The 144,179-nt window shown below is 47.6% G+C and overlaps 4 protein-coding genes across 6 annotated transcripts in view; 2 read left to right on the top strand and 2 right to left on the bottom strand.

The window, feature by feature from the left end:
* u2af1 (U2 small nuclear RNA auxiliary factor 1) overlaps positions 1 to 26,838 on the top strand; it is a 37,575-nt gene extending 10,737 nt beyond the window's left edge. Inside the window, exons 2-10 of the mRNA XM_055645287.1 lie at positions 3,371 to 3,458; positions 12,192 to 12,258; positions 15,661 to 15,710; positions 17,581 to 17,679; positions 18,259 to 18,392; positions 20,165 to 20,257; positions 21,914 to 21,964; positions 23,739 to 23,759; positions 26,516 to 26,838. Coding sequence (XP_055501262.1) covers positions 3,371 to 3,458; positions 12,192 to 12,258; positions 15,661 to 15,710; positions 17,581 to 17,679; positions 18,259 to 18,392; positions 20,165 to 20,257; positions 21,914 to 21,964; positions 23,739 to 23,759; positions 26,516 to 26,645 — 733 coding nt within the window. The 3' untranslated portion in view covers positions 26,646 to 26,838. The remainder of the gene's footprint in view (positions 1 to 3,370; positions 3,459 to 12,191; positions 12,259 to 15,660; positions 15,711 to 17,580; positions 17,680 to 18,258; positions 18,393 to 20,164; positions 20,258 to 21,913; positions 21,965 to 23,738; positions 23,760 to 26,515) is intronic.
* An 8,792-nt stretch (positions 26,839 to 35,630) lies between these two features.
* Positions 35,631 to 60,557, top strand: cbsa (cystathionine beta-synthase a). Its single transcript, XM_055645286.1, is given in 17 exon segments — positions 35,631 to 35,721; positions 36,401 to 36,515; positions 41,685 to 41,791; positions 43,572 to 43,706; positions 44,387 to 44,466; positions 49,884 to 50,018; positions 51,219 to 51,288; positions 53,431 to 53,522; positions 55,338 to 55,463; positions 55,779 to 55,850; positions 55,852 to 55,864; positions 56,311 to 56,416; positions 56,654 to 56,731; positions 57,304 to 57,438; positions 57,586 to 57,694; positions 60,029 to 60,113; positions 60,204 to 60,557. Coding segments are annotated over 17 exon segments (1,542 nt in total). The 5' UTR covers positions 35,631 to 35,717; the 3' UTR covers positions 60,284 to 60,557.
* Positions 60,558 to 70,517: 9,960 nt separating this feature from the next.
* Positions 70,518 to 132,697, bottom strand: pknox1.1 (pbx/knotted 1 homeobox 1.1). 3 transcript variants are annotated; one of them, XM_055645283.1, is made up of 12 exons: positions 132,592 to 132,657; positions 126,653 to 126,721; positions 124,642 to 124,732; positions 116,845 to 116,978; positions 112,909 to 113,080; positions 103,813 to 103,983; positions 87,889 to 88,024; positions 80,126 to 80,217; positions 78,531 to 78,662; positions 75,402 to 75,478; positions 74,268 to 74,443; positions 70,518 to 72,019 (listed from the first exon to the last, which is right to left on the bottom strand). In XM_055645283.1, exons 3-12 carry the CDS (start codon positions 124,690 to 124,692, stop codon positions 71,808 to 71,810), a joined length of 1,353 nt encoding a protein of 450 aa, XP_055501258.1. In that variant the 5' UTR covers positions 124,693 to 124,732; positions 126,653 to 126,721; positions 132,592 to 132,657; the 3' UTR covers positions 70,518 to 71,807. The 3 variants fall into 3 exon arrangements, with proteins under 3 accessions (XP_055501258.1, XP_055501260.1, XP_055501259.1); XM_055645285.1 differs by having other exon boundaries at positions 87,889 to 88,021; positions 132,592 to 132,655; XM_055645284.1 differs by lacking the exon at positions 126,653 to 126,721 and having other exon boundaries at positions 132,592 to 132,697.
* An 8,203-nt stretch (positions 132,698 to 140,900) lies between these two features.
* The window catches only part of ndufv3 (NADH:ubiquinone oxidoreductase subunit V3), a 9,707-nt gene continuing 6,428 nt past the window's right edge, over positions 140,901 to 144,179 (bottom strand). Inside the window, exon 3 of the mRNA XM_055645282.1 lies at positions 140,901 to 141,121. Coding sequence (XP_055501257.1) covers positions 140,961 to 141,121 — 161 coding nt within the window. The 3' untranslated portion in view covers positions 140,901 to 140,960. The remainder of the gene's footprint in view (positions 141,122 to 144,179) is intronic.

Here is a 144,179-nt window from a genome sequence, read left to right as displayed (position 1 = left end):
CGTATGGTGTTTTAGAATGCCTACAGAATTCTTGCCTTGATTAGCTGTGCAGAAAATAGAGGGAGTGATGGAGGCATACAACACACAATGGGCCGGACTAGCCCACGCTGGCCAAGTTGCTTATCCGTGCAAATTGTATTTTTCCTAATTTGCTTCATAATCCTATTCCTTTCCCAACCATGTACCTGTCTCAATGGTTTTTCTAAACCTCTAGTTGTAGTTGCCTCCGCCTCCATCTCTGACTGCTCATTTCATATACGCACCAACCTCTGCATAAAGCTCCCCATCTGATCTGTGCAGGTATATAGTTTAGATGGGTTCAGACACATATGAGCCAAATGCTGACAAATGTTCTTAAGTTAAAGGAGCAGAATTGGGCAATTTCGTCCATCAAGTATACTCCGCCATTCAGTCGTGGCGGACCTATCTTTCCCTCTCAACCCCATTCCCCTGCCTGTTCTCCATAACCCCTGGCTCCCACACTAATCAAGATCCTAGCAATTTCCGCTTTTAAATATCCATTGACTTGGCCTCCACAGCCTTCTGTGCAACTAATTCGACAGATTCACCACCCTCTGACAAGAAATTCCTCTTCCGTTTCCATTCTAAAAGTACGCCTTGCAGTGAAGCCGCGATAACGAGTTCCTCTCCCCATTTTTCCCCATCCCTCTCCCCCCCCCCCCCAGCCTCTCCAACTATCCCCCAGTCCCTACCTCTCCCACTCCCCCCCCCCCTCTATCTCCCCCCCGCCACTCCAACTATCCCCCCCAGTCCCTACCTCTCCCACTCCCCCCCCCACCCCCCTCTATCTCCCCCCCCCCCACTCCAACTATCCCCCAGTCCCTACCCTCTCCCACTCCCCCCCCCCTCTCCCACTCCCCCCCCCCCCCCCGCCACTCCAACTATCCCCCAGTCCCTACCTCTCCCACTCCCCCCCCCCCCCCCCCTCCCCATCCCTATATCCCCCCCCCCACTCTCCCGAGGATCTAGATGTAAACCACCGCTGGCCCCGTTTTCTCCACCATGTCGACGATGAAGTTGTACTTGAGGCGGGGGGCTGTTGGGGGGGGTGGGGGCGAGCGGTCTGGAGCCGGGGAAGGGAGAGGCCGAGGCTGCAGCCTAGTCCGTGCCCCGGGTCCAGCACATCTCCCTCTCCGCAGGCCCGGAGCAGCAGTGCCGCTGTTCCCAGACCCAGCCTCACCTTTACCCGCGGTCGCTCTGTAGGAAGGAACTGCAGATGCTGGTTTACACCAAATGTAGACACAAAGTGCTGGAGTAACTCAGCGGGACAGGCAGTAAGTTAAATTTAACAGACAAATGAGGCGGTTAAATTCCCTACAGTCGTGCCAGAAAGTCGTTAGATACCCCCAACTGAGAGATTATTACAATAAAAAAGTAAAAAGGGAGGCACTAGAAAAAAGGAATCCAATGGTAGAAGCGATAGTTAATGCATATCATCAAAAAACATCAAGGATTATTTCTAAACTTTACCATAGTTTAATGGAATGTCAAGCTAAAACTACATTTTGTGTAAAATGTAAATGGGAAAAGGAATTGAACATCACAATCTCAGCAGAAGATGTTCCCTGGGGAATGCTGCCATCCTCCAGTGTGAACATTGACCAGTGCTCGTGGCTGTGTGACTGAACCCACACAACTGCTCCATGGGCCTTGCGCACTTCAAACTGGCCTTCTGTATGGGGATTAATCAGAATGGCCAAGGTTGCCTGAATGGCGGCCGGTGCCTTTAAGTTCTCTGTGCCGAGCGGAAAAGCATAATTTATACAATATTTTGTAGCCTTGGTCCTGAAGTGCTCTGGAGCCAATTACGTCATTTTGGAGCTTTGTTGAAAAACTTTTGATAATCTAATCTAAAACAAATTGTGTGCAAGTTGAAGGTCTTGTATTAGCTTCTTCTTTCCATTTGGTATAAAATGTATTATAGTTACATTGTGATGTTTGGAACAATGTCATTGTATCTAGAACAGAAGCTCAGTAACTTACACATCACATTTCCATATCCAATAATGTATCTGTTCATCATTACAAGGAACTAACTCCAATGTCCCCATAGTTGCAGGATTTTTAAACGTGGGGGAAAGTCCAGTGGCATCCATTGACTTGCATCCCTGCTGGGAAACGCATTCACGCATGAAACAGTAATGATCTGTCCCTCTGGCCTGCAAGGAATTCTTCATACTGTCATATAATCTTCAACAAGGTGTACCTTTATCCCAACAGCATGCAGCAAATTGCGGTCTGAGGAGCATGTGCGGGCACAGGAGATGAGGTTTAAGTCGTGTCTGCGCAGCTGTTTATCGACTTTCTGGCACGACTGTAGGGAATTTAACTGCCTCATTTAACTGCCTCATTTGTCTGTTAAATTTAACTTGCTATTTGTATTTGATGCAATTAGTTGTAGTCATCTGCAATGTTATCTATCTCTTCCCTGATGACCTTTCTAAAACAATTGGTAGAATCTATAAATTTAAACTTGGTATTTGATGTCCAAGTCTGAATCGTTGATACAAGTTTGGAACAGCAGTGGTCCAAGCACAAATGCAGTTCTTTCTATACAGGAGCTAGAAATCCATTCTGCTATTGAGCAACAAAAAGCTGTTGATTCTGGAAATCTGTAATGAAAATAGTGCTAGAAGTATTTGGTGAGTTGAGCAGTATGTGGAGACAAGCAGTTAATGAATTGGATCAATAGATATTCAATGATTATTTTTAAGGCAGAGACAGACATATTCTTGATTAGTACGGGTGTTGGGGATATGGGGAGAAGGCAGGAGAATGGGGTTAGGAGGGGGAGATAGATCGGCCATGATTGAATTGTGAAGCAGACTTAGAATTTGGCTCCTTTCACTTATGACCCTAATAGCCCTTCGTCACAAGTGGCAAAGTGAGAATTGTGAGCAATTTTCTATTGCTGAGAGGGCGCAGGTGGAGAGAATGGAACGCACAGGGATAGAAACACTTTCATTGCCATTTACGTGGAATTTGGTAGCAGGAGCAGGCCATTTGATTCTTTAAGCAGGCTCTGTCATTCAACATAATGTTGGCAGATTATCCAGATCCTGTGTGTACAGTTACACTGTTTAAGATGCATGCAGGAAGTTACATGGAAAGGTTTGGAGGGATATGGACAGCTAAAGTCAAATAAATGCGATTGAGCTTGTTCTCTCAAGGGGGGGGGGGGGCACTGAGTGGAGTAAACCAATTCAGTCTTGATGCAGGGTCTTTACCTAAAACCTGGAGTTTCCCATTGCCTCCACAGATGCCGGCTGACTTACTGTGAGGTCCTCCAGTGATTTTTCCTTTTTCTCTGACTCATTGGTGTACTGATAAAAGATGTTCTCTTTCACAGGGTCAACTGTTCATTCTATTTTAAAATCGGAGCGTGTCGTCATGGAGACCGATGTTCTCGTTTGCACAACAAGCCCACATTCAGTCAGGTGAGCCTGCATCAGTTTGGTGTCCATTGGTTTAAAAGCTCTTCACTCAGCTATCATAAGAATCATGCACATTATTGCCACTGATCATTCTTAAAAATCTATTTTGTCTTTTGTACCTGTCCTATTGAAATAAAAGAATCCTGGGTTGGTGTGCCTCTGGGACCATGCGTTGTTATTGCTGTGCCGTGCTTCTCATGCGGGAATTGTCATCATCTTCCAACTTGGCATTGTTGACTCTCGGGCAATTTCAGATCTGAATCCAATGGTAGCTTCACGAGTGGCTAAAAGCTTAGCCTGGTTTTCCACTCCACAATGGTGCCGGCCTCGTTCGATCAGGATGACCCCCTCAACCATCATTTGCTTCATACAATGCATTCAGAAAATATTCACACCCCTTCACAATTTCCAGATTTTGTTATGTTACAGCCTTGTTTTAAAATGGATTAAATTCAAAATGCAACTAAATGTGGATAAAGTGTAGGGGGTCTGAATACTTTCTCAATGTCCTGTAGAGCCCAGAATTAGCCGACCTGCCTTGCTAACTGAATCCACATGACATGCAATGTCGTGCTCCTGTTTTATCAATAGCACCTGATGCCCATTGAAATATCCAGTTAGTCCTGTTTCTATTGACTGGGTAGCTGGTTCCTATAGTAATGATGTAGAACCAAGGAACGACCAAAGAAAGACCAATACTGAATTAACTGGGTGGGTCCGGTAGCATCCCTGGAGAACATGGATAGATGACATTTGAGGCTGGGAAACTTCTACTGATTTCCAACAGATCCATATCCTACTGTATCTTTTCTTAACCTTCCTCACTATCCAGAACTTTATAATTTTGCAATTTACAAATTTGCTACGTTTAGAAACCAGATGCTGGTTTACTAAAAAATCCCACAAGGTGCTGGAGTAACTCTGCAGTAGATCACGTATATACCAAACCAAGATCTCATCAAGCCTTGAGACTTGGTTAAGAAGGAACTGCAGATGCTGGAAAAAGGTAGCTATGCTGGAGAAACTCAGCGGGTGAGGCAGCATCTATGGAGCAAAGGAATAGGTGACGTTTCGGGTCGAGACCCTTCATCAGACTGAAAACGGGTCTTGACCCGAAACGTCACCTATTCGTTCGCTCCATAGATGCTGCCTCACCCACTGAGCTTCCCCAGCATTTTTATCTACCTTCAAGCCTTGAGACTTATCCACTTTAATGTTTTTCAAGACATCCAACACCACCTCCTTAATATTGACATGCCCGAGAATATCAACATATCTCTGCCTAATCTCACCCCCATCACCGTCTTGGTGAATATCATTAAAAGAACAATGGCAGCAGGTTTAAGAGGTGAGCTCTGTAACCAGATTATGACATGTTTGGGTTGCTCGGCTTTCTTCTAACATTGTGGAAAGAAAGTCCAGCCTTATTGAAAAGACAATAGACAATAGGTGCAGGAGTAGGCCATTCGGCCCTTCGAGCCATTCAATGTGATCATGTCTGATCATCACCAATCAGTACCCCGTTCCTGCCTTCTCCCCATATCCCCTGACTCTAGCTCTCTAGCCCTATCTAGCTCTCTCTTGAAAGCATCCAGAGAACCTGCCTCCACCGCCCTCTGAGGCAGAGAATTCCACAGATTCACCACTCTCTGTGAGGAAAAAGTTTCCTCGTCTCCGTTCTAAATGGCTTACCCCTTATTCTTAAAAGACAAATGGCTCCAGTGAAGGTTGGGTGGAAAACTTAGAGATGAAGCCTTTAACTACTGGTGCTGTGCCTGGAGTTTTGGTTTTCTTTTGAATGCCTTCATTATAGAATAATTGCATGGTGTAGAATGCTGATTTAATTCTGTGGGACTTTGGGCCAGAAGGAGAATGGTGTGGCTGTACAGTACCAATGTGTGTTGGGAGACGTCTACATTGCCACATGGCAAATTTATTTGTTTGGGAAGTTCTGGAGCTATTATCCATGTCCCTTTATGCCTAATTTTTCCTTCCCCACCCCCCAATTAAATGCTTTTTGCAATGTGAAAACTATCTTAATTCAATTTGAGCTTTGTTAAATAATTTAACTAAGTTTAACTAAGTCTGAAGAAGGATCTCGACCTGAAACGTCACCCATTCCTTCTCTCGAGATATGCTGCCTGTCCCGCTGAGTTACTCCAGCACAGTGTGAAACATCACCTATCCATGTTCTACACAGATGCTGCCTGACCCGCTGAGTTACTCCAGCACTCTGTGAAACGTCACCTATCCATGTTCTCCACAGATGCTGCCTGTCCCGCTGAGTTACTCCAGCTTTTTGTGTCAATCTTAACTTTTTTTCCATGTTTTTTTGATTTTCTTTGCCTTGTCCTTTCGCAGATAGAAAAAGACCTGAATGTTTCAGATCAGTCGGTGCTGCTAGTCCATCGCTGACTTGTATTGGACATGCGTGCTTTGTAATTGCACTGTTGCATCACATTGCACCCACGCTGTTTGAATAGCTGGAGTGGAAAATTTCTATTTTTGCCTTAATATGCACCATTACTGAATTAACTGTTGAAATGCCGGGTTTTTTTCCCCAGACAACGGCTCTAAGAGGAGTACTAATTTAATGCATGTTCTCATTCTGGGTGCTGCTGCTTTACAATGACTTTGGGTTGAGGGTTGCATCAAGTGGATAAGGGAGTATGGTTAGAGTGATACTGAGATTCCTTGCAACATCCATGAGGTTACTCCAGATTGCAGACAGCAGGAGTATGTTCCAAATTTGTCTTTAAAGTCAGTGGAATGACATGTATCCACTTTTTTGTACTCATACCATTTCTCCACAGGTTCTGTTATTATTAATGAGCGTCTTTTGTGGCCTTTGAATGATTGCTAGAGCATCAGTGTGAGTGATTAGATCCTGATGACTTGACCAGTTGAATCTCTTATTGTCTTAACAGTGATACTTTTGTTGAGGGCTTTCTTAAGTTGGTGCAAAACAAATTAAAATTTCATCCTGTTTTTTTCTTTTTAATTTTGCGCTTCTGTTTTGGAAGATTTTATGGGAATCTGCAAATCAGTCCACCTGCATGATTTATTCTCTGACTGTGCTTATTTTTCTATTTTCTATGTTTCTATCTTTTATTTCTGAATTACTCATTCATTTCAGCAAGGAGGCAGAGGCATTGTCTGAGTGGTGACTATGGAACAATCAAGTCACAGCCTGGGATTCTCATTGCTCCTTCTGAATGCCATTTGTTCTCTAAAAACTAAATTTCCCCTGAGCAGAGTGGGTTGCTGGTTTATTGCAGAGGGCAGTTGCTTCCACTGTGACTCCAGGCCCATAGCACAGCACACTGGGTTTAAGGTGACAGATTTTATTTCCTAAAGCGTTAGTAAACCAAATAGTTTGGTTGAGAATCCGATAATTTTATCATTGTCATCATTAGTGACGGCTCATCTGGACAAAGTGTTTAAACAAGAACTGCAGATGCTGGAAAAGTCAAAGGTAGACAAAAATGCTGGAGAAATTCAGTCTGAAGAAGTGTCTCAACCCGAAACGTCACCTTTTACTTCGCTCCATAGATGCTGCTGCACCCGCTGAGTTTCTCCAGCATTTTTGTCTACCTACTCATCTGGACAAGTATCATGTGGATGTTAGCTGCCATTAACTGGGACCTAGAATATAAGTTCAGAGAGGTTGTGGTACAGGCTTATAAAACATAGGTGCAGGCCCTGCCCCCAAATTGACAAAGTCATGATCGCAGTTGATAGAGCGTAGAAGTGTTTGTAGGAATGAAGCTTGGGTGGAATGTTTCAGTTGTGAAGAGAGATTGGCTAGGCTGGATTTGTTTTCCTTGGAGCTGACGGAGGAATACAAAGATAAGGGATATGGTGTAGACAAAGGTTTGATTTCCCCCCCCCCCCCCCCCCCCCCCCCCCATCACAAATGTGTCTACAATTGCAGGAAAGAGGCGTGGGGTGGGAAGTTTAGAGACCATCTGAGGAGGGGTTGACATATGAAATGCACGGCTGGAAGGGTTAGTGAAGGCCAACACCGAAACATCACATTACAGAAATGTAACACCAAAGAGCATTTGAATAGCCAATGAATAGAAGACTATGCACCATCTTGCAGATAATGTTAATGAAAATCCAGAGATTTTCTGTACATAAAAGGGATGCAGTTAACTAGAGAGAGAGAATAGGGCCCTTCAGAACCCCAAGCAGTCATTTCTGTGGATCTGCAGGAGATAGGCAAGGTCCTCAATGAGTATTTCTGCATGGAGAAAGACATGAAGACTGGGGGACTTGAGACAGTTAATGGAGATGTCTAGAGCAGTGGTTCCCAACCTTTTTTAGTTCATGGTCCCCTTGGGCTCTTTAATTTTTCTGTGCCCCCACCCCTGACATTATTAGCGGGAAAAAAGTGGACTTCATTGAACTTGTGGCCCCCTAAATCCCCAAATTTTTCTATGGCCACCATGAAATTTGCCATGGCCCCTTTAGGGCCATTTGACCCCAGGTTAGAAATTACTGGTCCAGAGGACCGTCAGTATTATGGTTGAGCAGGTTTTTGACTCCTAAGGGGTATGAAGGTAGATAAATCTCCTGGACCTGATCAGATATATCCAAGGACACTGGGAAGATAGAGAAGAATTTGCTGTTACTCTGGCTGAGATAGATGGAGGGTATCTATCTCAACGTCCGGGTGAGTTGCCTGAAAACAGGTGGCTAATGTTGTGATGTAAATGCATTTGGATAGACAGGGACTGATTAGGATGGTCAGCATAATTTTGCACATGAGAGATCGTATCTTGTGAGTTATTTGAAGAAGTAACCAAAAAGGTTGAGGGGAAAGCTGTCGATGTTGTCTATATGGACTTCATGGAAGGTTCTGCACAGTAGGCTGCTCAGGAAGTTTAGATTGCATGGGATAAAGGGAAAGCTGGCCGACTGGATAGAGGATTTACTTTAAGGGAGGAAGCAGAAGGTGATGGTTGAATGTGTTTTTTAGACCGGTGGCCTGTGATTCGTGGTGTGCCTCGGGGATCGATGCTAGGCCCAGAGCTGTTTGGTTGATATCAACAATTTGGATGAGAATGTACTATAACAAGATTTGAGACATTTGGACAGGTTTGGAGGATATGGGCCAAACGCAGGCAGGTGGGACCAGTGTAGATGGAGCATCTTGGCCGGCACGGGCAAGGATTAGTATAAATGTAGGTAATAATCACCATTGAATGCTGGGCTGCTGGTTGTGTTTAGAGTTGTAGTGCTATACAGCATGTAAACAGGCCCTGTGCAGGAACGAACTGCAGATGCTGGTTTAATCCAAGGATAGACACCAAAAGCTGGAGTAACTCAGCAGCTCAGACAGCATTTCTGTAGAAATGGAATAGGTGATGTTTTGGGTCGAGACCCTTCTTTAGACAGTGTCTATGCACTCCGAGGTCTTTTCCAAAACCTGTCTTTACTTGGCCTAGCCTATGTGATTCTACACATGTGTCCCCCCCCACTCCAATTCTGTGAACTGTTCTAACCTGGACGATTCGCTTGTCTCCTTCTGACTGATCCCATGTACGGGCTGTAGATAAGTCAGGGAACATGCACAATTGGTCATTCATTCTTCATTGCCCTCTGAAGTAACAATAGACAACAGGTGCAGGAGTTACCATTTGGCCTTTCGAGCCAGCACCACCATTCAATGTGATCATGGCTGAGCATCCCCAATCAGTACCCCGTTCCTGCCTTCTCCCCATATCCCCTGACTCCGCTATTTTTAAGCGCCCTATCTAGCTCTCTCTTGAAAGCATCCAGAGAACCTCCATTGCCCTCTGAGGCAGAGACTTCCACAGACTCGCCACTCTCTGTGAGAAAAAGTGTTTCCTCGTCTCCGTTCTAAATGGCTTACTCCTTATTCTTAAACTGTGGCCCCTGGTTCTGGACCTAGCAAGCCACTCAGTTTTGAAAGGACAGGAATTGTTTTTTTAATCTGCTGTTTCCAAATTCTGTGAACAAATAATGAAATAAACTTTCCCTTGCTGCCAAGTTGTGGTTCATGTTTTGATTTGACACCATTAATGGATTTATTTGGAAACCTACTAGAAGGGCCATTATGGGGTGTGCGTTGCTGAGAGTCACTTCTCATTCTCTGCTTTTTATCTGCCGTTTCATCTTAATGCTGCTCATGAAATGTTTCTTCTAAATGTGTTAGTGCAGACCTTTGTGTGGGAGACCAATGTGGAAATGCTTAAACATTCATATCGACATAATGTTTAGCCGTATAAATCTAGTAAGATATCCTTCAACTGTTTTGGATGGAATGCACATGCATATTTCCTATCAGTTCTGCTCATGGGAACCTTTTCTAATGGCTTATCTCTGCAAATTCATTGGAAATCATCCATTCGTATTCACCTTTTGCTGGGAGAATTAAGATTTTTTGTTCATATTAGCATTGTTAATGCAGGTGAAGTTTGGGGTTAATAGTGCATTAACAGTGGTGCTGTCCAAATTCAGAGTAGCCTTTTTTTATTTCTCAAGTGCTTTATGAAACTGGTCATTTGGGATCATCTAGCTGCTTGTGATTCAGCGGTGAAATGGTCTCCACCCACTATTGATTAGTGCTAGCCAGAGTGGGCAAGGTTGAGTGATTGTGGTGACCTGCAACTGATTTCCTTTCCTGATGGTGGGACAATACGGTGATTTGCTATATCGTGAGAAGAAATTGGCTCGTGTTCATGGTTTGTGATTCTTATCCACTGGCCTTTCTAGGAGGTGCATAGACATTGTTGTTCAAACATCAGTATTAGCTATCTCAACAAGTTGCCAGAACATTCTACTAGTGAAACTGCGTAGCTGTACTTTCCACAGTATGTTGACTTTACGATGCAATACATGATGTCCCCATTTAAGTTGAACATCATAATTTCTGTCTGTCTGAAGAAAGGTCATGACCCGAAACGCACCCATTCCTTCTATCCAAAGATGCTGTCTATCACGCTGAGTTACTCCAGCATTTTGTCTATCTTCGGTGTAAACCAGCATTTGTAGTTCCTTCCTACACATCATAATTTCAATCAATTTCCAGATGAGACGGGAGCCCCCACGCAACTCCGAATCTGAAATGCACCAGGCTACAAGGAAAGGAAAGCAGTCAACTTTCCTGTACATGAATTGTACCGAATCCATCTCCTCCTCCTCCCAACTCTCCCCGTCTTTATCTCCCAACCCCCAACAACAACACACACTTGCTGCAACTTCTCCATTTTGAATTCTTCTGATGGCGGGTGAAGTAGTTTATTTGCAGGATGGTATCTGCATACATTTACTGGCCAAACCACTTTACAATGTGTATCCATTCACAACCTGTAGTGAGTGTCCAGTCCACACACTTTGGGATGTGGGCTGTAGGGACATCATTGTCATTACTCCCCATACTGCTTATGTTAAAACTATTCACAGCTGATTTTAAATGTAGACGTTTTTGATTTTTGTTCCAATGCTTGAAGGGCAACAGAACGCTGCCTCTAAGGCCATCCAAGGAACACAATGCGGATGGAAAATAACAATTTCCAGTTCATTTAAAGGTTTCTTGCCACCCCACTGACTCTCGCTGCATCTTTACCTCTCCACTGCCCTATTGCATTGAGCTGTATGCTGCGTAGCCTCATGAATGTAGCATTGTTTGTGATGGTGTCAGAGTTCTCTCCACTCCACAGTCCTCACCATTATGTGCAGCAGCCAATGGGATTTCCTTTTTTTCTTCTGCAGACCATCTTGATTCAAAACATCTACCGTAATCCCCAAAATAGTGCGCAGACGGCAGACGGCTCACACTGTAAGTCCCGCCATTGCAGATCTGGGGTTTGGCCGTTTTGTAGAGCACTAGCTATCGGTCTCACCTGAATTCAGACCAGTTCAAGCAAAGGTGAAGAGTAACCATAAAATGAGCATTGATCCAGGGCTTGATGTTCCATTCCCAAACAGCACTACTATTGGCATCTGTGTGTGTGTGTGTGTGTGTGTGTATATTGTGTAAGTTGGTGCCATCTTTATGGGGACCCATAAGTCCTCTTCCAGTCTCCAGAGTTTGGAAAGCTGAGCACAATCAATGTGACATTAATGAAATGTCTCAGAAAACATCAACCCCTGGTTAGTGAGTGCTGAAGAGCAAGGGCACCTAGGTGTTCAGCAATGCCAACATATAAGGTAAGTAGAGACTTTCAGTATCATGCTTTGCTGAGAGACGCCAACAACTCAAGACCAGTATTTTCATTCCGCATAACCTCAATTCTCCTCAAATTTGTGGGGATCTCATGGTATAAAATTACAAGTAGGACAGTTGTGACCGCATTGAGGGACCATGAGGCCGTGTGCCAGGGCGAGAGTCTGCCGTTGTTAAATACAGTGGTCCTGTGGCTACACTTCCTGACCTGTTTACAAATGAAATGCACTAGAAAGGCAAATGGGTTTGTAGATGGTGCACGTTATCATGTGTGTTTGTGAGCTGCCACTTTCCAGGCAGACTTACTATTCTGAGTTGTGAGCTAGTAGTCCTGCTGCTGTTATATCGTGATATCTCCATATCTTCACAGCTTTGTCAGACAAGTTCTGATGAAAAGGAAGACTCGTCACTAAAGGGATTAACGTTTTCTTTTCAGCTCCCCATGCTGTCTATCCTTGAGTCAAAGGGTGTGAAATAGGTTTTAAGTTGGAATTTCTTTTGAGATGTGGTGTCAAAACTTGTTACATTTTGTATTTCAGACCATTGCGCTCTTGAACTTATACCGTAACCCTCAAAACTGTACCCAGACAGCAGACGGTTTCCACTGTAAGTTAACAAACGCATTTGCAGGTTGTCCAGTTGTATTTACAGTCAGGAGGATGTGTGTTTTGTCATCCTGTTCAGTACTTGTAATAATATAGCTTGAGAAAAGTCTTGTATGTGTGAAGGTACAATGTGTGAGTGAGGATGATCTGGGGGAGGAGGGTGTGTTTTGTTGGCAAAGACTGGAGCACGAGACCAAACACTAACGAGCAATTGATGTTGAGTGCTCGTGTTTAGACTAAACTTGATCCAGGGGCTAGAATGTTGCACCAGATATCTTCGGATCGTGGTGCATCTGAGCCTTGGACCAGGGGTCACAACAGACCATCCATATAGAAAAGATTGGGTAGGCGTTTCAGCAATATAATTACTTTTTAAAGTAATCGTAGTCAAGATGAGAAGTTCGCTCCTGCTCATCGCAGTCTGAAATACTATTTAAAAAAAATAAATAATATGTGCAGTTAAAGGCAGATGATAGAGATGAGACTTCCTAGTATCTAGTATGTTTTATAAAACTATTTAAATGTAAATTGTATTTACAATATAACAGATCTGCCACACATCAGGACAGCCGCACAGATCTGATATTTTCCTAAAACCACAATCTGATTTCCTTCTGAAAATAGGAAACTAAAAGTATTAGTTCAACTTTTCATGTTAAGTGCAGCTCAGTTGTGTAACTGTGTATATATCAAAGACTAAAGTAATTGTTGCTATTGGGGTAAGCTCAAGGATGAGTTAAATTAATTGAACCTTGTACATAATGTAACTCGGGCTATAAGTGACTAGGCACTGGTTCACTTGGATTTAGACTTGACCCTTCTGCAGTTTGGACAAGGTGTAAATTTAAAACGCATCTTGGTGACCCTAGTTCAGTGTTTCTGGTGCATGCTGATCTCTAGCTATCCTGGTCCACTGGATTAAGGCCCACTTTCACTCTGCTGCCTTGTCTTATAAACTGCCCCATCCGCACACATTAGTCACAAAGCAGGTGTTAATCAATCTGAAGTTAGGAAACTCGCAATCTATTGAGTAAGTGGTTATTTAAGGGCTTTTTCCCCACTGAATATCTGTTACTTGGGTTTCTAGTCAGGGCAGTGGCTGCATGCGGTGCGGACAGCTCTGTGTGGGGGTGGGGAGGGGGTGGGGGGGTACAACAGTCAACAAGCTGATTGATGAATTTCCTCCATGGAGTGAGAAACACTTGACCAAAGGGAAGCTCAGGGTAGAGCCACTGTTATCACGAGAGACACCTGACCATAGGGACGGTCAGGGTTGAGCTGCTGTTATCTGTAACATGTTTGTATGTCCCATTAAGACAAGTACAGGAGATGATAAAACTGATCATGCCTCTCTTGTGTCCTATCCATGGAATGTGAAATGAAATGATTGCAGGCAGGATGTGAATAATAAGTAATTACAAGGTTGCAGTGTCCTCGATTGACCAAGTCTGTTTTAGTTTGATGTGACTTGTACTAATCGGGTGGGTGACATCCCATTGCATCATACAGATGCATATTATAACACAAACTGGTCTTGTGTGGTAGGCTTTTATTGTGTGTTCCCATTGTCATTTTGCTAAGTGTTTTAATTTTGAAACCTTGGTGTGTTTGTCATTATCTGCCCCCACCCACACTGACGTTTGTGACAGGAGGCTGGAGAGTCTTGAGCAGTCGTCAACATATACTGACGTGGCTCAGATGTCTGGGCATTTGGGCACTAGTTCATTCATTATGTGGCAGGTTGTGACATACCTGTGGTATTGGTTAATGTGGGATCATAGGTATCTGGCAATGGACGAGACCATTCAGCCCATCGAATTCATGCCAGTTAAAAAGCTGCAATACAGCCTGATCTCACTTTACTGCTTTTAGTTTGTATACATACAAGCTGCAGCACTTCTGTGCAATAAACTAATATGTTGAGAGCTTTTTATTCTCTAAAATCCTTTCAGAGAGTTCCAGACTCCTATTCTCTAGAATGAGGGTGGGGGGAGGAAGGCTCCAACTGCAGTGGCGTTTTCTGCTAATTATTTTAAATACTATCCCACCTGAGATAATTTTATACGTTTGGTGCTGTTTTCAGACCAAAGAAACAACTGATCATGTTTGGGTCATGGCTGCATTCATGGAGATTACTGTCCCTATCTGATAGTCTTCTCCTTGCATGTATTTGATGGCCAAATTAGAGGTGTAATGGTGGGCTAACTGATATTTCACACCTCCCTCTTACACGCTGACTCTCAACAAATGAAGCGTGTGTAGATGATACGATTCTTGTGCCCGCCTACCGCACCGTTCAATAGGATCAGGGCTTATCTTTTATCAGCACCACTTTCCTGTGTAAACCCTGCATCTCTCAATTCCCATTGTATTGAAAATATTCTAGTGCAGAGAATTCCAAAGATTCAATCTGCATTCCTTCACCCTCATCCCAAATCCAGACCCTGTTGTAAATTTGGACTGTCCACAGTACCCACCAATATTGGTGTCATCCACAAAATGTACTGGCTAGCACAAATCCCTGTGGCACACAATTGGTCACAGGACTCCAATCAGAAAAAAATATTCTAAATCAAAATGGTCTCCCTATTGCTATCCAAGTGCTTTTACAAATGGTTGATGTTATCTTCTAGCTCCCTCGCCCCCAGCATTGCGATTGTTATTCTCGAGTTCAACCTAACACTTCATCGCCTACCACTCTTCTTTGAACACTATTGCCACCTGCTCTCCCCTTAACCGCCTCTTACTGAATGTTATACGTCCAGCCCTCCCCTCTTTGAATACGTTACCAGATTTTAAAAATGGTGCTGCCCTGTCCAACCCTGTACATCTGAGTCACTTGCTGCATTCATACACGCATTAAATGATGTAGCATCATGTCTCTCACTGTCTTTATCTTTCCTCTAAACCTGCTGAGATTTATGTTAGGCCAAGACTGCAGCAGATATTGTAACCAACCATTGCTGTTACTTGACTCGGGTGGCTGGAGATAATCCCAAGCTAAATGCCATGTGCTTGTTGCTCTCACTTGTGAGAATTCATGACTGACTGAACATTTTGGAATATTAATTGATATGTCTACGCCTTGATTGGTCCCTCTTGGGGTTAGTGGGCAGGTAAAAGTGAGCATCTAAACACAGGCTGTGTCTGTCAGGAGTGCTGTGTTAACTCCAGTCAGGGGCAGAGGCTGGGCTTTAAACCCAACGTAGACTACACATCCTACATTAGGATGAAGACGTTCTGTATTTCAGTTTGAAGTGAAATATTTAATATAATATTTAAGTGAAGTTTAATATATTTGTATCTTTAATTTTTTGAGGTCAATCAGATGCTGCAGCTTTAAAACTTTGTTTTGTCATTAACAAGCTTCAGATAGTTGTCTTTAACTTAATTCTTTTTTTAGGTGCTGTCGGTGATGTTGAAATGCAGGAACATTATGATGAGTTCTTTGAGGTAAGTAAATGTTGCTTTTTGGCATTGAATTGTAGAGGAAGGCAGATGAGTCGGTGTGGAACCGGTATCCTGTCATTATACACTTGGCTGAGTTGTCATTCTCATCCCCAGCCCTACTCTTTTCTATGCAGGTTTAGTTGGCAGAATCCAAGAGTGTATCTCCACAATTTGAACAAAGAGTTTGGTGTATATAAAATGTCAGTCATAATGCACCAGGTTCTGTTTTTTTTTTGCAAAAGTTTGGGTCTGGCTTTCCAGCTTCCTCAACACCCCACCACTCCAGTCTGAAGAAGGATCCCCACCCACAATATCGTGTCCTCTTGTGATGTTGCCTGACCTGCTGAGCTACTCCAGTAGCTTGATATTTTTAATTCCATGTTCTATTGCCTTCATGTTGAAACCAATTTATTGGAAGATGTAGAGAACTATGATCATGTGGACCAGCTGTGATCATGTGGACCAGCTGTGATCATGTGGACCAGCTGTGATCAGGTGGACCAGCTGTGATCATGTGGACCAGCTGTGATCAGGTGGACCAGCTGTGATCAGGTGGACCAGCTGTGATCAGGTGGACCAGCTGTGATCAGGGGTTATTGTGCCCGGTCAGTTTACAGAAATGAAATGGTCAAACATGGCTGGATGCCTTGGGATTCAGAGTGGGGAAAAGATAATATGAAGTCAGGACAGAATTATAAAGGAGAGGAACATGGTGTTTAGTTAGAGATGGAGGACCAGGCCGACCATCGATCACCCATTCACACTTTCCCATCCACTTCCTGAAAGCTACGGGCAATTTACAGAGGGCCAATTAACCTACAAATCCGCATGCCTTGGGGATGTGGGAGGAAACTGGAACACCCAGAGGAAACCCACCCTGTCACAGAGTATGTGAAGACCCTTCACAGGCAGCACTCTGATCAGGCAGCAGCTTTACCAGTTATGGCACTGTGCCTCTCCGACTGATCAACAGACAATGTGTCTGCAGGGTATCCAAATGAGTACAATTACAGAGTGTACAATGTACTTACAAATAGAGCTTTTGGAAGGTTAAAACAATTTGGGCTGGAGGATGTGTTGTAAGGAAGAGTCTCTGTGGAGATAACAGCATTTTTGACCTTTTAATGACTTAATGTGGCTGCACAGCGTACACTTATAAATTATACAGAGAACTAAACGTTGAAAATGTGGCAATCAAATAGATTCTGCAGAGTGGACAAAGGTGAACATAATCTCACTACTTAATAAAGGAGGGAGAGAGAATACAACGTTTGATGGACGGGGTGGGGGCGATTAGAAACTGTTGAAACGCAGGTTTATGCAAAGTCAACACAAGGGAAACTATTTGACTAAATTCTTTCAGTTTTTACTTCGGACGAAACTTGTAGAAGTGAAGACGGTGGTTATGCTGTGTGTGCATTTGTGGAACATTTTTGAAGTCATATGAAAGTGCATTAAATTGAAATGAATGATACAGGAGGTCTCGGGTCCCGCAGGAGTCTGTGTTCCCGATATACATTAATAATATAGAATAGGGAACCAAATGTAATATTTCAGGGGTTCTGACCTGAAACATAGCTTGACCATTTCCTCCCCAGATGCTGCCATACTAAACTACACAACTTGTTGAGTTACTCCAGCACTCTGTTTTGCTTGTCATTGTTAACTTGCACAGACTTTATGAAACTATGCACGTTTTCATTGATAGTTGGGGGATCTCTCTATACATATTAGTTGCTGGTTGTACATCTCTTCTCCTGTCTCTCCAATCACTGCCCTGAATCAAGCTGATGCACAGCTTGTATTGTGGGATTAAACAGTAGCTCTCCCTCAATGCTGAAAGATTAACTGTTCTTCTTTCCTTCATCTGTAGGAGGTGTTCACAGAAATGGAAGAAAAGTATGGTGAAATTGAAGAGATGAATGTCTGTGATAATTTGGGTGATCACCTGGTTGGAAATGTTTATGTAAAGGTGAGAAATTTGACATTTAAAAAATCCCAACTTCTGGTCCAGAAGTGAAAATATAAGCGTTGAGCGAGCAGCCATGATCTGAGCATCGGGTGGTATCTGGACTGGTGCTGTGTGTGTCTGGACTGGTGCTGTGTGTGTCTGGACTGGTGCTGTGTGTGTCTGGACTGGTGCTGTGTGTGTCTGGACTGGTGCTGTGTGTGTCTGGACTGGTGCTGTGCCTGTGGGGAGTATGTCTAGCGTATGTCTTGAATAATTTGGAGTAGGGGGTGCTTCCTGGATGACCAATGGGTGTGGAGATGTCATCGGCTGCATCGAGCATTTCGTCAGAGGCTGGTGAATCTGCAAATTCATTGCCACAGACGGCTGTAGAGGCTGTAATTGGGTATTTTTAAGGTGGAGATTGACAGATTCTTGATTAATAAGGATGTCAATAGTAATGGGGAGAAGGCAGGAGAATGGGGTTGAGAGGGAAAGATATGATTGAATGGCAGAGTTGACTCAATGGATCAAATGGCCTAACTGCTCCTAAGACGTATGAATTTATAAGTTCTTACTTTTCCATCTCTCCTATTCTGTTAGTTTCGCCATGAAGAAGATGCAGAAAAGGCTGTAAATGATCTAAACAATCGCTGGTTTAATGGACAGCCTATCCATGCAGAGCTATCTCCTGTGACTGACTTTAGAGAAGCTTGCTGCAGACAATATGAAATGGGGTGAGTGTTCACTTCTGCTACAGAGCTCCCAAAAATGCTTCAGAAATCAGAGTCGAAGGTTCGGCGTAAATAAGTTGGACGACTGTGAGTAACGCTCTGTAACAGAACGTTCCAACCTCGGCTCAATTCCCTGACTGAAGGGCGGCTTGCCAATATCTGCCTTCACCGCCCCATTTACCTGTGGGACCACTCACAGTGAACCACGTACTTCTAGATCCCAGCATTTTCAATACTGGTTTTAGAGATGGTGAATATTACTGAATCTGAAATCATGCCAGTGCTGGAATTGCTCTTATGCAGTGGATAGTAGCAAATAGAGCGGGTTCCTGGTGGGTCTGAAGAAGGGTTTCGGCCCAAAACGTTACCTATTTCCTTCGCTCCATAGATGCTGCTGCACCCGCTGAGTTTCTCCAGCACTTTTGTCTACCTTCGATTTGCCAGCATCTGCAGTTCCTTCTTAAACACTGGTGGCCTCGTGTCCATGGCTGGGGAAACCTGTAATGATGTAATAACAGAACAGAGAGGTAGAAAATAGGTGCAGGGGTAGGCCATTCGGCCCTTCGATCCAGCATCATTCAATGTGATCATGGCTGATTATGCCCAATCAGTACCCCGTTCCTGCCTTCTCCCCATATCCCCATGACTCTGCTACCTTTAAGAGCCCTGTCTAGCTCCTGCTTAGTTTTAGCGATTGCAGCAACTGGACAATTGAGTAAAAAACAAGCTGCTGGAGGATGTCAGCGGGTCTGGCAGGTATGTGGGGGGAAATGGGCTTTGGGTCAAGACCCTTTACACTGATGGAGTGGAAGGGGAAAAGTTGGTAAAGGGGTGAGGACAAAATGAGCAAGTGATAGGTGGAGGAATTTGGAGGAACAGCATCTCATATTTTGCTTGGGCAGCTTGCAGCCCAGTTTTATGAATATTGATTTCTCTCACTTCAAGGAAAGGCTTTTGGAATATACTTTGTTTATGCACCTTATTTTGTATACCTCGGTGATGTCTCCTCTTCACCTCTAATGAGATCTCCAGTGAGATCTTTGACATTGTGCGGGAACCAGAACCAGAACCAGAACCAGGCGCAGCACTCCAACTGAAGCCTGATCAATATTTAGAAACCTTCCTTCTCTTGCACCCATGCCTAATTAGTCAAGATCAGTATGCCCTGTCCCTTCTTGACCACATATGCCACCATCACACGTTTATCTTTCTGCACAATAATGAAATGTTTCTGACTGTGATCGTGTAAGTTCTGTACACACCTCGAATGGGTTGGCTTTCACTTCTGGCCAGCAGCAGCTTGCAGCCTGCAATGTCAGGCAAGTGAAATTGAGGCTTATAGACGGGGATAGATGCAGCAGATGTTTCCCCTGTATAAGAAATACATTAAAACTACAGGGCATAAGTTTTGGGTAAGGGGGAAGTGATTTTGAGGGCATCTTTGGGGACTTCACCCAGAGAGTGGTGAGTATCTGGAACACTCAGCCAGGGAGTGGTGGAGGCAGAGTCACAGCGTTTAACTTGTGTAGATCTGCTCTTAAAGTCCGGGTTTGGAAGGAGAAGGGATTAGTGTGGATGAGTTCCCACGTGGTGGCCTTGATGTGATGGGCCGAATGGCCTGTTTCTGTGCTGTATGTCTCAAAAGATTAAAATCTTGGAGAAAGCCGAGAGCCAGAGGTAAGGATTGAGGAGCCTGTTCGAGCAGGAGCATGAAGTGATACGATGATAATCTTTCACCCATGTCCAGTTTGCTGAATGGTGACTTGTTTTTGCAGAGAGTGTACCCGGGGAGGTTTCTGCAACTTCATGCATCTGAAGCCGATATCGCGGGAGTTACGCCGTGAGCTGTATGGACGGCGCCGCAAGAGGTCAGTTTTGTGTTCTATACCTGTCTGTGCGTTGTGTGTGAGACTGCCGCAGGAGGCTGGGGTGATGGTGGCAGTGGGTGTATGAGTGAGTGGGCAAGTCAGAGCAGATTAGTGGGTGGTGTCAGCATTCTGTATGGCAATGTGTCTGTCAGTGGGGTCTCAGTATTTCCGGTGCCCTGCCTTCACATCTTGTGGCTTCCGTCCCATCAGCCTGGGTGACAAAGGGTAGTGTGGGCCACCGTGCATTCCTGCTTCGTGCTATTGCGGATCATTGCTCTTGGTTTCCTTCTCTTGTGTTCACAACGACAGACATGCACGGGCTGCATTCACACCGGTTGCAACTGCTGGGGAACACGTGCACACCAAGCCCCACTGTAGCTGCACACTCGCGCATTGCTTCCCGGGCAGTTGCACAATGCAGAATTGATGTGTGTAGTTCTGTAGCTCTGAGCTGCGAATGCAGATGGGCAGGTAGGCTGCATGGCTGGCCCAGTCTGTGTGCGGGTAGGCTGCATGGCTTGGCCCAGTCTGTGGGCAGGTAAGCTGCATGGCTTGGCCCAGTCTGTGTTTAACTTGCAAGGTCATTGGTGCTTTGGACGAAGAGATGACGACTAGGGTAGGGTTTCACCATCTACTGGCCAGTGTTGGAGCCAGGAAGATGATGCTTGTGGGTCAGAGCTGGCTTGGTGGACAAGAGGCTTATTGTGGGGTAGACAGGAAGATGATGCTTGTGGGTCAGAGCTGGCTTGGTGAAAGAAGCACAGAGCCCTTCCTCCAGGCTTGTGAGAGGATTGGTTGTAGGTTTGGGTATCCATGCTGGGAATAAGACTTAGACTGGGAAACCTATATAAGTTTTTACACTGATCTTTGCTCTCCCACACTCATCGCCCCAGGTACTTCTCTCTCCGAGTATAATTAAGCCCCCTCTACTGTTATTCGTCAAATTTGCTCTTGAAGTTGACAACCTGGTGCTCAGAAAACAATCTGGCTCTGAACACCAGGAAAACAAAAGAGCTCATTGTCGACTTCAGGAGGCACAGCACCGACTTAGTCCCCCTACACATTAAAACCTTCCGGTTTCTCTCGGCGTCCATATCGCGGCTGACATCTCCTGGACGGACAACACGACGGCGGTCATCAAGAAGGCTCAGCAGCGGGCTGCACTTCCTGAGGGTCCTCAGGAAGCACAACCTGACTCTAACCTGCTGCTGACCTTCTACCGCTCGTCCCGAGAGCCTGCTGTGCATTACAGCATGGTTGGCAGCTGCACCAGCTTCAGAGGGTAACCAGGGTAGAGGATCCGTTGCCCTCTCCCCTCCCTGATGTGCCTTAGCAGGGCAAAGAAGATCACCAAAGACACCTCATCAAATCCAGGGGACTCAGGAAACGGAATTATATCTACCATAAATTCAAAATCCACAACCATACACCCCCAACAGACTTCCATCTGTACTTAATAGCGCCGGCTGCCATCATCTCCCTTCTGTTTTTGTTTTTCTGTTTCTTGTTTTTTGTGTAAAATTGTATGTATGCACTGAGTACGAGCAGCTTTCAGTTTCACTGTACATGTATAGTGACAATAAATGGCATATCTATCTATAATTACTACTGTTATTTTCTTATCAAAAATGCATTTCTGTTTCCCATGTGTTTCAGCCAGCAGCAGGGTAGCCGTGTCACCTCATCTGGGGACAAAGTCACCCCAAAGTGGGGGAGTACGAAGGTACGAGCATCAGACTACCTGGGGTACGGGTATTGGCTGTCCATGTGGGGCGGGTTGGGCAGAGAGTGTCCCTGGGGCAGGTTGGCTGGGTCATCCACTCGTGAGGGCAGCAACCTTGAGCAGAAGATGGCCACGTTCAGGATGGAGGTGGCCGTACAACCCATTGCCTTTCAACTTCCTTCCATAATTCCAGTGATTTCCCCAAAATGCCGTGCCTGTGTGGGGGAGCAGGCCACTGGTCTGTTCACACGGGCAACAGTGTAGTGTTCCTCTGTAATGGAAGGGCAGGTGGTGAGTGTGGCCCCGCTGTTCTGCACTACCTGCTGCAGGCTCTCTGCGACAGTCGTCACTCAGTGCACAGTATGGGGCGCAGTACTGTTCAAGGAGTTTGTGCCTCAGGGGTCAGGGCATGGTCTTTGGGTCTCTGCGGAGGTTAATTATCCCTGCATGTTTGGGGTGCGACTGCTAACGTATTGCTGAACTGAGTGCAATGATCAGAAACCTATTCTAGCTGTAAGAGTTAGTACAGGTTAGATTCACCAAGGTGCTGTTAGCAGTGCAGAGATGGAGAGGTTATAGCAACTGGACAGAGGAAAACGGAATGAATGAGTTTTACATGTTGATGGAATACCAAGTATAGGATGCTTCTGCTGGGGGAATTAGAGTGATTCCTCTAATTGGTGCTGGAGCATCAAAGCTGCTAACTATGTTTCAGGGTGAAGTGAGAAATGTTTGAAGTACAGGAATGTACTAAGGCCGAGGTGAATATGTGGGCGTTTGATAGAGGCCAGCAGGGCACTGGGATTGATTTAAGGTGCAGAATTGCAACTGAAATGGAAATAATGTAGAGCAGGCAAGTGGGGTTAATGAACTAATAACACAGGGCTCTGGCAAAGTGTAGGATAGTGGAATTGAGACAGGGCTACGGGCAGTGTGTACAAAGAGAGGGGCAGTGAGATTGGTTGGAATTAATATTGACCATGGGAAGAGAAGGTCAGTGGAATGGGTTTGGAATTGTAGAACAGGTGGTACTTGTGTTAGACCTTAAACCATCCAGTCAGTCTTGTCCTACTGTCTCGTGTTGGAATGTTTCTGCTGGGTGTTCATCTTCTGTAAAGTTTCTATTGAATCAATTCTATGTTCACCGCCCTTTCAGTCAGCACATTCTAGTTCAAATAACTCATTAGAGCTTTTTTTTTTAAACTATAAGAACTTTAATAGGGGAGAACCAGTGAATGTGGTGTATCTGGACTTCCAGAGGCTTTCGACAAGGTCCCACATAAGAGATTAGTATACAAACTTAAAGCACACGGCATTGGGGGTTCAGTATTGATGTGGATAGAGAACTGGTTGGCAAACAGGAAGCAAAGAGTAGGAGTAAACGGGTCCTTTTCAAAATGGCGGGCAGTGACTAGTGGGGTACCGCAAGGCTCAGTGCTGGGACCCCAGCTATTTACAATATATATTAATCTGGATGAGGGAATATCTGGAAAGGCAATATCTCCGTTTGCGGATGACACTAAGCTGGTGGGGAAGTGTTAGGTGTGAGGAGGATGCTAGGAGACTGCAAGGTGACTTGGATAGGCTGGGTGAGTGGGCAAATGTTTGGCAGATGCAGTATAATGTGGATAAATGTGAGGTTATCCATTTTGGTGGCAAAAACAGGAAAGCAGACTATTATCTAAATGGTGGCCGATTAGGAAAAGGGGGAGATGCAGCGAGACCTGGGTGTCATGGTACACCAGTCATTGAAAGTAGACATGCAGGTGCAGCAGGCAGGCAGTGAAGAAAGCGAATGGTATGTTAGCTTTCATAGCAAAAGGATTTGAGTATAGGAGCAGGGAGGTTCTACTGCAGTTGTACAGGGTCTTGGTGAGACCACACCTGGAGTATTGCGTACAGTTTTGGTCTCCAAATCTGAGGAAGGACATTATTGCCATAGAGGGAGTACAGAGAAGGTTCACCAGACTGATTCCTGGGATGTCAGGACTGTCTTATGAAGAAAGACTGGATAGACTTGGTTTATACGCTCTAGAATTTAGGAGATTGAGAGGGGATCTGATAGAAACTTACAAAATTCTTAAGGGGTTGGACAGACTAGATGCAGGAAGATTGTTCCCGATGTTGGGGAAGTCCAGAACAAGGGGTCACAGCTTAAGAATAAGGGGGAAATCCTTTAAAACCGAGATGAGAAGAACTTTTTTTCACACAGAGAGTGGTGAATCTCTGGAATTCTCTGCCACAGAGGGTAGTTGAGGCCAGTTCATTGGATATATTTAAGAGGGAGTTAGATGTGGCCCTTGTGGTTAAGGGGATTAGAGAGTATAGAGAGAAGGCAGGTACAGGATACTGAGTTGGATGATCAACCATGATCATATTGAATGGCGGTGCAGGCTCGACGGGCCGAATGGCCTACTCCTGCACCTAATTTCTATGTTTCTATGTTTAATAGTTCTGACCAAACCGTGCCCTGATGCTCCTGCAGCTCGACATTTCTCATTTACTGTATCAAAACCCTGAATAATTTTAAACATCAATCAAAACTAAAGCTCTCCCTGCTCTAAACCAACTTCTCGAGTCTCTGCAAACCTTGCGTGCCGAGCCGTGGTACCATCCTGGTAAATCCCTGCAGCCTATGAGACCTAGCCATCCATCCAGCCGCGTGTGGAGGGGAGATGTGAGATTGATGCTGGGCCGGTTGAGGGAAACACATTGGCTGGTGCTTTCTGGGGGGTCTCCGGCTTGTGTTTGCTGGTGCTGCCATGCTGACTGCATCCTCGGTGTAGAGGCATTGTATTGATGCATGTTGGGTTGGGTTGGCTGGGGTGAGAAGTGTAGGATGATTCTGCATGTTCCGAGTTATGGGATATTTCTGAAAAAGCAAGATGCTGCCCAACCAGGAAATTTAAATCCGAATAGAAAATGGTGGGAGCTGGTGAGGCGGAGCCAAAATGTAGGATGGGCTCTCCAGTCTGCACCTACAGCCATGGATAATCTGTTACCCATTGCTGTCCTGCATCAACCCCATTCCAGAATTCACCTATGATCCTATCAGTAGTGTCATTGTCACACAGCACAGAACCAGGCTGTTAGGCCCATCATATCCTGTTGTCCCTATCTATATCAGCGCTCCATTCTCCTGTCTTTACAATCCAACGTGATAGATGCTGAGAGTATCTGCCTGTAACACCACCCACTCGAGAGATGCATTCTAGAATCAAACTGCTCGCCCCAATCCCATGTCCTTTAGTTTTGGATCCATCTGCTCCGGAGAAATATTTCCCACCGGTACCCTGTCCATGCACTGTCTCATTTGATATACTTCCATCAAGTTCCCCCTCGCATCTACTCCAAAGAAACAGACCCTGCCCATCCAGCCCCCTCCCTCATGACAAATGTTTCATCTGAAGCAACGTTTAAGTGTTGCATCCACAAGCACTTGCACATCCTATAGTGACCAGAACGGTCCATCTACACAGTTGTACCATTACCTCACCATTGTATATTCTCTGCCCCAGCTAGTGAGGGCAGGTGCCTGCTCATGTGTCTTCAACATCCTATGTCTTTGCTATCTTCAGAGATCCTTGGGTTGTGTATCAAGGTCCCAGTACTGTGCCCTGGTGTTCATTGTATCTGCCCAATCCTAATATTCCTGCCTTAGTGCATCATCTTGTACGTGCCAGGATTAAATGCTACCTGCCAGTGGCCTCCCCCTCTAGTCATGAGCAGGCAGTGGGTCGGGCCAGTGGTCTCCCCCTCTAGGCAGTGGGTCGGGCCAGTGGTCTCCCCCTCTAGGCAGTGGGTCCCCCCAGTGGTCATCCCCCTCTCGGGCCAGTGGTCTCCCCCTCTAGGCAGTGGCTCGGGCCAGTGGTCTCCCCCTCTAGGCAGTGGGTCTGGCCAGTGGTCTCCCCCTCTAGGCAGTGGGTCGGGCCAGTGGTCTCCCCTCTAGGCAGTGGGTCGGGCCAGTGGTCTCCCCCTCTAGGCAGTGGATCAGGCCAGTGGACTCCCCCTGTAGGCAGTGGGTCGGGCCAGTGGTCTCCCCCTCTAGGCAGTGGGTCAGGCCAGTGGTCTCCCCCTCTAGGCAGTGGGTCGGGCCAGTGGTCTCCCCCTCTAGGCAGTGGGTCGGGCCAGTGGTCCCGCTCTAGGCAGTGGATCAGGCCAGTGGTCTCCCCCTGTAGGCAGTGGGTCGGGCCAGTGGTCTCCCCCTCTAGGCAGTGGGTCAGGCCAGTGGTCCCCCCTCTAGGCAGTGGGTCGGGCCAGTGGTCCCCCCTCTAGTCATGAGCAGGCAGTGGGTCAGGCCAGTGGTCTCCCCCTCTAGGCAGTGGGTCGGGCCAGTGGTCTCCCCCTCTAGGCAGTGGGTCAGTGGGTCGGGCCAGTGGTCTCCCCCTCTAGGCAGTGGGTCAGGCCAGTGGTCTCCCCCTGTAGGCAGTGGGTCAGGCCAGTGGCGTTTCAGCACAGTTTTGCCCGAGCTGAGTACACTCAACATTGACTGTTTTTCTTTTGCCTTATTGTAACGGCTCTGTGCTTTGTAAAAGACACAGGTCAAGATCGAGATCTCGTGAGCGCAAGAGGTCCAGGTCACGGGAGCGTGGAGGTCGTGGTGGGAGGGACCGAGACCGGGACCGCAGACGTTCCAAGGATCGTGAACGATCTGGGAGGTTCTGAGCATCGACATCAGTCTGCATGACAGCTCATTTGGAAGGACCACGACCAAGATGTGATTGGAATTTAATACTTTTTATGTTCAAGTTTAAAATAAACCTGGGTTTGTTTCTTTTTGATGTCCAGTAAACCTTTTTAAAATAAAAGTGGAGCTGATGCTAGCTGACTTGCAACGCCAGTTCCTGTTTTTAGCTAATTGTCTGGTCTTGTGTCTGAGTGGAGCTCTCATCCCTCTTGCTCCTCTTCCCACTGCCCACCTTGTCATTGCCTGTGTGTCTCTGTGTTGCAAAATCAGTTGCACCAGAGTTTTCCACAGCTTGGAGGTTTTGACAGAATAACAAATGTTGCAACCTGCTTTAGGGAGACGAGTGGTTGCTGCACCCTGCACTGATGCTGCAGGTATGAGTAGCTGCACCCTGCACTGATGCTCCAGTTACGAGTGGCATTGCTGCCATTAGTTGGACAAGGGTGTAAGCATGATAGGCTCACTGCAGTCAGTCTCCCTGGAGGTGTCTGTGTGCTATGTCAGGATTTGGTGGGTGAAACCCAATGTCACTCGGACCACGGTGACTAGATACTTCTGTGGAAATCGTGCATGATTTCAAACCCGAGTATCGTGGAGTTGCCTTGAAGATGCAAAGGTCCAAGGTGAACCTAATACTGAAGTAAGGAGCAACGTGGGGAGGAGATTCGCAATCTCTCCAGATGTTGGCGGGTGCTGGGTGTCACCAACAGATTACTGTGGACTAGTGTGCACAAGTGTGTGGACCAGTGTGCACCAATGTGTGGGCCAGTGTGCACAAGTGTGTGGGCCAGTGTGCACAAGTGTGTGGACCAGTGTACATCAGTGTGGGCCAGTGTACATCAGTGTGGGCCAGTGTGCACAAGTGTGTGGACCGGTGTGCACCAGTGTGTGGACCGGTGTGCACCAGTGTGTGGGCTGGTGTACACCAGTGTGTGGGCTGGTGTGCACAAGTGTGTGGGCCAGTGTGCACAAGTGTGTGGGCCAGTGTGCACAAGTGTGTGTGCGGGCCAGTGTGCACAAGTGTGCGGGCCAGTGTACACCAGTGTGTGGGCCAGTGTACACCAGTGTGTGGGCCAGTGTGCACCAGTGTGTGCGGGCCAATGTGCACAAGTGTGTGGGCCAGTGTGCACAAGTGTGTGGGCCAGTGTGCACAAGTGTGTGGGCCAGTGTGCACCAGTGTGTGGGCCATTGCGCACCAGTGTGTGGACCAGTGTGTGCGGGCCAGTGTGCACAAGTGTGTGGGCCAGTGTGCACAAGTGTGCGGGCCAGTGTACGGACCAGTGTGTGGGCCAGTGCACACCAGTGTGCGGACCAGTGCACACTAGTGTGTGGGCCAGTGTGCACAAGTGTGTGGGCCAGTGCACACCAGTGTGTGGACCAGTACGCACAAGTGTGTGGACCAGTGCACACAAGTGTGTGGACCAGTGTACACCAGTGTGTGGACCAGTGCACACAAGTGTGTGGACCAGTGTACACCAGTGTGTGGACCAGTGCGCACAAGTGTGTGGACCAGTGTACACCAGTGTGTGGGGCCCAATTCCAGTTCTCTCCAACCTCTCTCCCCAATGAGCAATGAGAAGCCACACTAACTGAGTGCTTCAACTCGACACCCAGGCAGCAGATATCTAAAGCCCTGCAGACCTTTGCTGGAAGTGTAAGGCTGTTGTCCATGATAACGATGGTGGCCTTGTCACTATGGAGCAGGCACTCTGCACCTGCCTCTTAGCTTCAACCACGGAAGGCAATAGGTTGCATTTGATCACTTGGAAACTGCAGAGTTTTGTTCAAACTCAGTAGAGTGGCTCGTTTTAAAGTTCTGTTGGTTAATCTCAGTAGACGACTGCCTGGTATATGGTTAACTGGGTAATCTAATTATTAACTAAGTATGGACTGCAAGGCGCAACACTGTTCTTTAGGGGTAATAAAGCTCCAGCCCTTGGGCGATCTATCACATTATTGAACAGTTAGAGAGAACTCAACCAGCATCTGTGGGGAGAAACAGTTAATATTTCAGGTCAGGGAGCCTTCAGAACTGGGGGAGAGTGGAGGGGTGTTAAGGCAGGGGTGAGGCCAGACTATAAGGAGCAGGTGTGGTTGATGGGGAGGTGGCTTTGGAAGCAAGCTTTAGATTCTGATTCGTTTTATTTGTCATGTAGGATTAACACAGGGTCAACGGTACAATGAAATGTGTTTGACAAGACAACGGGTCACCTCAGCAATGATATTACAAGGATAAAAATAAGAGAAGATAAAAGTGACATTGGTAGGTAAAAGTTAATGATAAAATAATCAACATATATGATGTGTTTATGAGTTCAGAGGCTGACAGCCTGATGATAAAAACTGTTCTTAAGTCTGGTGGTACGTGCAGCCATGCTCCTGTATCGTCGGTCTGACGGTAACCAGGAGAACTGTCTGCGTGCTGGGTGGCTGTGGTCCTTGATGATGCTGTGTGCCTTCCGCAGACACCGCCGGTGGAAAATGTCCTGAATGGCCGGGAGACAGTTGCCAGTGATGTGCTGTGCCGCCTTCACCACTCTCTGTAGTGGTTTGTTGCTGTGGGCAGAACAGTTCCCGTACCAGACTGATGCAGCCCGTCACCAGGCTCTCGATGGTGCAACTGTAGAAGTTTGTGAGGATGCTGGCCGCGTTCATGCCAAACTTCCTCAGTCTTCTCAGGAAAAAGCCGCTGGCAGGCTTTCTTAGTTACTGTGTCCGTGTGCAGTGTCCAAGAGAGGTCCTCAGTGATGTGCACACCGAGGAACTTGAAGCTGCTGACCCTTTCAACCTCAGCATCACCGATGTGGATGGGGAAGTGTCCACTCCCCTGCTGTCTCCTGTTGTCCAAGATCATCTCTTTAGTTATTTTCCTGGCACCAGCTGTTTAGTGCCTTTACCTCCTCTCTATAGGCTGTCTCATTGTTGTCTGTGATGAGGCCCAGGATGGTCGTGTCGTCAGCAAACTTTAAGATGATGTTGGAGCTGTGCTTAGCAGTAGAGTCGTGTGTGAACGGGCAGTACAGGAGAGGACTAAGCACACAGCCCTGTAGTGTACCTGTGTTGAGGATCAGTGTTAGAGGTGAGGCTGATGATTCCCACCACCTGGGACCTGCCCGTCAGGAAGTCGAATATCCAGCTGCCTGGAAAGGAGAGACCCGGAGATGGCAGACTGAATGACAGGGAGATGAGGAGAGTTCTTCAAGGTATGCATACATGGCAAACAAAGTTACAGTGGGGCAAAGGGAGATGGAGCCTGGGATGGGGGGAGCAGGAAAGGTGAGAATTGATTAAGGATAGCATGGCTTTGTGAGTGGGAACTTGGGCATGAGATTTTGCCGCAGATTTTGAAATTCGTTAAGGCTTCTCCGCCGCCGTGTGGCTTCGCCGCTGCCGTTGCCTCACCCCTCTGGCGCCCTACTTCACGCCTCCACGGTGCCGACCCGGGCCCTGGCCGCAGACAACGGCAACCGCTTCGTCCAACCCCAGATTCTACGCGGCGATCCGGGAGGCATTGAGGCCGCGGCGCCTCGATAAAGGCCTCTGGTCACGTTCCCAGTTCACAACCGCGGGCCGTCGAGAAGCCTGACCGCTCAATACAATGGAGAAGGCAGGAACGGGGTACTGATTGGGGATGATCAGCCATGATCACAGTGAATGGCGGTGCTGGATCGAAGGGCCGAGTGGCCTACTCGCCTATTGTCTATTTCCAACTAGGACTCGCCATTGAGTCGACAATTAGCATTCCTTAATAGTCACTGACTTTGCAAATTCTGGCAATCAGAAAAGAAGATAAAAGGTTATTCACTGATTTTTCTTTTTTTTAATAAATAATTTGACCAAAGATTTAAAAAAATGAAATCTTTAATTTTAAATTTTGGGATCAAATGTCTTAAATTCCAGGTTGAGATGTTAATATTTTGTCCACTGCACTGAATAGCCATGTGGCCCAATATGATCATCTTTGAAGTGGATGGTCATCATTTCCATCCGAACTGTTGGATTTGAAATTCATTTCCATATAACTATATAACAATTACAGCATGGAAACAGGCCATCTCGGCCCTTCTAGTCTGTGCCGAACACTTATTCTCCCCTAGTCCCATCTACCTGCACTCAGACCATAACCCTTTCACGTTTATATAAGCAAGCAAAATGTGTTATTTTAAGGTACAATAAAAAATAATTACATTATAAATTAAGGGTAAACATGCAAGAAAAGAGTGTCATTTCAAGTGCAATTATCAAAAAGATTCAGCAGTGGTAGATTTGGCTGCATCGGCCACTGGAACACCAACTCTAGTCCAGAAAGTTAGATCACATGGGGTCCAAGGTGAGGTAGGAAACTGGATACAGATTTGTTTTGGTGGTAGGAGGTTGATGGTGATAGTGGAGACCTGAATGTGGAGAATCAAACAACTCCAGGGAGCAGGGCAGGTAGTTGGATCACCGGTTTCATGTTGAGGCACAAAGTTTCATAGGCTTAGCGTGTGGGTTAGCACCTTGAATTGAAATATTATTCCAGTCGGGGAAATGTGCTTCAGGGAAGGGCAGGACTGCCTACTCGCTGATTGGGGCGGGGGCAGACAAGTTCCAGGTGTGGCAGAGGGAAGTAACACGTGAGGATATCCTGGGGGAATATTCCACCATGGCCCCACGGGTGGAACTCAGACTGGGTTACACTATCGGTCACCCAATACTCATAGGAACATAGAAAATAGGTGCAGGAGGAGGCCATTCGGCCTTTCGAGCCTGCACCACCATTCAATATGATCATGGCTGATCATCCAACTCAGTATCCCATACCTGCCTTCTCTCCATACCCTCATCTGCAATTAGACGAACAAAGTCATCAAACTGCAGAAAAGACCAGGGCGAAGGTGAAAGGCAAAGATGGGAAGGGCAGCCAATCTTGGGCGACGTTTATTGAAGTTTTGATCGGGAAAGAAATAGAAAAGTGAGTTATAGGTAACTGCATTCAAGCAGGCCCCTGGAATTAAATTGGCCAGGTACCTGGGTGGGGAAGGTTCAGAGGAATATGGGCCAAATACAGGCAAATGGGATTAGGTTAGATGGGCCTCTGGGTCAGCAGCACCAAAGGCCTGTTTATATGCTGGATGACTGACTAGTGTGTAGAAGAGAACGAGAGAAATTAAGAGGGCAAAAAGGGGATGTGAAATATCCTTGGCAAGTAAGGTTAAGGAGAATCCCGACATTCTACGCTCCAAGTGAGGTGTGCAGGGTACAAAGAGGATGGTGAGTGCAGGGAGGGAGATGTTGATAGTCTGGAACAGGTTAGTATTAAGATGGTGTGTCCTGGAATATGCAGGGCTGAATAAATCCCCAGCACCTGAAATGTAACAGGTAGATGGAGGTGAACAGAGCTTGCTTACCATCATCAACTAGATCACACAGTTGGGATGTAATATAGTTGTATAAGAAAGATACTGTATTTGCAGTTATGGAGTGATACAGTGTGGAAACAGGCCCTTGGGCCCAACTTGTCCACACTGGCAAACATGTCCCAGCTACACTAGCCCCACTTGCCTGCACTTGGTCCATATCCCTACAAACCTGTCCTATCCATGTACCTGTCTAGCTGCTTCTTAAACGTTGGGACAGTTCTCAACTACCTCCTCTGGCAGCTTGTTCCATACACCCACCACCCATTGTGTGAAAAAGTTACCCCTCAGATTCCTATGAAACCTTTTCCCCTTGACCTTGAACCTATGTCCCCTACTCTGGGCAAGAGACTTTGCGTCTACCCCATCCATTCCTCTCGTGATTTTATACACCTTTATAAGATCTCCCCTCATCCTCCTGTGCTCAAAGGCATAGAGACCCAGCCTATTCAACCTCTCTCTACAGCTCACAGCCTCTAGTCCTGGTAACATTCTCGTTAAGCACTGTGTTCAGCTTTGGCCTATATGTTCTGGACTATAGGAAGGATATGATGAAGCTGGAGGGGGTGCAGGAAAGATTCATAATGATGGGTTGGTCCTGTTTTTTCCTCAAAGTAAATCAGGTTGAGAGGTGACATGATAGAGGTATATAGAGACATTTACAAGTCAAGTCGGTGAGCCTGACATCAGTGTGTGGGGGGGGGGCCTGCTTGGACTTGGACTCCCACCATCGGGCTCGGTGACCAGCGCCACTCCACCCCCCTCCAACAACCCACAGCCGTCGCCTTACCTGGAGCCTGGACTCTGCACTGGGCCTGAAGCCTCCACGCTGCTCACTCCCACTCTCCTGGGCTCAACTCCACTGGGTCCAGTGCCCGTCTGCCCAGCCTTGCTAACCTCAGTGGCTGTTCCACTGACTCTCCCCCCCCATCCCCCTCCAACTATGTGACCCCCGCTCTTCCCCACCCACATTACAGCCCTCTCACCCCCCCCACCCCCTGACCCACCCACCACCCCCCCCCCCATCACCCCACCCCCCCCCCCCCCCCCCCCCCCCCCGACACATCGCCCCGTCCCCAGTCCACCCACCTGCCTCCCTCCGGCCCCAACTCCCATCCCTGCCGGGTGTTCACCATCCCCCCCCCCGACCTCCCCCTCTCCCACACCCAACGGTCTGTCCTCAGCAGAGGTCTTACCTTTGTCCCCCTCCGTCCCCATCTCAATGAGTTCCGCGCCCACCACGACGTGGAGCGCTTCTACCTTCGCCTCCGCCTCACAGCGCACTTCCATGGGAAGGAGTCCTCGCCCCCCAATGATGACCCTTTTTCCCCGTCTCCCAACGCACCCCCTCCTCGTGGAACCCCCCTCGTGATGTCCCGGCTCTGGAACTCTTCATCCAGAACTGCCGCCACGACGTCAACTGCCTCAACTTCTCCACTCCCCTGTCTCACTCCAATCTCTCCCCCCTTGAATGCACTGCCATTGATTCACTCCGCAAAAACCCAGATTGGGTTATCAAACCAGCCGACAAGGGAGGTGCCGTGGTAGACTGGCGCGTCGATCTCTACAAAGCTGAGGCCACGCGCCAACTCTCGGACACCTCCTCCTACTTACCCTTGGACCATGACCCCACTGACGAGCACCAGGCCACCATATCTAGCACCATCACCGACCAAGCTTCCAACCTCAACGTTCCCCAGCCCCGCACGGCCCGGTTTTACCTTCTCCCTAAAATCCACAAACCCAGCTCTCCCGGCAGACCCATTGTCTCTGCTTGTTCGTGCCCCACCGAACTCATCTCCACATACCTTGACTCCATACTATCCCCCTTGGTCAAATCCCTTACTACCTATGTTCTAGACACCTCAGACACTCTCCGCCGCCTCCGCGCATTCCACTCTCCAGGCCCTCACCCCCTCATCTTCACCATGGATGTCCAGTCACTCTACACCTCCATCCCCCACCAGCATGGCCTCAAAGCCCTCCGGTTCTTCCTCGACCAGAGGGAGCAACCTATACCCAGCCACTGACACCCTCCTCCGCCTAGCGGAGTTGGTCCTCACCCTCAACAACTTTACATTTGACTCCTCCCATTTCCTCCAAACACAAGGCGTAGCTATGGGCACACGCATGGGCCCCAGCTACGCCTGCCTCTTTGTCGGGTACGTTGAACAATCCTTGTTCAGTACGTACCAGGGCCCCATCCCCGACCTCTACCTCCGTTACATTGACGACTGCTCTGGGGCCACCTCCCGCACCCACACACAACTGACTGACTTCATCCACTTCACCACCAACTTCCATCCGGCACTCCAATACACCTGGACCATCTCCATCGCAGGGGACAGACTTCTGACCGACATACACTACAAACCAACTGACTCACATGGCTATCTGGACTACACGTCCTCCCACCCTGCCCCCTGTAAAGATTCTACATCCCCTACTCCCAATTCCTCTGCCTACGCCGCATCTGCTCCCAGGATGAGACGTTCCACACCAGGGCATCGGAAATGTCCTCGTTCTTCAGGGAACGGGGATTCCCCTCCGCCACCATAGATGAGGCTCGCACCAGGGTCTCATCCATACCCCCCAACACTGCTCTCTCTCCCCATCCCCGCACTCGCAACAAGGGCAGAGTCCCCCTAGTCCTCACCTTTCACCCCACTAGCCGGCAAATACAACAAATAATCCTCCGCCATTTCCGCCACCTCCAACGTGACCCCACCACTCGCCACATCTTCCCATCTCCCCCCATGTCTGCCTTCCGCAAAGACCGCTCCCTCCGCAACTCCCTTGTCAATTCTTCCCTTCCCTCCCGTACCACCCCCTCCCCGGGCACTTTCCGTTGCAACCGCCAGAAATGCAACACCTGTCCCTTCACCTCCCCCCTCGACTCCATTCAAGGATCCAAGCAGTCGATTCAGGTGCGACAAAGGTTCACCTGTATCTCCTCCAACCTCATCTACTGCATCCGCTGCTCTAGATGTCAGCTGATCTACATCGGGGAGACTAAGCGTAGGTTGGGCGATCGTTTCGCCGAACACCTCCGCTCAGTCCGCAATAACCAACCTGACCTCCCGGTGGCTCAGCACTTCAACTCCCCCTCCCATTCCCAATCCGACCTCTCTGTCCTGGGTCTCCTCCATTGCCAGAGTGAGCAACACCGGAAATTGGAGGAACAGCACCTCATATTCCGCCTGGGCAGTTTGCGTCCGGATGGCATGAACATTGAATTCTCCCAATTTTGCTAGCCCTTACTGTCTCCCCCCCATCCCCCCGCCCCCCATCAGTCTGAAGAAGGGTTTTGGCCCGAAACGTTGCCTATTTCCTTCGCTCCATAGATGCTGCTGCACCCGCTGAGTTTCTCCAGCATTGTCGTGTACCTTCCATCTTCTGCAGTTCCTTCTTGAAATCTTCATTACCCTGCCCCCCCACACGTGACGCCCCGCCCCCCCCCACACGTGACGCCCCGCCCCCCCCCACACGTGACGCCCCGCCCTCCACACGTGACGCTCGTCCCCGCCCCCCCACACGTGACGCCCCGCCCGCTGGCCGCTGATTGGTCGGCCGGTCCCCCGCCCCCCCCGGGCTTTAAAGCCACTGCGGCCGGAACCTGAACCGGACAGCGAGGCGGACGGCAGCGGGAGAATGAGTGAGCGAGCGAGCGGGGCCCGGGGCACGTGTGTGGGGGAGACGGGCCGGGGTGGGGGGGGGCGGGGGAACACACGCGTGGGGGGGGGATGGGGAACCGTCGTGTTGGGGGGGGGGGACGGGGGCGTCACGTGTGTGTGGGAGGGGGAGTGACCGTCGGACGTGACCCGCGGGCCGCCTCTAACTCTCCCCTCCCCCCCCCCCCCCCACATCCCCCCCCCCCCCCCCCCCCCCCCCCCCCCCCCCCCCCCCCCCTACCCCCCCCCCTCCCCTTCCCCCCCCCCCCCCCCTCTCCCCCCCCCCCCCCCATCCCCCCCCCCCCCCCTACCCCCCCCCCCCCCCCCCCACCCCCCCCCCCATCCCCCCCCCCCCCCCCCCCCCCCCCCCCCCCCCTCTCCCCCCCCCCCCCCCTACCCCCCCCCCCCCCCCCTCCCCCCCCCCCCTCCCCCCCCCCCCCCCCCCCCCCCCCCCCCCCCATCCCCTCCCCCCCCCCCCCCCCCTCCCCCCCCCCCCCCCTCCCCCCCCCCTCCCCCCCCCCCCCCCCCCCCCCCCCCCCCACTCTCCCCCCCCCCCCCCCCCCCCCCCCCACCCCCCCCCCCCCCCCCCCCCCCCCCCTCCCCCCCCCCCCCCCTCCCCCTCCCCCCCCCCCCCCCTCTCCCCCCCCCCCCCTCTCCCCACAGACATGCAGCCGGCGGTGAACGGCGAGGATCGCCAGTGGATGCGCCCAGACTTGCGGAGCCGCTGTAGCTGGAGTTTGTGCCCGGGGGGGCCGAGCCCCCACCCCCACCGTAGCGGGTGAGACACGGTCATGTGGGATAGAAGCAGACCCTGGCCACTCGGCCCATCGTTTCTACCCCGCCATTCATTCATTCATTCACAACTGATCTGTGTCTCCCTCCCGCCTTCTCCCCGTCACCTCGACAAGCTTCTCACTATTGTGTTTCATCCATCTAAACCCCAGCGAGTACAGGCCCAGTGCCCGGTGCTGACAAACGCTCATCATATGTTAACCCACTCATTCCTGGGATAATTCTTGTAAACCTCCTCCCTCAGATATGGTGCCGAAAATAACATGGGAAAATACAAAATAGGTGCAGGAGGCCATTCGGCCCTTCAAGCCAGCACCGCCATTCAATATGATCATAGCTGATCATCCACAATCAGTACCCCGTTCCTGCCTTCTCCCCATATCCCTTGATTCCCTTAGGCCCAAGAGCTAAATCCAACTCTCTTGAAAACATCCAGTGAATTGGCCTCCACTGGCTTCTGTGGCAGAGAATTCCACAGATTCACAACTCTGGGTGAAAAGGTTTATCCTCATCTCAGTCTTAAATGGCTGAACCCTTATTCTTAAACTGTGACCCCTGGTTCTGGACTCCCCCCAACATCGGTAACATTATGAAGGGTCTCGACCCGAAACGTCGCCCATTCCTTTTCTCCAGAGATATTGCCAACTGAGTTACACCAGCATTTTAAACCTTCGATTTAAACCTGCATCTGCAGTTCTTTCTTACACAAGTGGAACATTTTTCCTACATCTAGCGTGTCCAATCCCTTAAGAATTTTTCAATGTTTCTATAAGATCCCACCTCATCCTTCAAAATTCCATAAAATATAAGCCCAGTCGACCCATTCTTTCCTCGTATGTCAGTCCCACCATCCTGGAAATTAACCTGGTGAACCTACGTTACACTCCCTCAATAGCAATAATGTCCTTCCTCAAATTAGGGGACCAAAACTGCACACAAAACTCCAGGAGTGGTCTCACCAGGGCCCTGTACAACTGCAGTAGGGGCTCCTTGCTCCTAAACTCAAATCTTCTCATTATGAAAGCTGCCTCCTGTACTTGCATGCTTACTTTCAATGTCTGATGTACAAGCACACCCACTTGTAATCGGACACCATTCAGATAATAATCTACCTTCCTGTTCTTGTCACCAAAGTGGATAACCTCACATTTATCCACATTATACTGCATTTGCCCACTTGCTCACAATATTCCAAATGCGGCCTCACCAGCGCCTTATAGACCCACAGCATTACATCCCTGTTTTTGTGTACAAAACCTCTTGAAATAAATGCTAGCATTGAATTTGTTTCGACTTGCAAATTAACTTTTTGGGAATCCTGCACCAGCACTTTTGCACCTCCGATTTCTGGATTCTCACCCCATTTAGAAAATAGTCTCTGCCTTTATTCCTATGACTAAAATGCATAACTCCACACTTTTGTACTCTATATTCCATCTGTCACTTCTCTGCCCACGCTCCCAATCTGCCGCAGTCCTTCTGCAGCGTCCCTGCTTTCTCTACACTACCAGCCTCTCTACCTATTTTCGTATAATCATCCGGAAATTTGGCCACAAAGCCTCCAATCCCCTCGTCCAAGTCATCACTATACAACGTGAAGAGCAGCGGCCCCAGCACCGAGCCCTGTGGAACTCCACTAGTCATTGGCAGACAACCAGAAAAAGCCCCCTTTATTGCCACTCTTTGTCTTCTGCCATCCAGCCAACCTGCTATCCATGCTAATTAGTATCTGCCCTTTGATACCGTGGGCTTTGTCTTTTATCAGTCCGGCAAGACTTCCCCTTCACAAAACAATGCTGACCAGCCTATTTTATCGTGAACTTCTAAGTACGTAACCTCATCCTTTATAATGGACTAAAATCTTACCAACCACTGATGTCAGATTAACCGGCCTATAGTTCCCACTATTCTGCTTTGCTCCCTTCTTGTACAGCGGGGGAATATTGAACATTTCCCAATCATCTGGGTCCACTCCTGTCTCTAGTGACTCCTGAAATATCACCACCAATGTCTTCACAATCTCTACAGCCACCTCTTTCAGTACCCTAGGGTGCAGTCCATCTGGTCCAGGTGACTTATCCACCTTCAGCTTCCCAAGCACCTTCTCCCTAGTCACTCCACTAACTTCCACCCCCTGACTCTCTTGAATTTCGGGCACGTTGCTGGTGTCTTCCACTGTGAAGGCTGTTCCAAAAAGTTATTCAACTCCTCTGCCATTTCATTATTCCCCATTATCACTTCTCCTGCATCATTCTCCAGATGTCCAGCGCCCACTCTTGCCTTTTTCTTACTCTTTATATAACTGAATTTGGGGAATTTGCCTCAGAAAGCAGTGGAGGCCGATTCACTGGATGCATACAAAAGAGAGTAAGATAGAGATCTTGGGGCTATTTGAATCAACAGATATGGGGAGAAGGCAGGAACGGGGTACTGATTGTGGATGATCAGCCATGTTCATATTGAATGCCGGTGCTGGCATGAAGGGCCGAATGGCCTACTCCTGCACCTATTTTCTATATATCTACGAAGAAACTTTTGCTATCCTCTTTTATATTGTTGGCTAGCTTGCCTTCATATTTCATCTTTTCTCCACATATTGCCTTTTTAGTTACCTTCTGCTGTTCTTTAAACACTTCCCAATCCTCCGGCTTCCCACTAATCTTTGCAATGTTATACAACTTCTCTTTTAGTTTTATAATGTCCTTGACATATATTGGCTAGCTCCGCCCTCATGCTCAGCTGTAATCTGACACCTCCGATATCACCTTCCTCTCAAATTGCAGATTAAAATTTATGATGTTGTGGTTGCTACCTCCTAATGGCCCCATTAGCTTGAGTTCCCTTATCAAATCCAGTTCATTACATAACACTAAATCCAGAATTGCCTTTCCCCTGGTAGGCTCCAGTACAAACTGCTCTAAGAATTCATCTCGGAGGCACTCTACAAATTCCCTTTCTTGGGGTCCAGTACCAACCTGATTTCTCCTGCATATTGAAATCTCCCATCTCCATGCGCTGATCTTATAGAGGTGTACAAAATCATGAGAGGAATAGATTGGGTAGATGCAGAGTCTCTTGCTCACAGTAGGGGAATCGAGGACCAGAGGACATAGGTTCATAGTGAAGGGGAAAAGATTTAATCGGAACCTGAGGGGTAACTTTTTCACACAAAGGGTGGTCGGCGTATGGAACGAGCTGCCAGAGGTTGTAGTTGAGGCCGGGACTATCCCAACATTTAAAACCAGGCTGGTATATGGATAGTACACAAAATTGCTGGAGAAATTTCTTCAGATATATGGTATATGGATAGGACAGGTTTGGAGGGATATGGACCAAACTCAGGCAGGTGGGACTACTGTAGCTGGGACATTGTTGTCTGGTGTGGGCAAGATGGGCCGAAGGGCCTGTTTCCACGCTGTATCACTCTATGACCACCGTAACATTGTTTTTTTTTACATGCCAGTTGTATCTCCTGATGCAACTTGTACCCTATATCCTGGCTACAGTTTGGGGGCATGTAAATAACTCCCATTAGAGGCTTTTTACCCATATAATTTCTCAGCTCTACCCACAATGACTTTACATCTTCTGATCCTATGTCGCCTCTCTTTGGTCCATATCCCTCCAACCCTTTAGGACTGAATTTCATTCCTTGCCAGCAAAGCTCCCCCACTCCCTCTGCCCACTGTTGTCTTTCCGATAGGACGTATAACCCTGAATATTCAGCTCCGATCCTCTCCATAATGCCCACATTATCAGACCTGCAATTTCCAACTGTGCTAAAGCTCATCCACTTTGTTGCTTGTGCTACGTACATTCAGTTATAATACCTTCAATTCATTGACCACCCTCCTCTCACAATCATCCTGCTTTTACCTGACCTTACATTCTTCTCTCTTTATAAACTTTCTGTCCTGTTATTTCTGGAGACTGCCGTGACCTTTCCTGCCGTGACCTTTCCTGCACTCTCTTTCCCGTGAACTCCAAGCATTCGCTTTCCTGCTGTTTAGTTTAATTTAGAGATACAGCGCAGAAACAGGCCCTTCGGCCCACCGGGTCCTTGCCGACCAGCGATCCCCCCACATTAACACTATCGCACACCCACTAGGGACAATTTACACATTCAACAAGCCAATAAACATACAGACCTGTACGTCCTTGGAGTGTGGGAGGAAACCAAAGATCTCGGAGAAAACCCACGCAGGTCACGGGGAGAACATGCAAACCCCGTACAGACAGCACCCGTAGTCGGGATCGAACCCGGGTATCCGGCGGCGCTGCATTCGCTGCGCCACTGTTGACCCCACCCCACCTGCCCCCACGTGGCAACCTGTACAGGTCACCCCTGCCCCAGAACAGATCCTAATGGTTGAGAAATCCCTGCCCCTTGCACCAGCTCCTTAGCCACACATTCAGCTCCCCCTGTTTCCCTGTTCCTACCCTCACTAGCACGAGGTACTGGAAGCAACCCAGAGATAACCACCTACGGGGGGGGGGGAGGGGGGGGTGGTGGTGATGTGTTTGGGGAGGGTTGGGGGCATGGATACTGGCCAGGGGCTGGGGTGAGGGAGAGGGGACCAGGGGTTTTGGGGGGCGGTGGGGGGGCAGGGGGTGGGGGATAGGGGACCAGGGGTTTTGGGGGGGCGGTGGGGGGGCAGGGGGGGGGGGGGATAGGGGACCAGGGGTTTTGGGGTGAGGGAGAGGGGACCAGAAGTTTTGGGGGGCGGTGGGGGTGCAGGGGTTGGGGATAGGGGACCAGGGGTTTTGGGGGGGGGGGGGGGGGCAGGGGGTGGGGGATAGGGGACCAGGGGTTTTGGGGTGTGGGGGAAAGGGGACCAGAAGTTTTTGGGGGGCGGTGGGGGGGCAGGGGATGAGGGATAGGGGACCAGGGGTTTTGGGGTGGGGAAAGGGGACCAGGGGTTTTGGGGGCGGGGGGGTGCAGGGGGGGGATAGGGGACCAGGGGTCCACAAGGCGTCCAACCCAGGCAACTATTTGCGCGCTGGCCACAGAGCACGTCTACAATGACGGTCGCTCCGCACTCTTCAATCTGCTCCTGCAGCAACATTTATTACTTTACCTATGATATCAGGATGAGGTATCAGGGTCAGAGGTCGGGGGCGAGGGGTGACACTGACCGGTGCCTTGTCCTTACAGGTCTCCGGCCCCCAACATCCTGACCGACATCCTGGGGCAGATCGGCAACACTCCGCTGGTCCGTCTCAACAAGATCCCCCAGGCGCATGGACTGCAGTGTGAGCTGTGTGAGTACCTGCAACCTGCACCCCACGACCCCCAACCCCCCCGCGACCCCAACCCCCCCCCCCCCCCCCCACTTGAAGGTGCAAGTGGACCCCCGCCTCACCTGTTGGGGTCTCTGGACAGATTCGAGCGACAGGTGTTACATCTTCTGCGGTTGCAGGGGAAGGTGTCTGGGGAAGGGGTGGTTTGGGTGGGAAGGGAAGAGTTGACCAGAGAGTTGTGGAGGGAACGGTCTCTACGAAAAACAGAAAGGGGTGGAGATAGGAAGATGTGGCCAGTAGTGGAATCCCGTTGGAGGTGGCGAAAATGTTGGAGGATTATATGTTGTATGTGACTGACTGAATGTAACCGATCCATAGCTTCCACTCTTCAGCTTTGCTCCCTTGTACAGTGGGGCGATATTCACAATTCTCCAATCTTCAGGAACTACTCCGAATGCTAATGATTCTTGAAATACCACAATGTCTGCGGCCACCTCCTTCACAACGCTGGGGTGCAGTCCATCCAGTCCAGGTGACATCCACCCTCACACCTTTCAGTTTTCCCAGCACCTTCTCCTTAGTAATCGCCACTCCACTAACTTCCACCCCCTGACTCTCTAGGATTGCAGGCACACTGCTGGTGTCTTCCACAGTGAAGACCGATGCAAACAAGTTATTCAACTTCTCTGCCATAACGTCCACTCTTGCCTCTATTTTACTCTTTATAGATCCATAGAAACTCTAGCTATCCTTGTTAATATTATTGGCTAGCTTACATTTGATAATTGTTCTTATACTGTGGACGCTCCCTCCTGGTGGCTCCTTTACCTCTGGTTATTAATTCTGGTTTATTGCACATCACTAATTTATCCCTGGTACAAGCTGTTCTCGGAAACTATCTCGGACGCACTCTACAAATTCTCTCTCTTGGGATCCAGTACCAACCTGATTTTCCCAGTCTACCTGCATATTGAAATCTCCCGTGACCACCATAGCATTGCCTTACCTGCACGCCAACTTGTACCCAGCTACTGTTATGGGGCCTGTAAATAATTCCCATTCAAGTCTTGTTACCCTTGCAGTTTCTCACCTCTACCCACAAGGACTCTACAACTTCTCATCCTTTGCTAAGGACTGAATTTCATTCCTTACCAGCAGTGTTATGCCACCCGATCTTGGCCACATCTCTGTCCTTGCGATAGGATGTGTAGCCTTGAATATTCAGCTCCCAGCTGCGATCCTCTTGCAGCCACGTCTCCGTATTGCCCACAACATCATAGCTGCCAATTTCCAACTGTGCTACAAGCTCATCCACTTTGTTCCTTACGCTATCACTTCATTCATTTGCCCATCCCAATTTCCCAATACTAGATCCAGTGTTGCCCTCTCACATGTGGGGGCCTCTACATACTGCTGGAGATAGCTCTCCTGAACCAATTGCACCCCATCTAAATCCTTCTCACTATGATTTTCCCGGTTAATATTTCCTAGTGTAGGTGGCAATGATAAATCTAAACCTAAAGTAGCTGGTGCACCTTGGTCAGCATGGCGTGTTGGGCTGAAGGGCCTGTGGGTGTGTCAGAGCTGTGCGGCACTGCATGGCTGTACTGCGATGCAGCGTGGCGATGTGCTGCATTGGTGCGGTGTTTGTGCTGCGGCACTGCGATGCAGCGTGGCGATGTGCTGCATTGGTGCGGTGTTGTGCTGCGGCACTGTGTTTCTGTACTGCGGGGCGGTGCATTGCGGTGGCGCTGCGCTGCTGCATGCGTGGCTGAGGTTTGTGCTTCTCTGTGACCATCAGTGGCCAAGTGTGAGTTCTTCAATGCGGGGGGCAGCGTGAAGGATCGCATTGCCGTGCGGATGTTGGAGGATGCAGAGAGAGCTGGGACCCTCAAACCGGGAGACACCATCATCGAACCCACCTCAGGGAACACAGGTAGGGGCCGCACCGCCATGCGCACACACTCTCGCACACGCGCGCACACACATACCACACACGGATACACTCCACTCGCGCGCGCACACAAACACATACCACACACACATACACGCGCACACACACACTACACCACACTGACTAGGCTAGAGTTTGATCCTCATGAGGAGAGGTGGCGCTGTGGGAGGGGCTTGGGGCGGTGGGAGTGGGAGAGGCTGGAGGCGGTGGGAGGGGCTGGGGCTGTGGGGGGGGCTGGAGGCAGTGGGAGGGGCTATAGGCTGTGGGAGGGGCTATAGGCTGTGGGAGGGGCTATAGGCTGTGGGAGGGGCTATAGGGCTGTGGGAGGGGCTGGAGGCGGTGGGAGGGGCTATAGGCAGTGGGAGGGGCTGGGTTGGGGAGATGGACACAGTGGTTTCACGGTGGGAGGGGGAGAACCGTCGCTAACGGATCTTCACCCAGAATCTGGCAGGGAACTCAGCGAGGTTTATTATTGTAATTAGTGTGTATTTCAGGGGGAAGGGGCGGGGGGGGGGGGGGGGGGGGGGGGTTGCTCTGGGATGTAGGTGAGGCTTGAGTGGGTGGTTGGGCCGAATCGGTCTGTTCTGTTGCCGGGGGTGCAGGGGTCAGAGCCGTGAGAGCCGGATGATGCTCCGGGCTGATGGTGACCGCCTGTGTTTTAGGGATCGGCCTGGCGCTGGCTGCGGCCGTCAAGGGCTATCGCTGCATCATCGTGCTGCCCGAGAAGATGAGCAACGAGAAGGTCAGTGACACACGCCCTGTGACCCCACTCCACGTTCCCCCCCCCCATCAATGACCTCACTCCACATGACCCTATCGACCCCCCTCCCCCCATGACCCCACTCCATGTGCCCCCCCCTGTCTATGGACCCCCTCCACGTGACCCCATCACTCCCCACCCCCTCCCCCATCTATGACCTCACTCCACATGACCCCATCCACCCCCCTCCCCCGTGACCCCACTCCATATGCCCCCCCCGCCTATGGCCCCCCCCTCCACGTGACCATAACGCCATCACCCCCACCCCTCCCCCCGGATGGAGCTGCACGGGTGCTGACATGTGGATGCTGCGCGGGTGAGCTTGTCGATCAGGGCTAAGATTCTTGCTCCCTGTGTAGACATGAGTGGGGACAGTGGGACGGTTGAGCATCCTGATGGAGCAATGGAGTTCATTCAGGGGCCATTCGAGAGGGAATGTAGTTGTCATTGGGGCTAGTATAGTGAGGGGCATTGACACCAAAGGCCCGGGTTCAGGGCATCTTGTCTGACCTGCAGAGGAACTTGGAGTTGGAGCGGAAGATGCGGTCGTGGTGGTCCATGTGGGGACCAATGACGAAGGTAGAGCAAGGAAAGAGGTTCTCCTCAAGGCATTTGAACATCTATGGATTGTTACCTGAGCTGCGTGGAAATTGCCACAGACTTGAGAGGATATGAGGACAAAGACTGGGGTGGGTTGAATGTGCGGGACATCGGTACCAGTATTGGGGATGGAGGGAACTTGAACCCAGCTGGCAAACCGTCTGCCTAGTGTCATAGATGGAGCTTTAAGTTCAATAGTGGAGGGAGGGGGTCACCAAAGTGTGTGGCTGGTTCCCCCTTAAAGGGAAAGAGAGTGCATGAAAAGTTACAGAAGTCTCCAAAAGTAACAGAAAGTTTTTTGTTTTTTTTTTGCCCGAACTCCCACCTCCGACCCCTCAATAGAACGGAAAGTTTAAGCAGGGATAAGCGAGTAAGGTCGGGTAAAATCGGGACTGGTGGGAGAGAGGGGGAGGTGAATACCAAATTAAAGATGTATGTGAATGCGCTTAGTATAACAAACAAAGTGGATGAGATTGTCGCACTATTAGAGATTGGTAGGTATGATGTTGTGGGAATTACAGAGACTTGGCTGCAAGAGGATTGGAGCTGGGAGCTGAATATTCAGGGTTATGCGGCATATCGGAATGACAGGATGGACGACAGAGGGGGTAGGGGAGCTTTGTTGGTAAGGAATGAAATTCAGTCCTTTAGCGAGGGGAGACATAGGATCAGAAGATGTAGAGTCATTGTGGATAGAGCTGAGAAATTATATGGGCAACAGACCAATGGGAGTTATTTACAGGCCTCCAAACAGTAGCCAGGATATAGGGTACAAGTTACATCTGAAGATAAAATTGGCATGTAGTAAAAGTAATGCTGTGGTGGTTATGGGAGATTTCACCATGCAGGTAGACTGGGAAAATCAGGTTGGTTCTGGACCCCAAGAAAGGGACTTTGTAGAGTGCCTCCGCCAGCTTGTACTGGAGCAAACCAGGGAGCAAATTCTGGATTTAGTGTTATGTAATGAACCAGATTTGATAAAGGAGCCATTAGGAGGTAGAGACCATAACATTTATGTTTTGAGAGAGGGAAGGTGATTTTGGATGTGTCGGTTTTGCAGTTGAACTAAGAGGAGTACAGAGGCATGAGGGAGCAGCTGGCCAAAGTTGACTGGAAAGGGACCCTAGCAGGAATGACAGTGGAACAACAATGCCAGGAATTTCTGGGAATAATTCAGAAGATGCAGGAACTTTTCATTCCAAAGAGGAAGAAAGATTCTAGGGGGAGAAAGAGGCGTCCGTGGCTGACAGGGGAAGTCAAGAACAGAAGGCGTGTAACATAACAAAGATTAGTGGGAAGCCAGAGCATTGGGAAACATTTAAAGAACAACAGAAGGTAACTAAAAAGGCAATAAAGAGAGAAAAGATGAAATACGAAGCTAAGCTAACCAATAAAAATATAAAAGAGGATAGCAAGAGTTTCTTCAGTTATATAAAGAGCAAGCGGAGTGGAAGCTGGACATCTGGAGAATGATGCAGGAGGAGTGATAATGGGGAATAAAGAAATGGCAGAGGAGTTGAATAACTTTTTGGAACAGTCTTCACAGTGGAAGACACCAGCAACGTGCCCGAAAGTCAGGGGGTGGAAGTTAGTGGAGTTAGTGGTGCTTGGGAAACTGAAGGTGGATGTCACCTGGACCAGATGGACTGCACCCTAGGGTTCTGGAAGAGGTGGCTGTAGAGATTGTGGAGGCATTGGTGGTGATATTTCAGGAATCACTAGAGACAGGAGTGGACCCAGATGATTGGGAAATGTCCAATATTCCCCCACTGTACAAGAAGGGAGCAAAGCAGAATAGTGGGAACTATAGGCTGGTTAGTCTGACATCAGTGGTTGGTAAGATTTTTGAGTCCATTATAAAGGATGAGGTTACGGAGTATTTAGAAGTTCACGATAAAATAGGCTGAGGTCAGCATGGCTTTGTGAAGGGGAAGTCTTGCTTGACAAGTTTACTGAAACTCTTTATAGAAGTAAACTAGACTAAGTGGAACCCGTGAGGTCCCATGTTCACACGGGAGGGCTGGTCGCCCAACGCAATATTCCACCTCCACCAATTCCAATATTGGTGGCCAATGGGTGGGTGGATGGGGGGGCTTTCTGGAACGCTAGTATGGGTGTTGTGGGCTGAAGGGACTGGTTTCCAGAGGGCTAGTATGGACATTGTGGGCCAAATTGATTCTTGGGGCTGGCGGCTCAGTCACTCAAGCCTGATGTGCTGGCAGCTCACTCACTCACGGCTGGTGGACTGGCTATCCCTTGAAATTCCACTTCAAGCAGGGTGCAAGGCCACCAAATTCAAATGTAGTTTCATACCATTTCAAGCAGGGTGCAAGGCCACCAAATTCAAGTGCAGTTTCATACCATTTCAAGCAGGTTGAAACCACCATAAAACCACACAAAACACCACATAAACACACACTCACAGTTCAGTAGACATGCAGTGTGTTCAGTTGATTCACAGCTCAGACAGAGTCGTGACCTCTCCCTCCCCCATCTTGCAGAGACTGAGCGACACCCACACTTCCGGGTTTTATAATCCCTCCCACCGGAAGGGGTGTGGCCTTCATGGCATGATTGACTGGGGAGAGATTCTCAACATTTTTTAAACACTAATAACACTTTTATTTTTCATTGATGGGAAGAATCCTCTGCACCTGATGAGCGGAGGGGGACTAAGTAAGATGGCCAAAAATCGCAGCCGTAAGTGGTAGCGTTCTATCTAAAGTCAATATACAGTGCAAACAGAAAGTTGTCAAGTTTCCACCACCAACAGCCATCTGCTGTGCTTCACTTCAAACCAACCACATTTTCATTTTCAAACCACATTAAGGGCACTCGAGGTCAATAAAACCACACTCACAGTTTAGTAGACATGCGTTCAGTGTTATTCAGCAAATCAATATACAGAACAACAGGAAGTGGTCAAGATCAGACTTTTAGTAATATACTAGACCAAGTGCAGACCCGTTGGGTCTGTACCCCCAACGTGTGGTTGTGGGGGGCGGGGGAGGGAGGCTGCATGCAGCGTCACACACACTAACTATCCCCCCCTCGCACTCACGCTAATTACCCCCCTTGATATTATATTAATATTATTAATTTGTTCCTTTTACCCCATAACCACCCTATCTACTGATGCATAGCCCCCAACTTGCAGTCACATCTAGAGAGAGGGGGGGGGGGTTAGAGAGTGAGGGCAGAGAGAGAAGGGGCAGAGACACAGAGAGAGACAGAGACACAGAGAGGGGCAGAGAGGGGGAGGGTGGGTGAGGGGGGAAGGAGGGAGGGGGGAGAGGTGGGGGAGTGAGGGGCAGAGAGGGGGGTGGGGGAGAGAGAGGATGAGGGGAGTAGGGTAGGAGTAGGGGTAGGGATGGGGATGGAGTTGGGATTGGGGGGGGGGGGGAGAGAGGGTGTGCTGAGAGAGGGGAGGGGGAGCAAGGAGGGTGGAGGGAAGGGGGTGGGGAGGGGGGTTTAGTGGAGGGATGGAGGGGGAGAGAGAGGAGTGGGGGAGAGGAAAGGGGGGGTGGGGGGAGAGGAGAGGGTGTCTTTTTACTTCAACCCAAACAACCATTTGCAGGCAGTGCTTTTTTCCTCAAACTAACCATATTTTCATTTTCAAACCACGTTATGGGTACTCACAGCTGTGGAGACATTTGTTCAGTGTTATTCAGAGCTCTGATTGGGGCACACCACTTGCAGAGACTGATTGAGACACACCACTTCCTGGTTTTATAGTCCCTCCCCCTCCCTCCAGCAGGGGCAGCAGAGAGAATGGGGAATTTTGTAAAAACATTAATATCTATGTCATTTTTCATCGACGGGAAAAATCCTCGGCACACATGCGGCGGAGGGGGGCTCTGAGCGAGGTGGCCAAAAATGACGGCCTAGGTGGCGGCGTTCTATCGGAAATCGCAGCACAGAAGGCCAAAAGCGGTCAAGAACAGAGATTCAGTAATATAGATATAGATCGCAGGACAGACAAAGGAGAGTCAGTAGGTGTTGTTTACTTAGATTTTCAGAAAGCCTTTGATAAGGTGCCACACGTGAGGCTGCTAAGGAAGACAAGAGCCCACAGTATCAAAGGGCAGATACTAACTAGCATAGATAGCAGGTTGGCTGGATGGCAATAAAGGGGGCATTTTCTGATTGGCTGCCAGTGACTAGTGGAGTTCCGCAGGGCTCGGTGCTGGGGCTGCTGCTCTTCACGTTGTATATTAATGATTTGGACGAGGGGATTGAAAGTTTTGTGGCTACGTTTGTGGATGATGTGAAAATAGGTATAGGGGCAGGTAGTGTAGAGAAAGCAGGGACTCTACAGAAGGACTTGGACAGATTGGGAGAGTGGGCAGAGAAGTGGCAGATGGAATATAGTGTAGCAAAGTGTGGACTCATGCATTTTGGTCGCAGGAATAAAGGGTTCGATTGATTTCTAAATGGGGAGAGAATCCAGAAATCAGAGGTGCAAAGATGTGGAGAGGACGTTTCCACTAGTGGGAGAGTCTAGGACTCGAGGTGACGGCCTCAGAATTAAAGGACGTTCCTTCAAGAAGGAGATGAGGAAGTTCTTTAGTCAGAGGGTGGTGAATCTGGATCCATTTGCCACAGACGGCTGTGGAGGCCAAGTCAATGGATATTTTTAATCATTGATTCTTGATTAGTGCGGGTGTCGGGTTATGGGGAAAAGGCAGGAGAATGGGGTTAGGAGGGAGAGATAGATCAGCCATGATTGAATGGCGGAGTAGACTTGATGGGCTGAGTGGCCTCATTCTGTTCCTCTCACTGATGGCCGTGTGTTGCAGGTGGATGTGCTGCGGGCTCTGGGCGCTGAGATCGTGCGGACACCCACTCACGCCGCCTTTGACTCGCCCGAGTCCCACGTGGGGGTCGCCTGGAGGCTGAAGACCCAGATCCCCAACTCCTGCATCCTCGACCAGGTGGGGGGCAGTGGGGGTCATGGGGCAGTGGGGGTCACAGGGGGGTCACGGGGCAGTGGGGGTCATGGGGCAGTGGGGGTCACGGGGCAGTGGGGATCATGGGGGGGTCACGGGGCAGGGGGGGTCACGGGGCAGGGGGGGTCATGGGGGGCAGGGGGGGATCACGGGGGGGTCACGGGGCAGTGGGGGTCATGCGGGGGGGGTCACGGGGCAGTGGGGGTCATGGGGGGGTCACAGGGCAGTGGGGGTCATGGGGCAGTGGGGGTCACGGGGGGGTCACGGGGCAGTGGGGACAGTGAGGGGGTCACGGGGCAGTGGGGGTCATGGGGGGTCACAGGGCAGTGGGGGTCATGGGGCAGTGGGGGTCACGGGGCAGTGGGGACAGTGAGGGGGTCACGGGGGGCAGTGGGGGTCATGGGGGGGTCACGGGGCAGTGGGGGTCACGGGGGGGGGGTCACGGGGCAGGGGGGGTCAGTGGGGGGGTCACGGGGCAGTGGGGACAGTGAGGGGGGTCACAGGGCAGGGGGGTCACAGGGCAGTGGGGGTCATGGGGCAGGGGGGGTCATGGGGGGGTCACAGGGCAGTGGGGGTCACGGGGCAGTGGGGATCACATAGAAACATAGAAATTAGGTGCAGGAGTAGAGGCCATTCGGCCCTTCGAGCCTGCACCATTCGCCATTCAATATGATCATGGCTGATCATCCAACTCAGTATCCTGTACCTGCCTTCTCTCCATACCCCCTGATCCCCTTAGCCACAAGGGCCACATCTAACTCCCTCTTAAATATAGCCAATGAACTGGCCTTGACTACCCTCTGCGGCAGAGAATTCCAGAGATTCACCACTCTCTGTGTGAAAAAAGTTCTCATCTCGGTTTTAAAGGATTTCCCCCTTATCCTTAAACTGTGACCCCTTGTCCTGGACTTCCCCAACATCGGGAACAATCTTCCCGCATCTAGCCTGTCCAACCCCTTAAGAATTTTGTAAGTTTCTATAAGATCCCCCCTCAATCTTCTAAATTCTATCGAGTACAAGCCGAGTCTATCCAGCCTTTCTTCATTCACGGGGCAGTGGGGCTGGCACGGGGGGGGGGGGGGGAATGGGGCAGTGAGGACGGTGTGGGGGTCACGGGGTTACGAGGTGGTCACTGCGGGGGGTCACTGTGTAATTGCCCGCACTAACCCTTTGCTCCCCCCCCAGTACCGTAACGCCAGCAACCCGCTGGTCCACTACGACGAGACGGCTGAAGAGATCCTGAAGCAGTGTGATGGTAGATCACCCCCCCCCCTCCCTCCCCCCCCCTCCTCCCCTCACCCTCCTCCCCCTCCTCCCCTCCCCCTCCCCTCCTTCCTCCCCCCTCCCCCACCCTCCTCCCTCCCCCTCCCCCCTCCCCCCTCCCCCTCCTCCCTCCTCACCCTCTCCCTCCCCCCCTCTCCCCTCACCCTCCTACCCTCCTCCTCCCCTCCACCCCTCCCCTCCTCCTCCTCCTCCCCTCCCCCCTCCTCCCCTCCTCCCTCACCCTCCTCCCCTCACCCTCCTCCCCTCCCCCTCCTCCCCTCAACCCTCCCCCTCCTCCCCCCCCCTCCTCCCTCCCCCCCTCCACCCTCCCCTCCCCATCTCCCTTCACTCCTCTCCCCCACCATCCATCCCTCCCCCTCCATCCCCCTCCCTCCCCCCTCGCCTTCATCCCTCTCCCTCACCCCTCCCCTCACCCTCCCCTCCCTCCCCTCCCCCTCCTCCCCCTCCCCTCCTCCCCCTCCCCCCCTCCCCCCCCCCTCCCCTCACCTCCCTCTCCTCCCCCTCCCCTCCCCCCCCCCCTCCCCTCACCCTCCCCCCTCCCCCCCCCTCCTCCCCCTCCCCTCCCCCTCCTCCCCCTCCCCCTCCTCCTCCCCTCACCCCTCCCCTCCTCCCCCTCCTCTCCCCTCCCTCCTCCCCTCCCCCTCCCCCTCCTCCCCCCCCTCCCCCCTCCCCTCCCCTCCTCCCCTCACCCTCCTCCCCCCCTCCCTCCCCTCCCCTCCCCCCCCTCCCCCTCCCCCCCTCCTCCCCCTCCCCCCTCCTCCCCTCCCCTCTCCCCTCCCCTATCCCCCCCTCCTCTTCCCCCTTCCTCCCTATCCCCTCCCCCCCCTCCCCTCCCCTCCCCCTCCCCTCCTCCCTCCCTCCCTCCTCTGCTTCTTCTCCCCTACCTCCCTCCCTCCTTCCCTCCCCCTGCTCCCATCTGCCTCCTTCCCTCCATCTCCTCCCCGCCCCCTCCCCCTCCTCCCCTCCCCTCCTACCCCCACTATTCCCCCTCTCCCTGAAATAAAAGGTTAGATCGCATGGGATCCAAGGAGAGAGAGCTGAATGGACAGCAAATTGGCTCCATGGAAAGAAGCAGAGAGAGATGGTGGAAGGTTGCTTCTCGGACTGGAGGCCGGTAACTAGTGGTGTGCCTCAGGGTTCGGTGCTGGGACCGTTACTGTTTGTCATCTACATCAATGATTTAGATGAGAACATACAGGGCAAGATTAGCAAGTTTGTTGATGATACAAAAGTGGGTGGTTTTACAGATAGTGAAGATGGTTGTGAAAGATCGCAGCAGGATCTGGATCGATTGGCCAGGTGGGCGGAGGAATAGTTGATGGGTAGTGTTGTAGAGCAGAGGGATCTAGGAGTACAGGTGCATGGTTCCTTGAAGGTGGAGTCGCAGGTAGATAAGGTGGTCAAAACGGATTTTGGCGCATTGGCCTTCATCAGTCAGTATTGAGTAGAGAAGTTGGGAGGTCATGTTGCAGTTGTATAACACATTGGTGAGGCCGTATTTAGAATATTATGTTCAGTTCTGGGCACCATGTTATAGGAAATATATTGTCAAGAAATATATTGTCAAGCTTCAAAGGGTTCAGAGAAGATTTACGAGGATGTTGCCAATACTAGAGGGTCGGAGCTATAGGGAGAGGTTGAGTAGGCTGGGTCTCTATTCCTTGGAGCGCAGGAGGATGAGGAGTGATCTTATAGAGGTGTACAAAATCATGAGAGGAATAGATCAGGTAGATGCACAGAGTCTCTTGCCCAGAGTAGGGGAATCAAGGACCAGAGGACATATGAAAGGTGAATGGGAAAAGATTTAATAGGAAAGGTTGGTGGGCATATGGAACAGGCTGCCAGAGGAGGTAGTTGACGTCGGGACTATCCTGACATTTAAGAAACAGTTAGACAGGTACATGGATAGGACAGTTTTGGAGGGATGTGGACGAAACGTGGGCAGGTGGGACTAGTGTAGGTGGGGCATGTTGGCTAGGGTGGGCAAGTTGGGCCGAAGGGCCTTTCCACACTGCCCATCAGGTGGGGGGGGGGGGGGGGGGGGGGTGAGATGCAGTGTGAGGCTGGGGGCGGGGAGGGTGAGCGGCGAGACTGACCACTGTCCTGTTGCCAGGGAGAGTGGACATGCTGGTGGCTGGAGCCGGCACCGGGGGGACCATCACTGGCATCGCCCGCAAACTGAAGGAGAAATGTCCGCAGTGCCAGGTGAGGGGTGGGAGTGGGGAGAATGGGATGGGGTAGGTGCATGGGGACATAGGTGCAGGAGTAGGCCATTCGGCCCTTCGAGCCAGCATTCAATATGGTCATGGCTGATCATCCAGAATCAGTACCCTGTTCCTGCTTTCTCCCCATATCCCTTGATTTATTTAGCCCTGGGAGCTAAATCTCTCTTGAAAACATTCAGTGAATCGGCCTCCACTGCCATCTGTGGCAGAGAATTCCACAGATTCACAACTCTCTGGGTGAAAAGAAAATGTCCTCATCTCAGTCCTAAATGGCCTACCCCTTATTCTCAAACTGCGACCTCTGGTTCTGGACTCTCCCAACATCGGGAACATGTTTCCTGCCTCTAGCCTGTCCAATCCTTAAGAAGTTTATATGTTTCTATAAGATACCCTCTCATCCTTCTAAATTCCAGTGAATACAAGCTCAGTTGACCCATTCCTTCATCATATGTCAGTCCCACCATTCCGGGAATTAACCTGGTGAACCTACGCTGCACTCCCTCAATAGCAAAAATGTCCTTCCTCAAATTAGGAGATCAAAATTGCACACAATATTCCAGGTGTGGTCTCACCAGGAACCTGTACAACTGCAGTAGGACCTCCCTGCTCCTAAACTTAAATCCTCTTGCAATGAAGGCCAACATGCCATTAGCTTTCTTCACTGCCTGCTGTACCTGCATGCTTACTTTCAGTGACTGATGTACAAGGACCCCCAGGTCTCGTTGCACCTCCCCTTTTCCTAATCTGACACCATTCAGATAATAATCTGCCTTCCTGTTCTTGCCACCAAAGTGGATAACCTCACATTTATCCACATTATACTGGATCTGCCCTGCATCTGCCCACTCACCCAACCTGTCCGTCACCCTGCAGCCTCATAGCATCCTCATCACAGCTCACACTGCCACCCAGCTTTGTGTCATCTACAAACGTGGAGATGTCACATTTAATTCACTCATCTAAATCATTTATATTGTAAATAACTTGAGTCCCAGCACCGAGCCTTGCGGCACCCCACTTCTCGCTGCCTGCCATTCTGAAATGGACCCATTAATTCCTACTCTTTGCTTCCAGTCTGCCAACCAGTTCTCTATCCATGTCAATACCCTATCCCCAATACCATGTGCTCTAATTTTGCCCACTAATCTCTTGTGTGGGACCTTGTCAAAGGCTTTTTGAAAGTCCAGATACACCACATCCACTGGCTCTCCCTTATCCATTCTACTTGTTACATCCTCAAAAAATTCCAGATTAGTCAAGTATGATTTCCCCTTCATAAATCTATGCTGACTTCGACCGATCCTTTCACTGTTTTCCAAATGTGCTGCTATAACATCTTTACCAATCGACTCAAGTATCTTCCCCACTACCGATGTAAGGCTAACTGGTCTATAATTCCCCGTTTTCTCTCTCCCTCCTTTCTTAAAAAGTGGAGTTACATTGGCTACCCTCCAGTCCACAGGAACTGATCCAGAGTCGAGAGAACATTGGAAAATGATCACCAATGTATCCATGATTTCTAGGGCCACATCCTTGAGTACTCTGGGATACAGACCACCAGACCCTGGGGATTGATCTGCCTTCAGTCCCAACAGTTTTACCTAACACCATTTCCTGACTAATGTGGATTCCCTTCAGTTGCTCCCTCCCACTAGATCCTCAGTCCCCTAGTACTTGTGGTCACTAGTCGGGGTCACTGGTCGGAGTCGGGGTCACTGGTCGGAGTCACTAGTTATGGTCATTAGTTACGGTCACCAGTTGCTGTTCTCGGTCTCACTGCTCTGTTGACCTTCAGATTGTCGGTGTTGATCCGGAAGGTTCCATCCTGGCGGAGCCGGCACAACTCAACCAGACGGACGTCAGCGGCTACGAGGTGGAGGGAATTGGTTACGACTTCATCCCCACCGTCCTGGACCGATCGGTCAGTGGCTCCCGTGACCCCTGACCCCTGACCCCCAGTGACACAATCGCCCCAGTCCAGAATTCCCTGTGACATCGGGCATGGTGGGGCAGATTTTGGGGGGTGTGGGTTCCCCGGGGTAGGGAGGGAGTTGGGGGGAGGTGTTGGAGTTGAGGGTTTTTTCCCCAAAATTATTTAAAATAATATTTACAGAACAAAATAAATCAAAAGAGAGCCCAGCGCCATAATACGTCAAACAAGGGCCCTCGCTCTCCGTGGTGTTGGGGTTCAGGCTGATGGTGTTGGGGTTCAGGCTGATGGTGTTGGTCTCTGCAGGTGGTGGACAAGTGGTACAAGAGCAGTGATGAACGTTCCTTCCTCATGGCTCGGCAACTGATCCGGGAGGAGGGGGCTGCTCTGTGGTGAGTGGGGGGGGGGGGGCAGTGATCTTTCCCCGTCCGTCCGTGTCTCTGCGTGTCCGTCTCAGAGCACAGGTCCACGCCTCTCCGTGTGCGTGTCTCTGTGCCTGTCTCTGTGTGCGTGTTTCCGTGTCTCCGTGTGCGTGTTTCCGTGTCTCTGCGTGTTTCCGTGTCTCTGCGTGTTTCTATGTCTCTGCGTGTTTGCGTGTCGTCTGTGTGCGTGTTTCCGTGTGCGTGTGTGCGTGTTTCCGTGTTTCTGTGTGCGTGTGTTCCGTGTCTGTGTGCGTGTTTCCGTGTCTGTGTGCGTGTGTCCGTGTCTGTGTGCGTGTCTGTTTCCGTGTCTGTGTGCGTCCGTGTCTGTGTCTCCGTGTGTGTCGTGTCCTGTGTCTCCGTGTGCGCGCGTTCCCTGTGTCCGTGTTGCCTGCACTGACCGTTGTCCTGGCCTGCAGGTGGTAGCTCCGGGAGCGCCGTCTCAGTTGCCGTGGAAGCGGCCCGTGGTCTGGCCGCTGGTCAACGATGTGTGGTCATCCTGCCCGACTCCGTCCGCAACTACATGTGAGTGGGGGGGGGGGATGATGGTGAAGCGGGAGGGGCAGTGGTTCATGGTGTCGGAGTGGTTTATTGGGGAGGGGTGTGGGGGAGGGGGGGGGAGGGGGTGTATATTGGGGGAGGGGGTGTATATTGGGGGGAGGGGGTGTATATTGGGGAGGGGTGTATATTGGGGAGGGGTGTATATTGGGGAGGGGTGTATATTGGGGCTCGATGTTCTCTACTGACTGCCTATGTCTCTAGGACCAAGTTCCTCAGCAATGACTGGATGGCGCAGAAGGGATTCCAACAGAAACTTCCGGAAGATGTCCAGCAGCCCTGGTGAGCATGACTGCGTGTGGTGGGGGGGGGGGGGGGGGGGGGGGGGGGTTGGGGGGAGGGGTGTGGGGGGGGGGCCGGTTGGGGGGGTTGTGTGGGGGGGGGGGAGTTATGTGTGGGGGGGGAGAGTTGTGTGTGGGGGTGGGGGGGGTATATTGGGGGGGGAGTTGTGGTGGGGGGGGGGGGCCGGTTGGGGGGAGAGGGTGTGTGGGGGGGGGGTTGTGTGTGGGGGGGGGGTGGGGGGGGGTTGTTGTGTGGGGGGGGGGTGGTTGTGTGTGTATATTGTTGGGGGGGGCCGGTTGGGGGGGAGTTGTGTGGGGGGGGGGGTGGGGGGGGGTTTGTATATTGGGGGGGGGGGGTTGTGTGGGGGGGGGGGGGGGGGGGTATATTGGGGGAGGGGTGGGGGGGGGTGTGGTGGGGGGGGGGCGGTTGGGGGGGGAGTTGGGTGGGGGGGGGGGGGTTGTGGGGGGGGGGGGGGGGGGGAGGGGGGGGGGGGGGGTTCTGGTGGGGGGGTTCTTTTGGGGGGGCCTGACTGCTCCCGGATCACGGTCACGTGTGTTTCTGTCCTTCCCCAGGTGGTGGCGAGCACGCGTGAAGCAGCTGGACGTCTCGCGGCCGCTGACCCTCCCTCCCTCGCTCTCTGTCCGCGGCGCCTTGGACACTCTGCGGCAGCGAGGGGGTGAGCGGGCGGCCGTGCTGGGTGAGGGCGGGTGAGGGACCGGGTGGGGGGGAAGGGGCGGGGGTGGCCATGGTCGTCTGCCGTGAGGGTGTTGCACCAAGTGCAGTGACCAGGTGTGTTGTTGACCAGGTGTGTTGTTGACCAGGTGTGTTGTTGACCAGGTGTGTTGCGTTTTCAGACCGGTCCTGGGAGTGGTGACCCTCAGCCATTTGCTTCGCTCTGTCCTGGCTGCCAAGGTTCAACGTGATGACCCAGTGGACCAAGCTCTCATCATGCAATTTCCACAGGTACTGCTCCTGGAGTGGGGGTGCGGCTGGATGGGACGGGGGTGGGGGTGAGGCCGGGTGGAGTGGGGACCAGGGCAGGCTGGGGTGGGGACTGGGGTAGGGTGTGGGTGTGGGTGGGAGTGGGAGTGGGATGGGGGGGTGGGTGGGTTGGGGACTGTTGTGTTGAGGTCAGGGCACCAGTTGGCCCACCTGCCAGTAACAGCTGTCTGAGGGAGGGCTCCATCTTTACATCTCTCCAGCATTCTTGTCTCCTTTTTCTACAAAGGTCACTGATTGTTGCTACTGGTCAGCACCTGTCACCCTGGGACAGCTGAGCCAAGTCTGACCTGCCGTTGGCTCCAGTAATCCAAACCAGAAGGGCGTTGTCACAGCTTTGTGCAACCTCCTTGTGTTTCCCTCCTGTCCTGTAACTGTCCTAAGCTGGGGTTCCCGATGCCGTGCACTGGGGAATGGCTCCACTCTTGCTCTCCCTAGTGACAGTAATCTTGCCGTGCTCTCTGCTGACGCAGCACCTGCCCGTCCCCTCCGTTTCACAGAGTGCTGGAGTAACTCAGCGGGTCAGGCAGCATCTGTGGAGAACATGGATAGGTGACGTTTCACAGAGTGCTGGAGTAACTCAGCGGGTCAGGCAGCATCTGTGGAGAACATGGATAGGTGACGTTTCACAGAGTGCTGGAGTAACTCAGCGGGTCAGGCAGCATCTGTGGAGGACATAGATAGGTGACGTTTCACAGAGTGCTGGAGTAACTCAGCGGGTCAGGCAGCATCTGTGGAGAACATGGATAGATGTTTTTTTGAGTCGGGACCCTTCTTCAAACTGAAACGTCACCTAACCCTAACGTTCTCCAGAGATGCTGCCTGATCTGCTGAGTTTGTGTCCTTTTGTATAAATGAGCATCTGCAGTTCCTTGTTACATGCTCTGGGTGAGGGTTAGAGACTGAGCCGCTCCACACACTGCCTGGGTGAAGAGGGCCGCCCAACCTGGAGGACTGTCTATAGTGGGGTGTACTGGAGGCTGGAGGGAGGCAGTGGGGTGTATTGGAGGGTGAGGGTTAGAGACTGAGCCACTCCACCCACCCTGGACTGTCTGCAGTGGGGTGTATTGGAGGCTGGAGGGAGCCAGTGGCAGCTTTAACAAGGTTTTTCATGGCTCCCAGCAATAAGGGAGGCGGAGGGAGACCATGAGCTGCAGCAGGTAGGGAGATGTCATCGACAGAGAACACAACTGAGCCAAACGTTTGTGGTGGAGCCAGGGTGAAAAAATAACCGCCCGCTAGCAGGGAATATAAACAAAGTTATTGGGAGTTTATCCCCTGGAGTGTACATCAGACCAGTGACTTAGAGGAAGGAAAGTCACAAAATAGGTGGAAAAGCAAGTGAAAGAAGAAAGCAAGGAGGTATTGAAAGGTGAGGTGCAAAGAAGGAAAAAACTGCAGGAAACTGCACAAAGTAATTGAGGGTCTATGTGTTATTTTTTGGGGTTGACGCCATCTCGTGGGAGATTCGGAGACGGTGAGAGTGGAGAACAGCAGAACTCATTTGAAACTAAGGAAGCATTACTTCTCTTGGAAAGACGACATTCTTTGGACCTCTACCCCATCAGGGTCCGCGCTGTGGGCAGGGTCCGTACTGTGGGCAGGGTCATCGCTGTGGGCAGGGTCATCGCTGTGGGCAGGGTCCGTGCTGTGGGCAGGGTCCGTACTGTGGGCAGGGTCATCGCTGTGGGCAGGGTCCGTGCTGTGGGCAGGGTCATCGCTGTGGGCAGGGTCCGTACTGTGGGCAGGGTCCGTACTGTGGGCAGGGTGGGGTGCTGTGGGCAGGGTCCGTACTGTGAGGCAGGGTCATCGCTGTGGGCAGGGTCATCGCTGTGGGCAGGGTCCGTGCTGTGGGCAGGGTCATCGCTGTGGGCATGGGTCCGTACTGTGGGCAGGGTCCGTACTGTGGGCAGGGTCATCGCTGTGGGCAGGGTCATCGCTGTGGGCAGGGTCCGTGCTGTGGGCAGGGTCCGTGCTGTGGGCAGGGTCAGTCGCTTAGGGCAGGGTCCACACTAGGTGGGCAGGGTCCGTAGAAGTGGGCAGGGGTCCGTACTGTGGGCAGGGTCATCGCTGTGGGCAGGGTCATCGCTGTGGGCAGGGTCCACACTGTGGGCAGGGTCCGTACTGTGGGCAGGGTCCGTACTGTGGGCAGGGTCCGTACTGTGGGCAGGGTCCACGCTGTGGGCAGGGTCCGTACTGTGGGCAGGGTCCGTACTGTGGGCAGGGTCCGTGCTGTCCGCAGGGTCTGTGGGTTTATTCCCCCCTCTGGATACTGTCCCCTGGCCGTTGTGTCTACAGGTCGAGGCTGAGGATGAGCTGGGAGCTGTGGCCGGACGATTGGACGCTTCCCCCTTCGCTCTGGTCATGGATCGCCAGAAAATACGTGAGTATCCATCACGCATTGCCGCACCGACACAACATCTGTTCCCCCCCATGCCACTTGCCCTCTGACCTGTCACCCCTCTGTCCACAGCGCCGGTGGTCACTGGTATCCTAACGCCCGGTGACCTGCTGGATTTTATCACACGAGAGAAGGTCGTCTGCTCAGAATGAGGGTCCCGGCCAGTGGGGAACGCTCTCATCTGCTGCAACTCTGGAATAGTCTCAGGTACTGAGGGCTTCCCATGTGTCTTGTGTGGGCCTGGGACTGGCTGCTCCACTGTCTGCCCTCCTGTCTGCTTGCTGTCTGCTGTCTACTGTCTGCGCCTGGGTGCTCCCACAAGTAAAGCGGTGAAATCTGGCTGTCAGTTGTGATGTTGCTGACTTCTGCAATTGTGATCAGTTACAAACTCTGTAACGCTGATTTAATAAACAATTTGATTTCCTAGTCCTGTCTTTCATTGGTGAGGCTGCGGAGCTGAGAGGAACAACGAGTGAATCGACACAGCTGTGAGTGAAAGCCATGTGTTTGTTCCCACTCTGGCTCTGAGCAAGTCAGGCCAAACGTTAGTGAATGTTTGGGAAGATTCTGTGTCTGAGGCCGAGACTCCAGGCTGTCAGGATTCAGGAGGCTGCAGAACATTCTCAAGGGGGAGAGGGAGCAGCCAGAAGTTGTCGTTCATGTTGCTACAATGACAGTTAGAAAAAGGAATGCGGTCCTGGCCAATGAATATGGGGAGTTAAGCAAAAGTTTAAAAATGACCTTGAGTCATAGTTTTGACCTTGAGGCGCCGGCCAACATGACCCAGTTACATTAGTCGCACCTGCCCGCGTCTGGTCCATATCCCTCCAAACTTGTGCTGTCCATGTACCTGTCTGTTTTTTAAACGTTGGGATAGTCTCTGCCTCAACTACCTCCACTGGCAGCTTGTTCCATACACCCACCACCCTCTGTATGAAAACGTTACCCCTCAGATTCTCATTAAATCTTTTCCCCTTCACTTGAACCTGTGTCCTCTGGTCCTCGATTCACCTACTCTGGGCAAGAGACTCTGTGCATCTACCTGATCTATTCCTCTCATGATTCTATAAGATCACCCCTCATCCTCCTGTAGTCCCAGCCTACTCAACATCTGCCTTTAGCTCACACCCTCTAGTCCTGGCAACATCCTTGTAAACCCCCTCCCATTCCCAATCTGATCTTTCTGTCCTGGGCCTCCTCCATTGTCCGAGTGAAGCCCAGCGTAAATTGAAGGAACAGGACCTCATGTTTGCTTGGGCAGTTTACACCCCAGCGGTATGAACATTGACTTCTCCAACTTCAAGTAGCCCTTGCTTTCCCTCTCTCTCCCCTCCCCCTTCCCAGTTCTCCCACCAGTCTTACTGTCTCCGACTACATTCTATCTCTGTACCGCCCACTCCCCTGACATCAGTCTGAACTTGAAACGTCACCCATTCCGTCTCTCCAGAGATGTTGCCTGTCCCGCTGAGTTACTCCGGCATTTTGTGTCTATCCCCATTCGCTTGTATTGAACAACTACACATATATGCTCCTGTATTAGAAACATAGAAAATAGGAGCAGGAGTAGAGGCCATTCGGCCCTTCGAGCCTGCACCGCCATTCAATATGATCATGGCGGATCTACTTCTCCTTTTCAACCCCATTTGCTTGTACTGAACAACTACAAATATATGCTCCTGTATTGCTCCAAACACGTTTAATACCCTGGTCCATCCAGAGAATTAGATGATAAATAGCTTGTAAAGATCTCTGTTGTTTGTCATTAAATGTCTAGATATTTAAACAGGTTCATGGATAGGAAAGTTTTATAGCGATATGGGTCAAATGCTTGTGCTGAAGGACCTGTTTTGATAACATCACCTATTGTTTGTCATCTGCAAACTTACCATACTCCTTGATTCAGATGCAAATCATGAATGAATATGATGCCAGTGAGGATGCCTACACCAATCCCTATAGTGATGGTAGAAGCCTGTGTCCCATTGTCAAACCAATTTTACATGCAATTTGCCAACTCGCACCAACTGCATTTCCCTCATTGAGAGAGTCACCTCTAACAAGTCAATCCCTTCTCTGTTTGAACTTTAGAGTGATGGTAAATGCAGGAGCCTGTGGGACATTCGAGAGGCGATAGACCCTGGCCAACGAGAGGTCAAACTCCCTGAAGGACCTTAATAGTGACCTGTTGAGTTTGTACAATGTTGTCATTTTCATGGCACTGCTCTTTTTCCCCTTTGGAGTTTAGAGATACAGCGCGGAAACAGGCCCAGTGGCCAAATGAGTCCGCACCAACCAATCACCCCTTTTACATTAACCTACACACTCTGGAGATAATGTACAAATTACTTTACCCAATTAACCTCCTAACCTGTATGCCTTTAGAGCATGGGAGGAAACCGGAGCACCCGGAGAAAACCCACGCTGTCACAGGGAGAACGTACAAACTCCGTACGGACAGCACCGGTAGTTGGGATGGAACCCGGGTCTCTGGTGCAGCAAGGCAGCAGCTCTACCACTTTGCTGTCCCTGTCAAATTTACGATTTTTAACAGCTGAGTTCAAATTCCACCTGCTTTGCATTACTGGTTCAGGAACTGAGCCGCTGTCCTCAACTAAACCCCTTTCACCTTAAAACAACTGTTGTGTACAATTTACACAGAGAGGCAGAAATAGCCCAATTTCTATGTTTACACCATCTTTTTATCTGCATTCGAACGCAATTTGAAATCTGGTTCTGTTTAGATTTTGACATTTCAGGTCAATAACGTTTATCCCATTAGCAGGAAAGTGAAAAGTTGTGTTTGCAGGGCACAGGCATGACGTCCTTTGGAGTGAATCCTAGTTCACTGCTTCCTGAATGTAACCAGGGAACCTGTTCAGACACCCTGTTCAGACACACTGCCCACCACAAGTCACCAATACAGAAAATGCTGGGAATCCAAATTAAGGATAGAAATACAATTTGATGCAAGGCAATTGTTCTCAAACAATTCTCAGAACGTAGAAAAATACAGCACAGGAACAGGCCCTTCGGCCCTAATATTTGTACTGAACATGAGGTTGAGATAAACCATTTAATTTGCCAACACATGATCCCTTTACTCTGCACATAACCATGTGCCTCTTAAACACCAATCGAATCTGTCCGCACCCACCACACTGTGTAAAACAAACTTACCCTGTACATCTCCTTTAAACTTTGCCCTCTCACCTTAAAGCCATGTCCTCTAGTCTTTGATATTTCCACTGTCTACCCTATCTATATCTCCCATCATTTTATATACTTCCTTCCTGTCTCTCTAACCTCAGTCTCCAATCTCCCCCAAATGGATGGGGAGGGAATTACAATCGCGTAGCACGGAACGGGCCATTTCAGCTGACTTTATCCACATTACACTATTGTCCTTTGCCTGAAAGGGGTACTGGTTTTAGTTGATTAGCCATGATCACATTGAATGGCGGTGCTGGTTCCAAGGGCCTAATGGCCTACTCCTACACCTATTTTTCAATGTTTCTATATCTCTCTACTTCTTTCTTATCCTATTGCATGTCTACATGCCAACATTATAATTGTATCAGCTCCCCCACTTTCTCTAGCAGCTCAGCCACCACTCTCTGTATGAAAAACTTGCCTCTCTCATCTTTAAATTTCTCCCATTTCTCATTGAACCTGTGCCCTCCAGTTCTTGGGTACCTTGCTCTGGGAAAAGGACTCTGACTTTCTATCCTATCTCCTTTATAATTTTATATATGTTTACAAGGATTTTGCCAGAGCCTGGGTTAAAGGGAAAAGTTGGGCAGACTGTAGATCGGTGTCACTCATGTTAATCTTGATTTCCTTGATTAGTTTAAGATTTCCTCGTAAATCCTCTATGTACCCTTTCCAGCTTGACATCTTTCCTATAACATGATGCTCAGAACTGAACATAATACTCTAAAGGCGGTCTCACCAACGTCTTATACAACTGCAACATGATCCCCCAACTTCCACACACAATACTCTGACTGATGAAGGCCAATGTGCCAACAGGCATTTTGAGCACCATACATACCTGCAAGGAACCATGCACCTGTTCTAGATCCCTCTGCCCTACAACACTCCAGAGCCCTGTCATTCACTGTGTAACTCCTGCTCATGTTAGACTTCCATAGATGCAACACCTCACATTTCTCTATTCAATTCCATCAACCCACCTGGCCAATCAATCAAGACTTTTTCACAACCATCTTCACTATCTGCAAGTTTGTTCTCATCCAAAGCATTGATATAGATGACAAACAGTAACAACATTGTACAAACTCAACAGGTCACTATTAAGGTCCTTCAGGGAGTTTGACCTCTCGTTGGCCAGATCTGTTGCGCAGAAGGTTAAGGGGGGACCTGATAGAGGTCTTTAAAATGATGAGAGGGATAGACAGAGTTGATGTGGACAGCTTTTCCCTTTGAGAATAGGAAGATTCAAACAAAGGACATGACTTCAGAATTAAGGGACAGAAGTTTAGGGGCCATATGAGGGGGAACTTCTTTACTCAGAGAGTGGTAGCGGTGTGGAATGAGCTTCCAGTGGAAGTGGTGGAGGCAGGTTCATTGGTATCATTTAAAAATAAATTGGATAGGCATGTGGATGAGAAGGGAATGGAGGGTTATGGTATGAGTGCAGGCAGGTGGGACTAAGGGGGAAAAAAATTTGTTCGGCACGGACTTGTAGGGCCGAGATGGCCTGTTTCCGTGCTGTAATTGTTATATGGTTATCTACTTCTCCTTTTCAACCCCATTCGCTTGTATTGAACAACTACAAATATATGCTCCTGTATTAGAAACATAGAAAATAGGAGCAGGAGTAGAGGCCATTCAGCCCTTCGAGCCTGCACCGCCATTCAATATGATCATGGCGGATCTACTTCTCCCTTTCAACCCCATTTGCTTGTACTGAACAACTACAAATATATGCTCCTGTATTGCTCCAAACACGTTTAATACTCTGGTCCATCCAGAGAATTAGATGATAAATAGCTTGTAAAGATCTCTGTTGTTTGTCATTAAATGTCTAGATATTTAAACAGGTTCATGGATAGGAAAGTTTTATAGCGATATGGGTCAAATGCTTGTGCTGAAGGACCTGTTTTGATAACATCACCTATTGTTTGTCATCCACAAACTTACCATACTCCTTGATTCAGATGCAAATCATGAACGAATATGATGCCAGTGAGGATGCCTACACCAATCCCTATAGTGATGGTAGAAGCCTGTGTCCCATTGTCAAACCAATTTTACATGCAATTTGCCAACTCGCACCAACTGCATTACCCTCATTGAGAGAGTCACCTCTAACAAGTCAATCCCTTCTCTGTTTGAACTTTAGAGTGATGGTAAATGCAGGAGCCTGTGGGACATTCGAGAGGCGATAGACCCTGGCCAACGAGAGGTCAAACTCCCTGAAGGACCTTAATAGTGACCTGTTGAGTTTGTACAATGTTGTCATTTTCATGGCACTGCTCTTTTTCCCCTTTGGAGTTTAGAGATACAGCGCGGAAACAGGCCCAGTGGCCAAATGAGTCCGCACCAACCAATCACCCCTTTTACATTAACCTACACACTCTGGAGATAATGTACAAATTACTTTACCCAATTAACCTCCTAACCTGTATGCCTTTAGAGCATGGGAGGAAACCGGAGCACCCGGAGAAAACCCACGATGTCACAGGTGGAACGTACAAACTCCGTACGGACAGCACCAGTAGTTGGGATGGAACCCGGGTCTCTGGTGCAGCAAGGCAGCAGCTCTACCACTTTGCTGTCCCTGTCAAATTTACGATTTTTAACAGCTGAGTTCAAATTCCACCTGCTTTGCATTACTGGTTCAGGAACTGAGCCGCTGTCCTCAACTAAACCCCTTTCACCTTAAAACAACTGTTGTGTACAATTTACACAGAGAGGCAGAAATAGCCCAATTTCTATGTTTACATCATCTTTTTATCTGCATTCAAACGCAATTTGAAATCTGGTTCTGTTTAGATTTTGACATTTCAGGTCAATAACGTTTATCCCATTAGCAGGAAAGTGAAAAGTTTGTGTTTGCAGGGCACAGGCATGACGTCCTTTGGAGTGAATCCTAGTTCACTGCTTCCTGAATGTAACCAGGGAACCTGTTCAGACACCCTGTTCAGACACACTGCCCACCACAAGTCACCAATACAGAAAATGCTGGGAATCCAAAATAAGGATAGAAATACAATTTGATGCAAGGCAATTGTTCTCAAACATTTCTCAGAACGTAGAAAAATACAGCACAGGAACAGGCCCTTCGGCCCTAATATTTGTACTGAACATGAGGTTGAGATAAACCATTTAATTTGCCAACACATGATCCCTTTACTCTGCACATAACCATGTGCCTCTTAAACACCAATCGAATCTGTCCGCACCCACCACACTGTGTAAAACAAACTTGCCCTGTACATCTCCTTTAAACTTTGCCCTCTCACCTTAAAGCCATGTCCTCTAGTCTTTGATATTTCCACTGTCTACCCTATCTATATCTCCCATCATTTTATATACTTCCTTCATGTCTCTCTAACCTCAGTCTCCAATCTCCCCCAAATGGATGGGGAGGGAATCACAATCGCGTAGCACGGAACGGGCCATTTCAGCTGACTTTATCCACATTACACTATTGTCCTTTGCCTGAAAGGGGTACTGGTTTTAGATGATTAGCCATGATCACATTGAATGGCGGTGCTGGTTCCAAGGGCCTAATGGCCTACTCCTACACCTATTTTTCAATGTTTCTATATCTCTCTACTTCTTTCTTATCCTATTGCATGTCTACATGCCAACATTATAATTATATCAGCTCCACCACTTTCCCTAGCAGCTCAGCCACCACTCTCTGTATGAAAAACTTGCCTCTCTCATCTTTAAATTTCTCCCATTTCTCATTGAACCTGTGCCCTCCAGTTCTTGGGTACCTTGCTCTGGGAAAAGGACTCTGACTTTCTATCCTATCTCCTTTATAATTTTATATATGTTTACAAGGATTTTGCCAGAGCCTGGGTTAAAGGGAAAAGTTGGGCAGACTGTAGATCGGTATCACTCATGTTATATACTTTGTAGCTACACCCGCCCACTAGTTCAACAGAAAACTTCTCTGCACTTTCTCCCTCAGTCTTGAGTTACATATTAAGATGAAGTTACATATGCTGTAAGGCTAATAAAGTCTTTGGATCTTAATCACTGTGTGATAAGTTATTCCAACAGCAGAAGCTCAACATGATGTCAGAGTGGATGGACTCCATGCTTAATTATATTAGTTATTTTATTTTGTTGTTTTCTCCAGTATATATTACTATGGCTTCTGCTCTCAGAAAACCAGAGATCCTGGTGTTTGACGAAGACTTTGCAGAATGGTGGCGCGTATTTGAAGAAGATTTCTCAATTTACATTGAAGCGGCTCACCCTGCTGCTATTTCATGATGAACCGGCTAGGTTTGACCCGGCTGGTGTCCAGATCACTCTCGCTGAGTCTATCCAGCTGGTGTCCAGATCACTCTTGCTGAGTCTATCCAGCTGGTGTCCAGATCACTCTTGCTGAGTCTATCCGGCTGGTGTCCAGATCACTCTCGCTGAGTATCCGGGACCCTGATTGCCTACTATGCAAATTCCGACAGTTCTGTGAATTACGCTGTAATTTGGTCATGGAGATGACAAACAAGCTCTTTCATCTGACTACAACCTGTGACTTTAGCCAACAAATCCTGACACATACAAAACTTTGTTTGACGACAAGCTGGGCAGGTTGCATGTTAGGTAAACAATTACCATTAACCCTGAGATACTCCCAGTTGTCCGTCCGTCCAGCTCACAAGATTCCCCATGCTATGCGGGACCGTGTTCAAAGTGAACTCAACAGAATGGTGTCTCTAGGTGTGATTGCTCCCGTCGCTGACCCCTTGGATTTTCACCTGCAAGAAATGTAACGACTTTATCTTCGGACGATTGTTACTGACCACCAACCTCTGATTCATGCCTCTCCATCGCGCTTACAGCGGATGCTGTTACTACTTCAAATATGACATTGTTCTGACCTACAAACACGGTAGGGCTGTGCATCTGGCTGACACTCTCTCGCGGGCACCCCGGGCGGGTCCGTCCTCGCCGGATGTTGACTTTATCGTAATGACTGTGTCCTTTATCCCCTCGTCCTGTGTGGAGGACCTGGTTGCCCACACTGCTGCTGACAGTACTCTACGATCACTCACCTCCGTCATTAAACGCGGCTGGCCAGACAAACACTACAATGTTCTGCTGCCAGTCCGGCCTTTCTTTACCCTCCGTGGTGAGCTAGTACTGCAGGATGGCATTATTATAAAAGGCCACAAGGCCGTGGTGAGCTGGTACTGCAGGATGGCATTATTGTAAAAGGACACAAGGCCATGGTCCCGGCTTCGCTACACAGCAAGTATTTTAACGCTGTCCATGCAGGACACCAGGCGCTGATGTCACCGTCCTACCGACAAGAAACATTTTTTACTGGCCTGGCATGGCCGAATACATCAGCAAGAATGTGGCATCCTGTGAAGTGTGCAACAGCTTGGCACAACATCAACAAAAGCAACCACTTCTTTCACATCCGGCTCCTGCCCTCCCGTAGTCTACAGTGGCAACTGACATATTTGAACGGCATGGCAAGCAGTACCTGGTACTTGTCGATCTGTATTCTGGATGGTTTGACCGATTTTCTTAGCTGCCAGCTCCATGCATACTGTTAACTGATAACGGCAACAAATTTACCAGCCAACACTTCAAGGAGTTTGCTGCACGCTGGTGTTTTCGCCCCATCACCAGCAGCCCTGAATATCCCGTCGAATGGACTAGCTGAGCGGCTGTCAAGAGTGCCAAACAGCTCATGGAATGATCGCACAGAGCTAATTCCGACGTGTACCTGTTCAACCGATGCAACATCTCCCGCGACCCCATTTTGGGTTCACCCGCTCAACGTTTATTGTCAAGGCAGACCCGAGCCACGGTGCCTGTGGCTGATCAGGCATTCATCCCTCAGGTGGTTCCACCATCGGATGTCCAGTCCAGGTTACAACAAAAGCGTGACATTCAAAAACTGGTATGACAAAACAAGCAGGCCCCTGCCTCCAATAACCAAGGGGTAGGTGGTTTGTTTGCAAACTGACAAAGGCCATGACCGTATCGGTGTAATATCAGGAACTGCTTCTGAGCCACGCTCATATCTGGTCATTGCCGATAACAGCTCCTACAGGCGGAACAGACAACATATCCTGCCTGTGAATGAGCCGGCCCCACCTCCGTATTATCCAGATTGTACAAGTGTACTTCCGTCCGTGTCCAGTGGCATTGATCCACCTACACCAGTACAACCCACTTCGGGAGCGGCTGCTTTACCAGTGGCAGCACCTGCGCTACAGTCCCCTTTCATCACCGGGAATGTCGGTTCAATCTCCATCTGGTTCATCACCGGGAATGTCGGTTCAATCTCCGTCACCCCTAAGCCACCGGCTCTGTCCCCGGTGGGGAAACATGGTCTTTATCGCACACGTGCTGGCCGTGTTTGCAAGCCCACCGTGAAATACTCGGGCTATGTTTGACTTTCCTCCAGCTTATATCAATTACTATGCATGCCTTATTTTGTCAATGGTTTTGTACTGACAATTAATTCTTTAAGAGGGAGGATGTAGATCAGTGTCACTCATGTTATGTCATACTTTGTAGCTCCTTCCACTAGTTTAACAGAAAGCTTCTCTGCACTTTCTCCCTCAGTCTTGGGTTTTGTGTTAAGATGAAGTTACCCATGGTGTAACGCTAATAAAGTTTGGATCTTAATCACTGTGTGTGACTTAACTTATTCCAACAGCAGGAGCTCGATACAGACTAGGACTTTATTCCTTGGAGTACAGAAGGCTGAAGGGTGACCTTATTTCAGTGTATAATGGACAAATTCCCTGCAGACAGCACATGAGGTCAGGACTGAAGCAGCTTACTGGAGACGGAGGGAGGAACTCTACCAGCTGTGCCACCCTCCTCTACACCCTGGCTTGTCGATGTAGTCACATACATATACGTACACGCTTACACACGCACACACGCTCTCAGAGCCTGTCAGAACACAGAAGCCATACAGGGAAGGAAATGGAAAGTTGTGGGAATTTCCGCGATTGATCTGCGACTCCAGGTGCAGGATGTGAACACCTTTCTGAAATGGCATTGCACCCACTTACTTGGTGGGACCAGCGTGGATAGAACGCCGATACCCTGATCCTTACAACAACATAATTACAGACCACAGCTGGTGTAATGGAGCGATGGACACACTCATTCAGCCATTACTGGTCAATGAACACAGTAGACTACTAATAGCATTGTAACAAGAATATAATTTAAATCTAGTATGATGCTTCTCTTCAGTTTAATAAATGAGGCAAATAATAATGAAGTAAAATATGCTCCTCGTAACTCTGGGTGAGTGAGTGTTGTGGTGTGGGATATTCACTCTATCTCAATCTCAATGTGTGGTTAGACAACTCTGCCTGGGTTAGAGTGAGAGTCATTGCTCAGTCTCCTCTGTCTTGGCTGTCAGGAAGGGCCAGTGCCAGGAAGTTGTAGAGTGAGTCGGACAGGAGGAGTGTTTGAACAATTACCTAAGGAGCAAGGGATTGATTAGCACTCATGTTCACTGCAGTGCTACGGCACTTATTTTAAAGATACTTAAAATATATAAAGCTTACATTATTTGTATTAATGGCACAAAGAATCTCAGTAAAAGCACTGAAACCCAAGTGAGCAGAATTGATCAACTGGAGGCAGTTCATTCCCACTGGTCTTGCTGCCGATGATGTAGAGTATGCAATAGATGGTGCAGGAGTGGATCAGGTAAACAGTGTCTAGTTCATGCCCTACTTCCCACAATCACCAGCACTCAGCCCATTCTTCCATCCCCTCCACCAACCTTGGGTCTGGAGATGGTGGAGAAACTCATTGAGGCCATGTCTTCGCTAGATCAAGAGGTTCCCATGAGTAAGAACAGAAGACTTAAAGCCAGTGACTGTTGGAGCAGGTCCAGGGCACTGGGGAAACTGCCCACCAAACCCTGCAGCTTAGGGTGAGTGGTCCCCCTCCCCACCTGCCCTCACCAGTACCTTTCACATCTCACCTGCCTCAGAGCAGTTGTTGCGTTGTGTGCTCACCTGAAGTTTGCCAACACTCTGTCCTGAAACCCATCCCTGCCCAAGTATGTGGGAGGCTGGCTGCAAAATGTTTTTGACAATAAAAGTCATCAATTTAACCAAGGCAGGATTTGATCCAATAATATGTTTGTTTGTCGGGCAGCTAAGCTGAGTTTTTGAAAAGCACCTGTCAATTATGGCCAGTTATTTCTGAGTGAAAGAGACAAAGTGCACACAAAGTTGAACCTTCAGTCTGAGTCTGTACATCGATCAGTAAACGTTGACTACTGCTCACATTCAAGCAGCTGCTTCAATGTGAGAATATTTAAACCCCCGTTCATTCAATACAAGGTGAAATAGAAAAGTGTGCTCTCCTACCGATGTATAAAAGAGATCAGAAATAAAATGCACTGTGAGTGCAAAGAATAAAAATGCCTGGTCTGAGTGCTTGCCACGTCTGTCCATCCTCTCTAAGCCGTGCCTATTGCAGGGAGTCACTGTTGTCTAAGGCCAAGACAGTTATGTTTGTTGTTGAGAGATCGCTGTCATCTTCTTGCACACTGTTTCCAGAATCGTCTCCACTCTGCCCAGCCATCATGACCTGCTGCACAGCCAGTGTTGCTCCATCAGAAGACAAGGACTGCAGACTGTCCACATTCACGTTCACGGGACTTGATATCGAGACCATGGCACCTGCAGGAGTTGAGAAGAGCATTCAGTTTCTACATCAATAATGCCAGCATGGCCTCTCGTGGATGTGGCATTTCACAATCACCAGGTTAAACATAAACACGGGTACTTAGCACATGATAAAATAGGCCGGTTAGCGTGGTTTTGTGAAGGGGAGATCTTGCCTGACAAACCTGTTGGAATTTTTTGTGGAAATTAATAGCAAGACAGACATAGGAGAGTCAGTGGATGTTGTTTACCGAGATTTTCAGATGGCCTTTGATAAAGTGCTGTATGTGAGAGTACTAGAGAAGATGAGTGCCCATGCTATTAGAGAGAAGATACTAGCATGGATAGAAGGTTGGCTGAATGGCAGAAGGCAGCGATGACTAGCAACCTTCTGTAGGGGTCGGTGTTGGGGCTGCTACTCTCCACAATGATTTGGATGTTGAGGGGGAGGAACCTCATTGAAAATGTCCGTGTAGTCAATGTCCTGGACAGGATGTTTCCACCAGTGGGAGAGTCGAGAACCAGAAGGTACAGCCTCAGAATAAAAGGACATACCTTTAGAAAAGATATGAGGAGGAATTTCTTTACAATTTGAAAGGGGGAAGGGAAAATGGGAAGTGTCAGTATTATGAGCCGGTCCCACTTAGGCGATTGCCGGCGACTGTCCTAGTCGTAGCAGGTCGACAACCTACGTCACCTGGTGACCACCTACGTCACCTGGCGACCACCTACGTCACCTGGCGACCACCTACGTCACCTGGCGACCACCTACGTCACCTGGCGACAACCTACGTCACCTGGCGACAACCTACGTTACCTGGCGACCACCTACGTCACCTGGCGACCACCTACGTCACCTGACGTCAGCACCTACGTCAAGCTACGCTCATTGGCATCAAACCCACTGTCGCCGAAAATGTTTCAACATATTGAAAATCCAGCGGCGACCAGAAAGACGCTACGACTCTTTGGGCGACTGAGGAGACGACTCACGACCGTACAGGATGTGACTACTCACGACCGTACAGGTGACACCCTGGCGACCATGTGACTACTCACGACCATACAGGCGACACCTCGGCGACCATGTGGCAACAGCCTAGTCACCTAAAAAATTGCCTAAGTGGGGCAGGCCCATTACAGTTGAACAAAGGGGACTATGGAGCCATGAGGGAGGAGCTGGCCAAAGTTGACTGGAAAGATACACTAGCAGGGGGACAGTGGAACAAAAATAGCAGGTATTTCTGGGAACAATACAGATGGTGCAGAATCAGCTCATTCCAAAGAGGAAGAAAGATTCTAAGGGGATTAATAGGCGACCGTGGCTGACAAGAGAAGTATCTTTAAGAGCCCTATCAAGTTCTCTCTTGAAAGTATCCAGAGAACCAGCTTCCACCGCCCTCTGAGGCAGAGAATTCCAGAGATAGCAGAATGAAGGGATATGGGGAGAAGGCAGGAACAGGGTACTGATTGTGGATGATCAGCCATGATCACAGTGAATGGCGGTGCTGGCTTGTAGGGTCAAATGGCCTCTACTCCTGCACCTATTGTCTATTGTCAAATGGTGGTCAATCTGTAGAATTCATTACCAAAGTCGGTTGTGGAGGCCAAGACATTAGATTGTTTAAGATTGACAGATACTTGATTGGTAGGGGTGTCAAGGGTTATGGGAAGAAGGCAGGAGAATGGGGTTCAGAGGGAAAGATAGATCGGCCATGAATCAATAGCGGAGTAGATTCAGAATCAGAATCAGAATCAATTTATTTGTCATTCAATAGGTCGAATGGTCTACTCTGCTCCTTTGACATGAACTTATATCAAAGCAATCAGCAAGAGAGCACACCAACACCTCTACTTCTTTAGAAGGCTTAGGAAGTTTGACATGTCCTCAACAATTCTCACTAAATCCTACAGATGCGCCGTAGAAAGCACTTTATCAGGATACATCACAGCATGGTTTGGGAACAGCTACAGTATATCCAAGACCACAAGAAATTGCAGAGAATTGTGGACACAGCCCAGACCATCTGGCAAACCATTGATTTAATCAACACTTCATGCTGCCTCGGCAAGGCCACCAGCATAGGGTGGATCTCACCCCAGTCACTCCCTCTTCTCCCCCCTCCCATCAGGCAAGTGGTACAGACGTGTGGTGATAATATTAGGACTGATGGGCTTGGCTCCACTCTGCAGTAACATGAACCTCTGCCACTTTTTGCATTGCAGAGAATGTCGGGGTTGGTGCAGGATGTGGCTGACTTACTGTCCGACACTGTAATACTGGTCACATGCTGCTGCGCCACTCCTGCTACAATGGAGTCCGGCCAGAAGCGCTGCACTGGCCGACTCTGTGTCTTGATCTTCTTGGCCTTGGGCGGAGTGTCCGGATTGCTGGCATCAAGCATGGGCTGTAATATCCGCCTTCGAGCATTGATGAACCTGTGGCCAAACATGGAACAGAGATCAAGACCTGCCACTTTACTCCGGAACTGTGATTCCTAAATCCTGCAGGTTTCTGACACGTACTACCAACGTACAAAGCCCCCCCACCCCGCACTGGAAAGGTCAACGAACCAACGTCAGCGACCTCCCCAGGTCAACATCCCTTCACTGAGACCCAGTGTTGAGTTGACCATGTTATCCGCAGTTTGACCTCAGTCTTCATCGTGGGAGATTATCAGGAGACAAGAGTATATTCAAGGAAATGCTCAACGCTTCCTTGAAGAATGGCAACATCCTTCCTGAGAACGTCAGCCACGAGCAGCAGTGCAGCGTAGGTTCACGAGATTGATCCCTGGGATGGCGGGACTGTCATATGAGGAAAGATTGAAAAGACTAGGCTTGTATTCACTGGAGTTTAGAAGGAAGAGGGGGCATCTTATAGAAACATATAAAATTATAAAAGGACTGGACAAGCTAGATGCAGGAAAAATGTTCCCAATGTTGGGCGAGTCCAGAACCAGGGGCCACAGTCTTAGAATAAAGGGGAAGCCATTTAAGACTGAGGTGAGAAAAAACTTTTTCACCCAGAGAGTTGTGAATTAATGGAATTCCCTGCCACAGAGGGCAGTGGAGGCCAAATCACTGGATGGATTTAAGAGAGAGTTAGATAGAGCTCTAGGGGTTTGTGGAGTCAAGGGATATGGGGAGAAGGCAGGCACGGGTTATTGATAGGGGACGATAAGCCATGATCACAATGAATGGCGGTACTGGCTCGAAGGGCCGAATGACCTCCTACTGCACCTATTTTCTATGTTTCTATGTTCTATGTTCCCATGAATCACGAGTAACGAGAATTGATCAATTCATGGGTACAATTACTTTCAAGTAAAAACAGGTTCAATGTACACCAGGAACTTTTTGATGAAGTCTAACAAAGATAAAATAATTCTCTCACCAATTGTTGACCTGGAGCAATGTGAGGTTGGTCTGACCAGCGATTTGCCTCTTCTCATCTTCTGTAGGATAAGGATGCTGGGTGATGGGAAAAAGTCAACGCGTAAATGACAATGGCAAACCAAGGAGGTAAAGTAGTAACAAAGGTGGACGATGTGCTTGTCTTCATCGTTCGGTGCACTTAGTATCTATCTATATATTACTAAAATTCTCATCTTGCTTGTTTGTTTGTATGTATGCGTGCGTGCGTGTACGTGTGTTTCCCAAACTCCGCTAAAACGGTGCAGATAGCGCCACAATTTTTGGTCCACCTTACTCACCATTGTCCTGCGATTAAATGAAACAAGTTTCGTTCAGATTGATGGTATATTTTACAAGTTATTCACATTTTAAACTTTACAAAAACCACTTTACACAACATATTTATATATTCCAGTAGAGATTTCCCCCCTGGAGTCCAAAATCAACTTATCTGAAAAATTCATGCTTTATTTCTCCAGTTATTATTGAAAATGTTCAAAAATCTGAAAATACTTTAAAAAAGTCTTCCCGTTTGCATTGCGAGTGACGTCACCCCCTGATCACCCGCCCCCCCGTAACTCGGGCCCTGCCTGGAGCCGGCCTCTCATGGGGGCTACGGGCAGGGGACAGGTGGGTCGGGGGAGCCTGCAGCTGGGAGCCGCCAGCCGGGGACATGCCCCCCCCCCCCCCCCCCCCCCCCCCCCCCTTAACTCGGCCCCCCTGCCTGGAGCCCCCCACGCTTCATGGGGGCACGGTACACGATAGCGCTACAATATTTGGCCCACCTTACTTACCATTGTCCTGCGATGTAAATGAAACACGTTTCGTTCAGATTGATGGTATATTTTACAAGTTATTCACATTTTCAACTTTACAAAAAAAAACACTAGACACTTGGCCTGCCTGAAAGCCACGTTCGAAGTCACAATGATGTCACAATGATATCCCAAATTTCATTTGTTAAAAATAGGGCTTTTTTTCCTGACAACGGAGACCCAACGGCTCCACGGGTAAATTTCCTTCTACTTTACAAACGCCTCCACGGGTCCTCTATTCACCTTATTAACTTTAACTTAATTTCAGCCATCAATGGCACAACTTTGAACGCAGCAGCCGCGCATGTGCAATTTGGTGAAATATTGCGTTGGGGGAGCGGACCCAATGGGTCCACACTTGGTCTAGTATATTACTAAAACACTCATCTTGTTTGTTTGTTTGTGCGTGCGTGCGTGTGCGCTACAATTTCTGTCCCACATTACTCACCATTGTCCTGCGAAATGCGGTACCAAGTTTCGTTCAGAATTATGTTATATTTTACAAGTTATTGACATTTGAAACTTTACAAAAAACACTTTTCAAACCACTTGCCCTGCCCGCCAGCCGCCTTCGACGTCACCATGGGATCCCAAATTTCATTTACATTAAAAAATCGCGATTTTTATTGACATTGATTTTATTCTAAAAAAAATCAATTTCTTCCGTTGTAGCAGACGTGGAGTTGTCCGTTAAAGAACGAGGCAGACACAAAGTTTATCCGAAATACTGGTACTTTATTCTACACTAACTCTCCTCACTCACCAACACTATGCGCGTGCGAGCAATCTCTCGTCACCGGGACACGTGACCCCCCCAAGAGACGAAGGTTATGTACAGTGCACGGCCCATCACCCAGTGTTGCCACACCGTATTCATTAACAGATAACATTGTGTTTAGGTTATTTTAAAGGGAAAAACGTGAGGTCATTGAGAATTTTCTTTGGGGGGGGGGGGAGGTGAATAGTAGCAGAGCAGGGGATGAGGGGGGTAGGGAGGGAAGAGGGAGGGGAAAGTGGGAAAGGTGAGGGAGAGTGGAGGAGGGGGAATAGAGGGAGAGGAGGGCAGTGGGGAGGTGAGGAGGGAGAGTTGGAGGGTGGGATAGGGGTGAGGGAGCAGGGGGATAGAGGGCGAGGAGGGGGGTAGGGAGGCGAGAGGGGTTTTGGAGGGAGGCTGAGGGTAGAGGAAAGTTGAGGGAGGGAGAGGTGAGGGAGGGAGTGGGGGAGGGGAAGAGGAGAGGGGAAAGAAGAGGGAGTGTGAAGAGGAGGGGGGGAGTGGATGAGAGGAGGAAGCTGAGGAGGGTTGGTGGAGGTGTGGGAGGGAGGATAATGGAGGAGGAGAATAGAGGAAGAGTGAGATGCATTCACATTGATCTTATATTTTACAGGTTATTGCAGTCGCGCTCCCACTTGCCGGCCGCGCCTGCGCAGTTGGGGGAGGGTTGCCGTGACACGCGTCACAACAGGGAACCCTTCAGCCGCGCCTGCGCAGTTGGGGGCTATGGGTGAGTGGTGGAATATTGGGGGACGGGGCTAACGGGTCCGCACCTGGTCTAGTAAACGATAATAAGTCATGTTGGCTGCTTTTGGAGTACTGAATGCAGTTCTGGTTATCCTATTACAGGAAGGATGTGAAGGCTTTGGAGAGGGTGCAGTAGAAGTTTACCAGAATGAGGCCTGGATTAGAGGGTATTATTTATAAAGAGGTTGGATCATTTTCTCCAGAGTATTGGAGGCTGAGGGGAGACTGGAGAAGTATATAAAATTATGAAAAGGCACCGATAGGAAAGACAGTGAGAACCTTTATCCCAGGTTGGAAATATCAAAGATTAGAGGGTGTAGCATTAAGGTCTTAGAGGGAGAAAGATTAAAGGAGATGTGCAGGGCAATTTTTTTTACAGAGTGGTGTGCTTCTGGAACAGACCGGACTGTGGCATTGAAGATGCATAAATATTGGAATGGAGGAATATCTGCAGCTGAAGAGATTAGTTTAACTTGGCATCATATTTGTGGGCTGAAGGGCCTGTTCCTGTGCTGTACTGTTCCATGTAGTGGTCAGAGTCAATGCAAAATCCCAGCAGAGCAGTAAAATAGGCAACTAAGCCCTTGGGCATGTGATTGGACATGCAACTGAAAATGTTTATCATATGAGCAGCTTTCTGATGGAACCAATAATGAAACCAATTCAACACAGAAAATAAAAAAGCAACTCTGTGTAAATAAGCATGACTAATTGGAAACAGCCATCTGATTAATGATGTGACCACCAGCTAACACCAGCAACACACCATACTCACCGCAATGTGTTGGAACAGCCAGGATCTCATGACATTTGTAGCTTGCTTAGGTAACACTCCCCGCTTACTTTTTGGAGAATTCTCACTGTCTTGATGCAAGACATTCACATCTTGATTTAATTGCAGTTGAAGCTATAAAAAAAGTATTTCATGTCAAAGAACCTTTAATGCATAAACAAACCTACTTGTTTAAAAGTCTGAGATTTAAAGCTCTTGCATGAGATATTGTGAGGTTAAACACGAGCTAACACCTGGAATAACATAAATCTAAAACAATCCACAGTGGTGGAAAGATAGTTTAATATTTGGGTCATTCCAATCATGTTGCAGCCAGATGGTGTATAATCCTCGTCATCTATGGTGCAATTTAGCTCTCAAGAGACGAGCATTTATTCCCACATTCCTCACAGGTACAGGTCTACAGATGGGGAAGCATCCAGAGGCATCAAAACCTGGTCACGTCAGAGAATTAAATTCCAACACCGAACAGTCACAAACAGGGATCTCCAAACAAGAATCTGGTAAGTACTCCCACCAGCAACCTGCATTTTGGATATTGTACAACCATCATGGGGTGGAAGATCGCAACATTCACGTGGTCCGCCCTGTTTCGACTACTGCAATCAACTCGACGTGCACAAACGGAAGATCAAATAGAACAAGTTGTCATACGAAAGAAGAAGTACCATCATAGAACGATAGGAAGAGGAAGATCATTATCCCCTTGATTTTAGACAATGGACAATAGGTGCAGGTGTAGGCCATTCAGCCCTTCGAGCCAGCACCGCCATTCAATGTGATCATGGCTGATCATCCCCAATCAGTACCGTGTTCCTGCCTTCTCCCCTTATTCCCTGACTCCACTGTCTTTAAGAGCCCTTTATAGCTCTCTTTTGAAAGTATCCAGAGAACCGGCCTCCATCGCCCTCTGAGGCAGAGAATTCCACAGACTCACAACTCCCAGTGTGAAAAAGTGTTTTCTCCTCCATTCTAATCTTCATCTCCATTCTAACTAGGAAAAAATTATTTTATCCTAGATTATATTAAACTGATCTCCTCATATATTTTACCCTTAATCTATGATACAGGTTGTTCGGTCCCTTGAGTCTGAGGCATAGATAGGATAGACAGTCAGAACCTTTTTCCAGGGTAGAAATGTCAAGACATTTAGCTTTAGAGTGAGAGGGGAAAAGTTTAAAGGAGATGTGTGGGACAAGGTTTTTACATAAAGGAGGTGGGTGCCTGAAATGTGCCACAGGGATGGAGGCAGGGTGGTGGAGGCAGAGACGATATGAGAACAGACGCTTTTAGATAAGCACTTGGATGTGTAGGGATATGGATCACACGCAGGCAGAGATTAGTTAATCTTAGCATAATGTTTGTCGTGGATATTGTGAGCCAAAGGGCCTGTTCCTAGGCTGTACTGGACCATACCCAATAATAGAGCCAATTTATTTACTTTTCCTGAGCCAGTGTTGTAACTAATTAAATGGTTACACAGTTATCTTTAACAATTATTTCATTATTACATATTTTTTAGTCATTGGTGATCGTTTGCTGTCAGTATTCGTAGGGCAGGTGTGGATACAACATACCTGTGCATTCTGGATGCGGATTGTACCATGTGTTTGTGTCACTACCTGTCCTTGAGGCGTCACCACGGTTACAGGCTGATAAACTGTCCCACCTATCAAATAAAGGAATGAGAATTAGCAAGTTAAACTTGCGGGCATGCTAAATAGCTCTGTGATCTGACAGGTGTATAAAATTCAGCAGTGTGTCAATAAGCAGGTGTACAAAATTCAGCAGTGTGTCAATAAGCAGGTGCACAAATTGAGTTCAGAGTAAAAAAAAGAACAGAGGGTTAAGGTTGTGCCCTTTTTAGTTAATGTGTTTGAACTAAACTGGGTGTGTAGTGAAGCAAACGGGCTTTATTAACGAAACAGTGGTTGGACACAGTTGTGTGCTTGTTGCCATTGAGAGGTACACCGCATGTCTGTTGACTCGTGGGCTCGAGCTGAGCTTCTCATCTCGAACTGTCATCTCCCTGTCACATGATCGTTCCCGTTCTGGTGACGAAGGTTCGATCAGCAAGTGGCACCACCCCCCCCCCACCAGAACTGGAAGGGGCCTGAGTAAGGCATCTAGACCATGTGTGCACATGGTGCGAGCTCAGAGGCACCACCAACAGAGGCGGGCGAGGGTGGGTGCGGGAGGCCAAGTGGCAGACCCCTACAACGGGACTGTGCTACCTGCACCGGCTGATCAATGTCGACATGAGCAGGCTTAAGGCGGGCGACCAAAACAATCTCCCGTTTGCCCCTCATGCGGTACCATGTTACCTTGGTAAGGCCGTTGTAGCGGGGTCCGATGAGAGTCACTGTGAAGGAAAACATACTGACAGTCCTTGAGGGTAGGCGGGATGTGTGCAGTAGTAAGTCCATGGCGAGATGTCGATACAGGAGCCAGCTGGCCCAGCTACTCGCAGACACGCACCAGCACGGCTGAAGGAGGCTCTTGCTGCCCACGTGCTGCTGGGATGAAGTCCCTTGGGACCGTAAGCGGGGTGCCGTACCCCAACTCAGCGAATGATACTGAGTCGAGGTGTGGGGCAGCGGGAATGGTGGGGCGCAAAGATATGGGTTGAAAAGTCACAGAGTGGATGAGATGTTGTCCCTTCACATCCAATTGCAGAGAATGTGCCCGGATGAAATCGGCGGTTGGGAGACGTCTGCGATGGTGAAAGGCCAAGTGAAGTGGCAGGAGCTGAAGATAAGGGGAACCGTGCGAACTCCGTACATCCGGATGGAGGTCAGGGGAGGCCCTCGCTTACAGGAACGGGTGTCGACTCCCGACAGGGGCAATATGCTGACCTTGCAACAGCCACTACTAGCAGCGTTTCCCGGATGCGCGCAGGGAGTGTTAATCCTGGCTAAGTTGGACCAGCCAGGACTCCAAAATGGGGTTAAGTGTCAGGGCTTACTGGAAGATTTGGTCAAATTGGGATTGCTCTCTGCAGAGTTCGGACAGGTTGCAAGAGGTGCCAGAGAGTCTAGAACTTAGATACAATTCATATGCAAAGAATAGGAAGCCCTGCAAGCCTTGTCAATCAGATACCAAATGCATAGAATGGATTGGGTGGTTGCAAACTAGATATACATTTTGTAAATAGCTTGTAAATAATGTTGCAGAATCTGACTGCTGGATGTTGATTGGATGGGGTGTTGAGCCTTATCTGAGAGTTCTGTTCAAAGATCTTATAGCAGAGCAAGATGGGTTACTCTCACGCAAATGTGTAGTACGCTCATGGGCAGATTCATGGGCGATTATAGGACTCATTTTAGCAACCAGTTTCCCCGCCATCTTGTTCCGCCATCTTGCTTCCGGCCAAAGATCGGATCTTTGTTTCTGCAGCGGGGAGAGGGGGTGCGCGGCCCCGGGGCAGGGGGGAGAGAGGCATAGGAGGGGGGGGAGACATTGTAGTGTGTGGGGGCAGGCGAGGGAGTGCCGGGGGGTGCGGGAGAGTTGAGGGGTTGATAAGGCCTAATGTGTGTGTGAAGTTGCGGGGAGGTTTACAATGTTTCTTATTTAATTGTTGTCTAGTCTGAAATAAAGTTCATCATTGTATCAGAAGAAATATAATTGTGTGTGTTATATGATTATATACATTTATATCACATTCATGTATGTGTGTTTATAAACATTTTATTCTTTAACAAGAATTAACAGAATTATGAACTAACATAATTATGAATCTAACCCTATATCACACACAAAAACTTCCCACGCAATGTCAATTACCCTGCGAGTCTTGTCGGTTCCGGTTACTACAAAATCAACTCAAACACTGCTTGTGAGCCACTTAAAAAGAAATGATTTAAAAAACATTAAAAAAAGACAATTACCAGTCAAATTTTATTCTTGACAAGAAGTATGAACTGACAGAATTATGAATCTAACCCTATAATCACACACACAAACTGTTGCCCCGCAACATTGATTACACTGTGAGTAGGTATGTTACAAAACGTACCTGAATCGTGGCTGAGCATCTGCCCCTCCCCTTGTGTGTGATTTTGGAGCTGTTTGGAGGGGGCGGGTTTAAAACCCGATTTTTACTAGGCTGTTCCAATCGCAGATGTTCAGCCTAGTAAATCAGTAACGGAGAATCGCTGCAAGACCCGGTCCCAAAAGCTATTATTAGTTTTATAGGCCTCGAAGAGTAGATATAATAAATTTAAAAGCTCTCGTTCATTCCGCAAGCTCTGGCAGCCCCAGGGTTTTATAAAGCAAACAATTAAAGGTATGTACCTTATTTTTACATTAAATGGGGCATGTATATAACCCTATAATTATAATTTTCTATAGCGAGTAGCTCATTTTGGGCTTTTTATATCCCCCAGTATTTTTCTCGGCATTTGAGGGCACTAATCCAGCGCGCTGTCAACATTCTAAACCGGCGCGTTCCACATGAACCCATTAGAAAACCGATTTATTTACAGCAATTGAACACAAAATTCCTTCCATTTGGCCTATAAATTAATGTAAATTAGATATAAAAATCATGTTATATTGTGAATTATTTGTGAATAATCTTTGGACACTTAGGCTATTTAAAAATGTTAATCTTTCCTTAAGAAATGTGCTTTTGACTATCTAAGATCACAGCTTTTTTGTAATGCCCATTGAAAATCAATAGGGAACAAGATGCTAATTTCCGAGTATGAAAATGGTCATAACTTTTTTAATACTTGAGATATGAAAGTGAATTTGCTGTCAAATTAAACTTATTGTTATGCTTTATCTGATGGGATAAATTGCAGACTTGATATTTTAAATCTCAAAATTTTGTAACATTGCTACTGTGAGTCGGGTCGGGTCAGGTAGGTTCCGGTTACTAAAATGGGCGGGGAAAAATGCCCAGGATCCCCTCCGTAGCGTACTACACATCAGCCCGTTGTATTTCGCAGGAGTAGCCCATCTTGCTCTGCTCTAAGATCTTTGGTTCTGTTAATCAGGGTAAATGTTTCAAAGGTACACAAAAAAGTTGGAGAAACTCAGCGGGTGCAGCAGCAACTATGGAGCGAAGGTTTGAAAAGTTGACCATCTCAAAGTCCATTGTGAATACAATGTATTGAACTGTTGTATCATTGGGTTAGGGAAATGTCAGTTATGTATGGGGTTAATTGATATCTGTAATTGGGTGATTGGAAGACAACCCCTGTGTGGTTCGGCCCTCATATAAAAGGCCATGATCACGAGGCTTAAGGTCGATCTTCTGGAGTGTTTCTGTCTGCGTGAGGCCTAGAGGCCTTGAACAGATAGACACAGGGATCAAACCCGTGGTGGGGGATTGGTACAGTGTGTGATCTGTGATCTGTGACCCACTTTTGGTAAAATAAAATGTAGTTAATTCATGTGCTTGATTCAGAGTTTTTACTGAAACTAGACTGGGGGGAAGCTGAGGAAAGAGCAATTATCAGGAGAACAGCATCAACGGGCCTCTGCACCCCAGCGTTGGTGGTAGTAGCACCCTGTACCTTTTCCGGTGTTGCCCGAGACTGTGCTGGCAGCGGGGGCTGGAAATGGCCACTGGGACCGACCGCCGTGCAGTTGCTGATCGATGGAAGTACCATCCTGCCACAGCTCGTCTGCTCGTTCAGCCAGCTGCTGGGGGTCAGCGAAATCCCTGCCAGCGAGGAGAAGGCAGGTGCCATTAGGCAATTGCTCCAGAAACACTTGCTGGAATAGGAGACGAGGCTGATGTCCGTCCATCCGGGACAGCATCTCGCTCATCAGCACTGACGGCTTGCGATCACCGAGCCCATCCATGTGAAGGAGCCGGGCGGCCCATTCGCAACGGCTGAGCCCAAAAGTGGGTAACAGGAGTGCTTTGAGGCCCTCGTACTTGCCGTCATCGGGGGGTTGGCAAAGGTAATGTATGAGATGCCCGGCGGTGTCTTGATCCAGCGCGCCCACCACGTAGAAATACTTGGCTGCAACGGCGGTAAAACGCTGAATATTGACCTGGTGTGACTGTGCGGTCCAGAAAAGGGGCAGTTTGTGAGCGACTGCATTCTGCTGGGCCAGGTTGTCGTCTGCATTCATTGTCAAAATCCAAAACAAGCCGTTTTGCATGGTCGAGGATCACCAAATCAAGTAGTAAATCAAGCGTTGTGAATCAAACGGGTTTTATTAACGAAACAGTGGTTGAACACATCCACCCTTAGTTCGGAGAACAGTTTTATGCTTGTTGAGAGGAGCAACACACGTCAGTCTGTTGACTCGTGGGCTCAAGCTGAGCTTCTCATGTCCAACTGTCAATTGTCAACTCCCTGAGATGTGATCCTTCCAGTTCTGGTGACCAAGGTTCAATCAAGAAGTGGTTTGACCACCAGGTGGCTCCACAGGTGATTAATTATGTGGAATGTGTACAAAGTACATAAATAAAAGCTGGAGTTGACAGTAGAACAAATGAAAGGTATTCAAAACCGACACCACAGGAGGGAGGAGTAACTGTGAAAAGCCCAGGCACAGACGTTGATGCCAGCTGAGAACAGGAGTGTCATTTTGAAAGACAGGGCAGCTTGAGAGGCTGTGGCCTTCCCCTGCTCCTATTGTCCATGTTTCCATGTCTCTATTAAAGGATGTGGCCTTCTCCTGCTCCTATTGTCCATGTTTCCATGTCTCTATTAAAGGATGTGGCATCTCCTGCTCCATGTTTCCATGTCTCTATAAGAGGCTGTGGCCTTCTCCTCTGAATCCGAATCAGAATCAGATTTTATTCGCCAAGTATGTTTTGCAACATACGAGGAATTTCATTGGCCAGGTCAGTCATACAATTAAAAGCAACAGACTCAAAAACACATTTTAACATTAACATCCACCACAGTGACTCCTACACATTCCTCACTGTGGAAGTCCTTCCATTTGTTCTTCCTCGGTTGGGGCCTCGAGCCCTCCATTGACGGGACGGTCTTGACTCCCGTAGCAAGCAGCGTTTGGGCCCTCCACATCGAGGCGTTCAGCTCCTGCATTGGGGGTTATCAGCTCCCCCACGACGGGCGATGGAACCTCGTGTCGGGGCTGGTCGAACCTTCTGCGGCGTTGGAGCTCCCTTGATGTCTCCCGAGGCTGCGAGCCCTTGTTGGTCAGTCCGCAGGCCGCGGTTGGAGCAATCCCAGGCAAGGGATCCGCTCCGATGTTAAGTCCGTGCCCCACAGTGGGGTTCACAACAGTCCGAGGCGGCTCCCAGCTCCAGCGATGGTAGGCCGCAGAGCCCGGAGAATGTGATCCGAAAATCAATCACATCTCCGGGAAGGTAAGAACTTGAAAAATAATTTCCCCCGATCCCCCCCCCCCTCCCCCCACATGAAACAAACCGAAGTACAAACTCTTAACAGATGCTAAAAATAACAAAAGATTAAAAAACGAACGGACTGCCGGCAGGGCTGGCCATGTCCCGGTCGCCCCTGGTGGTATGCTCCTATTGTCCATGTTTCCATGTTTCCATGTTTCTATGAGAGGCTGTGGCCTCCCTGCTCCTATTGTCCATGTTTCCATGTTTCCATGTTTCTATGAGAGGCTGTGGCTTCCCTGCTCCTATTGTCCATGTTTCCATGTTTCTATGAGAGGCTGTGGCCTCCCTGCTCCTATTGTCCATGTTTCTATGTTTCCATGTTTCTATGAGAGGCTGTGGCCTCCCTGCTCCTATTGTCCATGTTTCCATGTTTCTATGAGAGGCTGTGGCCTCCCTGCTCCTATTGTCCATGTTTCCATGTTTCTATGAGAGGCTGTGGCCTCCCTGCTCCTATTGTCCATGTTTCTATGTTTCCATGTTTCTATGAGAGGCTGTGGCCTCCCTGCTCCTATTGTCCATGTTTCTATGTTTCCATGTTTCTATGAGAGGCTGTGGCCTCCCTGCTCCTATTGTCCATGTTTCCATGTTTCTATGAGAGGCTGTGGCCTCCCTGCTCCTATTGTCCATGTTTCTATGTTTCAATAGACAATAGGTGCAGGAGTAGGGCATTCGGCCCTTCGAGCCAGCACCGCCATTCAATGTGATCATGGCTGATCATCCCCAATCAGTACCCCGTTCCTGCCTTCTCCCTATATCCCCTGACTCCGCTATCTTTAAGAGCTCTGTCTAGCTCTTTCTTGAAAGTATCCAGAGAACCGGCCTCCACCATCCTCTGAGGCAGAGAATTCCACAGACTCACAACTCTCTGTGAGAAAAAGTGTTTCCTCGTCTCCGTTCTAAATGGCTTACCCCTTATTCTTAAACTGAGGCCCCTGGTTCTGGACTCCCCCAACATCGGGAATATGTTTCCTGCCTCTAGCGTGTCCCAAACCCTTATCAATCTTATATGTTTCACTATTAGCTTTCTTCACTGCCTGCTGTACCTGCACGCCAACTTTCAGTGACTGGTGTACAAGGACACCCAGGTCTTGCTGCACCTCCCCCTTACCTAACCTAACCCCTTTGAGATAATAATCTGCCCCCTTGTTTTTGCCACCAAAGTGGATAACCTCACATTTATCTATATTATACTGCATCTGCCAGGCATCTGCCCACTCACTCAACCTGTCCAGGTCACCCTGCAACCTCCTAACATCCTCTTCACAGTTCACACTGCCACCCAGCTTTGTGTCATCCGCAAACTTGCTAGTGTTGCTCCTAATTTCCTCTTCCAAATCATTAATATATATGGTAAACAGTTGCGACCCCAACACCGAGCCTTGCGGCACTCCACTCGCCACTGCCTGCCATTCTGAAAAGGACCCGTTCACTCCTACTCTTTGCTTCCTGTCTGCCAACCAATTTTCTATCCAAGTCAACGCCCTACCCCCAATACCATGTGGTCTAATTTTAGTCACTAGTCTCCCGTGCGGGACCTTATCAAAGGCTTTCTGAAAGTCTAGATACACTACATCCACTGGCACCCCTTCATCCATTTTACTTGTAACATGCTCAAAGAATTCCACAAGATTAGTCAAACATGATTTTCCTTTCATAAACCCATGCTAACTTGGACTAATCCTTTTACTGCTATCCAAATGCCCCATTATTACCTCTTTAATAATTGACTCCAGCATTCTTCCCCACCACTGAAGTCAGGCTAACTGGTCTGTAAATCCCCGTTTTCTCTCTCGCTCCTTTCTTGAACATTAGCTGAAAAGTGGGGTAACATCTGTAACATGTTCCAGATAAAACTCAGCCTGCTGGTTACTTGTCGTTAATGACCATATATACCTGATACAAAGTCTGCAATAATGTGCTCCTGACCTGCTGAGTTACTGCAGCATTCTGTGGTCTATTTTTGTTAAGCAGCACCTACAGTTCCACGTGTCAACATACCTGATACAACTTGTGTGGGGTTGACGGTTGTGACTGTGACATTCCCCTGCTGCAATGCTGAAGCTGGAACCACAATTCCCTGGGGGCTGATTGTACCAGGTAGGGTGGTGATCATTGTGTTCTGGACAGGAAGCTGCTGAAGAACATTTTTGCAAAAAGATGCATCAAAGAGAGCTAATCATGTATTGTATTTATCACATTGATCAATGTCTTTTTCATTATATTCAACATTCTGGTTCAGCTCAGAACTTTGCCCCGATATAACCATGCCGTATCTTAATGTAATTTGACACTGTGGTAGATACATTTCTAGCTTTCAATTCTGATCATTATTCAGTTTAATTTAACATGGTTATGGAAAAGAGTAAAGATAAAATAAGATTGTAGGTTCGACATTGGGAAGTTCAGTTTTACTAGACTAAGTGATTTAGTGTAAGTCGCATGAAAACAGTTCCCTGAAAGTAATTGGTCTCAGGGAAAAGAGATCCAAAACGTCACCTATCCATGTTCCCCAGAGATGTTGCCTGACCCGCTGAGTTACTCCAGCACTCTGTGAAACGTCACCTATCCATGTTCCCCACAGATGCTGCCTGACCCGCTGAGTTACTCCAGCACTCTGTGAAACGTCACCTATCCATGTTCCCCAGAGATGCTGCCTGACCCGCTGAGTTACTCCAGCACTCTGTGAAACGTCACCTATCCATGTTCCCCAGAGATGCTGCCTGACCCGCTGAGATACTCCAGCACTCTGTGAAACGTCACCTATCCATGTACTCCAGAGATGTTGCCTGACCCGCTGAGTTACTCCAGCATTCTGTCTGCAGCAGAGCAGAGTCAAGGCTGAGAGTCAGGGGAGCGATATATACTTCAAATGTTGCTAACTAAAGTCCTATAAAGCTTTAATCTAACAACTCTCCACAATCCCCGATTATTTGTCTCTCTAATTCACATTGACTATTTGGGTGCTTATAGTACAATTCCAACAAGGTCCCCATCCTATTTCTCAGTTCCACCCATAAAACGGAGGTCCCTTACAGCCAGAACCAGGTGAATTTATAATGGGAAACAAGGAAATGGCAGACTAGTTAATAGCAACGCGTTTAGAAAGCAGTTACGTCAAAGTCAGCATGGATTTATGAAGGGGAAATCATGCTTGACTAATCTTCTGGAATTTTTTGTGGATGTAACAAGTAGAATGGATAAGGGAGAGCCAGTGGATGTGGTGTATCTGGACTTTCAAAAAGCCTTTGACAAGGTCCCACACAAGAGATTAGTGTGCAAAATTAGAGCACACGGTATTGGGGGTAGGGTATTGACATGGATAGAGAACTGGTTGCCAGACAGGTAGCAAAGAGTAGGAATTAATGGGTCCTTTTCAGAATGGCAGTCAGTGACTAGTGGGCTGCTGCAAGGCTCAGTGCTGGGACCCAAGTTATTTACAATATATATTAACAATTTAGACGAGGGAATTAAATGTAACATCTCCAAGTTTGTGGATGACACAAAGCTGGGTGGCAATGTGAACTGCGAGGAGGATGCTATGAGGATGCAGGGTGACTTGGGTAGGTTGGGTGAGTGGGCAGATGCTTGGCTGATGCAGTATAATGTGGATAAATGTGAGGTTATCCACTTTGGTGGCAAGAACAGGAAGGCAGATTGTTACCTGAATGGTAGGTTAGGAAAAGGGGAGGTGCAAAAAGACCTGGGTGTCCTTGTACATCAGGCTTTTGCAGACGGCGCAAACTTTGTTTTTTTTGCGTATGTACTTGGTCACACCAGGCCAGTAAAACATGCTCTGTGCCTGTTGTAAGTTTGCCTCCACGCTGTGGTGGCCCCTGTGGATGGCGTTGAAGTACTTGTCCCGGAGAACGGCTGGGACAACTGCATTGTGACCCTTGACTATAATCTCGTCCTGTATCACCAACTCGTCACGAACCAGGAAGTATGTGCGGGCCACGAGCGGGGTGCTGTGTTGTTTATCCGGCCAGCTACGCCGGATGACTGCAGACAGCAATTGTAAAGTCTCGTCAGCAGCCATGTGCTCTGCCAGGTTGCTCAAACAATCAGTAGGAACATACGATACCTTCATTACTGAGAACTGGTCCTGTTCAGAGAGGTGTTGTTTGTCGGTTTTGCGTGGGGCTCTTGATAGCGTGTCAGCTATGTGCATGTCCTTGTCTTTCTTATAGCCAATGTTGAAATCAAATTGCTGCAGCTGCATCATCATCAGTTGCAGGCGAGCTGGGACAGCGTGGATGGGTTTGTTCAAGATAGTGACCACCGGCTGGTGGTCTGTTTCTATAGTCACAGACTTCCCAAAAATAAAGTCCTTAAATTTTATGCAGACGAAAACTACTGCGATCTGGGCGTAACGTTGTTCAGTGTCAGTTAGTGTGTGAGAGGCATAAGAAACAGGCTTGTAGTCGCCATCGGTAGTGGTCTGTAGGTAAGCAACGCCAAGTCCATATAGGGACGCATCACATGTGAGTGTTACTGGTAACTCCAAAGCGAGAGTAGGTGAGAGTAGGCGAGAGTAGGTGAGAGTAGGTGAGAGTAGGCGAGAGTAGGCGAGAGTAGGCGAGAGTAGGTGAGAGTAGGCGAGAGTAGGTGAGAGTAGATGAGAGTAGAGGAGAGTAGGTGAGAGTAGGCGAGAGTAGGCGAGAGTAGAGGAGAGTAGGCGAGAGTAGAGGAGAGTAGGTGAGAGTAGGTGAGAGTAGGTGAGAGTAGATGAGAGTAGGTGAGAGTAGGTGAGAGTAGATGAGAGTAGAGGAGAGTAGGCGAGAGTAGAGGAGAGTAGGTGAGAGTAGGTGAGAGTAGGTGAGAGTAGATGAGAGTAGGTGAGAGTAGGCGAGAGTAGGTGAGAGTAGATGAGAGTAGAGGAGAGTAGGTGAGAGTAGGCGAGAGTAGGTGAGAGTAGGTGAGAGTAGGTGAGAGTAGGTGAGAGTAGGTGAGAGTAGGCGAGAGTAGATGAGAGTAGAGGAGAGTAGGTGAGAGTAGGCGAGAGTAGGTGAGAGTAGAGGAGAGTAGGTGAGAGTAGGCGAGAGTAGGTGAGAGTAGGTGAGAGTAGATGAGAGTAGGTGAGAGTAGGCGAGAGTAGGCGAGAGTAGGTGAGAGTAGGCGAGAGTAGGCGAGAGGTGAGAGTAGGCGAGAGTAGGAGAGAGTAGGCGAGAGTAGGTGAGAGTAGGTGAGAGTAGGCGAGAGTAGGTGAGAGTAGGTGAGAGTAGGTGAGAGTAGGTGAGAGTAGGTGAGAGTAGGCGAGAGTAGGCGAGAGTAGGTGAGAGTAGGCGAGAGTAGGTGAGAGTAGGTGAGAGTAGGTGAGAGTAGGCGAGAGGTGAGAGTAGGTGAGAGTAGGCGAGAGTAGGTGAGAGTAGGTGAGAGTAGGCGAGAGTAGGCGAGAGTAGGCGAGAGTAGGCGAGAGTAGGCGAGAGTAGGCGAGAGTAGGTGCGCAATTTGAGAGTGTCAAAAGCTCTTTGGTGCTGCGGATACCAGGACCATGCAGCGTCCTTGTGTGTCAGTTCTCGCAGGGGGGCAGATATGTCGCTGAGGTTGGGAATAAATTTCCCCAGGTAGTTGACTATTCCAAGGAACCTTTGTAGACTCGCAACGTCAATAGGAACTGGCATTTCGCTGATAGCTGCAGTCTTTGATGGGTCTGGTCTGAGACCATCACTTGTGAAAACATGTCCGACGTAAGTAACTTCTGGGACTCGAAACTTGCACTTCAGTGGATTGAGTTTGAGCTGAATGTCTTTGGCACAGTCTAGTACTTTCTTCAGATTAGCATCATGTTCAGCCAGGTCGCGTCCGTAGACGAGAATGTCATCAACAATGATGGCTCATGGATACTCAGCAAACAATTGTTCCATCGCACGCTGGAAAACTTCGCTGGCGGAGTTGATGCCAAAGGGCATTCTCAGAAATTTGTATCGGCCAAAGGGGGTGTCGAACGTAGTAAGATTGGACGAGTCTGGGTCCAGTGGAATCTGCCAAAATGAGCTTTTGGCATCTAGAATGGAGAATACTGATGAGTTGCTGATTTGAGCAGCAACTTCCTCTACTGTTTGCATAGGGTAGTGTGGGCGTTTGATAGCAGTTAAGATCTCTGGGGTTTATGCAGATACGGATCTCCTCCTTGTTTTTCTTTGTTGTGACCACCATGGTGGAAACCCAGTCAGATGGGTCTGTAACTTCAGCTATAACACCCATGGAGACCATCCGCTTGTTCATTGTGAACTCTGTCATGCATGGCATGCGGAATGCAGATGTGGTGCTCGGACCACAGGAGCGACGTTGGGATCAACGACAATGTGGTATTGGAGGGGCAACTTGCCAAGCTCGTTGTTAAACAGTTCCTTGTATTAAGAGAGTACTTGCTGAGTGGGCCCGTCAGCAAGAAAGAGTTGATGGACAGCACGGCCAAAGTATACCAGGCCTAGATCGTGGCATGCGTTGATACTGAGCAAAGTCTCTGAATCCCACTTGACAATATAAAACTTTAAGGTATGGGGCTGCGTGTCTATGGTGCACTTTAAATTAGTTTGTCCAAGTAGGTGTAGAACATCTCCCCCGTAAGCCCGAAGCGTGGCCGAGGCCTTTTCAGTACATTCAGCATTACGGATTTTTAAAAACTCTGATAATGAGATGACGTTGCATTTTGCCCCCGTATCAACCTTAGCAATCAAAGGTCTGGTTACCTCATGGTCAAGTTGCTCGTTAGATGAAGGGAGGAGAGAATGGATTGCTGAGCTGGTATCAGTACTTGCTGAGAGCTGAGCGGGGGATGGCAAGTCAGGCTCTAGGCATTCGTTATCAGCAAGTTTATGTTGTAACAAGTGCAGGCTTGTCCTTGGGGAAAGTACTGCAACCGCGGAGGGCTTGGGGAGACCCTGACCACGGGGAACAGTGGAGGAAGAGACTGACTCTGGTGCCTTCTCACACAGTGGGAAACTTTGATTCTGCTGTGTGGGGATGTTTTGTGTTGAATTCTATAGTGTGTTGAGTCCTGTTTATTTTTATTGTATGGCTGTATGGGAATTCATTTCACTGTGCCATCTGGCGCACGTGACAATTAAATTTATCTTGTATCTTGTATCTTGTATCTTGGAGGTGCCTGAGTCGCACGGGAACGGCAGCATCTTGCAAAGCGGTTTAATTTCTTGCAGAAATTACAGGTTTTATGGTAAGCAACACAGAACTGCCAACCCGTAGCTTGCCAGCTATTTACAATATATATTAATGATCTGGATGAGGGAATTGAATGCAACATCTCCAAGTTTGCGGATGACACGAAGCTGAGGGGCAGTGTTAGCTGTGAGGAGGATGCTCGGAGGCTGCAAGGTGACTTGGATAGGATGGATGAGTGGGAAAATGCATGGCAGATGCAGTAGACTATTATCTGAATGGTGGCCGATTAGGAAAAGGGAGATGCAACGAGACCTGGGTGTCATGGTACACCAGTCATTGAAAGTAGGCATGCAGGTGCAGCAGGCAGTGAAGAAAGCGAATGGTTTGTTAGCAATCATAGCAAAAAGATTTCAGTATAAGAGCCGGGAGGTTCTACTGCAGTTGTACAGGGTCTTGGTGGGACCACACCTGGAGTATTGCGTACAGTTTAGAGGGAGTACAGAGAAGGTTAACCAGACTGATTCCTGGGAAGGCATGACTTTCATATGAAGAAAGATTGGAAAGCCTCCGCTTGTACTCGCTAGAATTTAGAAGATTGAGGAGGGATCTTATAGAAACTTACAAAATTCTTAAGGGGTTGGACAGGCTAGATGCAGGAAGATTGTTCCCGATGTTGGGGAAGTCCAGAACAAGGGGTCACAGTTTAAGGATAAGGGGGAAGTATTTTAGGACCGAGATGAGAAAAACATTTTTCACTCAGAGTGTGGTGAATCTGTGGAATTCTCTGCCACAGAAGGTAGTTGAGGCCAGTTCATTGGCTATATTTAAGAGGGAGTTAGATGTGGCCCTTGTGGCTAAAGGGATCAGGGGGTATGGAGAGAAGGCAGGGGTGGGATACTGAGTTGGATGATCAGCCATGATCATATTGAATGGCTCTGCTTGATTAAGGGTTAGGTCTATGCTTTCAAGAGAGAGCTAGATAGGGCTCTTAAAAATAGCGGAGTCAGGGGATATGGGGAGAAGGCATGAAAGGGGTACTGATTGGGGATGATCAGCCATGATCACATTGAATGGCGGTGCTGGCTCGAAGGGCCAAATGGCCTACTCCTGCACCTATTGTCTAGGTCAGTATTATGAAGAAGTTCACCCCATAACTTCAAGCATACCTCCAACAAGCTTGTCACAGATGAGTTCATCGCACAGATCACAAAACTGGCAGCGTACAACCATGTGTTTCAAGTCGCCAATAAAACATTCAATCGGTTCATCAATTGTTGCATACGAGCATAAAACTTGGTACATTCAATAATGTAGTTCGAGGGTAGGCTGCACAACTGTCTGAACTTTGCAAGCAAAACGGCAGGGTCATCAATCGTCTCTGCAGGCACCAGGACCTGTCCTGTCCAAAACGGCAGGCTCGAATGTAAAATTGTTGGCATGATTCATTGCTTCAGGTCTCACTAAGTTGAGCAATACAGAAGCTCGCACATTGGGGGGGTTGTTGCGATGAACGATGAGAACATAGTGAGTGTAGTCACGCTCGAAAAGACGCCAGTGTTCAGCAATGTCACAGTCAAAGATCAGAGGACTGGACGGCGAGATGAATTTGCCATGATAGAGATAACTGGCACATAAACTAATTTAAAAAAAACAAAACCTGATAAACGTGAACGGAATAGGTCAGACTCACTCTATGACACCATGTAATGAGTGGAGTCAAACACATATCAAGATACAACACATGTTTATTAAATCTATGCACAGCATCGATCTGCAGGACATTAAGGATGAGAGGGGATCTTATTGACACATATAAGATTGTTAAGGACACGCTAGAGGCAGGAAACATGTTCCCGATATTGGGGGAGTCCAGAACAAGGGGCCACAGTTTAAGAATAAGGGGTAAGCCTTATTGTGAGAGTTGTGAGTCTGTGGAATTCTCTGCCTCAGAGGGCGGTGGAGGCCGGTTCTCTGGATACTTTCAAGAGAGAGCTAGATAGGGCTCTTAAAAATAGCGGAGTCAGGGGATATGGGGAGAAGCCTGGAACGGGGTACTGATTGGGGATGATCAGCCATGATCACATTGAATGGTGGTGCTGGCTCGTAGGGACGAATGGCACACTCCTGCACCTGTTGTCTATTGACATTACAGTTCCTAGCAGCTACTCATACTGAATGGTGCAGGCAAGCTCTTGTTAATACAAGACGCATATTAGGCGAGCCACTCCTAATAAGCACTACAATTGGCTAGTAGGAAATAACCGATCTACAAGCAGGAATGGGGTACTGATTTTGGATGATCAGTAATGATTATATTGAATGTCGCTGCTGCCTCGAAGGGCCAAATGACCTACTTTGCACCTATTTTGTATGTTTCTATGTAAACTTTGCCCCTCTCGCCTTAAAGCTATGCTCACCAGTATTTGATTTTTCTATCCTTGGAAAATGTTCTGATTGTCTACCCTATCCATGCCTCTTATTTTATATATGTGTCTTTTTACAATACTGCACACAACAATATGACAAATGGGGTCAAATTTCAAATTCCTTCAAAAAAGTTGACAAGCACTTTATTGGGTTCATGACTAACATAGTATCAACAAAAAATATAAGAAAAGATAGCACGTTTCCAGAAATGGCATCAGAATACACAAATGCATTTTGTGTAACGGTTGTCGCGTGGTGTCCACCAGTGATCTGGTTGGCACAGTAAGTACAAGTATTTCTTATTCCTTTCTATGTTTATGAATACCACATGGAACAATAAAATTGCAAACACCATTTCCACTTCATTCACCTGATCATGTAGGAGAATGCTGCATCCATCTGAGTGGACACCGCAACGCGCGTTACACATTATACACACAAACGTACGTTACATTATTAGCTAAAACCAAACATTTTCACCAATGTGATCTAAATGGTACATCATCTTATGGATTTGAACTATATCGATGGCCGATGATTCATCAGAACTTGTGATTTGGGCTGATTTTTTAGTAAATAAATGTCTCCGTAACGGTCTTTGTGGAGCTTCCGGAAGTTGACACTAAGGAATGAAGTTAGCGACTTGGTCCGTACAAAAGGTAAACAAGAGACAGTGTGTTGCCAAATTGAAGATTAGCTCCATTTCTTAGTTTTGACGACCAATTTATGTCCAAAATTATTTTTTAATTGATTTTAGAATTTCGGAAAATATATCGTAAACGGTCGTTGCCTTTTTGACACCATGATACTTTTGATATATTAAATTGGAAAAACGATATTATCTTTATGTTCCTGTATTTTTCTCCTGGTATTGATGAAGATATTTCCAAGATCATTATCAAATGATAATGAATCCCTGGATCATTATCAAAACGTATATGTATGAGGGGCCATATGAAGTTTATTTATGAATTAATTATTCATGACTAAATGTGGCAGCATTTTTAATGTCACAATATTGCTGTCCAAGATTTGTATGTCATGAAAAAAGTTTTTGACTTTCGGTCTTGAAGTTATCTAATTTATATCTGTTATTTATAAGGTTTCACATGATGGGTCGATTTTTGTTAAGAACAGTGTATCGGTGCAAAAAACTGAATAATGATCTTGTTCCTCAAAATCTCTCCAGTATTGTAAAAAGACACATATACTTGTACCCGTGCTACCTGCAACCTCCTGTGCTGAAGCAAAGCAAGAATTTCATTGTCCTATACAGGGACACATGACAAAATACTCACGAACTGGAACTTGAACTCCTGCATTCCAGAGAAAACAATCCAAGTCTGTCCAACCTCTCCCTGTAGCTAAAACTCCCTAATTTTGTTAGATTGATGGGCAAGCAGGTGAGCGAAAAAATGGATGACGAGGGAAACTGAGGTTCAGGTCAAGAGTAAGAAACATAGAAAATAGGTGCAGGAGGCCATTCGGCCCTTCGAGCCAGCACGGCTATTCAATATGATCATAGCTGATCATCCAGAATCAGTACCCCGTTCCTACTTTCTCCCCAATCTCTTGATTCAATTAGCCCTAAGAGCTATATCGAACTCTCCCTTGAAAACATCGAATGAATTGGCCTCCACTGCTCTTTGAGGCAGAGAATTTCACAGATTCATAACTCTCTGAGTGAAAAAGGTTTTCTCATCTCAGCCATAAATGGCCTACCTTTTAATCTTAAACTGTGACCCCCTGGTTCTGGATTCCCCCCACATCGGGAACATTTTTCCTGCATCTAGCCTGTCCAATCCCTTGAGAATTTTATATGTTTCTATAAATCCCCTGTTAACCTTCTACATTCCAGTGAATATAAGCCCAGTCGATCAATTCTTTCATCATATGTCAGTCCCACCATCCCGGGAATTAAACTGGTGAACCTACGCTGTACTCCCTCAATAGCAAGAATGTTCTTCCTCAAACTAGGAGACCTAAACTGCACACAATACTCCAGGTGCAGTCTCACCAGGGTCCTGTACAACTGCAGTAGGACCTCCTTGCTTCTATACTCAAATCCTCTCGCTATGAAGGCCAACATGCCACGTGTTTGCTTCACTGCCTGCTGTACCTGCATGCTCACTTTCAGTGACTGATGTACAAGGAAACAGCAGGCAGTGAAGAGAGAGGAAAGAAAGAGGTATGGGGCAGGTATAAGCAACTGGGATCGTGTATCCCTGGAGGAGTTTTGGGAACTGAAGAGTAAGCGTAAAAATAGAAATCAGGAGGGCAAAAAGGGCACAGGAGATAACTCTGGCAGATAACATTAAGGATAATCCCGACAGACTTTAAAAGTACATGAAAGGAAAACGGTAACTAGAGAGTGGGACTCCTCAGGAATCCAAGCGGTTAACCCTGTGTGGAGCCACAGGAGAATGGGCAAGTTCCTCATCAAGCATTTCTCCTCTGTTTTTACCGTGGAGAAACACAGGAGGACTGGGAAACTCGGGGCTGTCAATGAAAGTGTTTTGAGAGCAGTCAATATTACGATCAAAGAGGTGCTGAAGGTCCTGACGCGTATGAAGGTAGACACATCTCCAGGACCTGATCAGATATATCCAAGGACACTGTGGAAAGCTAGAGAGGAAATTGTTGGCTGAGATTTACAAGTGGTCCTTAAATACAGGTGAGATGCCAGAAGACTGGTGGGTGGCATGTGTTGTGCCTCTTTTCAAGAAGAGTTGCAGGGAAAAGCCTGGAAAGTACAGGCCAGTGAGCCTAACATCTGTGGTCAGAAAGTTACTAGAGGGTATTCTGAGGGATAAGATAGGTACATGGAAAGGATAGGTTTAGAAAGATATGGGTCAAACGCAGGCATGTTGGTCGGCGAGGGCAAGTTGGGTCCAGGCTGTATGACTCTATGATTCTAATCCAGGCATCATTCTGGTTGATCTCATCTGCACCGTTTTTAACTTAATGACATACCTGTAGCTGGGCTTCCAGAAATGCATGCAGTACACTAAGTACAGTATCATCAACAATTTGTACAGCAACATGATGTTCCAAATGTTATAATCAGTATCTTTCCCAATGAAGACAAGCGTGCCAAATGTGCTCTTTACCACCTGTTGACCTGAACCTCTTTGCAGGGAACCATGCACCTGTATTCCCTGGAACTCTCTATTCTGCATCAATCCCCAGAGTTCTACTATTTACTGTGTGAGTCTTGACCTGGTTTAACAGGCCGCAATCAGAAAAGCTACTTGCCACACTGCTTTTTCCTGCAAGCTAATTTTGAATTCAATTAGCTTACCTTAGATTCCATGTGATCTAACCTTCCAGGCTAGCCAACCATGCATGACCTTGTCAAGGGCCTTACTAAACTCCATATGGACAACTTCACTGCCTTGCCCTCATCACTCCCCTTAATGACCAGAAACTAACGGCTGTTTGTTCAATCTCCTTCTCTCAGCTTCCAGTGTTTATTCCAGAGGAAGCTGTAGGGATGGTTTTTGCTATCCCACTCCACTCTGCTCTGGATAACTGGGACACATGTCTGACTGCTGTTCATCAACCATAGCTCAGCGTTCAACACTATCATCCCGTCCAAACATCACCAAACTCGAAAACCTGGGATTTTGTACTTCCACTTGCAACTGGATCATTGATTTCCTCATCAGCAGAACTCAATCAGCGCGGATCAATAACAACATCCACTCCTCAATGACCATCAACTCGGGGGCACTTCAAGGCTGTGTACTTAGCCCTCTCTCGTTAAACCCATGACTGTGGCTAAACACAGTCCAATGCCATCTACAACACTTCTGTGGTTAGCTGAATCATTGGTGGTGATAAGTCAAGATAAAGGACAAAGATAGAACCTGGTATCTTGACTGGTTCCCTCATGACCTTGTATGGGAATTCCAATGTACAGAATATTTCAAAAAATTCAAAACCGGCCACGACTAAAAATAGGTTGCCGTTTTAAAAATCGGTAATTTTTGAGTCAAAGACGGTTGCGATGCTAGTTGAAGGTGGTTTCCGGAGGTTGCAGGTAGTGGAAGATCTTACCTTCCACTACCTGCAACCTCCGGCAACCTATTTTTAGTCGCGGCCGGTTTTGAATTTTTTGAAATAATCGCTGGAACATAGAAGAAGCGGAAACCACTTTCTACCATTGACTGACAAAAACCTCCGGGAACCGCATGGAAACCTTGGTTGGGGCGCAAAGTCTCCAGAGGTTTCTGTTCAGGTTTCCTAAGTGGGACAGGGGCATTTGAGCTACTAAGTGATAATGATATGTTGGTGAAAAGGGAGATTAATCCTGAGCATGTGGGGTGATGAATGAGGCTTGGACATACACCATGAAAGATAGGGTCCTAGGGAATACTGAGGAGCCGAGTGTGTATGTGCAAAGCTCCACGAAGATGGCAGCACAGGTCGATATCCCGATTAAGTATAGAGAATGTAGGCCTTCATTAGTCAGAACATTGAACACAAGTGACGGGAGGTTACAAAGCACTGGCCATACCTTAGCTGGAGTACTGAATGTAGTTCTGGTTGTCACACTCTAGGAAAGATGTGATGGTGCTAGAGAAGATGCAGAGGAGAGTCACCAGGATCTTGCCTGGGATGGAGCAGTTATGAGGAGAGGTGTCTGGGGTTCCTCAGTTCCTCAGGGAGAGACACCTGAGTACAGAGGTTATGGGGAGAAGGCAGGAGAATGGGGTTAGGAGGAAGAGATAGATCCATGGTGATCATGATTGAATGGTGGAGTAGACTTGATGGACCGAATGGCTTAATTCTACTCCTATTCCTTATGACCTTATGACAGACGGGAAGGCCAAGATTTTTTTTTAAATGATGAGTGGTGTTGATAGGGTAGACTGCAGGAAACGTTTCAAGTTGAGTTTATTGTCATATGCACAAGTATGATGAGGTACATGTACAATGAAAGTCTTGCTTCAGCAGCATCACAGGCACATACACTCAGCCAAACACACAGAAACAAATTACACATAGATTACACACAGAATTTCTAAAAGAAAGACTTGGCAAATAAAGAAGACAAACACAAGTACACAATTGGAAAAATTATAAGTCCAAGGTAGTGCAAGAGGTGGACCATAGTGTTCCCTTGTCAAGGCAGGATTAGGATTGTGCGCAGACTCAAAGGGCTGGAGTAACTCAGCGGGACAGGCAGCATCTCTGGAGAGAAGGAATGGGTGGCGTTTCGGGTGGAGACCCTTCTTCAGACTCGACCCGAAACATCATCCATTCCTTCTCTCCAGAGATTCTGCCTGTCCCGCTGAGTTACTCCAGCATTTTGTGTCTATCTTCGATTTAAACAAGCACCTGCAGTTCCTTCCTACACATTAGGGTTGTGCGGGTTTGTTCAAGAATCTGATTGTTTGATTCTCCCTTTATCAGAGCGGAATGAAACTAGTCGACACTGATCCAGACCAGTGAAGAGGAAGAGATATATGTATTTGCATACTTTTATGCAAGCAAAAATTTAACTGTGACTTGTCACATGTGACAATAAAGTATTCCATTCAATTCAATTCTCTGTCATGAGATGATTAGCTTTTCAGTCTTTTCCACCAATGCAAGTTACATTCACTGAATCAATAGACAATAGGTGCATACAGCCAGCACTGCCACTCAATGTGATCATAGCTGATCATCCACAATCAGTGCCCTGTTCCTGCCTTCTCCCCATAACCCCTGACTCTGCTATCTTTAAGAGCTGTATCATTCCTGTATACCTGTTCTACGCTCTCACCAAGGCCTTTACATCCTTCCTTTGAGTCACCTGATTTGGATCCAAAACACCAGTTGAGACTGATCTTGTGTTTGAGATCATCGTGGATCCTGTACAGGCATTTGAGATTAGTTTAATTTGGCATCATGTTCGGCAATGACAAAGGGCCTGTTTCTGTGCTTGATAGATTCATCACAATGTCCGCACCATTAACTTGGTAGTTAATGTTGTTTATGAAACCCAGGATAACATGTGCTGTTATAACACGTTCTGTCACCTCAACTGATTTATGTTCATACAAATGTTTCTGTGGCACATCCTTTAAACCCGTATCTTTACATTATTATTGATTTACTTTGCTCTTTTTCTCGGAAGGTATCTCCTCATCTGCCATATGACATTGCATTCCACAGGCCTGTGTATTGCCTTGTGGACCAATGCTATCCTCTTCACTCTTTACACTTACAAATTTTCTGTCGCCATAACATTGTGTGGTCTAGAAACATAGTAAATATGTGCAGGAGGAGGCCCTTCGGCCCTTCGAGCCAGCACCGCCATTCATTGTGATCATGGCTGATCGTCCCCAATCAATAACCCATGCCTGCCTTCTCCCCATATCCCTTGTTTCCACTAGCCCCTAGAGCTCTATCTAACTCTCTCTTAAATCCATCCAGTGACTTGGCCTCCACTGCCCTCTGTGGCAGGGAATTCTACAAGTTCACAACTCTCTGGGTGAAAACGTTTTTTCTCACCTCAGTCTTAAATGACCTCCCCTTTATTCTAAGACTGTGGCCCCTGGTTCTGGACTCGCCCAATATTGGGAACATTTTTCCTGCATCTGGCTTGTCCAGTCCTTTTAGAATTTTATATGTTTCTTTAAGATTCACCCTCATCCTTCTCACCAGAGCCCAAAACAACTAAACTCCAGTGAATACAAGCCTAGTCTTTTCAATCTTTCCTCATATGACAGTCCCGCCATCCCAGGGACCAATCTCGTGAACCTACGGATCGTGAACCTACGCTGCACTGCCTCAATCACAAGGATGTCCTTCCTCAAATTAGGAGACCAAAACTGTACACAATACTCCAGATGTGGTCTCACCAGAGCTCTATACAACTGCAGAAGAACCTCTTTACTCCTACACTGAAATCCTCTTGTTATGAAGGTCAACATTCCATTAGCTTTCTTCACTGCCTGCTGTACCTGCACGCCAACTTTCAGTGACTGGTGTACAAGGACACCCAGGTCTCTCTGTACCTCCCCCTTACCTAACCTAACCCCATTGGGATAATAATCTGCCCCCTTGTTTTTGCCGCCAAAGTGGATAACCTCACATTTATCTATATTATACTGCATCTGCCACGCATCTGCCCACTCACTCAACCTGTCCAGTTCACCCTGCAACCTCCTAACATCCTCTTCACAGTTCACAATGCCACCCGGCTTTGTGTCATCCGCAAACTTGCTAGTGTTGCTCCTAATTTCCTCTTCCAAACATTAGGGCATGGTCTTTGAAGGGGAAGTCCCTGTTTAACGAATTCCTTTGAGGCAAGTGGATAAACCCGGTGGATAAAGGGGAACCGGTGGATGTGGTATACTTGGACTAAAGGCTTTTGACAAGGTGATAAGAGACTATTGCGTTGTAATAAAAAATTATGGCAAATATATATGATAAACAGTTGCGGCCCCAACACCGAGCCTTGCGGCACTCCACTCGCCACTGCCTGCCATTCTGAAAAGGACCCGTTCACTCCTACTCTTTGCTTCTGGTCTGCCAACCAATTTTCTATCCATGTCAACACCCTACCCCCAATACCATGTGGTCTAATTTTTTAGAATTGTAGAATTGTCTGAATATTTTTAAATTGTTACCTGTGCTTCCAAATCCAAGTTATTAATACATAATGAGAAGAACACATTTCAGGAAATATCACACCATCCCTCAGTCCAAAAATAATCTGTCCAAATTCATTAAATAAGTTAACAGCCCTGTCCCCAAAGGGATAGTGGTAAAAACAAATATAAATTAGTCCAATGAATAAACATTTCATCATAATTTGGAATCCAATTAGAAATGTTTTAGAAACAAACATCTCCCTTTTATAAAACCTTTTCCAGATCCTCATTAATTATTAAGTGTGTAGAAAGGAACTGCAGATCCTGGTTTATGATCAGCCATGATTGAATGGCATAGACTCGATGGGCCGAATGGCCTACTTCTACTCCAGTATATCTTTTGAACTTGTACCGAAGGTATACTGGAGATATACCGAAGAAATTAAGTTTAAACTGGAGTCTGAGCAAGGGTTCCGACACAAAACATCACCTATCCATGTTCTCCACAGATGCTGCCTGACCCGCTGAGTTACTCCAGCACTCTGTGAAACGTCACCTATCCATGTTCTCCACAGATGCTGCCTGACCCGCTGAGTTACTCCAGCACTTTGTCTATACTTATTACTTCTTTGTTTCTAAAATTGAATATGATATTCAATACTTGAAGACCCAGCTTTATATTGATCACATTTTCACTTTTATGTCGTAAGACCTTCAGTTAATGAACTCATGGTGGGTTGAACCTGGGAATCAGACAGTTTGTAGAGGGGACATCATTTCTTACCTGAGTTTGAACAGAGGCATAAGGTCCACCAGGGTCAGAGCTCAGCAGGTTTTCACTGTTCATTTTAGTTTTTAGACAAGCAATGTAACGGTTACAGAAATCTTTGCACAGGTCGTTAACTTTCTCTAGTTCCAATAGATGAATACGCAGCACCTGGATTGCTTTCACCATCTGCAAAGCCACAAATGGAAAGACAAATTAAGCAGAAGACAGCACAAAGAAGTTGAGCTAATGGATTAAACAATAACACTGTATAACAGTTGAAGTCGAATCAAATTAACAGCAATCACAATATTTTTTTGAGGCTTTATATTTACCTAGACTGACAGAATATGCATCCATGCTGAAGGAACTAAACACTAAATTCCTCAGTAGAAAAGGTATAAAGTTGATTCACAAAACTTGGATTGTTTTGTCTGGAGCATCCGAGCCTGAAGGGAGACCTGATAGAAGTATATAAAATGATGAGAGGCACAGATAGGGTAGACAGTCAGAACCTATTTCCCTCGGAGGAAATGTCAAAGACAAGACGGCAGAACTTTAAGGTCAGAGGGGCAAAGTTTGAAGGAGATGTGCGGAGCAGATCTTTTACACAGAGGGTGGTGAGTGCCTGGTGTGTCCCGCCAGGGGTGGTGGTGGAGGCAGATATGATAGTGGTGTTTAAGAGGCTTTTATGGATAACCAGGTTCATGGATAACCAAGGAAAGGAGAGATATAGATCACGTCCAGGTAGAGGAGATTAGTTTAATTTGGCATCGTTTGGCACAGATCCTGTGGGTCGTGGGCTGTTCCTGTTTTGTACTATTCCATGCTCAAATAATACACATGAATTCACAAATTCCTGCATGATATGCTGCTCCACTGTGTTCAGCATGGTATCCTGTTTCTCCAGAGATGCTGCCTGACCTGTTGAGTTACTCCAGCACTTTACATGGGATCCAAGGTGTGTTGGCAAACTGGATCCAAAATTGGCTTGGTGGCAGGAGGCAGAGGGTGGTGGTTGAGGGGTCTGAATGTTTGTAACCAGAGATGTAGTGCAGGGATCATTGTTGGGATCAGGAGGGTTTAAACCAGTGTGATGGGGAGTGTGAACCAGAGTCAGCCACAGGCAGTGTTTGGGGGGAAGGTAGAGGCTAAGTCAAGAAAGTCCAGCAGCAAAAACCAGCAGGGCCAAGATAAGGAATGTTGAGGAAATGATTGTCTCGTGTGTATTTATTTCCAAGCAAGAAGGTGGAAGAGGGTAGAGTCGAGATTAGTACATAGAATTATGATGTTGCAGCCATTACAAATACCTGGTTGAGAAAAGGACAGGACTGACAACATGACGTTAAATGTGAGAGAGAGAGATGTAAAAGAGGAAGAAGCATGGCATTACTGAGAGTATGCTACAGCTGCACTCCATGGAGGACTTATCCTGCCAGGCCTTTAGGGTGGAACTAAAATAAGGAAGGTGCGATCAATACTTTGGGATTATCCTGTAGTCATGATTCTGTAAGATAGCTGTGGATAAAGATAAGACTGGTACTTGGGTGAAGGTGCTAAATTGGGGGAAGGCTATTCACAACGCCCTCCATAATGTTTGGGACAAAGACCCATCATTTATTTATTTGCCTCTGTACTCCACAATATGAGATTTGTAATAGAAAAAATCACGTGGTTAAAGTGCATATTGTCAGATTTTATTAAAGGCCATTTTTATACATTTTGGTTTCACCATGTAGAAATTACAGCTGTGTTTATACATGTCCCCCCCCCCATTTCAGGGCACCATAATGTTTGGGACACATGGCTTCACAGGCGTTTGCAATTGCTCAGTTGTGTTTAATTGCCTCCTTCATGCAGATATAAGAGAGCTCTCAGCACCTAGTCTTTCCTCCAGTCTTTCTATCACCTTTGGAAACTTTTATTGCTGTTTATCAACATGAGGACCAACGTTGTGCCAATGAAAGTCAAAGACTGAGAAACAAGAATAAAACTGTTAGAGACATCAGCCAAACCTTAGGTTTACCAAAATCAACTGTTTGGAACATCATTAAGAAAGAGAGCACTGGTGAGCTTACTAATCGTAAACGGATTGGCAGACCAAGGAAGACCCCCACAGCTGATGACAGAAGAATTCTCACTATAATAAAGAAAAATCCCCAAACACCTGTCCGACAGATCAGAAACACTCTTCAGGAGTCAGGTGTGGATTTGTCAATGACCACTGTCCTCAGAAGACTTCATGAACAGAAATACAGAGGCTACACTGCAAGATGCAAACCACTGGTTAGTTGCAAAATTAGGATGGCCAGGTTACAGTTTGCCAAGAGCAACCGCAGTTCTGGAAAATGGTCTTGTGGACAGATGAGACGAAGATTAACTTATATCAGAGTGATGGCAAGAGCAAAGTATGGAGGTGAGAAGGAACTGCCCAAGATCCAAAGCATACCACCTCATCTGTGAAACACGGTGGTGGGGGTGTTATGGCCTGGGCATGTATGGCTGCTGAAGGTACTGGCTCACTTATCTTCATTGATGATACAACTGCTGATAGTAGTAGCATAATGAATTCTGAAGTGTATAGACACTTTCTATCTGCTCCAGTTCAAACAAATGCTTCAACTCAACGGTTCATTTTACAGCAAGACAATGATCCCAAATGTACTGCTAAAGCAAAAAAGGAGTTTTTCAAAGCTAAATAAATGGTCAATTCTTGAGTGGCCAAGTCAATCACCTGATCTGAACCCAATTGAGCATGCCTTTTATATGCTGAAGAGAAAATTGAAGTGGACTAGCCCCCAAAACAAGCATAAGCTAAAGATGGCTGCAATACAGGCCTGGCAGAGCATCACCAGAGAAGACACCCAGCAACTGGTGATGTCCATGAATCACAGACTGCAAGCAGTCATTGCATGCGAAGGATATGCAACAAAATACTAAACATGACATTGCTGTGTCCCAATCATTATGGTGCCCTGAAATGGGGGAGGGACTATGTATTAACACTCTGTAATTTCTACATGGTGAAACCAAAATGTATAAAAATGGCCTTTATTAAAATCTGACAATGTGCACTTTAACCGCATGTGATTTTTTCTATTCCAAATCTCAAATTGTGGAGTACAGAGGCAAATAAATAAATGATGGGTCTTTGTCCCAAACATTATGGAGGGCACTGTACAACGTTGTTTGGCAGGAACTGAAGAAAGTAGATTGGGAGCAGTTGTTTGAGAATAAATCCACATCTGACACAAGGGAATCTTTGAAAGGCCAGCTGGTTAGAGTTCAGGACCAGCATGTTCCTGTGAGGATTAAATATAAGCTTGGCAAGGTTTGGGAACTTTGGATAATGAGAGATATTATATATTTAGTGGAAGGCTTTCTGAAAGTACAGTAAAGGATTGTTGGCCATGATATCTATGCCAAACATGATGCCAATTTAAACTGCACATCTGCCTGCTTGTGATCTGTGTCTCTCAATTCCCTGTCTGTTCATATGTCTGTCTAAATTCCTTTCAAACATTGTGCTCACACTTGCTTCCACTGCCACCCCTAGCAGCACATTCCAGGCACCCATCACTCTCTGTGTAAAAAAACTTGCCCCACACATATCCATTAATCTTTCCCCTTCTGACCTTAAACTGATACCCTCCAGTATTTGACATTTCTATTCTGGGAAAAAGGTTCTGTTGTCTACCCTCTCTGTGCCTCTTGTCATTTTATAAACTTCAGTTCGGTCTTCCTCGGCCTCCAACGTTCCAGAGAAAACAATCCAAATTTGTCCAACCTCTCCTTATAGCTAATACTTTCTATTCAAGGCAATGATTAAAAATTGGGAGGTCTACAAGGGGATATGCGCATTAAGGAAGTAGGTAAGGACAGAGAATTCTACTAGGTCTGTTTAAAGATACAAGACAATTTTGAGAAACAATACAGAAAATGCTTCCCCTGTTGGGTAGTGATGGCAGGAGTTGTGAACTTCATGAGTGTTCAGAATGTAAAGCCTAACGTGATAAAGAATCCTTCATTCAAAAGTCATCAAAATACTTAATTCATTGTAAATGACTTACGAAACAGAGTTATTTTGAAAGAAAGCATCTCCAATGTGTAACTACACTAAAGTAAGTAAGGAAGAAAGGAATATTGTTACAGAGCCTCTGTGGGTTATGAACGCCAGACATATGGACATACGAGCACGCTGCAACAATCAGGTGCTGGGTGGAGGCGGGCAATGCTGAGCACTCACTCACTCGCTCGCTCACTGAGCCAGCGAGGCCTGCTGGCAGCTGCTCTTCCCATCGCAGCTGTTGCTGCAATCCTTTCCCACAGACTGATTTTAATTAATTTCTGGCTTATGAAACATTTGGGCTACAAAGTGTTTGCAGGAACAGACCCTTCGTAACCTCGGGACTACCTATGCAATAAAAACTATATTGAATGTGGAATCATTCTGGATTTGAACATGTTGCTTTGCTCCAGCCGACCTCCAGTCTGATTCTTCAACCTGCTACAGCTCTGACCGTCTAAAACATATGGGCACAAGGTGCTGGAGAGCCTGCATATACATTCAGTTCACAAATGTGGCCTGACCTGATGAGTACTAAAACACACTTTTAAATAAGTTATTTAATAAATATTGAATTATTACTGTCACATGTATGGAGATAACTGTGAAGTTTTGTTTTGCATGGATTCAGCCAAATCATACCAGACATGAATACCGTCAAGCTGTACATAATAAATAAATAATACAGGTAGTGACAAGAGAAAAATGACCACAATGGTTATATTAGAGTATTTAACTACTCATCCAGAACACAGAAGATAAGTAACATGAATGACAATACTGAGTAGCAACAGACGAAAGGGAAGGGTCTTTTGAGCTGTAGACAGAACTGATGGCAAGTAAATGGAAAATGAAGAGACTGCTTTTGATAGAAATCTGAAAGAAAAACAAAACATGCTGATCATGGTCACAGCAGGTCAGGCAGCAGTTGTAGAAAGAGGAAAAGAATGGCGAAAAAAAAATGCTAGGTAGACAAAAATGCTGGAGAAACTCAGCGGGTGAGGCAGCATCTATGGAAAGAAGGAATAGGCGATGTTTCAGGTCAAGACCCTTCTTCAGACTGATTTTGGGAAAAGAAAGGAAGAGGCGAGACAGTAGGCTTTGTGGGGGAGCTGGGAAGGGGTAGGGGAAAGAGGGAGAAGGCAAGGGCTATCTATAATTAGAGAAGTCAATGTTCATACCGCTGGGGTTCATATCGCTTAAACTACCTAAGCAAAATATGTGTTGCTGTTCCTCCAATTTGCGCTGGGCCTCACTCTGATAATGGAGGAGTCCCAGGGCAGAAAGGTCAGATTGGGAATGGGAGGGGGAGTTGAAGTGCTGAGCAACCGGGAGATCAGGTTGGTTAGTACGAACTGAGCGGAGGTTTTGGACGAAACGATCGCCGAGCCTGCACATGGTCTCACCGATGTAGAGAAGTTGACACCTGGAACAGCGGATGCAGTGGATGAGGTTGGAGGAGGTGCAGGTAAATCTCTGCCTCACCTGCAAAGACTGAATGGGTCCTTGGATGGACTCTAAGGGAGCAGGTAAAGCGACAAATGTAGCATTTCCTGCCGTTGCTAGAGAAAGTACCCGGGAAGGGGGTGGTTTGGGTAGGAAGGAACGAATTGACCAGGGAGTTACGGAGGGAATGGTCTCTGTAACTCCCTGCATTTTTTGTCTACCATCGATTTTTCAAGCATCTGCAGTTCTTTCTTAAAAATATATGCTGGTAATCTGAAACAAAAACCTATCAAGCAGTTACTGTGGAGGGGCCTGTATCCACGCTGTATGACGATGACATAAAGATGGTTAACAGAAATTAATAGGATTTTCATCAGTTATGTAAGTGGGCTAAGGAGTGGCTAATGGAGATTTTGCAGATAAATAAAAGGTGTTGTATTTTGGGAAGTCAACCCAAGGCAGGACGTTAACAGTGAATGGTCGGGCTCTGGGGAGAGGTATAGAGCAGAAAAATTGTAGGAGCACAGATACTTAGTTCTTGTAAATTGCGTCATCAGTATATAGGTTGCCAAGAAGGCTCATCAGTCATTGGCCTCATCAGTCAAGGTATTGTATAGACATTAGAACGTTATGTTATAATTGTACAAGACCTTGGTGAAGAACCTTGGTTCAAGACCTTGGGCAGCAAGATGGAACAACGGTAGAGTTGCTCCCTTACAGTGCTTGCAGCACCAGAGACCCAGGTTCATAGAAACATAGAAAATAGGTGCAGGAGTAGGCCATTCGGCCCTTCGAGCCTGCACCGCCATTTAATATGATCATGGCTGATTATCCAACTCAGTATCCTGTACCTGCCTTCTCTCCATACCCACTGATCCCTTTAGCCACAAGGGCCACATCTAACTCCCTCTTAAATATAGCCAATTAACTGGCCTCAACTACCTTCTGAGGCAGCGAATTCCAGAGATTCACCACCATTTCTCATCTCGATCCTAAAAGACTTCCCCCTTATCCTTAAACTGTGACCCCTTATTCTGGACTTCCCCAAAATCGGGAACAATCTTCCTGCATCTAGCCTGTCCAACCCCTTAAGAATTTTGTAATTTTCTATACAATCCCCCCTGAATATTCTAAATTCTAGCGAGTACAAGCCGAATTCTAGCGAGTACAATCCAGTCTTTCTTCATATGAAAGTCCTGACATCCCAGGAACCAGAACCTTTCAATGACTGGTGAACCATGACACCCAGGTCTGTTGTATCTCCCCTTTTCCTAATCGGCCACCATTCAGATAATAGTCTACTTTCCTGTTTTTTCCACCAAAGTGGATAACCTCACATTTATCCACATTATACTGCATCTGTCATGCATTTTCCCACGCACCCAGCCTATCCAAGTCACCTTGCAGCCTCCTAGCATCCTCCTCACAGCTAACACTGTCCCCCAGCTTCGTGTCATCCGCAAACTTAGCCTTGCGGTACCTCACTAGTCACTGCCTGCCATTCTGAAAAGGACCCGTTTATTCCTACTCTTTGCTTCCTGTCTGCCAGCCAGTTCTCTATCCACATCAATACTGAACCCCCAATACCGTGTGCCTTAAGTTTGTATTCTAATCTCTTATGTGACCTTGTCGAAAGCCTTGTCGAAAGCCTTCTGAAAGTCCCGATATAACACATCCACTGGTTCTCCCTTATCCACTTTACTAGTTACATCCTCAAAAAATTCTATAAGATTCGTCAGACATGATTTACCTTTCATAAATCCATGCTGACTTTGCCCAATGATTTCACCACTTTCCAAATGTGCTGCTATCCCATCTTTAATAACTGACTATAGCAGTTTCCCCACTACCGATGTTAGACTAACTGGTCTGTAATTCCCCCTTTTTCTCTCTCCCTCCCTTTTTAAAAAGTGGGGTTACATTAGCTACCCTCCAATCCTCAGGAACTACTCCAGAATCTAAAGAGTTTGAAAAATTATCACTAATGCATCCACTATTTCTGGGGATACTTCCTTAACTACTCTGGGATGCAGCCTATCTGGCCCTGGGGATTTATCGGCCTTTAATCCATTCAATTTACCTAACACCACTTCCCGGCTAACCTGGATTTCACTCAGTTCCTCCATCTCATTTGACCCCTGGTCCTCTGCTATTTCCGACAGATTATTTATGTCTTCCTTAGTGAAGACAGAACCAAAGTAGTTATTCAATTGGTCTGCCATGTCCTTGTTCCCCATGATCAATTCACCTGTTTCTGACTGCAAGGGACCTACATTTGTTTTAACTAATCTTTTTTCTCTTTACATATCTATAAAAACTTTTAGTCAATATTTATGTTCCCTGCCAGTTTTCTTTCATAATCTATTTTCCCTTTCCTAATTAAGCCCTTTGTCCTCCTCTGCTGGACTCTGAATTTCTCCCAGTCCTCTGGTAGGTTGCTTTTTCTGGCTAATTTGTATGCTTCATGTTTTGTTTTGATACTATCCCTGATTTCCCTTGTTATCCACGGATGCACTACCTTCCGTGATTTATTATTTTGCCAAACTGGGATGAACAATTTTTGTAGTTCATCCATGCAGTCTTTAAATGCCTTCCATTGCCTATCCACCGTCAACCCTTTAAGAATCAATTGCCAGTCTATCTTGGCCAATTCACGTCTCATACTCTCAAAGTTACCTTTCTTTAAGTTCAGAACCCTTGTTTCTGAATTAATTATGTCACTCTCCATCCTAATGAAGAACTCAACCATATTATGGTCACTCTTGCCCAAGGGGTCATGCACAACAAGACTGTTAACTAGCCCTTCCTCATTACTCAATACCCAGTCTAGAATAGCCTGCTCTATCGTTGGTTCCTCTACATGTTGGTTTAGAAAACTATCCGGCATACATTCCAAGAAATCCTCTTCCTCAGCACCCCTGCCAATTCGATTCACCCAATCTATATGTAGATTGAAGTCACCCATTATAACTGTTTTACCTTTGTTGCACGCATTTCTAATTTCCCGACTACAGGTGCTGTATGCATGGAGTTTATATGCTCTCCCCATGACCGTGTGGATTTTCTCCGAGATCTTCGGTTTCCTCCCACACTCAAAAGACGCACAGATTTGTAGGTTAATTGGCATGGTATAAGTGTGAATTGTCCCTAAAATGTGTGCAGGATAGTATTAATGTGCAGGGATCGTTGGTTGGTGCAGACTCGGTGGGCCGAAGAGCCTGCTTCCATGCTGTAACTAAACAGCTCCTTACAAATGTTCTTGAACTGACCTGCACAGCCCTAATCCTACCTTAGCAACAGAACATTATGGACCTTTCTTGCACTACCATGATCTTGTCTTTTAAACGTACATTTTTTTTACTGGTCCTGTTTTATTTTCCACAGTTTTTTCTTTATGTTGTCCTGTAGAATTTATGTATAATTTAAGTTTTTGGATGTTGTCTGAGTCTAAATGCCTGAAATGCAGATGCAAGCAAGATTTCCATTGTACCTGTACCTCACCTACGTGCACAACAAGAAACTTGGAAGTCTTCCTGAAAGTACAGTAAAGGTAATGTTGAAAGGAGCCAATTACAGGCTGATGGCATTACACCACATCTCACCAGATTATCAATCTCTGGGTCTTCACTGAAAAATGGCTTTCCTTCCTTTTCCTGTTTGCGAACAAAGTTTTCGATGTCGACATCAAAGCTTGCCGAAGTGATACATTCAGAACCTTGGGTCGACTGCTCGCACTTTTCAAAAAGAAGAGCCAGAAGTGGGAATAGAGGGTGTCTGCAAAGAAATACAGGAATAAATGTCAGCTGCATTGGCCTGTCAAATGTATTGGAGAGTCAAGGGCCTAGTGGGAAATAGGAAGAAAATATTATTTAAAACTACTACCAGAAGATCTTAAGGAATATTAAAATGGGGTTGTATATAGAGCACTGAGAAGCAGAGGTATCTTGGAGTACAGGGAAACTGAAAGGGCTGAAGGTGGATAAGTCACCTGGGCCAGATGGACTGAAAGGAGTTTTTAGAGATTGTGGAGGCATTGATAGTGATATTTCAGGAATCGCCAGAGTCAGGAGTTGTCCCAGATGATTGGAAAATTTCCAATATTACCCTGCTGCACAAAAAGGAAGCAAGGCAGAAAAGTGGGAACTATAGGCCGGTTAGTCTGACTTCGGTGGTTGGTAAGATTTTAGGGTTCCCAATAAAATAAGTCAAAGTCAACATGACTTTGTGAAGGGGAAATCTTGCTTAACAAATTTGCTGGAATTCTTTGACGAAGTAACAGGACAGACAAAGGAGAGTCAGTAGATGTTGTTTACATAGATTTACAGAAAGCCTTTGATAGGGTGCCACATATTAGATTGTTTAGGAAGATAAAAGCCCACAGTATCAAAGGGCAGATACTAGCTAGCATGGATAGCAGATTGGCTGGATGGCAGAAGACAAAGAGTGGCAATAAAGGGGGCATTTTCTGGTTGGCTGCCAGTGACTAGTGGAGTTCCGCAGGGGTCGGTGCTGGGGCTGCTGCTCTTCACGTTGTATATTAACGATTTGGACGAGGGGATTGAAGGCTTTGTGGCCAGGTTTGTGGACAATACGAAAATAGGTGGAAGGGCAGGTAGTGTAGAGAAAGCAGGGACTCTGCAGAAGGACTTGGACAGATTGGGAGAGTGGGCAAACAAGTGGCAGATGGAATATAGTGTAGTAAAGTGTGGAGTCGTGCATTTTGGCAGTAGGAATAAAGGCATAGACTATTTTCCAAATGGGGTGAGAATCCAGAAATCGGAGGTGCAAAGGGACTTGGGAGCTGGTGCAGGATTCCCAAAAAGTTAATCTGCAGTCGAATCAGTAGTAAAGAAAGCAAACTCAATGCTAGCATTTATTTCAAGAGGGCTTGTATACAAAAACAGGGATGTAATGCTGAGGCTCTAGAAGGCGCTGGTCAGGCCACATTTGGAATATTGTGAGCAATTTTGGGCACCATATCTGAGGAAGGATGAGCTGGCTCTGGAGAGGGTCCAGAGGAGGTTTACAAGAATGATCCCAGAAATGAGTGGGTTAACCTATGATAAGCATTTGTCGGTACTGGGCCTGTACTCGCTGGAGTTTAGAAGAATGAAGGGAACCTCATTGAAACATACAGAATAGTGAAAGGCTTGGATAGAGTGGATGTGGAGAGGATGTTTCCACTAGTGGGAAGAGTCTAGAAACATAGAAAATAGGTGCAGGAGGAGGCCATTCAGTCCTTCGAGCCAGCACCGCCATTCATTGTGATCATGGCTGATCGTCCCCAATCAATAACCCGTGCCTGCCTTCTCCCCATATCCTTTGATTCCACTCGACCCTAGAGCTCTATCTAACTCTCTCTTAAATCGATCCAGTGATTTGTCCTCCACTGCCCTCTGTGGCAGGGAATTCCACAAATTCACAACTCTCTGGGTGAAAACGTTTTTTCTCATCTCAGTCTTAAATGGCCTCCCCTTTATTCTAAGACTGTGTCCCCTGGTTCTGGACTCGCCCAACATTGGGAACATTTTTCTTGCATCTAGCTTGTCCAGTCCTTTTATAATTTTATACGTTTCTCTAAGATTCCCCCTCATCCTTCTAAACTCCAGTGAATACAAGCCTAGTCTTTTCAATCTTTCCTCATATGACAGTCCCACCATCCCAAGGATCAATCTCGTGAACCTACGCTGCACTGCCTCAATTACAAGGATGTCCTTCCTCAAATTAGGAGACAAAACTGTTCACATTACTCCAGATGTGGTCTTACCAGAGCCTTATACAACCTCTTTACTCCTGTACTGAAATCCTCTTGTTATGAAGGCCAACATTCCATTAGCTTTCTTCACTGTCTGCTGTACCTGCACGTCAACTTTCAGTGACTGGTGTACAAGGACGCCCAGGTTTCGCTGTACCTCCCCCTTACCTAACCTAACCCCAGTGAGGTAATAATCTGCCCCCTTGTTCTTGCCTAGAGGTTACAGTCTCAGGATTAAAGGACGTTCTTTTAGGAAGGAGATTTCTTTAATCAGAGGGTGGTGGATCTGTGGAATTCTTTGCCACAGAAGGCTAATTAATGGGATCGAAAGAGAGAGCTAGATAGGGCTCTTAAAAATAGCAGAGTCAGGGGATATGGGGAGAAGGCAGGAACGGGGCCATGGTCACATTGAATGGTGGTGCTGGCTCGAAGGGCCAAATGGCCTACTCCTGCACTTTATGTCTATTGAAAGATGATGAATTCCCAGCAGCTGATGACTGCATTCTGGAGATTTGAAGGAGGTGGTTTTTGACATAGTGGATGCACTGATTGCCAACTTCTAAATTTCCTAAGGTTCTACATTGGTTCCCTATAACATAGATGTTAAAAACTGAAAGATATAGGTTTAGGATAAGGGGGAGGTTTTCCAGGATCTTGGGAAGGGGTTTAAAACGGACCTTGGGAAGACTTTTTTCACCCTAAAGGATGTTTGGAATCTGGAACTGTGTGTGGTGAAAGTGGGAACCCTGACATTTCAGAAGTATCCAGGCACAGGAGGCTATGCACTCTTCTGGTAAATTGAATTATACAATGGGTAATTTACAGTCAGCATGGACTCGGTGGGCTGAGGGACTTGCTTATGCTACTGTATATTTAAGAGTCAAACTGTTGGTGACTGATCTCCCAACAACTACAGTTTGTGTGCTAACTTCCTGTGCTTCATGTACTCTCTCACCTAGATTTCTCCAAACCACATTTAATAATTCCTACACTATTATATTCACCTCTATTCTTTCTACAAAAGATGATATTCTCAATTTTCCCTTCCGGGAATATGTTTCTGCTTGGCCTTTTTCTCATGAGAGATGGTGGCGTGTGAGGAGTGACCTTATTCCAACGGCCATTTGAGAACAAATCCTATAAATCTATGGCTCTCAGAGAGAAACAAATTCACTGTAGATCTCTTTGAATGAATGACCCCATTTTTAAATCCTGACCCCGAGTTCTAGACTTTTACAAAGAGGATTCCACATGCACCCTGTTAATACTCCTCACCCCCTTTTATGTTTCACTTGTTACCTACTAATCTTTCAAACCACACTCGGGAGGTAAGAATTTGATGTAGACATTTATACTAGTCTTTTCTTACAATGTAATTAAAAGCTTCCGTTTAAAAAATTGTAGGATTTACCATGTTTAATTTTTCCTCTAAATTATCTCAGTAAACTTTATTATTATTTCCATGTGTTCTCAGTGAAGCTCAGTTTGTGACGTTTCACTGGGGTCACTCACTTCAACGTAAGACCTAGTATCAGGCACACATGCAGAAGGTGAATTACTGGCAACCACATGTTAAAATATATCTCATTAAAGTAACTAAAGTGCTAGGAGTGCACAAGGTCCACAGAGAATGTGGCACAATGATTCAGACCACTACTCCAACTGGCAACAGTGGCAACCCCTACCTGATAAACACTAATTTACCAACTCAACCAATATTTTTATCTCCTCTGGTGTTTTTTGTAGTTGTCTATAGTTAAAGGCAGATTTACTGTATCTCTACCTGTAGATGGCTCCTTTATCAGCTTCCATAGATGTCTGAGACTCTGTGGGCACCGGGCTTGAGGCATCAGGGTCGGATTTAGTGCAGCCAGATGCTGGCTCCGTGTTGCTAGTCATCTGTGGTACGACTGGCATCTGGAAATAAAGAGATCAAATGCAGCAGCTCAGTAAAGACTTCCAAACTGAATGGCAAAAGTAAGCAAGGGTCCATCTGACTATAATCTGGAGCACACCCTGCTGTAATCCTCAATTCAGCTTGTCACATCAGCACAATTCACCAATGAAAAGGACATGGAGGACAGTGAGATCAGTGCAGGCAATATGAATGTACAAGTGCATTAATGCTCCAGGGCATGATGGCATCTGCATCAGGTTATTGAGAGAGGCAGGAGTGGAAATTGCTGAGGGTTGGATGGGATCTGACCCAGGTTATTGAGAATGGCAAGCCTGGAGATTGTTGGAGCGATCCTTGTATCTTCTCTAACTAATGCAAGGCCTCGGAGGATTGGAGAGTAGCCAACGTTGTTCCATTATTTAAGAAGGGAACTAGATATGGAATTGATGTCCATATCTCCCTGAAAGTGGCAACATGGGTATTTAGAGTGATAAAGAATGTATATGGTATATAACCATATAAACCATATAACATGGTATGCTTGCCTTTATCGGTTGGGGCATTTAGTATATGAGCCAGGAACATATGGGATAGCTTTATAAAACTTTGGTTAGGTTGCATTTAGAGTATTGTGTACTGTTCTAGTTGCCTTTTCACAGGAAGGATGTGGAAGCTTTGGAGATGGTGCAGAAGAGGTTTACCAGAATGATGCCTGCGAGTAGTAGCTACAAAGAGAGGCTGGTAAAACTTGGACGGTTTTCTCTGGCATGCTGGAGGTTGGGGATGCTGGTGGTGGGGGCAGATACACTTGAGGTTTTTGAGAGGCCGTCTGACCAAATTGATGGAATTTTCTGAAGAGACATCAAAGTGTACTAATGAGGGGCAGTGCAGCAGTTGCGATTTGCTTGCACTTCAGTAAAGTCTTTGAAAATGTCCAAATGGTTTAGGCCTATGGGATCTAGTGAAAGTTGGTAAATTGGATCCAACATTGGTTTGGCATTAGTAGATAGGTGGCAGGGATTTGTTTTTTGTGTTTGGATGCCTGTGACTAATGGTGTCCAAAGGGGTGGGAAATTGCAACCTTCACGTGGTCCACCCTGTTTTGACTAATGCAATCAACCCGACGTGCACAAACAAATGTTTTGGTGTTTTGGTGCCTACAACTTTAGGCTGTGCACTCCATATGCAAGAAGAAGATGGTGTCCAAAAGACATCGATGCTTGGACTCTTGCTCTTTGTAAAATATGTGAATGATTTGGATGTGGCTATTGGAGGCATAATCAGTAAGTTAGCAGATGGCATAAAAATTGGTGGAGTTGTTGTTAGAAGGTAGTCTTTGGCTGGTGATACTGATGTGTTGGTAAAATGGACTGATAAATGGCAGATGGAGTTTAATCCTTAAATATGAGATTATGAATACTGGGAGTACTCTTGAGGCTAAGACATCATACACCATGAGTGGCAGGTGAAGAAGGCAACTGGAGAGTTGCGCGCAGTTCTGCTCTCTACATTATAGAAAGGGCATAATTACACTCGAGAGGATGCAGATGTGATTCACCATGACATGCCTGGGATGAAATATTTTAGTTTTGAGGAGAGACTGCATGGTCCTGATTTCACTCTTAAGTACATTCCTACACCCTCTATACTCCTCAAGGGATTCAGTCGATCCTTGCTGTCTATACGTGACATGTACCTAGTTATTTTTCTTGACCAGAGCCCAATATCTTTACTGGTCTAGGGTTCCCTACTCCTGCCACTCTAACAGGAATATGCTGACCCTAAACTCTTGCTTTTAAAAGCCTCCTACTCTCTTTACCTGTACACTGACCCCCTCAATCAATTTTTGAAAGTTCCTAATCTCATAAAAATTGGCCTTGCCCCAATTTAAGACTTTAACCTTGTGGACCAGTCCTACTCTTTTCCATAACTATTTTAAAATAAATAGAATTATAGTCACTGGTCCAACGGTGCTCCCCCAGACAAAACCTCCATCACCTGCCCTTCGTATTTCTAAGGTCGAGTTTTGCCCTTTGGGCCATCTACATATTAATTGAGAAAATGTTCTTGAACAATCTTAACAAATTCCACCCCATCTAAGCTACTAGCATTTAGGCATCCCAGTTAGTATTTGGAAAGTTAAAATTCCCCAAAATTCAAACCCTATTATTCTTGCAGCTAGGTTTATGTATTGGCTTATTAAAAAATCCCAACATATTTGTTCTAACTGTCGATGACTATTAGGGGTCTATTATACAATCCCATCAAAGTGATCACTCGCCCCCCTTTCGTATCTCCATCTTACACCCACTGGATGATCCCCAAGAATATTAGGCTATTAAAACAGTAAAGTGGTTCCAAAGTGGACTGTTAACAAACCATTGCGTAGACAATAGACAATAGGTGCAGGAGTAGGCCATTCGGCCCTTCGAGCCAGCACCGCCATTCAATGTGATCATGGCTGATCATCCCCAATCAGTACCCCGTTCCTGCCTTCTCCCCATATCTCCTGACTCCACTATCTTTAAGAGCCCTATCTAGTTCTCTCTTGAAAGCATCCAGAGAACTGGCCTCCACCGCCCTCTGAGGCAGAGAATTCCAGAGACTCACCACTCTCTGTGAGAAAAAGTGTTTCCTCGTCTCCGTTCTAAATGGCTTACTCCTTATTCTTAAACTGTGGCCCCTGGTCCTGGACTCCCCCAACATCGGGAACATGTTTCCTGCCTCTAGCGTGTCATATAACCATACAACAATTACAGCACGGAAACAGGCCATCTCGGCCCTTCTAGTCCGTGCCGAACAAAGCCTTTAACAATCTTTAGTAGAAACTGAACCAGTGGGCACTGAGCGGGCACAATACAACACAACTGCCATTATAGGTCTGTTCACAGCAATCATTATATGGAGACGTGTATATTCCTGGCATTCAGTATACATTTGAGGGGAACTGACAAACTCTTTATCATTAATCCTCAATTCTGTCATGATCTTGTTTACATAACAAACTGTTCAAACTGAACTTGACTCTCATGCTAATTGAAAAATGACTGGTGAACTGTTCAACCATCCTGTCCATAAAATAAAACCTGGCTCAACCCAGACTCTTAAAGACAAATACTTTATTTAAAAGAGAATAAAAATAGCCACACTAGAAAATTGAAAAAAAAGCTGCAAATGCTAGGAGTCTAAAATAACAATGAGGAAATTATTAAAATACAGATCAGGATGAATCTATGGAAAGAGGGAAAAAGGCTAATGTTTCAGATGGAATGTCCTTTGTCAGAACTTTGTTACCTCTGTTTCTCTTCCCACAGATGCAGCCTGACTTGTGGAGTATTTCTAGAACTTACTGTTTTCATTTTAGCTGCATACAGTTCACAATAATAGTACAAACTTGCTAAATATTGCAAAAGCAAACATGATTATAATTATTTTTTAAATTTAGTTGCAGATGTAGTAAAATATTTAACATTATTACAGATTTTATTTCTGAAAAAAATATGATTTTTATAAGCAAATACTTTGGAAAGGAGAAATGATTCACTACTTTAAATCAAAACTTAACACTTCAAAAGAGTTTGTTTCCACAATTACATCAAAAATGTTACGAATATGCTCAATAGCCATTTCTAAAACTCTGTCCAACCAGATGCTCTGATCCAACCACCATTAACTAACTGCCTTCCCTGCTCAGGTAAGCATCACGCTGATTAGACCAACCTCTGAAAAGAATCTGTTCTCACTTTGGCCCTTCTTTCCAGTGGAGTGCACTGTCAACCTTTTGGGAGTACAAGGGCAATGCTATCTTTGAGGTACATTCCATCAGAGCAGCTGACAGCCAGTTACAGGACAAGCTGAGATAGGTTTGCTTCTCTCACAGGGACCAACAGTCAATGGTGTAATTAATACACATTTACAACTTGCTAATGAATCTTTGATACGTACATATTCATACCCAATGGCAAAATACTGTTGCCGTGGGTAACTACTGTAATTACAGTAAGTGATTGAAGTTGTTTAAGGGATATATATTTGAAACTAGCTTGAGGGAGCAGAGAGAAACAGATTCCCACATTCTATCCAAGTACTGCATTCATAGGTGGGGCTCGAGACAATGACAACCACTCAGATTTTTAACCCCAGCAGGGATTACTCTTTCCTTTGAGAAATGCTGAAATGCTGAGGAATCAGAGTCGGGGGAGGGGGGCTCTCAGAAAGAGTAAGGTCAGGGGTGGTTGCAATGTTCATTAGATTGAAAACAACAAGACAGGGGTAAGCTGGCTTGAGGGGTCAGAGTGGATGGGGAGCACTTATCTGTATTAAACTCCACTCCCCATTCATCAGTCCACTTGTCCAGCTGATCAAGATCCTACTGTAATTTTTGAATTTTTGAACAAGACTGTAAATTTACCAGATGTATTCCTCTCATGATTTTGTGTACCTCTATAAGAACATCCTACATCTTCCTGCGCTCCAAGGAATAAAGTCTCAGAGCAACCTTGTACTGTTTCAAGCAATCTCTCTTAAACTGCTCTCTATACTTGTACTTGCAATGACCCTAACTTCATTAGATTTTTTACTTGCTTTTAACCATAACGAAAAACAACATTTTTTTTCCTTGAAGAAAGGTCCAAGACGAGGGCGGCCCGCAGAGACACTACAGATCGGCTGGAATCCCCTTGAGGGAACAAACAAGCATAGTCTAGAGCAGCATCTGTGGATGCAGTAATGGACACCCCAACAATCTGCCACTTAGCTCTGCACCGGCGCGGGGGTATTCACGAAACTCCACTCCCCAGACGTCATCACCGTCCACAGGCCCACTTGTCCCAGCTGATCCAGCCCAGATCCTACTGTAAAGCTGATTTTGAATTTTTGAACAAGACTGTAAATTTACCAGATGTATTCTTCTCATTATTTTGTGTACCTCTATAAGAACATCCTACATCTTCCTGCGCTCCAAGGAATAAAGTCTCAGCCTGCCCAACCTCTCCCTGTAGCTCAGGCCGTTGAGTCCGGGCAACATCCGCGTAAATCTTTACAGCTTAATGACATCCTTCCTATTGCAAGGTGACTTAAACTGCACCCGGTGCTCCAACTATAATATCACCAATGGCGTGTAGCAGTGCAACATATCAACTTCTCTACTCAAGACCCTAACTGATAAAGGCCAATGTACAAAAGTATTTTTTACTACTATCTATCTGTGAAGCCACATTCAGGGAACTATGTACCTGTATTCCTTACACAAGGAAGTGCTAGAGTAACTCGACACTTCAGGCAGCATCCCCAGGTGAAATGCCCAGGTGCTGTTTTGTGTCGGGATCCTTCTTCGGACCCGAAATGTTTCCTATCCATGTCCTCCAGAGATGCTGCCTGACCCATTGAGCTACTCCAGCAGTTTCTATTCTACCTATACTACCTGTACCCTCTGGCCTATTACCCTGCCCTGGGACCTACTATTCACTGTGAGGATCCTACCCTGATCTTACTTCCCAAAATGCAACACCTTGCATTTATCTGCATTAAACTCCATTCACCTCCAAGATCCTGCTGTCATTTTTGTCGAAACCACCTGCTTTTGTGCCATCTACAAACTTACTAATCATGTACATTCTTATCCAAATCGTTGATATAAATCACGCAATAGACACAGTACCGATTCCTGAGGCACTTCATTAGTCATAGATCTCCATTCTGAAAAATAACCTTCCACCACCACCCTCTGCTTCCATCCCATGTTATCTAACCTTCCTGAGCAGCCTACCATGCTGAACCTTATCAAAGGCCTTGCTGAGGTCCACGTGGACAACGTATATGGATTTGCCCTTATCAACCTTTTTGGTTACTTCTTCAAGATATACGGTCACAGTCTTTTTCGCAGCATAGAGGAGTCCACAACTAGAGAGCATAGTTTTCAGGTGAGAAGGGAAAGATTTAAAAGAAGGCCTTTGATAAGGTGCCACACATGAGGCTGCTAAACAAGGTAGAAGCTCATTAGAGGCAAGGTTCTAGCATGGATAGAATGTTGGCTGACAGACAAAAGGCAAAGAGTGGAAATAAAGGGGGCCTTTTCTGTTTTGCTGTTCAGCAGGGGTCGGTGTTGGGTCTACTACTTTTCATGTTATATATTAACAATCCAGATGAGAGAATTGATGGCTTTGTCGTCAAGTTTGGAGACAATACAAAGATAGGCGGAGGGGCAGGTAATATTGAGGAAGCAGGGAAACTGCAGAAAGACTTGGACAGGTTGGGAGAGTGGGCAAAGAAATGGCAAATGGAATACAGCATACCAAATGTTTGGCATACAGCATACCAGTACTCTCCAGCACTTTGGTAGAAAGAATAAAGGCATAGATTACTTTCTAAAAGGGGAGAGAATTTGGAAATAGGATAGACTTGGGATGCTGGTGCAGAATACCACAAGGGTTAATTTGCGGGTTGAGTTGGCAACAAGGAAGGCAAATACAATGCTAGCATTTGTTTCAAGGGGACCAGAATATAAGAGCAAGAATGTAATGCTGAGGCTTTATCAGGCACTGGTTGGGCCACATTTGTAATATTGTTTTTGGCCCCATATCTGAGGAAGGATGTAATGATTGGGTTAATTTCTGAGAAATATTTGAAGGCTCTGGGTCGGTACTCACTGGAGCTTAGGGGAATGATGGGGTATCTCATTGAAACCTACTGAGTAATGAAAGGCATAGATAGAGTGGACATGGAAAGGATGTTTCCAGTGATGGGAGAGTCTCGAACAAGAGGGCACAGCCTCAGAATAAAAGGATGCACCTTCAAAATGGAGACACAATAGACAATAGATGCAGGAGTAGGTCATTCGGCCCCTCGAGCCAGCACCGCCATTCAATGTGATCATGGCTGATCATCAACAATCAGTAGCCTGTTCCTGCCTTCTTCCCATATCCCCTGACTCCGCTATCTTTAAGAGCCCTATCTAGCTCTCTCTTGAAAGTATCCAGAGAACTGGCCTCCACCGCCCTCTGAGGCAAGAATTCCACTCACAACTCTCTGTGAGAAAAAGTGTTTCCTCGTCTCCGTTCTAAATGGCTTACCCCTTATTCTTAAACTGTGGCCCCTGGTTCTGGACTCCTCCAATATCGGGAACATCCTCGGAATATTTTTAGCCAGAGGATGGCGAGTGGGTGGGTTTAGAGGCCAAGACATTGGGTATTTTTAAGGCGGCAATTGATAGGTTATTGATTAGGAAGGGCGTCAAAGGTTACGAGCACATGGCAGGAGAATAGGGTTGAGATGGAAATAAATATCAGCCATGATTGAATGGCAGGGCAATTTGGATGGGCCGAATGGCCTAATTCTGCTCCTGTCATATGGTCTTCTCAAAGAGACCTGAGGGGGCAACACTTTGATGGGTCTATGGAATGAGATGCCAGAGGATGCTGTAGAGGCAGGTCAATTACAACATTTAAAAGACATTTAGATAGGTACATAGTATGAAATGTTTAGGGGGATATGGGTTCAATGCAGGCAAATGGGACCCGATCAGTTTTAAAACCTGTTTGGCGTGGGTGTGGGGGGGGGTCTCAGGGTCTGCTTCCTATGGCTTCCTGCTCTGTTGTAAATTTCTATGAAGCTTCTCTAAATTATTCCATGCATTAATTTAATATTTTAATCATGAACTTGATAATTATTAGAAAACAATCTTACCAACTGTTCGTCCTGATAGGAATCAACAGGAATGGGCTGCGTTGCCATCATAGTTTCAACTTTTGCATCATGAGGGAGGAAGTCAATGCCCCTGAAATATAACCAGATAGAAAATTAAGGGGTGGAGTGATTTGAGCCAGCTAATATTGTTCTTTTTGCTTTATTAGAAATACTGACAATTATTCATTGAATGGACAGCCTTTACAATGGAAAATTAAGGATGCCTCACATGTACTGAATAAAGACACGCTCAGGACTGTCACCTATTGCATGTTCACAATTAGAGTGGATGTGGAGAGGATGTTTTCACTACTGGGACCAGAGGGCACAACCTCAAATTAAAAGAATCCTACCTTTAGAAGAAAGATGAGGAGGAATTGCTTTGATGGCTGCCAAGTCATTGGGTATTTTTGACGTGGGGATTGATAAGTTCTTGATTAGTATGGGTGTCAAAGGTTATGGGGAGAAGGCAGGAGACTGGGGTTGAAGGGGAAGATAGATCAACCATATTGAATGGCAAAGCAGACTCGGTGGGTCGAATAGCCTAAAGGGCATGTCCCACTTAGACGATTTTTTAGGCGACCACAGGCGACTAGGCTGTCGTCACATGGTCGTCAGGGTGTCGCCTGTATGTAGTCACATGGTCGTCGGGGTGTCGCCTGTATGGTCGTGAGTAGTCTCCTCAGGCACCCAAAGAGTCATAGCGTCTTCCTGGTCAACGCTGGATTTTCAACATGTTGAAACATTTTCGGAGACAGTCGGCGGCAGTGGGTTTGACACCAATGAGCGTAACTTGACTTCTCCTGACATAGGTGCTGTTGTAGTTGTCGCCAGGTTAATGTAGGTTGTTGCCAGGTGACGTAGGTTTTTCCTGTCTTTTTAATCATAGAATGCAAGACAAAGGTAGCTAGAATGTACAAACATAGTAAGACTTTATGTGGATATTTTTAAACAAGGAAAGAAGTGAGAGTTGATCTGATAGAAAGCAAGTCTAGTGAATTAAGGAAAATAAAATGGGAAATGTTATTTTGTGTTCACGTTAATATGTAACATCCCTGAAACACCTGCAAATTGGGGATTGGAACTGAGGTCTCATGCAAACGAGAGGAGCAACACCTCATATTTAATTTGGGTATCCTACACTTGGGTAGCATTTTCACTCAGAGGGTAATCTGCATCTGGTATGAGCTGCCAAAGGAAGCTATAGATTCAGATACAATTCCATATTTTAAATGATATTTGGACAGATAAATGGAAAGGAAGGATTTGGAGCGCTATGGGCCAAATTCAGACAAATGGCGCTGTATGTCGGGATATACAAGATTATTTGAAGGACATGTTTGCATGCTATGCTGCTCTCTAACTCTGTGCCTTTAAATTAGGGAAGGCCAATCATCAGACAAGACCTATAAAACACCACCTGCAAGTACCCCAACAACTTAAATAATGAGTTCCCAAAAGGATTGTTTTCTCTGAAGCGTCAGAGACCTGATGGAAGTTTATAGAATTATGGGAGGCATAGATACAGAACCTTTTACCCATGTTGGAAATGTTAAAGACAGAGGGCATAGCTTTAAGGGGGAAGGTTTAGAAGTTTTTTTTACACTGAATGGTAGGTGGTTGTCAGGGCCACTAGATAAAAGATAGCAATGTTTAAGAGGCATTAGGGTTATAGACAGATTGAGCGACATGATATGGAGGGATATAGACTGTGTGCAGACAGATGTGCAGTTTAAATTTGGCATCATGGTCAGCACAGACAATATGGACAGAAGGGCCTGTTCCTGTGCTGTGTTGTTCAATGTATCCTGGACTGTTTAGGTGGCAAGGGAGGAGATTGCTGGGATCCTGATAGGGACAGAGATTTTTAAATCTTTGCTTGCCATAGGTGAGGTGTGGACAACTTTATTCAAGGGCAGCAGGGATAAGACAGGGAATTGGATAAAATTCTGAGGGACACTGATAGAGTTGACCAGATTATTAGAGGCAGCATGGTAATTGAACTCCTCACCCAATAGCCCTGTTGGAGTTCCTTCACCAGAGGTACTGCAGTGATTCCAAGTGACACATCACCACCTTCCTAAAGGCAATTAGGGATGAGTAATAAATGCTAGCATAAGCTGTTCACATTAGAACACACAAACATCACACTTCAAATCTAACACGTTTTGCTTTTATTTTACACGTAAGAAACAATAAAATGGCACAACAAAACTGGCAACTGACTAGATGGCTGAACAAAATGGGCGAAAATGTCTTCCAGTGTTACGGAAATAGAGGGTTTGTTTATATATGCACAGAAAATCCTTTCAACAAAATATTTATTGCAGTGAGTGACTGCTCCATATCAGACATCGTGAAATGTATTTTGATTATCTGAACACGAATGGAAGAAATTCTGTGACAGATCGGCTTGGAATTTCCTTCCTAGAACAAAGGAGTCTGAGGGGTAACCTGATGGAGGTATACAAAATCATAAGAGGCAGAGACAGAGTTGGTAATCAGAATCTTTCTCCCGTGATGGGGTATCAAATACAAAAAGGCATAGGTTTAAAGTAAAAGAAAGGAGAAATGGGATTTGAGGGGAAAGATTATTTTTAAACATAGAGGTTTGGAGAGATATGGACCAAATGCAGGCAGGTGGGACAGGTGTTGCAGGGACATGTTGGCTGGTGTTGGCAAGTTAGGCTAAAGGGTCTGTTTCCACACTGTATGACTCAAAAAAGTTGGGCATGAATGTGATGGGATGAAGGGCCTGTTAATGTGTTGTGATCTAAGTCTTTCAAGTGGGTCACAAGAAATGGTTTAAATCATGCTGTTGGCCTCTGGGAAAGTCCAAAAAGTTAAAGCTTCACATTCTGGGAAGTTCAAACAGGACTCACAATACAATAGTCTTTTAGAATTAGCACATGGTTGCAATTAATAACAAGCTCAAAAGTGCCCTTAGCAAAGGTCACCTTGTTAGCAAAGGTCACCTCGTGAAAAGCAGTATTGTCTAAAAAGATAAGGAATACATGAGAGTCCGTCCAGCTGTAACCAAGGCAGACCTTTAATGGTGGGTATTTGCTATCAATGATCTGACCTTCAGTAACTTGTTGGATGGTGGCTGTGACACTTTGCTAATATGTTGGCAGAAATTACCAATACTTAAAAGTAAACTGTTATCACAGAATTATATTGTGCAAATGGAGATTAGTCAGACCATCTGGCTCTTTGAACAAGTTTTTCAATTAGCCATATCCTCCTGCCCTACTCCATAGCCATTTCCTCTTTTAATATTTATCATCTTTTCTTTTGAAAACGATTGAATTTAATGCCCTAACTCAGCTAGGAGTGGGTACACAAAAATGCTGGAGAAACTCAGCAGGTGCAGCAGCATCTATGGAGCGAAGGAAATAGGCAACGTTTCGGGCCGAAACCCTTCTTCAGATTTCTTCAGCTAGGAGCGCTTTGCCATTCATCCTCTCTTTGTCGTTTATCCTCTCTCCGGTTCTCATGTAGTACTTTAAATCATTGCCCCAGCTTACCAACTCTTCCATCCCTGCAAACCATTCCCCCAAATACTGAGATTTGGACACCGCTCAGTAAATTTATCCTTACCCATTTCGGTTGTAGGAAAAACAATCCAGCTAGATTCCTCTGTTCTATCAGACCACCCAGGGCCCAACCATTCATGGTGTAGTTCCTGGCCTGGTTTGTCTTCCCAAAAGGCTACACCTCACACTTATCTGAATTAAACTTTATTTTGTCATTCCTCAGCCCATTTGCCCGGCTGATCAAGATTCCACTAAAATTCTCGATAACCATCATCACTGTCTATGATACCATCTATTGTAGTGCCATCTGTAAACTTACTGATCATGCCTTGTACATTCTCATCCAAACCGTTGCTATGTGAAAAGGAGACAAAAAGAGTGCCAGATAAGGAAAGAAGAGTGAAACATAGAGCGGGAGGGAGGGAGGGAAATGGCTGGAAAGGAACAATACGAAGGAAACAAGAGGGAGTATTTGAAATCAGAGGAGGGTAAAGAACCATGTGATGGGATGGTGGGAGTAATGTGCGCGCATCGCGGGGGGGGGGGGGGGTGTGGATGGTGGGAAGAGGGGTTAGGGAAGTATTGCTTAAAATTTGAGAATTCGATGTTCATACTGTTCAAGCAGCATTGGAGGTGCTGTTCTTCCTGTGTGCTTGTAGCCTCACTCTGGCAGTGGAGAAGGCCAAAGACTGAAAGGTTGGTATGGGAATGGGAGGGGGAGTTAATGCTTAGCAACTGGGAGTTTCAGCAGGCCTTGGCAAACAGAGCGCCAGTGTTCAATGAAACAGTCGCCTATTCTATGTTTGTAGAGGAGAACACATCGGGAGTATCAAAAGCAGTAAATGAGGTTTGAAGAGGTCTCATCTGGAAGGGCTGCTGGGATCCATGGATGGAGATGTAGGGGCACATGTTACATCTCTTGTGGTTGCTGGGGAGTGCATGGGTTGGGTTGGGAGGAATAATCAAAACAAGGAGTTGCAGAGAGAGTAATGTCCACAGAAAGGGTTGGAGACAGAATGATCTGATTGGCAATGCAATCACGATGAAGGCGGTCGAAATTATGTAGAATGATATGTTGGATGTGGAGGCTGGTGGGGTGAAAGGTAAGGGTCAGGGAAGCTCTATCTGGTATCGTCTGGGGAAAGGGGCAGCCAGAGCAGAACTACGGGAAACAGGAGGCACAGGTGAGGGCTCCATCCATAACAGCAGAGGTGAAACCACATTTACTGAAGAAAGAGGACATCTCCGATGGTCTTGAGTGCAAAGCATCATCTTGGAAGCAGATTTGGCAGAGACAGAGAAATTGAAAGATAGTATCCTTGCAAGAGGCAGGGTGGGTGGAGGTGTAGACAATAGGTGCAGGAGTAGGCCAATAGGCCCTTTAGGCCAGCACCGCCATTCATTGTAATCATGGATGATCATCCCCAATCAGTACCCCGTTCCTGCCTTCTCCCCATATCCCCTGACTCCGCTATCTTTAGTCAAGTCAAGTTAATTCGTCACATACACATACGAGATGTGCAGTGAAATGAAAAGTGGCAATGCTCGCGGACTTTGTGCAAAAAGACAAACAAACAAACAACCAAACTACAAAGAGAATGGAACAGAATCACATACTCTTTTACATATTAAATATTGTGGGCGGAAGGAAAAAGCAGTCGAGTGGTACAGTAAAAGTTAGTCCCTGATGAGATAGGAGTTTACAGTCCTAATGGCCTCTGGGAAGAAACTCCTTCTCAACCTCTCCATTCTCACAGTATGGCAACGGAGGCGTTTGCCTGACTGTAGCAGCTGGAACAGTCCATTGCCGGGGTGGAAGTGGTCTCCCATGATTTTATTGGCTCTGGAGTTGCACCTCCTGATGTATATTTCCTGCAGGGGGGCGAGTGAAGTTCCCATAGTCCCCTACTCTCTACAGAGCCTTCTTGTCCTGGGCAGAGCAATTCCCAAACCAGATGGTAATATTTCCAGACAAGATGCTTTCCACAGCCGCTGAGTAGAAGCACTGGAGGATCCTCGGAGAGTCTGAATTTCCTAAGAGCCCTATCTAGCTCTCTCTTGAAAGTTTCCACATAACCGGCCTCCACCGCCCTCTGAGGCAAAGAGTTCCACAGACTCACAACTCTCTGTGTGAAAAAGTTTTTCCTCATCTCCGTTCTAAATGGCTTACCCGTTATTCTTAAACTATGGACCTTGGTTCTGGAATCCCCCAACATCGGGAACATGTTTCCTGCCTCTAGCGTGTCCAAACCCTTAATAATCTTATATGTTTCAATAAGATCCCCTCTGATCCTTCTAAACTCCATAGTATACAAGCCCAGCCGTTTCATTCTCTCAGCATCTGACAGTCCTACCATCCCTGGAATTAACACTGTAAACCTACGCTGCACTCCCTCAATAGCAATAATGTCCTTCCTCAAATTAGGAGACCAAAACTGCACACACTCCAGGTGTGCACTCATTAGGGCCCTATACAACTGCAGAAGAACAACTCTTTGCTACTAAACTCAACTCCTCTTGTTATAAAGGCCAACATGCCATTCACTGCCTTAATCACAAGGATCTTCACTGCCTGCTGTACCTGCATACTTACTTTAATTGACTGATGAACAAAGACCCCCAGATCCCGTTGCACTTCCCCTTTTCCCAACTTGACACCATTTAGGTAATAATTTGCCTTCCTGTTTTTGCTATAAAAGTGGATAACCTAACATTTATCCACATTAAACTGTGGTTAATGTCAAGGTAGTTGTGGAAGTCTGTGAGCTTGCACTTACCCATTCCGTGAGGCAAACAGAGAGATCAAGAAAGAGAAGAGAAGCGCCTGGGATTTGAGGGTGAAAGTTAATTTGGGCGAAGTGTGAATTAGTGGTAAAGTTGAATAGATCAACAAGTTCTACACGAGTACAGTAGGCAACTGCAATGCAATCATCGACGTAGCAGAGAAAGAATGGGGAATGGTTTGGAACAAAGAGTGTTCAACGGAACCAACAAAATGACAGGCATAGCCAGGGACCATGCAAGTCTTGAGGAAGGTAGATACATCTTCGGGGGCCTGATCAGATATATCAAAGGACACTAAGGGAAGTTCGAGAAAAAATATTGCAGAGGTATCTAGAAGTGTACATAAATAGTTCCTTAAAAGTGGAAATGTTTGGAGGTTTATGGGCTAGGTGTGGCAAATGAGATTAGATCAGGTAGGCAATTTGGTCAGCATGGATGAATTGGGCAGACCAGGCCTTATCCTGATCCAAATAAATGTATGCAAACATTGGTGCCAGACCTGCCAGTGTTTCCAGCATTTTGGTTTAATTTGATATCAATGGTTCATCACTTAATTGGATCATGCTTCTCCGTGGATTGTCACCTTGTCGTGGTGGAGAAGCTTGTGTGGACCTGAGATCCTGAGAGCAATGCCATCTGGAGCGATGCTCCTGGTTGGGCCACCCATGGCGGTAAGGTCGACGGGGAGGTCTCTGACAAAGAGCAATCCAACCAAGACCTCGACGGTGGAACAGGCGGAGGATGATGGCTGACTTTAGTGGAGCGTCACAGCGGCTGGGAAGGCGGATGAAGGCTGCAGCAGAAAAGGGTCTCCGGTCGTCTTGGACTCCATGCCACTGGATCCTGACCCAGATCTGTCAAGGACCATGGGGCGGCTGTCTGTGCACCTGTCTTTCTGTCTCCCCACGTTAAACAAAGTCACGCACAGGCGTCCTCTATAAAGGGAATAGCACCCTGGGGACACCCATGACCGAAGGGGGCTAAGAAGGTTCATCACTCTTCTCCAATGGCTGTAGTTTAACACAAACCAAGAAACGGTGGCAACTTGTCAAAGGCTGACATGTGGCCGCGGTCTCATTGACTGGAGCAGAGTTGTGGTGCCCGTCTGCAGGGGCGGGGCGGGGCTTGGTCAGCTGTCAATCACTGCAGAGGCGGGACTGTCAACCGTCAATCACTGGCGCCCCCGCCCCCGAACCTCCCGCGCTTTGTGGCGACGGCGCCATTTTGCCGCCTCACCCCCCGGCCCCCCCCCCCCCCCCTCACAATCCCCCCCCCCCCGGCTGTCCCCCCCCCCCCCCCCCCACACACACACACACCGCCCTTCAAACCCCGCCGCGCGACCCCGACCCCGACCCCGACCCGCCAGTCAGCAGGATGCGCGCGCCCGCCCGCCCGCACGTCCACAAGGGCGCGAACCCGCCCCTCACAGGCGCCCCAACAAAGCGGGCGGGCCCGGGCCGTGTGTGTGAGGCGAGGCCAGGCCGGGGCTTGGGCCGTGTGTATGTGTGTGTGCGGGGCCGGGGCCCGGCTGTGTGTGCGTGTGTATGTGTGCGGGACCGTGGGCGTGTGTGTGTGTGCGGGGCCGGGGCCCGGGCGGCGGGGCGGCCGCGGGCGCTGACTGACAGCTTACCTGAATGCCAATCTTCATCAGACTGACAAGGCGCTGCAGCAATCAGCCCCACGCAGCGCCGCGCGTCATCACGCAGGGCCTCGCACTCACGCCCTGCGCGTGACGTACATACGGCACCGCCCTCTCTGGGCCCAGCGTCCGGCCCAGTCCCCGCACACACCCGGGCCTGGCCCAGTCCCCACACACCCCGGGCCCCGCACACCCGGCCTGGCCCAGTCCCCCACACACCCCGGCCCCGCACACCCCGGCCCCACACACACCCCGGCCCCGCACACCCCGGCCTGGCCCAGTCCCCGCACACCCCGGGCCCCGCACACCCCGGCCCCGCACACCCCGGGCCTGGTCCAGTCCCCACACCCGGGCCCCGTCCCCGCACACCCCGGCCCCACACACACCCGGGCCTGGTCCAGTCCCCACACACCCCGGCCCCCCCACACACCCCGGCCCCACACACCCCGGCCCCACACACCCCGGCCTGGCCCAGTCCTCACACACCCCGGCCCCACACACACCCCGGCCCCACACACACCCCGGCCCCCCACACACCCAGCCCCCTCACACACGGGCCTGGCCCAGTCCCCCCCACACCCCCGGCCCCACACACCCTCGGCCTGGCCCAGTCCCCACACACCCCGGCCCGGCCCAGTCCTCACACACCCGGCCCCGGCCCAGTCCTCACACACCCCGGCCTGGCCCAGTCCCCACACACCCCGGCCCAGTCCCCCACACACCCGGGCCCGGCCCAGTCCTCACACACACCCCGGCCCGGCCCAGTCCCCCACACACCCGGGCCCGGCCCAGTCCTCACACACCCCCGGCCTGGCCCAGTCCCCACACACCCCGGCCCAGTCCCCACACACCCGGGCCCGGCCCAGTCCCCACATACCCCAGTCCCCCACACCCCGGGCCCAGTCCCCCACGGCCCAGCCCCCCCCACACCCCGGCCTGGCCCAGTCCCCACACACCCCGGCCCAGTCCCTCACACACCCCGGCCCGGCCCAGTCCCCACACACCCCAGTCCCCCACACACCCGGGCCCAGTCCCCACACCCGGGCCCCCCACACCCCCACACACCCCGGCCCCCCCACACCCGGGCCTGGTCCAGTCCCCGCACACCCCGGGCCCCCCCACACACCCGGGCCTGGCCCAGTCCCCACACACCCCGGCCCCCGCACACCCCCGGCCTGGCCCAGTCCCCACACACCCCGGCCCGGCCTGGCCCTGTCCCCGCACACACCCGGCCTGGCCTAGTCCCCACATACCCAGTCCCCACACACCCGGGCCCGGCCCAGTCCCCACACACCCCGGCCCAGTCCCCACACCCCGGCCTGGCCCAGTCCCCAAACACCCCGGCCCAGTCCCCACACACCCCGGCCCCCCCACACACCCGGGCCTGGCCTGGCCCAGTCCCCACACACCCCGGCCTGGCCCCATACCCCCCGGCCCTGGCCCAGTCCCCACACACCCCGACCTGGCCCAGTCCCACACACCCCGACCTGGCCCAGTCCCCACCACCACCCCGACCTGGCCCAGTCCCCACAACCCCGACCTGGCCCAGTCCCCAAGTCCCCGACCTGGCCCAGTCCCCACACACCCTGGCCTGGCCCCCACACCCCGACCTGGCCCAGTCCCCACACACCCCGACCTGGCCCAGTCCCCACACACAGTTACCTGGCCCAGTCCCCACACACCCTACTCGGAAATTAGCACCCTGGCCTGGCCCCCCATTACCCTGGCCTGGCCCCACACACCCTGGCCTGGCCCCACACACCCCGACCTGGCCCAGTCCCCACACCCCGACCTGGCCCAGTCCCCACACACCCCGGCCTGGCCCCACACCCCGACCTGGCCCAGTCCCCACACACCCCGACCTGGCCCAGTCCCCACACACCCCGACCTGGCCCAGTCCCCAGCACCACACCCTGGCCTGGCCCCACACCCCGGCCTGACCCCTTCATGTCCACCCCGACCTGGCCCAGTCCCCACACACCCTGGCCTGGCCCCACACCCCGACCTGGCCCAGTCCCCACACACCCTGGCCCAATCCCCCACACACCCTGGCCTGGCCCAATCCCCACACACCCTGGCCTGGCCCTGTCCCCACACACCCCGGCCCAGATCCCCCACACACCCCGACCTGGCCCAGATTAACATTTTTACACACCCTGGCCTGTCCCCACACCCCGACCTGGCCCAGTCCCCCCAACATAATTTTTAAATTTCATTGTCATTCCCCACACCCCGACCTGGCCCAATCCCCACACACCCTGGCCTGGCCCAGCCCCCCACACAGCCCCGAGTGGGCCCAGTCCCCCACACACCCCGACCTGGCCCAGTCCCCACACACCCTGGCCAATCCCCACAAACCCTGGCCTGGCCCCACACACCCCGACCTGGCCCAGTCCCCACACCCCGCACCTGGCCCATGTCCCACAAACCCCGACCTGGCCCAGTTTTATACACCCCGACCTGGCCCAATGAATGAACACCCTGGCCTGGCCCAGTCCCCACACACACCCACAGTGCACCTTGCCCAATCCCCACACATTTGGCCCTCCCCACACACCCTGGCCTGGCCCCACACCCCGGCCTGGCCCAGTCCCCACACACCCACCGGTCTGGCTCACCATCGCCTCCCATATATAGCAATGTTACAAAATGTTGAGATTTTAAAAATCAAGTCTGTAATTTATCCCATCAGATAAAGCATAAAATGAAGTTTAATTTGACACCTAATTCACTTTCATATCTTCAGTATTAAAAAAGTTATGGCCATTTTCATACTTGGAAATTAGCATCTTGTTCCCTATTGCTTTTTCATTGACAACACGAAAGCTGTGATCGAGAACAGTCAAAAGCCTATAACTTTCTTATAAATTAAGAGAACTGAAATAAATTTTCAGTTATTATAGATTGAAGCATTCTGAAACAAATAAGAAACAATCTTACTTAGATGACTTGAAATTAAAGCATATAATTAGTTAGTTACCTAGATACAAGATACAAGATACATTTAATTGTCATTTGGACCCCTTGAGGTCCAAACGAAATGCCGTTTCTGCAGCCATACATTACAAACAAATAGACCCAAGACACAACATAATTTACATAAACATCCATCACATCGCTGTGATGGAAGGCCAAATAAAATTACCTAAGTGTAGCTAATTAAAAAATTCAATTACTAGATCTAAACATCTAACCATTTCTTAAGAATAGATTAACATTTTTAAATAGCCTAAGTGTCCAAATAATATTAACACAAGAATTCACAATATAACATAATTTTTAAATTTCATTGTCATTGGTTTATAGGCCAAATGGAAGGAATTTAATGTTTAATACCTGTAAATTAATGCCCATTTAAATCAGCTTGCGAGTGGGTTTTTCTGGAACGCGATCAATTGGAATGTTGCGGTTGCGGTGGTTTAGACCCATATCTGGAGCAAATGCACTGCCGGTTCGTTCGGGGGAAAAAATCACCGTTTCGCAACTTAAAATGTGAATTAAATGCATCTTAAGAAATACTTTTATACATAAAAATAAATAATTTTCTTTTACCTGTCCCCTACGTAAAATCCGGCCCCGTTGTCGGCGTTGACGGCTTCAGAAGCTGATTTTAAAATCACTCCAGTGATTAACTTGTCGGGCGAATTTATTTTTAAAAACACACAGAACGGCCGTCGGAACGATTCTTCAGCAAAAACTTGCACTCCCAACAAAATATAATCCAGGACCAGAAAGCCGCGTTTAACCCCCCCCCCCCCTCAAACGTGCCAAAATCGCGCACACGGACAGTGGCAGAATTGCAGCGCTGCTGAAGGTAATTATTGTAACATACCTACCATATACAGTATCCAGCGACACAGCCCATCACTGGAGGTAGATTATCAACAGACATCTATATTACTAAGTCTGATCTTGACCGCTTTTGGTCCACTGTGCTGCGATTTCTGAGAGAACACCGCCACCTAAGGATGTTTCCCATTGATGAAAAATCAGAGAGATATTCATGTTTAAAAAAAAATCCCCATTTTCTCTGCTGCCCCTGCTGGAGGGAGGAGGAGAGACTATAAAACCAGGAAGTGGTGTGCCTCTCTGCAAGATGGAGGAAGCCTGAGGGTTACGTCTATCTGAGCTCTGAATAACACTGAACATGTCTACTCAACTGTGAGTGCCCTTAATGTGGTTTGAAAATGAAAATATGGTTGGTTTGAAGTAAAACTGCACTGACATTTCCGTTACCTTCAACAAGATCCCACCACAAGTCACATTTTCCAAAGCTGCCAACTCTCATGCATTGAGCACAAATTAAGCACTCTCACAAATTTCAAACAGCATCCCCCTCTCACACCCTCCCCCCACTCGGTTGCTCCACTGCCTTGCTGGGTACCCCCTAAGGCCAGTGATCAGTGATCGCTCAGCCCCCTCCCACTTTCAAAAATGCTCCGCGGCCCCTGGTTCAGACGGAGAGCACTGCCAGATGTGAGCGGGAAACTGAGGCCAGTTGTCCGTGATGTCTGGATCCTAATGCCCAGCGCTTCGTGTTTCGGAGTTGGCTAATGTTATTGATTTGTAATTAGCCTGATTTGTAACTAGTTGACAAAACCTTAATTTATTAATCTGAAATATCCAGGGGGATACGATAAGTGCAATATTAAAATGACATAATGGGTTATCGGGGCTGTATGTTGTGACAGACAGCCTGATACCTTGCATGTCATTTCCTTTGGTTAAATATTGGGAAACATAGAAAATAGGTGCAGGAGTAGGCCATTCGGCCCTTCGAGCCTGCACCACCATTCAATATGATCATGGCTGATCATCCAACTCAGTATGCTGTTCCTGCCTTCTCTCCATACCCTCTGATCCCTTTAGCCACAAGGGCCATATCTAACTCCCTCTTAAATATAGCCAATGAACTGGAAGGTAGCACTATTGTCATTTGCCACTCAACTATTATGTTTGTTTACCTCACTGACTATTTCTAAACCCTCCCCCCAAATTCCATTGACAGGTTGAATAGAAATGTCCCCAATCTCGTTGTTTTATTAATTGAATTAATTAATTGTGAGGTTATCCACTTTGGTGGCAAAAGCAAGGGGGCAGATTATTATCTCAATGGGAGGTACACAAAAATGCTGGAGAAACTCAGCGGGTGCAGCAGCATCTATGGAGCGAAGGAAATGGGCAAAGTTTCGGGCCGAAACCTTAGGTAAGGGGGAGGTACAGGGAGACCTGGGTGTCCTTGTACACCGGTCACTGAAGGTTGGTGTGCAGGTACAGCAGGCAGTGAAAAAAGCTAATGGAATGTTGGCCTTCATAACAAAAGGATTTCAGTATAGGAGTAGAGAGGTTCTTCTGCAGTTGTATAGGGCTCTGGTAAGACCACATCTGGAGTATTGCGTACAGTTTTGGTCTCCTAATTTGAGGAAGGACATCCTTGTGATTAAGGCAGTGCAGCGTAGGTTTACGAAATTGATCCCTGGGATGGCGAGACTGTCATATGAGGAAAGATTGAAAAGACTAGGCTTGTATTCACTGGAGTTTAGAATGATGAGGGGGTATCTTATAGAAACATATAAAATTATAAAAGGACTGGACAAGCTAGATGCATGAAAAATGTTCCCAATGTTGGGCGTCCAGAACCAGGGGCCACGGTCTTAGAATAAAGGGGAGGCCAGTTAAGACTGAGGTGAGAAAAAACTTTTTCACCCAGAGAGTTGTGAATTTGTGGAATTCCTTGCCACAGAGGGCAGTGGAGGCCAAATCACTGTATGGATCTAGAGTTAGATAGAGCTCTAAGGGCTAGTGGAATCAAGGGATATGGGGAGAAGGCAGGCATGGGTTATTGATTGTGGATGATCAGCCATGATCACAATGAATGGCGGTGCTGGGTCGAAGGGCCGAATGGCCTCCTCCTCCTATTTTCTATGTTTCTATGAACACGTAGATGAACATCTCAAGGAGTGTAATCAGGTGGAAACTGATTCAGATGTGATGTTTAAGAGCTTGTTCAAATAAGGGGCATATTTTAAAAGAGATACTTGTAGGGGAATGTGTGAGGAGGTTATTATTTGTCTTTAGTTTCAGCTTGAACCAGGACATCTGAACATTCAAAGTTTAATATAGTAATTGTGCTGATACTGACTCCAACCAACCACGTGAAGATTTTTCTGATGCCATTTAAACTTAATTTGGATTTCAATCACTTCAATGTAAAAGTAATTAGGAATGGGCAGCATTGGAACAAAAATGTGTCCTCTGTACATATTAACTGTAATATAACAATGTATGCATGTTGGTAGGTGCAATCAAAACAAAGATCTTTTTATCATTGGTGTGTTATGAATACCACAGAAAATATTATGTACTCTCAAGATCACTTTAAATAGAATATTATTGCTTAAGTATATATTGTCGTTGGACTTTGCATTTCGGAAAAGTCCCAGCTGAGAGGAAGTCAGCAAAATACTGAAAATATTGGGGGTGAAAATGACTTCAGGACAACTTCTTAGGAAAATGAAGGAAGTGATAACAGCATGCTTACAGCTGAGTGAGTATAATTTTATGGATAAGAAAGTGTGTTCAACCAATTGATATGACTGACCAAATAACTAGCATGTTAGATAACAAGGAAGCCAATGGATGTAGCAAATTTTGTTATACAAAATTTGGTCTGTGAAGTGCACCATAAAAGATTACTACATTAGATAAGCACCTGTGGACGAAAGTAATAGGTTAAGTCCAGGGGGCTTTATGTGTGGGCCAGATATATTGTCAGTGCAGAGGGGCTAGGAGCAAGGCTAAGTGTGCATCCTGATTCAAGGTCTGGAATAGTACTAGGTGTGCAGTCAAAGCTGGGACAATGGGAGTGTTCAGCACTGGGAACCTAAGCAGGTAAGCAGCTATGATCAGGGTAGTATAGGGGGCCAGGTGTAAGGCTGGCTCAGGGTCAGGAATGAGAGATGGTATGCAACTGGAGTCAGGGTCAGGAGTAGTACCAGGTGTGCAGTGAGACCCAGGTTGGTGAACATGGGCCAAGTGCTTGATTATAATCTGATTTCCATACATAAGATCATTCATGTGCTGCACCTGTTGATCAGAGCCTGGCTCTACTGTGGAATTATTAGGAATGTAATTTAGCCTAACCTTATTCATAGCTAATCTAATTTAAAGCATAAATATTGCATTCAAGTGTAAGTTAAAAGACTTGTTACAGTATGCACCAGATTGCACAATTTCAAACTGAAAAATGCGAAAGCTCCGTACCATCGGGCTTGGTCTCTCACAATTTCTCATTCCCAACTTCCACCCAATGTTGGCAGCCCGGCATTTTCCCATCGCCATCCTTTTCCGCCTTCCGCAGAGACTGTTCTCTCTGCAACTCCCTGGTTAACTCATCCCTTCCCACTCAAACCACCCCCTCTCCAGGTACCTTCTCCTGCAACAGCAGGAGATGCAACACCTGTCCCTAAACCTCCTCCCTCGACTCTGTCCAGGGACCCTAAGAGTCCTTTCAGGTTCGGCAGAGGTTCAGTTGCACCTCCAATCTCATCTGTATCCGTTGTTCAAGATGCGAAGTCATACTTGGGCGAGATCAAACGTAGACTGGGCGATCTTTTCACTGAACACCTTCGCTCAGTCCCCGTGAACCTAACTGATCTGCCGGTTGCTATACACTTTAATTCTTCCCATTCCCACACTGATCCTTCTGTCCTAGGCCTCCTCCATTGTCAGAGTGAGGCTATTCACAAATTGGAGGAACAGCATCTTATATTTCACTTGGTCAGTTTACAACCCAGTGGTATGAATATTGATTTGTCTAACTTCAAATAACCCCTGCACTCCCTCTCCATCCCTCCCCCACCCAAGTCACACCAGGTTCCTGTTCACACCTAGCTAACTAGGGCCTGTTTCCTTTATCATCGTTACTTTTTTGCATCTTTCATTTCATTTGTTCCATATCTCTACATCACTGTCTATATCTCTCGTTTCCCTTACTCCTGACTAGTCTGAAGAAGGGTCTCGACCCGAAACATTACCCATTCCTTCTCTTCAGAGATGCTGCCTGTCTCGCTGAGTTACTCCAGCATCTACAGTTCCTTCCTAATCACCAAGAGGATTAATTGAAAGATATAGCATGGAAACAGGCCATTCGGCCCACAAAGCTCCTGCTGACCACCATTCTCACAAACTCTATTGGATAATCTCTGATGAGTATTTGGACCTTCCTTATTTTTTAGCTCTACCCATATTGTTTTGCATCAAAATACTAGAGAAGAAATGAGTGGAGCTGGATTCAGATAGTGAAGGAAGCTATTTTATTCTGTTTGTGTCAAGCCCGTACTCTTGCTGCCAGTAGCAAGTCAGTCACGAGGAGTCAATCTTCCTGAGGAGGGTTGGGGTAACCGATACTTTGCCATCTCCATGTCTAAATCTACAAAGGTCAGTGGGGTGTAATCGTGGTGCTGAATATTCTTGTAGGTGGAATTGTCCAACACTTCATCAGCAGGCTCCTTGACTGGTTCTGCACAAAACACAAATAAAGAACTGATAATTATACTTTATTCCAAGTACCAAGCCTCCTGCAGTTCCCGCAACCTCCTGTCTCGCAGACCCCAGTCTCCTGTCCGCAGTCTGTCGCCACAGCCCCCTACAGTCCTCACAGTCCCCACAACCACCTGCAGTCCCCACAGCCACCTATAGTCCCCACAGTCACCAATAGACCCAGTCGCCTGTCCGCAGTCACAGTCCCCACAGTCCCCTACAGCCTCCTACAGTCCCCTACAGTCCCCTGCAGTCCCCACAGCCACCTATAGTCCCCACAGTCACCAATAGACCCCACAGCCCCCTACAACCCCCACAGCCACAGTCCCTACAGCCACCTGCGGTCCCCAGTCCCCTGTCCGCAGTCACAGTCCTCACAGCCCCCACAACCACCTGCAGTCCCCACAACCACCTGCAGTCCCCACAACCACCTGCAGTCCCCACAGCCACCTATAGTCCCCACAGTCACCAATAGACCCAGTCTCCTGTCCGCAGTCACAGTCCCCACAGCCCCCTACAGTCCCCACAGCCCCCTGTACAACCCCCACAGCCACAGTCCCTACAGCCACCTGTGGTCCCCAGTCTCCTGTAGTTCCCTGTCCGCAGTCACAGTCCCCACAGCCTGCTACAACCCACTCTGCTGCCTGAGCTCAGCTGAGCAGAGAGTGAGGACAGGACATCATGCCAGTGCTGCACTCTCCAATGATCCTTGCCAAAGTCAGGAGGACTCTTGGCGACTGAGGTCACAAGTTCAACCACAATGCCTTAAATAATTAATGTCATGCTAACAAAGAGTTCAGTTAGTCGGACTTTCTTTGTCTGTAGATTTATTGATGCCAGGGCTAATCACATTTTAATTGATTTTTAGAGTCCTGTGAGTATCCATGTGGCTGGAGCCCAGTGCCTGCTGGTGTGTCTCGGATCTGCCGGGCCCATTGCTATTTACCATCTGCATCAATGATCTCGATGGGAATGTACAAGGCATGCTTAGTAAGTTTGCAGATGACACAGAAATAGGTGGTGTAGACAGTGAAGATGGTTATCAGGAATTAAAGTTGGAGCATGATCAGCTTGGCAAGTGGGCCGAGGAATGGCAAATAGAATTTAATTCAGATAAGTGTTGCAGTTTCGAAAGCCAAACCAGGGCAGAACCTTCACAATGAATGGTAGGGGCCTGGAGAGTGTTGTAGAGCAGAGGGATCTCGGACCAATGTTATTTAGTTCCCTGAAAATAGAATCATAAATAGATAATGAAAGTGTAGGAAGCTTTTTGTACTTTAGCCTTTAGCTGTTAGGGAATTGAATATAGAAGTTGGAACATTATGTTACAGTTGACAAGACTTTGGTGAGGCCATTTTTGGAGGATTGTGTTCAGTTTTGATTACCCTGCAATAGGAAATGATGTTGTTAAACTGGAAAGGGCACAGAGGATGTTGCCTGGCCTTGAGAGTCATATGGAGTCAGCATGAAACCAGCCATTTTGGCCCAACTCCTCCACGCCGACCAAGATGTCCTTCAACACCAGTTCCTTTTTCCTTCATTTGACTCATATCCCTACGGGTTGTACACAAAGTGTTGGAGGTGTATAAAATCATGGGGAGATAGGGTGAATTAGTGTTTTTACCAAGGGTAGGGAATCAGAACTAGAGGGCATAGGTTTAAGGTGAATCATGAAATAACATAAGGGCAACTTTTTCCACACAGAGGGTGATGGGTATATAGAATGAGCTGCCAGAGGAAGTAGTTGATGCAGGTATAATATTGACATTTAAAAGACATTTGGCAAGTATATGGATAGGGATATGGGCAAAATGCCAGTAAATGGCACTAACTAAGATGGTGCATCTTGATCGGTGTGGATTAGTTGGGCTGATGGACCTGTTTCCGTGCTGCATAACTGTATGACAAAGGATGCCAAAAGAGGAACCAGGGTGACAGGCATTAGTTCATCACAAAATCTTCCTGGACAATGAGTCTCAGTGTAAGTTTGTCCACCTGATTATCAGAGAACTTTAACCCTTGAGTCAACCAAAATAAGTAACAGGTTCCTGCCCATTACGGGGAACTCAGCATTGTTTCTACATCTAACATTCAATTTCTGTTGGAGTGAAGAGCAAGGTAAGCAGGAGTTGGAAACCCTGGATGACAAGAGAAATTGAGGCTTTGGTCAGGAAAACGGAGGAAGCAAGGATCAAGCAGAGGCAGTTGGGATCATGTGTATCCCCGGAGAATCTCTCCTCTGTTTTTACTGCGGAGAAAGAGGTGATGACTTGGGAACTTGGGAAAGTTAATAGATATCTTGAAGATAGTCCATGTTATGATTGAGGAGGTGTTGGACGTTCTAATGTGTATGAAGATAAATGCAACTCCTGTTCTGGATCAGATGTATCCAAGGACACAGTGGGAAACTATAGAAGAAATTGCAGAAACTGGTTGAGATATATGAATCATCGTTAGACACGGAAGAGCTGCTAGAAAACTGGAGAATGGCTACAGTAGGAAGGAACTACAGATGCTGGTTTAAACCGAAGATCGACACTGAAGAAGGGTCTCGACCCGAAACGTCGCCCATTCCTTCTCTCCAAGGATGCTGCCTGACCCACTGAGTTACTCCAGCACTCTGTAAAACGTCACCCATTCCTTCTCCCCAGAGATGCTGCCTGCCCCACTGGGTTACTCCAGCTTTTTGTATATATCGAGTGGCTACTGTACTTCTATTAAAGAAGGGCTGCAGGGAAAAGCCTGGGATCATTGGCGAGTGAGTTTAACAACTGTGGTAGCTAAGTTACTGAGAGGATTCTGAGGAATAAGATATACATTTATTTTGAATACAGGGGTTGAAAGGGATAGTTAGCATGGTTTATGTGAGAGAGATTGTGTTTTACAGATTTGACAGGTTTTTAGAAGTAGCCAAGAAGTTGACGAGGTCAAGTCCAAAGACATGAAATATATGGACCAGGAAGATCTGTCATTAAGGTCTGCACAGCAGGCTGCCCTAGAAGGTTAGTTCACATGTGATCCAGGGGGAGCTAGCTAAC

Source organism: Leucoraja erinacea, chromosome 13 (assembly GCF_028641065.1).
Source record: "Leucoraja erinacea ecotype New England chromosome 13, Leri_hhj_1, whole genome shotgun sequence".
NCBI lineage: Eukaryota > Metazoa > Chordata > Chondrichthyes > Rajiformes > Rajidae > Leucoraja > Leucoraja erinaceus.
This window is presented reverse-complemented; position numbering and strand designations above follow the sequence as displayed.

Bases quoted from the DNA above. Each gene is read 5' to 3' on its own strand.
- pknox1.1 (XM_055645284.1), bottom strand. From the start codon at position 124,692: ATGATGGCAACGCAGCCCATTCCTGTTGATTCCTATCAGGACGAACAG. The intron at 116,979-124,641 runs GTAAGATTGTTT...CTTTATTTCCAG, and splicing joins CCTATCAGGACGAACAGTTG to ATGCCAGTCGTACCACAGAT. The intron at 103,984-112,908 runs GTGAGATGTGGT...GTGGCTTTGCAG, and splicing joins ACCCAGAGATTGATAATCTG to ATGGTGAAAGCAATCCAGGT.